The 132,020-nt window shown below is 55.3% G+C and overlaps 11 protein-coding genes across 26 annotated transcripts; 5 read left to right on the top strand and 6 right to left on the bottom strand.

Annotated features, from left to right (window-relative positions):
- The first annotated feature begins 1,098 nt into the window (after positions 1–1,098).
- On the top strand, positions 1,099–10,966 carry LOC111145585 (GRB10 interacting GYF protein 1). Of its 5 annotated transcripts, XM_022500554.1 has the most exons (28): positions 1,099–1,254; positions 2,377–2,595; positions 3,521–3,673; positions 3,760–3,818; positions 3,918–4,030; positions 4,125–4,254; positions 4,364–4,459; positions 4,607–4,718; positions 4,835–4,943; positions 5,303–5,343; positions 5,518–5,688; positions 5,907–6,160; positions 6,289–6,397; positions 6,859–6,996; positions 7,178–7,275; positions 7,487–7,658; positions 7,779–7,945; positions 8,074–8,174; positions 8,287–8,403; positions 8,489–8,589; positions 8,739–8,821; positions 8,934–9,077; positions 9,169–9,396; positions 9,651–9,838; positions 9,945–10,105; positions 10,195–10,358; positions 10,453–10,582; positions 10,677–10,966. In XM_022500554.1, the coding sequence occupies exons 5-28, from the start codon at positions 3,996–3,998 to the stop codon at positions 10,727–10,729; spliced, it is 3,102 nt and encodes a 1,033-aa protein (XP_022356262.1). In that variant the 5' UTR covers positions 1,099–1,254; positions 2,377–2,595; positions 3,521–3,673; positions 3,760–3,818; positions 3,918–3,995; the 3' UTR covers positions 10,730–10,966. The 5 variants fall into 5 exon arrangements, with proteins under 5 accessions (XP_022356262.1, XP_022356257.1, XP_022356259.1 ...); XM_022500549.1 differs by having other exon boundaries at positions 5,303–5,688; XM_022500551.1 differs by having other exon boundaries at positions 5,303–5,688; positions 10,483–10,582.
- A 2,448-nt stretch (positions 10,967–13,414) lies between these two features.
- LOC111145586 (G protein subunit beta 2) lies at positions 13,415–18,899 on the bottom strand. Of its 2 annotated transcripts, XM_022500555.1 has the most exons (10): positions 18,543–18,706; positions 16,093–16,238; positions 15,850–15,888; positions 15,626–15,732; positions 15,154–15,217; positions 14,908–15,070; positions 14,747–14,813; positions 14,285–14,486; positions 13,980–14,196; positions 13,415–13,904 (listed from the first exon to the last, which is right to left on the bottom strand). In XM_022500555.1, exons 2-10 carry the CDS (start codon positions 16,147–16,149, stop codon positions 13,798–13,800), a joined length of 1,023 nt encoding a protein of 340 aa, XP_022356263.1. In that variant the 5' UTR covers positions 16,150–16,238; positions 18,543–18,706; the 3' UTR covers positions 13,415–13,797. The 2 variants fall into 2 exon arrangements, with proteins under 2 accessions (XP_022356263.1, XP_022356264.1); XM_022500556.1 differs by lacking the exon at positions 16,093–16,238 and having other exon boundaries at positions 18,543–18,899.
- A 1,060-nt stretch (positions 18,900–19,959) lies between these two features.
- Positions 19,960–40,072, top strand: LOC111146141 (actin like 6B). Of its 6 annotated transcripts, none has more exons than XM_022501556.1 (14): positions 23,295–26,286; positions 27,082–27,158; positions 27,362–27,527; positions 27,807–27,907; positions 33,801–33,898; positions 34,579–34,673; positions 34,753–34,859; positions 35,542–35,631; positions 35,787–35,848; positions 35,961–36,075; positions 36,222–36,302; positions 36,399–36,494; positions 36,686–36,772; positions 39,773–40,072. In XM_022501556.1, exons 1-14 carry the CDS (start codon positions 26,112–26,114, stop codon positions 39,851–39,853), a joined length of 1,431 nt encoding a protein of 476 aa, XP_022357264.1. In that variant the 5' UTR covers positions 23,295–26,111; the 3' UTR covers positions 39,854–40,072. The 6 variants fall into 6 exon arrangements, with proteins under 6 accessions (XP_022357265.1, XP_022357264.1, XP_022357266.1 ...); XM_022501560.1 differs by having other exon boundaries at positions 26,227–26,597; XM_022501557.1 differs by lacking the exon at positions 39,773–40,072 and adding an exon at positions 19,960–20,958 and having other exon boundaries at positions 26,126–26,286; positions 36,399–36,764.
- A 62-nt stretch (positions 40,073–40,134) lies between these two features.
- Positions 40,135–57,087, top strand: LOC111146287 (transferrin receptor 2). Of its 2 annotated transcripts, XM_022501777.1 has the most exons (18): positions 40,135–41,669; positions 41,915–42,164; positions 42,266–42,452; positions 47,897–48,037; positions 48,130–48,241; positions 48,348–48,470; positions 48,765–48,881; positions 49,013–49,152; positions 49,432–49,595; positions 50,417–50,536; positions 50,970–51,052; positions 51,128–51,191; positions 51,288–51,355; positions 51,443–51,519; positions 51,599–51,683; positions 51,772–51,999; positions 52,287–52,427; positions 55,615–57,087. In XM_022501777.1, exons 1-18 carry the CDS (start codon positions 41,631–41,633, stop codon positions 55,897–55,899), a joined length of 2,424 nt encoding a protein of 807 aa, XP_022357485.1. In that variant the 5' UTR covers positions 40,135–41,630; the 3' UTR covers positions 55,900–57,087. The 2 variants fall into 2 exon arrangements, with proteins under 2 accessions (XP_022357485.1, XP_022357484.1); XM_022501776.1 differs by lacking the exon at positions 40,135–41,669 and having other exon boundaries at positions 41,703–42,164.
- A 1,364-nt stretch (positions 57,088–58,451) lies between these two features.
- On the bottom strand, positions 58,452–61,187 carry LOC111145568 (motile sperm domain containing 3). The gene is made up of 6 exons (XM_022500506.1): positions 61,030–61,187; positions 60,378–60,641; positions 60,077–60,152; positions 59,617–59,846; positions 58,661–58,825; positions 58,452–58,562 (listed from the first exon to the last, which is right to left on the bottom strand). Exons 2-6 carry the CDS (start codon positions 60,577–60,579, stop codon positions 58,531–58,533), a joined length of 705 nt encoding a protein of 234 aa, XP_022356214.1. The 5' UTR covers positions 60,580–60,641; positions 61,030–61,187; the 3' UTR covers positions 58,452–58,530.
- Positions 61,188–63,722: 2,535 nt separating this feature from the next.
- On the bottom strand, positions 63,723–68,912 carry LOC111145567 (procollagen C-endopeptidase enhancer). Its single transcript, XM_022500505.1, has 9 exons — positions 68,726–68,912; positions 67,746–67,854; positions 67,062–67,320; positions 66,053–66,177; positions 65,441–65,577; positions 64,909–65,138; positions 64,565–64,642; positions 64,274–64,444; positions 63,723–64,141 (listed from the first exon to the last, which is right to left on the bottom strand). Exons 1-9 carry the CDS (start codon positions 68,818–68,820, stop codon positions 63,975–63,977), a joined length of 1,371 nt encoding a protein of 456 aa, XP_022356213.1. The 5' UTR covers positions 68,821–68,912; the 3' UTR covers positions 63,723–63,974.
- A 942-nt stretch (positions 68,913–69,854) lies between these two features.
- LOC111145566 (F-box protein 24) lies at positions 69,855–79,269 on the bottom strand. 2 transcript variants are annotated; one of them, XM_022500504.1, is made up of 10 exons: positions 79,128–79,269; positions 76,856–76,954; positions 76,574–76,757; positions 75,384–75,622; positions 74,914–75,148; positions 74,206–74,364; positions 73,816–73,937; positions 73,417–73,548; positions 70,839–71,009; positions 69,855–70,523 (listed from the first exon to the last, which is right to left on the bottom strand). In XM_022500504.1, the coding sequence occupies exons 1-10, from the start codon at positions 79,164–79,166 to the stop codon at positions 70,161–70,163; spliced, it is 1,743 nt and encodes a 580-aa protein (XP_022356212.1). In that variant the 5' UTR covers positions 79,167–79,269; the 3' UTR covers positions 69,855–70,160. The 2 variants fall into 2 exon arrangements, with proteins under 2 accessions (XP_022356212.1, XP_022356211.1); XM_022500503.1 differs by lacking the exon at positions 79,128–79,269 and adding an exon at positions 77,228–78,363.
- Positions 79,270–79,563: 294 nt separating this feature from the next.
- On the top strand, positions 79,564–90,609 carry LOC111145706 (leucine rich repeats and calponin homology domain containing 4). Of its 3 annotated transcripts, none has more exons than XM_022500839.1 (18): positions 79,564–79,909; positions 83,644–83,788; positions 83,933–84,059; positions 84,216–84,321; positions 86,174–86,310; positions 86,452–86,567; positions 86,708–86,807; positions 87,029–87,119; positions 87,211–87,287; positions 87,408–87,469; positions 87,561–87,698; positions 87,834–87,902; positions 87,995–88,110; positions 88,242–88,325; positions 88,535–88,620; positions 88,795–88,932; positions 89,032–89,109; positions 90,435–90,609. In XM_022500839.1, exons 1-18 carry the CDS (start codon positions 79,690–79,692, stop codon positions 90,537–90,539), a joined length of 1,995 nt encoding a protein of 664 aa, XP_022356547.1. In that variant the 5' UTR covers positions 79,564–79,689; the 3' UTR covers positions 90,540–90,609. The 3 variants fall into 3 exon arrangements, with proteins under 3 accessions (XP_022356547.1, XP_022356546.1, XP_022356545.1); XM_022500838.1 differs by lacking the exon at positions 90,435–90,609 and adding an exon at positions 89,424–90,275; XM_022500837.1 differs by having other exon boundaries at positions 83,933–84,321.
- A 187-nt stretch (positions 90,610–90,796) lies between these two features.
- Positions 90,797–92,778, top strand: LOC111145708 (Sin3A associated protein 25). Its single transcript, XM_022500840.1, has 6 exons — positions 90,797–91,374; positions 91,551–91,651; positions 91,748–91,854; positions 91,956–92,109; positions 92,229–92,326; positions 92,411–92,778. Exons 1-6 carry the CDS (start codon positions 91,229–91,231, stop codon positions 92,696–92,698), a joined length of 894 nt encoding a protein of 297 aa, XP_022356548.1. The 5' UTR covers positions 90,797–91,228; the 3' UTR covers positions 92,699–92,778.
- An 835-nt stretch (positions 92,779–93,613) lies between these two features.
- Positions 93,614–95,660, bottom strand: LOC111146232 (insulin receptor substrate 2-like). The gene is made up of 2 exons (XM_022501691.1): positions 95,020–95,660; positions 93,614–94,827 (listed from the first exon to the last, which is right to left on the bottom strand). Exons 1-2 carry the CDS (start codon positions 95,429–95,431, stop codon positions 93,698–93,700), a joined length of 1,542 nt encoding a protein of 513 aa, XP_022357399.1. The 5' UTR covers positions 95,432–95,660; the 3' UTR covers positions 93,614–93,697.
- Positions 95,661–100,193: 4,533 nt separating this feature from the next.
- Positions 100,194–122,130, bottom strand: LOC111145941 (ArfGAP with FG repeats 2). Of its 2 annotated transcripts, XM_022501256.1 has the most exons (13): positions 121,821–122,130; positions 113,616–113,709; positions 112,424–112,539; positions 111,003–111,156; positions 110,219–110,384; positions 109,367–109,492; positions 108,625–108,657; positions 103,228–103,348; positions 102,992–103,074; positions 102,723–102,809; positions 101,614–101,742; positions 101,184–101,269; positions 100,194–100,893 (listed from the first exon to the last, which is right to left on the bottom strand). In XM_022501256.1, the coding sequence occupies exons 1-13, from the start codon at positions 122,039–122,041 to the stop codon at positions 100,834–100,836; spliced, it is 1,476 nt and encodes a 491-aa protein (XP_022356964.1). In that variant the 5' UTR covers positions 122,042–122,130; the 3' UTR covers positions 100,194–100,833. The 2 variants fall into 2 exon arrangements, with proteins under 2 accessions (XP_022356964.1, XP_022356965.1); XM_022501257.1 differs by lacking the exon at positions 108,625–108,657 and having other exon boundaries at positions 100,195–100,893.
- Positions 122,131–132,020: the final 9,890 nt, after the last annotated feature.

The raw sequence follows: 132,020 nt of genomic DNA on the forward strand, positions 1-132,020 counted from the left end.
TAGTGGTACCTCCTTGTGCCAAGGCACATTGCTCTGGAATGGGGCTAATTTTAGGGGTGATGGAATGAGGAAATAACGTTAACTGAACATGTCCTAGGGCTGCCTATTCTTTGCATCTTTTTCTTCTGAGAGTTCTGAACCCCAGAGAACAGGCTTCCCTCCCGTTCTGCCAGCCTGTTGTGAGCACCCTGGACCAGTATGTGTCCTCTCCTCTCAACTCCAGCAGGGGGCAGCCTTTTAATAGCGATCATTCCAATGCCAGGAGAGGCATACTGAGGCCTGAGAACGAAGACAGGACAGGCAGGGACAGAGGGAGCGCGAGTAGGGAGATGAGGCAGAGAGAAGGTAGGACCACGGGGTGGCAGGTAAGCTGGAAGGAGTCTGTGAGGAGATCCTTAGAACAGGAAGCCCGGAAAGGGTGCTGTGCCCAATGCTGTCTGCTCCCTGTCCCGGCTCTTTCTTCCCTGGGAAGGGACCCAAACAGTTGGCTTTGAGAGTTTGTGATAGAGAAACTTAGCAGAACGTTTTAAATCTGTTCTTGAGGATTTCCCTCCTGGCAGGATTTCAGATATCTCTCATGGGATAGCGTAATTAGGAAACGATTTCCTTGCTTGGTCTTCAGTGGGGAGACCGAACTCGAATCAGTTGCTCTCTCGTCTTCGTTCTTCCCAAACAGCAAATAGGCTTTACCTGCGCTGGTGATACGGAGGAAGGGCCCTCCACCTTGGCAGTGTTGCTGTGTTGGGCCAGCTGCCTCCCTGTGTGTTCTGGCCAGCGTAGCAGCATGCCCGCCCTTCGCCTGTTAGATGCCAGTAGCACCTTCCAGCCACGCCCACCAAAGCTACCTGCAGATACTGCCATGTGTCCTCTGGGGAGCACAGCCCCCCTCCCCCATTGAGAACCACTGGCTTGGAAGAAACCTGGAGAAGACTCCCTCGGGTCTGCAGGGCTGGGCACCATGGGGCGGCTCGGGAGCTGCTTGGCCACGCTTTCTGCGGTTTGGGGAGCAGCCAGCGGCCACCAGCTGCCGGGACTTGGTGGCTGGGCTTACCTGGAGACGTGACTTTTTTCTCCAGCTGCCCCTCTGCTTCCTCTGCCCTGACTGCCTTTTCCTTACTTCCACAGTTGCGCTGCTTCTCACACCGGGAGCCACTCCTCCTCGGTCTGCTCCTTAAAGCCGGGACAGAAAGGCGAAGGCCAGAAGCGGAAGCATCCGGGAGAGCCGCCTTTGCCACTCCCTGGAAGGGAGGGAGGGTGAGTTGTCCCCTGTCCCCGGAGCAGCCTTCCACACCCACAGGGCTCTTCTGTCCCCCATCTTCCCCTTGAAGAAGATGTGGCTCTTCTGGAATGAGCTGCAGGAAGCTCAGAACAGTCTTTCCTCAGGTTTGCTTGAAGGGATATGGGGTGTTTTCCTTCGGGTGAGGAAGACTTAGGTATGCAGTAGCTATTCCCAAATGTCTTTTTTTTTTTTCCTAAACCTTATTTATTTATTTATTTATTTTTAAAAAGATTTTATTTATTTATTTGACAGACAGAGATTACAAGTAGGCAGAGAGGCAGGCACAGAGAGAGAGGAGGAAGCAGGCTCCCTGCTAAGCAGAGAGCCCGATGTAGGGTTCAATCCCAGGACCCTGGGATCGCGACCTGAGCCAAAGGCAGAGGCTTTAACCCACTGAGCCACCCAGGCACCCCTCCTAAACCTTTTTTAAAATGGTGGTTAAATATACCATTTAATTGAGTTTTCAGCCTAGTTTTTGAGTGTCCGGTTCTGTGAGGTTAAGTATGTTCGCGTTTTGCAGCTGTCACCACGGTCCGGCTCTGGAGCGGCTTCATTTGCCCCCTTCAGGCCGAAACTCAGTACCCCTTTCACTGAAGAGCTCCCCGCTCTCCTCACCCCCCAGCCCTGACCTGGTCCTTCTCCTCTTCGTTTCTAAACTGGATTCTTCAGGATTCGCACATGAGAGGAATCCTGTGGTATTTTTCTTTTGTGACTGCGTGGTTTCCTGTGGCATAATGTCTTCAAGGTTGATTCATGGGTCAAATAAAGTAGGGGTGTTAGCATGGGAAGAACGAACCCCGCTCTGTCGTCCTGGGAGGCCTGCCTCAGTCCAGTGAAAGGGAGAGCTTTGGAACAGATGAGTTTCCTGACGGCCACGTGTGCCATGGGGTGCTCCGTCACCAGCAGTGGCCACTTGGGACTGCTTTGAAGTAAAGCCCGCACCGGGGGATGTCCCCCAGTTCCAGATGCTCTCCAGAGCCTCATTTCCTGCTGGGATTCTGCGACCGGGTCCTGCCTCTGTTAGGGCATTTTCCTTCATCTTCCCATGTGCAGCTGTAAGTGAGAGTGGTGAGAATCCGCTCCTCCTTTCTTGCCAGAGTTGTGTGGAGTCGTGGACTTGATGGAAACTGTGGAGGCCCTGGGGTGCAGCCTCCCCACCAGCCAGTGAGGGAAGCCCCCGTGCAGCTCCCTGAGACCTTGCCCACCTGTCCTCACTTGGAACCACCAGGGATGAGCCGCCTCCTGAGAGCCGTTCCTTAAGAGGGACAGGTCCCTGCCACTGCCACTGCTTCTGTCGACCTCATTTCTACTTTATGGTAAGGGGAGCTCCTTCCTAGTTTATAGCATAAGAATCTTCCCTTCTTGGGGGCGCCTGGGTGGCTCAGTGGGTTAAGCCTCTGCCTTCGGCCCAGGTCGTGATCTCAGGGTCCTGGGATTGAGCCCCGCATCCGGCTCTCTATTCAACGGGAAGCTTCCTCCTTCCTCTCTCTCTGTGCCTGTCTCTCTGGCTACTTATGATCTATCTCTCTCTGTCAAATAAATAAAATATTTAGAAAAAGAAAAAAAAAAGAACCTTCCTCTCTTGGTTCTTAGTAGTTATGATGGGCTCTTCCTGATCCATGGAAAGGGTCTGGGTGTTGATTCCTGTTGGGTAAACCAGCCCGAGGCGGTCACTGGCCAGACTTAGCTGCCCTCTGCCTTCCGTGTGCCCTGTCTTTGGCCTTGGAATAGGGCCTCCCCGCAATCACTCCCCTTCTTCTGGCTTTCCCCCCGACATTGAATCCCTGGATTCTAGCCACCAAACAAGCAGCCCTGAGTTCTTTCAGAAGGGAAATAGGTTTGCTCCCAGACTTGATTTGTAATTTTTTTTTCATAACTGATGTTTTTTGTCTTTCGACTATCTGGGCTCTGATGGGTTTTTGGTTTGCTGGCTTGTTTGTGTTTTGTTTTTGTGTTGAGCGTGCCCGCATGCCTCCGCCGGCCCTTTCCCGAATGCCATGCCGCGCTGGGAGGGTGCTGAGACCCGTGTCTCACTCAGCTCTGCTCAGGGAGTTGACCACTCTTGAGGCCTAATGTGGGGGACAGAGGAGGAGCTGGGGCTGTAGTCCTCTGCGCTGGATAGCTTGAAGCTTCCAGCATCTGTAGATCTCCCCATTAAGCAGGACGGAGGAGGGCCAGAAGTGGGGAGCCCATCTGGCCCATTGGTTTAACCCCAGCTCTGTTTCCTCACCTCTCGGTAAGGATCTTTCCCGGATGTGAAGCTCCCTCCTTGGGTGCCACTGCAGTCAGATCATCATCCTGTAGCTTGGGGACCTTGGTTCATTCCAGCATTGGCCCCTGCCTGAAGAGAGCCCAGTCCCGGCCCGACCTGCTTCCTGGGGGCAAGGCTGCCAAGTGAGTCTGGGGCGGAGGGAGGCAACCTCTGAAGGCTGCCGAAGCCGGAAGGGGCTCCTGCTGCCCTCGCCCCTCCTCTCTGCCAGGTCTTCCCTCCTCGTGACAGTTCGCTTAACTCATGGTGTGTGGCACGTGGCTGGCTTAGGTGAGTCCTTTCAGAGTCCGTGTGGGAGTCTATAGTGAGTTCTGTCGTGGTGCTCCGCTTGTGCGGTCTCTCAGGCCTAGCGTCCCTGCACCTCCGCAGGTGTTTGGAGAGTGAACGCGCCAGGTCCCCGCTCCTCCCTTCAGCCCCTCTGACCTCGAGGACACGCCCACCTCCATAATGGCAGCAGAGACCCTCAATTTTGGGCCTGAGTGGTGAGTTTGACACTCTCTGGGTGGCCTGGAGAAGCCAGAAAAAATAGGGTTCCTCAGACTCCTGTCTCTTTCCTTCCCTGTGTTCCTTTCCTAGGTTGAGAGCCCTTTCCAGTGGTGGCAGCGTGGCCTCCCCACCCCCCTCCCCCGCCATGCCCAAGTACAAGCTGGCTGACTACCGCTATGGGCGAGAGGAGATGCTGGCGCTCTACATCAAGGAGAACAAGGTGCGAGGAGACGTGTGTGGGGCGTGTGGCCCAGTTGCCTGTTTGGTCTGAGCCGGTGGAGAGGGCCTGGGAGCGGGTGGGATCCCAGCTCTCCTGCCCCGACTGACAGGTGCCCGATGAGCTGCAGGACAGGGAGTTTGCTGCGGTGCTACAGGAGGAACCGCTGCAGCCGCTGGCGCTGGAGCCGCTGACCGAGGAGGAGCAGGTGGGGCGGGACCGGGGCGGGGCAGGGCGCTGGGTCTGCCCCTGCAGAGGGGCCGAAGCTGGGGAGGTAGGTGGTGGGGCTTGTTCTGGGCAGGGATGAGGGGGGTGGGTGTCTGGTCCTCACTCCCATCCCTGGCTCCCTCCTCAGAGAAACTTCTCCCTGTCAGTGAACAGTGTGGCTGTGCTGAGGCTGATGGGGAAAGGGGCTGGCCCCCCCCTAGGTGGCACCTCCCGTGGCAGGGGCAGCACTCGGAGCCGAGGTAGAGGGGGTGACGGTGTGTTCTGGGGGTGGGCCGGGGGTGCTGCTGCCTGTGGTTGTGGGGGTGCAGAGAGGTAGTCTGGCAGGTTTCCCACGTGTATCTCGTCTTTTCTCCAGGCCGGGGCCGTGGTGACAGTTGCTTTTACCAAAGAAGCATTGAAGAAGGCGATGGAGCCTTTGGCCGAAACCCCCGGGAGATCCAGCGAAGCCAGAGTTGGGATGACAGGTGCCGGCGGCATAGTGGCAGAGCCGAGTGAAGCCCTGTGGCTTGGTTTTCTGTTGCTAGAGGGCAGCAGGAGACCCTCCGAATAAGCCCTGGTCACAGGGTTTCCTCTTTGCCTCGGACTGGCTCCCTGCGGCCCTTTCGTCTTACTTCTGATTCTCTTAGTACCTGTTTATTCTGTGACCTTTTCCTGCGTGCCCTCCTGCGCTCCCTGCCAAGCCTAACATTTCTCTAGGACCCCCCCGACGCCCTCCCTCTTCCCACCCCTCTCAGGGCAGAATGGACAGAGGGTTCAGAGGTGCCACTCATGGGAGGGCAGGGTGGAGTCTGTCCTCTCCTGACCAACACCTTTCCTTCTGCAGAGGGGAGAGAAGGTTTGAGAAGTCGGCCAGGAGGGATGGAGGTATGGAGAGTGGCGATGGCCTGGTCCTAAAGGTCATTGAGAGGTGGGGAGGGGGAGGACTTAAGTGGGGGGTGTTTTCCTGCGGGAGGTGGAGGGGACAGGAGGGCCTGGAGCGGGCCTCCTCCAGGGACCATGGCTGCCGCTCCACTGACTGTGTCTTCCCTCACCCCCAAGCACGATCCGGGTTTGAGGAGGGAGGGGCTGGCCCGAGGAAGGAACATGCCCGCTCGGATAGCGAGAACTGGCGTTCTCTTCGAGAGGAGCAAGAGGAAGAGGAGGAGGGCAGTTGGAGACTCGGGGCAGGACCCCGGCGAGATGGCGACCGCTGGCGCTCAGCCAGCCCCGGTGAGGTTGGGGCCAGATGTGTGTCGTGGGGTCAGAGGGTGATAGACTTCATGTGAGGGTGGGCTCCCGTGGCCGTGTGGAGGGGACAGAAAGCTTTCTGGAGTGGAGTGGGTGGGAGAGCAGGCCTGGAGATGCGCTTGTTCCCAGGGTGGAGGGGAGGTCCTGGTGGCCGGCTTGACCAGGATACTGACCTTCCTTCTCTATCTTTTCCTGCCCAGATGGTGGCCCCCGCTCTGCTGGCTGGCGGGAACACGGGGACCGGCGTCGCAAGTTTGAGTTTGATTTGCGAGGGGACCGAGGAGGGTGTGGTGAAGAGGAAGGGCGGGGTGGGGGAGGTAGCTCTCACCTGCGGAGGTGCCGAGGGCCTGACGGCTTCGAGGAAGACAAGGATGGGCTCCCGGAGTGGTGCCTGGATGACGAGGACGAAGAGATGGGCACCTTCGATGCCTCTGGGGCCTTCCTGCCTCTCAAGGTACTGGAGGAAATGCAGGGAAGGTCTCCACTGGAGGGTGGTGGGGCCTACCCCGGTGGGGGCCTCTCACTCCCACCCGTTCATCCTCTGCCTCTTGCTCCCCCACCGTGTCCCCTAACTTCGTGCAGAAGGGCCCTAAAGAGCCCATTCCTGAGGAGCAGGAGCTTGACTTCCAGGGCCTGGAGGAAGAGGAGGAAGAGCCTCCCGAAGGGCTAGACGAGGGCGGGCCTGAGGCAGGTGAGCCTGTGGGGTGGGGTGGGGAAAAGGGAGAGTGTCTTGAGCCAGGCCAGGTGGGCAGAGGGGCCCTCACCAAGCTCTGCCACCAAGGTGGCTTGGGCGGAGAGCAGGTGTCACCGGGTGGGGGAGGAATGGAGCAGGCCCGTGCCTGAAAAGCAGATAGGCAGTTCACAGTCAGGCGACATCAAGATGACCCGTGCAAATCCTTCAGAGAATCTGAAGAACACGGCTTTAGTAGGTCTGGGGCGGGGCGTGTACAGCCCTGGGCTGTGATGTGGACACGTGCACGGTGTGTGCGGTGTCACGAGGCAGAGTTTGTGGTGCTGATTTGCTGGGTGTTAGCGGAGTTGAGCAAAGTTAGGTGGGTGGATTCAAGGACCGGAGACCTAGGAATTTGTGTCAAGTCATTTTTAAGGCCTTCCGGCTCTTTGGTTTTGAATTCTGGTAATTACCTCTTTCAGGAGGGAAGGAGCTGACCCCACTACCTCCTCAGGAGGAGAAGTCCAGTTCCCCCTCCCCACTGCCCACCTTGGGCCCACTCTGGGGAGCTAATGGGGAAGGGGATGACGCCGCAGACAAGGACCTGCCAGCAGCTGAAGGTAGCGGAGGGGGGATGGGGGGGGACACTCCTCTTCCTTGTGGTAGGACGGAGGTACCTGAGGCATTTTGGGAGGAAGGGGTAGAACTGGAACTCCACTTTTTTGGAGTGAGGGTGTATAGGGAAGCCTCTCATTCTCTTCTCTGGACCCCACCCCCCCATTCCACTGTCTTCGCTTCTAGATGATGTGAGGGGACTGCCGCTGAGTCCTGGGGTAGGCTCACCGCCTGGCCCACCTGGAGATCTGGAGGATGATGAAGGCCTGAAACACCTGCAGCAGGTGGGGGGGACCTCAGAAGGCTCTGGGGATCCTGCCGCATGGGGGATGGAGAGCCATCGTTGCCTCTGTCCCTGCCCTGTCCCATGCTTTCCCCATCTGATCCTCCGAATTGTATCCTGATCTCCCGACCCCACGCGATGTTGGCTGCAGCCGCATCCTGATGCTGCCGCGATTGCGCCTTTGAGCCTTTCCTCTCTCCTCTGTCTCCCAGGAGGCGGAGAAGCTGGTGGCCTCCCTGCAGGACAGCTCCCTGGAGGAGGAGCAGTTCACGGCCGCCATGCAGGCCCAGGGCCTGCGCCACTCAGCAGCTGCCACTGCCCTCCCGCTCAGCCATGGCGCGGCCCGGAAGTGGTTCTACAAGGACCCCCAGGGGGAGATCCAAGGTGCCCGTGGGGAGTAGGAGCCGTGCAGGAGGGGCTGCTTGGGGCAGGGGACACTGACATTCTCTTTCAGGGCGTCTCTGGCACAGCTTTCTGACTGATGTCGTCCTTCCCTTGGTCCAGGCCCCTTCACGACACAGGAGATGGCAGAGTGGTTCCAGGCGGGCTATTTTTCCATGGCGCTGCTTGTGAAGCGGGGCTGCGATGAGGGCTTCCAGCCCTTGGGGGAGGTGATCAAGATGTGGGGTCGTGTGCCCTTTGCCCCAGGACCCTCGCCACCCCCACTGCTGGTAAGCACGGCCCCCTTGGCAAGGAGTGGGGAGGAGAAGCAGGAGCGGGGCTGGGGCCGGACAGATAGCAGCAGGGGTGCAGAGTGAGAGGAGGTCGGAGCCACAGGAGCGCTCTGGCCCTCACCCAGGGCAACATGGACCAGGAGCGGCTAAAGAAACAGCAGGAGATGGCCGCGGCGGCCTTGTACCAGCAGCTGCAGCACCAGCAGTTTCTGCAACTGGTCGGCAGGTACGGGGCACCCAGGAGGCCTTGGCGGCTGGGTCGGGCCGGACCAGGCCGGGTATGGGCCAGGAGCGGGCCGGGTGGCCTCCGCCCCTGACGCCCATCCCCGTGTTGGCAGCCGGCAGCTCCCGCAGTGCGCGCTCCGGGAGAAGGCGGCTCTGGGGGACCTGAGCCCACCGCAGCAGCAGCAGCTCGCGGCGTTCCTGCAGCAGCTCCAAGCTCTCAAACCGCCCAGGTTCGTGGGCCGGGGTCTTGTCGTGGGGAGCGGGGCAGCCCCAAGAGGAACTCGGAGTTCTGAGAATTGCGGCTTTTCTCCTCAGAGGCGGGGACCAGAACCTGCTCCCGACCATGAACCGGTCCCTGTCGGTGCCAGATTCGGGCCCCCTCTGGGACATACATACCTCAGCCTCATCACAGTCAGGTGTGTGGCCCTCTTGTTCCTGCCCCAAGTCCCTGGGTGAGCGGGGGCAGGGGGAGGAGGTGACAGACTTCATGTCTGCTCCCGCCCTCCGGCCACTCCAGCCCAGCCAAGCCTGAGCCGCCTCCCGCTGCTGCCCTTGCCTCCTGCAGGCGGTGAGGCCAGTCTTTGGGACATACCAATTAACTCTTCGACTCAGGGTCCAATTCTAGAACAACTCCAGCTGCAACACAAAGTGAGTGGGCTTCCTGGGGCTGCGGTCCTCAGGTGTCTGGGGTCAGGCTGAGGCAGGAACGGCCGGGGTGGGGGGCCCCGGGTCTGCCGTCTGAGCTCATTGGCTGTGCCAGTTCCAAGAGCGCAGAGAAGTGGAGCTCAGGGCGAAGCGGGAGGAGGAGGAGCGCAAGCGGCGGGAGGAGAAGCGGCGGCAGCAGCAGCAGCAGGAGGAGCAGAAGCGGCGGCAGGAGGAGGAGGAGCTGTTTCGCCGTAAGCAGGTGCGTGCCCGGCTGTGCCCGCCCGTGCCGGTCTTCGCCCACCTGGGCCTGGGGCCAGGCCGCCGGCCCTCACCATGCTGCTCTGGTCCAGGTGCGGCAGCAGGAGCTCCTGCTGAAGCTGCTCCAGCAGCAGCAGGCGGTGGCCGCTGTCCCTGTGCCGCCGGCGCCCAGCTCTCCGCCCCCGCTGTGGGCCGGTCTGGCCAAGCAGGGGCTGTCCATGAAGACGCTGCTCGAGCTGCAGTTGGAGGGCGAGCGGCAGCTGCACAAGCAGCCCGCGCCCCGGGAGCCATCGCGGGCCCAGGCCCCCAACCACCGCGTGGTGAGCAGGCCGGCCCTTCCCCCGCTGAGCAGCGGTTTGGGAGCCGTGGGGAACCCCTTGCAGTCCGCAGGGTGGGGGGAGTTGCTTAGCCCCGACTTTAGAACCTGAGCCCTGGTCCGTATCTGTCCGGAAGCGTTTGTCTTCGGGGCGGCCCTCCCCTCGCCCCACTGGGCCACCTTCGTGAGCCTCCCCGCTTAGTTGTTCTAGTGTGTGTGTGTCCTCATCGGGGCCGCTCTGATTCTTGCCATCTGTAGCAGCTTGGGGGCCTGGGCTCGGCCCCCCTGAACCAGTGGGTGTCTGAGGCCGGGCCACTGTGGGGCGGGCCCGACAAGAGTGGGGGCGGCAGCGGCAGCCCGGGGCTCTGGGAGGACACCCTCAAGAGTGGTGGGAGCCTGGCCCGCAGCCTGGGCCTGAAGAACAGCCGGAGCAGCCCCTCTCTCAGGTGGGTGCCGGGGCCTGCACGCCCTGTCCGGCCTCGGGCCGGGGTTGGAAGGACGGGGCAGGTGTCCGCTCATTTCCTGGTTCTCGTTCCTCCCTGGCCCACACAGTGACTCGTACAGCCACCTGTCGGGTCGGCCCGTGCGCAAAAAGACGGAGGAGGAAGAGAAGCTGCTGAAGCTGCTGCAGGGCATCCCCAGGCCCCAGGACGGCTTCACCCAGTGGTGCGAGCAGATGCTACACACGCTGAGCACCACAGGCAGCCTGGATGGTACAGGCCACAGCCCTGGGGGCCGGGCGGGGCCGGGGCTTCCGGGCCTTCGTCGGGTGGGCCCTGACAGCCCCCCTCCTGCTCCGCAGTGCCCATGGCTGTAGCGATCCTCAAGGAGGTGGAATCCCCCTACGACGTCCACGATTATATCCGTTCCTGCTTGGGGGACACGCTGGAAGCCAAAGAATTTGCCAAACAGTTCCTAGAGCGGAGGGCCAAGCAGAAAGCCGGCCAGCAGCGGCAGCGGCAGCAGGTGAGCCTCCGCCAGCCCCTGGCGGGTTGGGGGCGGGGTGGGGGGCTTCCCCTCCACTCCCTGCTGACCCAGCCTCCCTCTGGGAGCCTCACAGGAGGCGTGGCTGAGCAGTGGCTCCCTACAGACAGCCTTTCAGACCAACCACAGCACCAAACTCGGCCCTGGGGAGGGCAGCAAGGCCAAGAGGCGGGCGCTGATGCTGCACTCAGATCCTAGCATCTTGGGTGAGTTCGGGGGTGTGGCCACGAAGGAGGCTTCTTACTCCGCAGGGGCCACAAGCCTGGGGAGAGCTCAAACCCAGCTTCTCCCCGGCTTCAGGGTACTCCCTGCACGGACCTTCTGGTGAGATCGAGAGCGTGGATGACTACTGACCAGCCCGTCCCACCAGCCCCTGGGCTGTAGGCCGGGGGCGGCAGCAGCGGCTTGGACCCTTGGGTCCCCAGCCTGCAGGCTCCCCACAGGGAGCGTAGGAGGAAGCAGGGGCAGGGTCCCCAGCACTTGTTACAAACCACACGATGCACCTTAACTCACCCACCACGAGGCACTTTACAGAATGGGGGGGGGAAGGGTTTTTGTTTTTTGGTTTTTTGTTTTTTTTTTGTTTTGTTTTTGTTTTTGTTTTCTCTTGGGAAAAAAAAAACAAACATTTTAAACAACCCTGAAGAAAACGTTAGGAGAGACAAGAAAAAAGAAAATTGTTCAAAACCAGACTCTAAGCACCCCTTCCCCCTCTAGGGACAGTGAGGGTGACAATGGAAGGTCCACAGAGGTTTTTTGGGATTTTTTGTTCTTTGTTTTTTGTGTTTTTTTTTTTTTAAGAAAAAGAAAATGAAAAAAAAAAAAAGGTTAGGAGATTGAAAGAAAAAAACACACTGTTATTTTGGGGCAGTGGGGACATGGGCCCCACGGACCTGTCCTGCCTGGCCCCCAAGGCTGCACTTACCCTCCCTGCCCCGCACAGTGGGCCATTGGGGTAACTGGAAGCTGGGGTGCCAGCAGTTTGCACAGCGAGGCCCCCTCAGCCCCGCCAGCCGGACCCGCTGTGAACGGCTCCCTTTGTTGCTGTGACTGTGGCAGAGGTGTCCGGGGTCGGGGCCAAAGTAGCCCCTCGGCTTTGCTGCTTTGGGGGAAGAGTTGCACAAATGGGCCGGGCCGCCTCCGCTCTCCGGGCTGCCGTCCTGTGCTGGCTGATGAGGTAGAGGGGAAAGGGCCAGCCAGTGCCAACCTCATCTGGCTGTCGGGGTGGTGGAGGTTCCGCTCTGGCCCTGGTGAGGGGCTTCCCCCACTGCTGCCATTTTGTGGGGGGGGACGGCCTGGGCGTGAAGCTGAAAGCCTCAGCTCCCTGCCTCGCCACATGAATGTATTCTTCGGGCCACAAGCCCCCACTGCGCCTTCTGCCTCTACCCTGCGCGAGGTGGGAGTGGAGCAGTGCCTCCAGGAGCTGGAGAGGCACCACTTCGGGACTGTTTGCTCCTGCGAAAGGGGCCGGAGGAGGGCCTAGGAGGCCGAGGGAGTGGGCAGTGCGGGGCTCCAGGTTGCGGCGTGGGGGCTGTCGGAAGGGAGTTCCCTGCCTGCTGCCAGCTACGTGGGCTGCGGACCACCCAGCTCTGCTCTGACCCCTCCATTGACCAAATGGGAGAGGAGCACGCGGCCTCTCCCCTTCCCACTCCCCCGATGCATTTTTCATGTTGGGTAAGGTGCGGGGGTCCAGAATGGAAGCGTCGTCTCTCCTGGGTCAGGGGTAGGCTGCCCTTCTGTCGCTCACCAACTTTTATTCCCAGTCACCTACCTGGGTTTGTCTCCGTTTGTGGATTTTTTTTTCTTTTCTTTTCTTCTTTTTTTTTTTTAAAGTTTCTCTTTTGGGTTTTTCATTTAACTTCTCCCATCGACCTCATTGCTCAGAGTGCAGTATTAGGGCAGGAGTCTGCCACTGCCTCCCCTCCATGAATGTATTTATCCTTCCTGCCCTGGGGAGATGGGGAGTGGCCTGTTTTCTTTCCCCATCCATCCCCAGAGAGACCACATTTTTTTTTGTTTTGTTTTTGTTTTGTTTTGCACCAAAGTGGCAACTGGGTCAGTGTTGGGGGATAAAGCTGGCCTCGGGGGTGGAGGGGCACCCTCCGCCCGCTTCTCCCTGGTTTCAACAGTGTTAGCATCCGTGAAAAGACAATATTCTCTCTAAAGCAATAAGGGGGGGATGGGCCAGGGGGAAATGTCTTGCTGCTGCTGGCCCCCCGCTCCCCCCTTCCTCATGCCAGTATTTGGCGGCTAGAGGAGTCGGGGGGGTACTGTTGTGACTGAATGTAACCGCCCCCACCCCTGCCGCAGCCAATGCAGGGGAGGGGGGTGACACTCTTCCCTGTCTCTCCCTTCCCCTTCCCCCCAGCTAAAGAGACTTTGAACTTAGGGGGCCCTTGAGCCTGGAGAGGCCTTAACCCTGTGAGGAAGTGTAGAGGGAGCCCTCTCCCACCCCCATCCCCTTCTGAGAGTGGTCAATGTTTACAAGCCCCTGAGCCCCCCAGCCCAGGGGCTCCAACCCCATTGTTGTCCTTTCCCTCCCACCCGTCTCCCTGGGCCCCAGCTGCTCTCCCACCCTCCCTGGGTTGGGGTGGGTGCAGGGGCTGTTCTGTATCCCCTTGTCTGCCTTGGACCCAAAACCTCCCCTACCCCCACCCTGTGTGACTCCCCTCTCTTCTACCTGCCCCTGTAAATATTCCCCTTCCCCCAATAAAACTTGGTGTGTGTTCTCCCTTTCTGCCATGTGTCTTTTCTTGGGGAAAAGAGTCTTTGGGGAACGAGACAAGGCTAAGTGCTGGGAACTGAAAGAGCTGTGGCAGGGGACAACTGGTCAGCCAGCCGGACTCAGGGCTGTGTCTTTGGGAGCATGCATGGCCCTGTTGGGTAGAAGATCCTCCTGCCTGACTTTAGCGGAAACCTGTGGGAATTTCTCTCTGGTTCCAATTTATAAGGACCCGTATCCACCCCACCACCGCACCCGTGACACATACACTGGTCTGCTCTGGGAGCAGAGACCTGGAATGAGAAAGACACAAGGGTAGAGACCAGGTACAGAGTTGGAATTGGTTCCTTTATGGAAAAACTGAAAATATAATAAAAATTAAAATAAAACCAGTTTTAAAAAAGCCAGCCCCTGGAGTTTCTACCTCCTGCCTCTGGCCCTCCAGAGGGATGAGACCCCAACCCCAGGGCAGCAAAAGGATGAGGGCTTTCTGCCCCTCCTCTTCCCCCATTCTATCCCCATCTTTATCTCCACAGTGGGGGGCCCCGGGAGGAACCAAACCTGGGTAGGGGAGCAGGGACCCAAGGCCCCGTGGCCCGAGGAGGGAGGCTTGGTGTGTACCCAGCCCCAAAGCTCCCGGCCTGTAGTGTGGGCATGGGCAGGGCCCCTCTTGGCCTGGGCCCAGTGGGGCGGTAGCTGTTAGTTCCAGATCTTGAGGAAGGAGTCCCAGGAGCCTGTGGCCACAGCCATGCCATCATCAGTGACCCCGAGGCAGCTCACACGGTTGTCATGGCCGGCGAGGACACCTGTGAGGGAAGACCGTCAGAACCCAGGCTCCCTGGGCCCAACACCCACTCCACCCCCTGGCACCCAGCACGCACCTGCACGGTCGCCCTTCATGGCGTCCCAGATGTTGCAGTTGAAGTCGTCGTAGCCGGCGAGCAGCAGCCGGCCGCTGCGGGAGAAGGCAACAGAGGTAATGCCGCAGATGATGTTGTCGTGGGAGTACATGAGCAGCTCCTGGTCAGCCCGCAGGTCGAAGAGGCGGCAGGTGGCATCGTCGGAGCCGGTGGTGAAGGCGTAGCCGTTGGGGAAGAACTGCAGGGCAAGGGACCGGAGTGGGATAAGGGCACAGCAGAGCTGGGAGCCTGGCAGACGGGCCAGCCCGGCTCCACCAGGAACTTACCGCCACAGCATTGATGTCCGACTCGTGGCCGATGAAGGTCTGTCGGCACATGGAATCCCGCACATCCCACAGCTTGATAGAGGCGTCACAGGCACCAGACACAAAGGTGCGGCCATCGGGGGCCAGTGACAGGGACATCACATCTCCACTGTGCCCAGCAAAACCCACTGTCTGCTGGCCTGTCTCAATGTCCCACAGGGCACTGGAGACATGACAGAAGGAAGGGATCAGAGAGGGATACAGGGCAACCCCCCGCCACCCCAACCATGCGAGCCCAGCCCTGAGAGAACGTCCGAGCAGGGGGCACACGGAGCCACCAGGTCATAGGAAACGGAGGCCAAGTGTTCAGAAGACCCCCCTGCTCGCTCCGGGCACACACTACATACTAAACACCAAGGCAGGGGCACTCGGAGGCAGGAAGTATTGGAGAGTCCCGACTACCTAGCCCTGGCAGGGCCTCACCAGGTGGTGTCCCCGGAGCTGGTGATAATTTGGTTGTCATCCAGGAAGCGGCAGCACGACAGGTACCCTGGGGAAAGGGGCTGGTCAGCAGAGGCTCTCGGCCGGCAGCCCAGCCCCTCCCCCCGCAACAGCGCCCCCGAGCCCTGCCAGGTCCCTCTCACCGGTATGGCCAGGTAGCTCCCGGCTGACCCGGACATTGCCCTCGCGGGTCTTGAGGCTGTAGATGGAGCAGATGTTGTCTAGCCCTCCGCAGGCCACAAAGTTCCCTGAGGGCGCATAGGCACAGGTCATGACCCAGGAGGAGCGCAGAGGGATGGCATGGACCTGGAGAGAAGGGGCAGTGCCCAGGGTCGGAGCCAGCCAGGGCCTGCGGCCCCCCCACATCTGGCCTCAGGCCCCGCCTCTACCTTGTTGGTGGTATAGCTGTCCCAAATGATGAGCTTCCCGTCCTGGGAGGCGCTGACCAGCAGCCTATTGAAAAGTGGCAGGGGAGAGGCAGAGGGGTCAGGGTGGGAAGCTCCCTCTGGAGACGGGACACCGAGGCCCTCTGCAGCAGCAGACCTGCTGACCCCAGCAGCAGCCAGAAAGTTCCTGCCAGTGCGCTCCTGCTTCCCACCCCCTGGGGCTGTCTGGGAGTCACTGTCTTCCCAAACACGCTCAGCAACACACAGGCATCCGGGTCATCCCGCCAGATCCGCCAGGTTGCAAGCCCTGCCCCAGTCGGCCTGCTACAGACTCAGCCCAGGGCAAACACGCCCCTCAGCACACGGCCCCAACCACACACACACACACACACACACACCCCTCAGCACACGGCCCCAACCCCACACACACACGCCCCTCAGCACACGGCCCCAACCACCCCCCCCACACACACACCTTGAGTCTGTCCCCCAGTGCATGGCATAGATTTTTGCCAGGTGCCCACGGAGGGTCCTCCGTGTTCTCATCTGGATTCTTCCCACTGGGTCCAGCCCAGCTGTGATCTGGAGGTAGAGGCAGACGGTGCTCAGAGGGGTTCAGGCGGCATGGCCCACCAAGTAGTGCGACTCCGACCCTCGCTCTTTCCCTAAACCCCAGGTTCAGCCCTGGATTCATCTCACCTGGGTCAGTGTTGAATCCCCACATGCTTTTCGGGCATCCTATAAAAGAGATGGCAGAGCTCATCAGAGGCAGGAGAAGAGGGGGAGGAGGAGGCAGGGGAAGGGGTGACAGACGAGTGGAGAAGAGGAGACAGAGACTAGGGTAGCCGCACACACAAGAACCCCCCCCCCCACCACCCCAGTCCATTTAGGCCACCTGGCCCTGGCGGCTCAGCCTCCCCAGCCCCGCGGTCAGGCCCTCACCCGGATCTGGTTCCGGAGCTGCTCAGCCTCCTGTCTCAGTTGCTCCAGCTCACTCATGGCGCCGGGCCCGTGGGGCGGGGTTGGGGGCGGCTGGGGGCCGCGGGACGGGGGCTGGGGGAGACAGCTCCTCGCCGCTGGCCCGAGGCCTGGGGGATGCAGGGCTGACGTCAGGCCCAAGGCCGCCGGGGAAGGGGGAAAAGGCGGGGTTGAAGAGCGGCCCGGAAGGGGTAAGTGCCGGTGGGGCGGGGGGGAGGGGACAGCAGCGGCGGCCGCGGTTCGCGAGGCAGAATCTGGGTCTTTGGCACGGGAGAGATGTTGCCCAGGAAGAGGTGACTTCCCCAATCTTCCTCCCGCCCCCCGGAAACGGAGCGGGAAGTGCAAGAGGAAGCGCAGGGGAAACCCCTCCCTCGGACAGCAGCCCGGGCGGGACACCCGCGGCAGGAACTGAAGGGGGGACGAAGGGGGGGAGGGGAGGGGGCGGGGAGAGTCCCTTGGAAAACAGACCTGGAGTCCGCCCGGGCCCGCACAGGCACCGCCCTCCTAGCACCTAATTTTAAAAGGGGCGGTGCCTCTTTAAATTCACCCCCACACGCCGCACACCCTCCACACACACCCCCAGCTTCGACTGGGGTGGGGGAGAGACCAGAGGGGGAAGCTGGGCTGTTCGTGGGGTTGCCTAGGCAACCGTCACCCGGACTGAGAGCACCTCATTGGTGAAGTGCCCCCACCCTAGCCCTGTTGCCAAGGCAACCGCATCCACGGCAGAGACCTGTAGGGTGGGTGACCCCACCCCCGGCCCCATCGCCCCCGCCCGACCCAGCCTCCCACCCCAACCCAGAACCAGCCAGGGTGGCTGTTTACAGGATTTGGGAAAGCCGATTGGCACTAATAGGTTCGGGACGGCTCACCCCGGATAATCCCTGGGCCGGCTGCGCCCCATTAGCCGCCCCTGGCGGGCGGAGAGAAGGGTGGCGGGGAAGGCAGCCCCAAGCCGCTGCTCCCTCCAGCGCCGAGGCCGCCCATTCCAGCGCGCCCGCAGAAAGCCCGTGGGAGCCGCTCTCGAGTAATTAGTGCTCCGAGGAGAGGTCCCCAGCCCTGAGGCGCGGAGCTGCTCTCTCCCAGATGCGAGCCGGCGGGCGGGCTGGCGGCCCCAAGCGGCCCGGCCCTGCGCCCTCGGCACCCCAGGAGCCCAGCCTCCGGGCTCCGCGTCGGGGCCCCAGGGACCCGGCCGGCTCCGCTCCAGGGCCCGCAGTCCTGCCCCCTTCTCCGGACACCTGTGTGATCTGGCAGGGCGCGCGGCACTCTGTCGACCCAGACGTCCCCCACCCAGCTCCCACTTCCCCCAGGCCCTGGGCGTTCCTCTTCCCCACTGACATTTCCCCTCTGCCAGTTCAGCTTTCTACACTAGCGCCGGGGGATGCCCCTCCAAAAAAGCGGGGAGCCTGTTGCGGTGGGGGGCAAAGTCTCCCATTCCGCGTCCTCAGTTTCGGACAAAGCCCCTTCCTTCCAGCTGCTAGCAGCCCAGACCGAGCGGCAACGCCAGAGGCCAGGGGCAGAAGGAAACAGGCTGGGAGGAAGCCGCCGGGGGCGGGGGCGACGCTTCCAGCCCTCAGTCCCCATCACCCTCCAAGGCCCCCTCGGCGGCCCCCGGAATCTGGGCATACAGCAGCCGGGGCCCCAAGGAAAAATGGGGGTGCCACCGCCTCCGCAGGTCTAGCTGGGCGAAGGGGAGGGGACATGGGAGGGTCCCGGATCTGGCAGCTGGAAGGCGCGGGCCGGTGCCTAGCTGCGAAGCGCAGTGGGCCTGGCCCTCCGGCCCCCACGACCTCCATTTTGCCCAAAAGAAAGCTAGACGTGGGATAAGGGCGTCCGGGAGCTGGGTTTGGGGTTAGGGCTAGTACAGGGAACAGGGTGCCGAGGTCTCCGGTCTAGAGTAACGCGACCAGAAAACACGTACAGAACCCAGATCGAGGGGAGGGTGGAGGCTAAGGGAAGGGTGGCCTCGCGGCCTTGCCTGCCTCTCTGAGGATTCTGGAGTTTTGCAAGGCGAACGCCGGCATGGGTGAAAAATGGGAGGACACGAGGGGTGCTACCCAGGGGCAAACGGGAGGGTGGTGATGGGGGAGAAGGGGGCGGGACGGGGCCCAGAGGAAGCCCGGAATTCGGCCCCCCAACTTCCCAGGGAGCAAGAGGCAGGAGAGGCTGGGATGGGGTCTGGGGTGAGGCAAAATGCCCCTGACGGTGCGGGGAGCGCGCGCATTGTTGGGGATGAGGGTCCCCCCAGTTCCCCTTCCGGGTTTGGGAGCGACGGGGCCAGAGGAAGGGAGGGGAGGTCTGGGGTGCTACGTCCGCTCCCAAGAGGCTAGACCGGGGCGACAGAAGGAAGAGAGGTTCCCCCACGGGAATTTGGGGCTGGGGGAGACGAGGACTTCTTTTGTCAGCGGAAGTACCTGTGGCGGTGGGATTCTGCGAAGGGTCGCTCGAGGAGCGCGGGAGGTCCTGTCTTCCTCCGCGGCGGAGGCGGCAGCGGCGGCGACGCGGATGGATTTCCTCAGTCACCCCAACTCAACCGTCCAGCGCTGCTCTCCCCAGAGCGGAGGGATCCCGCCCGCCAGTGACGCGGCCGTCGCCGCCGCGCCCAGGGCCCGGCTGGGCGAGACCAACTCCTTAGTTGGGGGGAGGCCGGAAGGCAAAAGACCCCTTAAGGGGCAAGGATTGACTCCGTCACAACAAAGATACTACACCAAACTAGTTCGACGCAAAAAGGACCAAAACGAATGCTTTGCTTCCCGAAAAGGAGCAAGACACCCCCCCGGTACTGACGGAAGTGGTACTGACATGGGGGTGGGGAGGAAACCGCTCGCTGGTCACGTGACCCACCCTCCCGGACTGGGCGGCTCCACACTGGGCCGGGGAGCTTGACGCCCCAGTTCTTGGTTGCCACGCCCCTGCCCCGGTGAGACCACGCCCCTCTACGGGCTGGGACCGTGAGGGTGAGATCCCGAACCGCACCGCAGTGGGCCCGTGCCCCTGAGGCGGCAGAGGGAGAGAGCTGCTCTTCTGAAAGTCCCCGAGGAGTGGTGCGGTCCCCTGAACCTGGGAATGGTGAGAAGAGTCGTGCCCGGGAAGTCCCCCAGCGTGGGCTTTTGTAGAACTCTCCTGGAGCGCGTGACCCTGTAACAATACCTCATATTTACGGAGTTCCATATTTATTTAATCCTCACGACAGTGCTGTGAATTTCAGGACTAGCATTGTCCCCATTTTATAGTAGTGGAAGCAGGTTCCTAGGACTGCAGAGTTGAGATAGGAACCAAGGCAGCTTTAGCGACTTAATTGTGCAGTAATTATCAATCCTGGCCTCTTGAGGAATGTTCTCGTGGACCCTCCCTGTAAAGGACTGAGAATGTAAGCATAGAGGCCTTAGTTTCCACATCTGTAAAATGAGTGTCGACTGCTGCCTGCCCTGCGAGTCACGTTCGATTGTTAGGAGATTGTGACATTGTGAAAATGCTTTGGAAGGTTCAAGTCAAATGACCAGCCTTCACTGAGCCCTCATCCGATTTAAAAGTGAAAGTACCAAAGTAGACAACTTCTTGTAGTCTCAACTCAGGCATTACAAAAAGCTTTCAAAGCACAGTTTTTTCTTTTTTGTTTTTTGCTTTTAAAGAAAATAAGAGGGGCGCCTGGGTGGCTCAGTGGGTTAAGGCTCTGCCTTCAGCGCAGGTCATGATCTCAGGGTCCTGGGATGGAGCCCCGGATCGCCCTCTCTGCTCAGCGGGGAGCCTGCTTCCCATCCTCTCTCTTTGCCTGCCTCTCTGCCTACTTGTGATCTCTGTCCAAAAAAAAACAAAAAAAAAACAAAAAAAAAAAGAAACCAAAGTCACATTCTTCGTTATGCACAAATAGAAAATCCCTTTTATGTGCACGCACCAATTCAATGATATATTAGCAGTAGATGATAGATGTCAGTTAGGTATTAGAATTTGGAAGGGACCTTATAGATAATTCACTTCAATTTCCTGTCCATCTACAGATGGGCGAAGTGACTTTCCAAAAGTCACTTAGAAAACTGGCAGCCTAGGACCAGAACCCAATTTTATTAATCTCTGTAGTGCATCTGACATTGCTTCCTCTCACCTTTTGGCTTCACTTTTCCTCTCACTTTTGGCTAATATGCTTCTTTGTTTTAACGCACGCAGCAAACGTTCGTTCGCTTAGTCTCAGTGATGTACAAGGCACCGTCCTAGGCTTGGAGGATACAACCACGAGGTTACAGTCTACGGAGGAGACAGATGGTAGATGATCACTGAAATGACAATTAGCACTGCTGGCTTGGAAGTGCCATTTGCTAAGAGCAGAACATTTGAGAGGGGACACATTTGGGGAGGAAGATCAAAAGTTTTAAGTTGGGACATGTTAGGTTTGTAGTGCCTAGGAGAAGTGCAGAGAAGAATATTTGGTGGCTGTCTGTGCAGGTCTGGGGCTCAGCAGAATAATAGGAGTTGGAATCGAGCCTTGAGAATGAGTGGCGTTTTAGAGCAGATGAAGTCATAAAGAAGTTCAGGGAAAAGACAAGATGGCCTAAGACCAAGCCCTGAGGAACTCCAACATTAGAGGTCAGGCAGAGGAGAGCAGGCTGCCAAAGGAGAAGCCAGAGAGCTAACAGGAAAATCAGGAGAATGTGGAGTTCTGGAACCCTAAAGAAAAGAATGTTCCAAAAAGGGAATGGCAAACTCTGTTCAACGCCGTGGAGGGATGAAGCAAGACTGGACTGGGAAGTGTTTATGAGGTTAAGTAACATGGAGGCCATTGGTGACTTCGTCAAGAGTGCTTGCAGTGACTGCTTTGCTTGTAGTGGGCTGAGGGTAAGTAAAAAAGAAAAAAAAAGGAGGCAGTGGAGATAACCAAAGTGGCCAAAGCTCTGGGAATCTTGACTTGGAAGGGGTGGGGGTGGAAAGGTTGGGCTACATATGGTGAGAGGAGAATCCGAAGTCAAGGTATTTGCGTTGTGTTAGGAGCTACTGGAACTTCTGTAGATGATAATGGGAAGGATGGGGGCTGGGGGAGGTGAAGGATACAGAAGGGTTGGGGAATGGCCAATGGGTGACCAGTTTCTCTGAGAAAGCGGGAGCCCTGGAGCACATGTGGAGAACCTGGCTCTCACAGCATGGGCCAATTCCTCCTTCCTCTGACTCTCCTTTCTCAGGCTTCTCCTCGGTCCTCCCCTCCTCCTCCAGGCCTCCGTGAACATTGTTTCTCTCAGAATCCCAGCCTCAGCCTCCTTTTCTCACTGGTGCCTTCCTTCATTACTGTGACTGTCCTTGAATTGCTTATACCTCTCAAATCTCCATCTCAGGCCCAGAGTTCTTCCCCACCCTCCCCACCCCCGGTGTAGACTTGGTGTGTGTCTAACTGCAACCTGAGTATCTTCACGTGGTTGCTCACAGACAGTGGTGTGCTGGAGTCAGCTGTGTCTGTTCACACCGGCTCACAAGAGCCCAGTGTGCACCTCTCTTCCCAACTCCTTGTTCAGTGAAGTCATGTGGATAGAAATAACTTTTCATTGTCACGATGGGAGTATTTATTTACACCACGGAAATTGGCAAAGGCTTCAGCTCAGGGCTCCCCTTTCCGGAAGAGCTGATTTTTTTTTTTTTAAGATTTTATTTATTTATTTGACAGACAGAGATCACAAGTAGGCAGAGAGGCGGGCAGAGAGAGGGGGCAGGAAGCAGGCTCCTCGCTGAACAGAGAGCCCTATGCAGGCTCGATCCCAGGACCCTGAGATCATGACCTGAGCCGAAGGCAGAGGCTTTAATCCACTGAGCTACCCAGGTGCCCCCAGAAGAGCGGATTTTTAAACCATTTACTATACACCACTGGTCACAGACCTGTCGTCTTCAACACATTCAAAACTAAATTAATCCTCTTCTACCCCATCCCACCCCGCCCAACACTACTCTGTCTCTGAATCTCTTGGCCCAGTTAATGGCATCACCACCCACTCAGGAGCTTCTCACACCCTCATTCCCCATATCCAGAGATGATCAGCTAGTTAAGATCTAGGCCAAGCGGCACCTGGGTGGCTCAGTGGGTTAAGCCTCTGCCTTCGGCTCAGGTCATGGTCTTGGGTCCTGGGATCGAGCCCCACATTGGGCTCTCTGCTCAGCGGGGAGCCTGCTTCCCCCTCCCTCTCTGCCTGCCTCTCTGCCTACTTGTGATCTCTCTCTCTCTCTGTCAAATAAGTAATTAATATCTTAAAAAAAAAATCTAGGCCAAGCTGCTATAACAAAGAGTTCCCAAAATTCGACAGCTTAAGAGACAATTTTATTTATTTATTTATAGATTTTATTTATTTATTTGAGAGAGACCATAAGTGGTGGGAAGTGGCAGAGGGAGAAGCAGATTCCCTGCTGAGTAGGAAGCTGGACACAGGGCTGGATCCCAGGACCCTGGGATCATGACCTGAGCCAAAGGCATATGCTTAACTAACTGAGCCACCCAGGCACCCCAAGAGACAACTTTAAAATAGATCCTCCAGGACTGTGGGGGCATGTCTGCCATCCTCAGCACCTAGCTTCCACCTCTGTGTCTAGTATGGCCCAAGCAGCTTTCCACAATCATACCTGAATTTCACCCACTGGGAAGGGGGTGGGGTGGAAAGCATAAGTTCTTTCCTGTTTAAGGACAACCCTAACTTCTGCTCAGAGGTTGGCCAGTTGCAAGGAAGGCTGGGAAATGTAGTCTCTAGCCATATACCCACCTAAAACATTATTAATAAAGAAAGAAGGGAGGCGGCCATTGATGTAAGGCTAGCCATCTGTGTCACTGGTAGATACATCTTGTCCATGCTACCTCTTGTATATTGCTTAAATCCATCCCTTCTGCCATATGCCAAATACTATTACCCAGTCCTAGCCTATATCCTGGCCTCTAAGTTAGTTCCTCTCTATTCATCTGCCAAATAGCTACCGGACATACCTTTCTAAAATGCAAATTAAATCATATAATTTCATTGTTCAAAACTATGTAGTAGGGTGCCCGGATGGCTCAGTTAGTTAAGCAACTGCCTTCAGCTCAGGTCATGATCCCAGAGTCCCAGGATCGAGTCCCGCATCAGGCTCCCAGCTTCATGTGGAGTCTGCTTCTCCCTCTGACCTTCTCCCCTCTCATGCTCTCTCTCTCAGTCATTATAAATAAATAAAATCTTAAAAAAACAAAAACAAAAACTATGCAGTAGTTGCCCACTGATTCCATGAGAAGGGCCAAACTTCATGACACACAGCCTGGGTCTTGTCCCCTCGCAGAACGCCTTCTACCCCCAATCCAAGACGACTTCTTTGCCAGCTGGGAAAATTCAGTTCCATTTTCACAGGCTTAGTTTAAAATTTGCCTACCCGACCACACTGTTGTTTGTGCCCCACTGCAATGCTGGCTCCACTCCTATTGCGGCCTTTTCTGGGCACTCACCACTTTCACTAGGGAGGGGCTCCCTGTGAAGCCAAGACTCTTGATTTTTCTGGCAGAGGACTGGGGGAGAGCTCATCGAGCAAGGAATAGACCATCACAAGATGCCAAATCACTTCCAAGGTGTGGGGTCTGGGGGTGCGGGCCCCACCACCTTTCACCTCATTACCAGATGTCCATCTTTGGCCACCCTGAATGTGGGCTTGGAATGTGAGAACTTCCAGATGATTTTGTGGAATTAATTATTTAACCCTCCATCTTCCAGCATAAACATTAAACCCTAGGAGAGTCACATCAACTTATGTGAGCCATGTTATTCCTGGTGTCTATCAGGCCCCTAGAGAACATTTATGAAATGAATAGAAGCAAGGTAACATTTCCCCCAGGATCAATACTTTTCACACACCACAGTTCAAACCTCAGCTCTGTCATTTACTAGCTGAGTGACCTTGGGCCAGTCACTTGATCTCTCCATGCCTGTTTCCCATGCAAAGTGGGGATGATAGTCGGGTTATTACAAGAGCTAAATTACTTAACATTTGTAAAGCACTTATAATGCTTTACATCCAGGCACTGGATGTTATGTGTTTGCCAAATCAAAATAGAGTTTAAGTATGAACGAGTTGGTCTCTGTCCACTTTTCCAGTCTCATTTCTCCCTGACTCGGGTCTCTGCCACCAGCTCATCTGCAACCCTCCTTCAAGCCAGAGCTTCTGACGTCTCTAGAACTTTGCACATGCTATTCTCTGTGTGGAAGACCCACCTTGTTCACCAGTGAAACCCTATTCATCCTTCACAATTCAGCTCACACTTCACTTCTAGAAGCTTCCCTGGGCTCTCAGAGACAGGTAGCCCCTCCCTCCTCCAGGCCCTCACTTCCCCCAACTTTCGTGCATGTCTGAACTCCCCATTGCACCAAAACCCCTTGAGAGCGAGGATAGATCTTACGCATCTTGGTACTCCCGTGCCTTGCACAAAGATGTTTGCTGAATCGATGAGTGGATGGTGAAATGTATTAGTAATCTTTTACCTGAACTACATAAATAATGCAACGGAATCATAATACAACAGAATGACCCATGGAAATTGGCCACAGTTGACTGGAAGGCAAATCAAGTCCAGGGGTGTAATCAGCCAGCTGTAGTTTCTCCACCAACCATGAGAGGAAAATTCAGTTCTCATTACAACACTACCGATTTCTAACTTATGGATAATAGTAGTAAAGCCTCAAAAGCTCCCCGGGAACATTCTCAGGACCAGTGTTTACTGAACAGTCCTGCATGCCCAGCTCTTAGCCAGACACTTGATTCTGGCATCAGACTGTGTCCTCACTCCCAGCCATCCTTCAACTAGGGATGGAGAAGCTTGGACTGGGACACAGAAGTATTATGAAATAAGGTCATGTCTCAACTGGCTGATCAGAGCTGTGAGTTATAGCTCAGGCTCTGCCCCAGTTGGGTGTGTGACCCAAGACAGGGCTGGATCCATTATCAGTGAGGTTTCTCCTGACTTGGGGCAGTCTCTGAATCTGAGACCCGACTGGGTTAAGGGATGGGTGACAGAGAAGTGAAGCAATGTCATTAAATGTCAACAAAAGGAGAGGGGCAGGCCACGAATAGAATCACTTTCCACTGCAGTGTCCCCCTAAGCCTCACCTCAGCAATAATAATCATAATAATAATTGTGGACGATAAAGAAATGCAGGTGCCGAGAGGTCAAGGGGCTCATCCAGTCATCCAGGTCTCATTTATAGAGGCCAATAACTAAGTCTCTCAGGAATATTTCAGTTTCCCAATAGAGTCAGCTTTCTCCCCTACAGCTCACCTCTCCCACTTAAGCGCGGACACCTCCAGTCTGAGGTGCCAGGCCTGGACTCCCAGCCAGTTTTGGGCATGTGAAATGCCATTGTTGCCAATGGGTAATCAATGAGCCATCTTAAACCATCTGTCCTTTGTGGGGGAGGGGCTGGCGAAGCCTCTTCCAGAATGGGCATCTGGTGAGCAGAGAAACTGCTGGGGCATTGGCTGTCACAAGATACCCTCTTCCTGTGCCATCTATGGTCTTTTGGGAGGGGGTGCTGAAACCCACCATCCATGGTCTTAGTGCTCCCCCCACCCTCAGCAAGTAGGTGGTAGTGCCCTCAAAACAAACGTATTCATATGCATATACATACACGCACATACATGCGTATGCACACATACCCTGACACGCATAAACCCATACATTCAGGCACACATCTACACATGCTCACGTAAGAGTCTCTCAGCTAAGCCAGGCTGTTGGAGCTGCGCCTTCCCCTTTGCTATTAAAACTGCTGTGGAGGTGGTAGCAGGCCAGGAAAAGAGCTGGGGAGAAATAATGAGGGAAGGAAGCTAAAGATGGGTTAGCTGAGCACGGGTACACGTGTATGTATAGGGCCCACGCACCTGGGATGGGAGAGGAAAAGAGGGGCCATTAGAAAGACAAGGGTGGAAAGAAACTGGGAGAAGATGGAGACACACCCCCTCCTGTACCTCTCCTTCTTCCCTTCTTCCTTTCCTTCCTTTGCCCTATGATTTCATTCAGGCCTGAGAATGGCAGAACCTTGCTCAGGAGCCGGAGAATGGACAACTCTCCAGGACTATGGTGCCCTCTCCTCCACCCCATTTACAAAAGTAAGGGAGCAGGGCCCCCGTCAGTCATCCCGCGGCGTCCTGGTCCAGATGGACAAGGTTTCCATCTCTTTCGTACGTCTGCTCTCTACCTGGCTATCCCTTGGGGTCGGTCTCAAAGTCCTTGGCTATCTTCTCCCAAATCTTAAAGTTGAGGTGTCTGCCCCTTTAAAGCAGCAGCCCCCGGTCAGGTTATTGTCTAGCCTTGTAGCCAATCGGCGGCGCCTTTGGGGGCGGGGGATCCGGCCTCCTGATTGGCCATGTCGCGCCCCGCCCCGCCCGGGATCCCGGGAGCTGTCCGGCCGCCTCGGTGCTGATCCCGCCGCCGCCCACGGGCCGTGAGCAACGCTGAGCGGGCATTATGAGCGGGGGCGTCTACGGCGGAGGTGAGCTAGCCTCGGGCTTCAGGCTCCCCAGCCTGTCGCGGCCTCACCGGCAGCCCTGCACCCCGAACCCGCGCGACCTAAGCTCTGGGCACCCCAGGGCCTGTCACCCGGCGCTCGAACGGGTTTGGGTCCTGCGCCACTCCTACCTTGGTCCTCCCGGTTAGGTCGCTCGCGCGCACTGGGCTCACTCTCCACCATCCAACTCACCTCCTCCCGCACCCCTCCTCCTGCCCCTTCTTTCCCGGCAAAGAGAGTGGCCTGAATAAGGCCACCGGGCAAGAAGGGACTCTGTAGGCTTGAGCCCACTCCCAGGACCCCAGACTCCAGGCCGAGCTCCCACCTGCCCTGGCAAGCGTTGAAGGTGGCGAAACTGTGTCTCTGCCCTGACGTCCTCTCAGAGCTATCCAGGGCCGGGGCGGGGGGAGGGATAGATAGCGGGGAGAGTTTGGAATAAGTCCCCTCATACACCTGTCTCCCTGCACAGATGAGGTGGGGGCGCTGGTCTTTGACATTGGCTCCTTCTCAGTCCGCGCTGGGTACGCTGGAGAGGACTGCCCCAAGGTGAGCTTTTCAGCCCCATCCCCGAGTCCTAGGGGCTCCAGACTCCGCTCCATGCTTCCTAGTGACCCAGGGTTCTCACAACCCAGAGAGAAGCTCTGGAGAGCGGGAATGTGGGAATAAACCCATGGGCGGGCTGAGGACCTTGCCATGGGCCTGGACAGGGGCAGGAGGTTGATCCCTCTTCCTGCCCATGTTCCCTCCAGGCTGACTTCCCCACCACGGTGGGGCTGCTGGCCGCGGAGGAGGGGGGCGGGCTGGAGTTGGAGGGGGAGAAAGAGAAGAAAGGGAAGATCTTCCACATCGACACCAACGCCCTGCATGTGCCTCGGGATGGAGCGGAGGTCATGTCGCCCCTCAAGAATGGCATGAGTAAGGAGCCCCCACCCACCGTCTCCCGCCACAGACCCGGAGCCCACACACCACAACCCGGGACACATCACCCCACACCCATGGAGTCTACCTTGCAGCTGCCCACAGCTGCCTGGTTCCCAGCCCAGGGGCCCGACAGATACCTAGGAAGGGGGGATTTCTGCCGGAACTGATCTCACTTCCCCTCCCCTGGACTTGGCCTCCCTCCTTGCTTTGCTTCCTGTCCCTGGACCCCTGCTGGCCCACCCTCATCTCTCCATGCTGGTCTCCTGGCCCCAGTTGAGGACTGGGAATGCTTCCGTGCCATTCTGGATCATACCTACAGTAAACACGTCAAGTCTGAGCCCAACCTGCACCCAGTGCTCATGTCTGAGGCCCCGGTAAGTGCCTTACCCAAACCCCAGTCCTGCCCCAGGGGCTCCCTGCCTCCTTTCTGCCATTCACTTCTCTTCTCCGCCCTTAAAGCATCTGCCATCCATCATCACTCCACTTAACTTTTCAGACTTTTCTTCCAACTCCACCACCTTCAAGCACTTTTTTCCTTTCTGGTTTTAGTCTTTATCCCTCTCCCTCCTCCTGTTTTATCCATTCATATATTTTACGCATTCTGGCTTATTTTACTGCTGTTTCTCCCCTCCCCCCACCAAAGTCCTTTTTGGATCTTTTAACTTAAAAATTTTGCCAATGTTATATATGTACATAATCAGTTTGCTTTATAAACTATGTTAAGGAAAGAACTACCATTCATATCCCCTTCTTTACATTCCCCTTTTCCAGAGGCACCTGCTTTTCTTTTAGATAAGTTTTATCATGTACTCCATATCTCTAAATATCACACTTAAAATGCTGCTTATGGATTTTACAGTTTCAGGCATTGGTTTCCCACCATAGAAAATCGGTAGAATGTTGGGACTCTTGATTTTGGCTCAGGTCATGATCTCAGGGTCCTGAGATTGAGCCCCACCTGGGGCTTCATGCTGAGCTGGATCCTGCTTGGGATATTCATTCTCTCTCTCCATCTCTCTCTCTCTCTCTCTCTCTCTGCCTATGCCCCTCCCCTGCCTTGGGAATGTGCACACTCTTGAAGGAAGGAAGGAAGGAAGGAAGGAAGGAAACCTTGAGCTCTCTTTCTTCCTTCAGCTCACACCACACACTGCCCTCATCCCCACCTTTAAATATGGTTTTATTTTAAATTTTTTAAAAAATCATTTTCTGGGGCACCTGGGTAGCTCAGTTAGTTAAGTGTCTGCCTTCGGCTCAGGTCATGATTCCAGGGGCCTGGGATCAAGCCCCGCATCAGGCTCAGCTGCTTAGCAGAGAGCCTGCTTCTCTCTCTCCCTCTGCCTGCTGCTCTGTTTACTTGTGCTCTCTCTCTATCTCTCTGTCAAATAAATAAATAAAATCTTTTTAAAAAGTTATAAAAAATCATTTTCTGTATTTACACAGTTATGGTTATGTATGCTAATCAGGTCTGGGATGGGCAATAAACTACTGTCACTTCTCTTTCCTGCACAGCTGTTTTTCCTAGAACTGAATATTGTACTGGTTTTTATTTTGCTTAACTTTCTATTTATTTAATAATATGACCCTAAATTATATATCTGCTTATTACTTATCTGTTTATATTATCTATATCCTTTCTCAAAACATTAACTCCATTAGTTACTCTTTTTTTTTAAAGAATTTATTTATTTGGGGGATGCCTGGATGGCTCAGTTGGTTGGACGACTGCCTTCGGCTCAGGTCATGATCCTGGAGTCCCGGGATCGAGTCCCACATCGGGCTCCCAGCTCCACGGGGAGTCTGCTTCTCTCTCTGACCTTCTCCTCGCTCATGCTCTCTCTCACTGTCTCTCTCTCAAATAAATAAATAAAATCTTTAAAAAAAAAGAATTTATTTATTTGGGGCGCATGGGTGGCTCAGTGGGTTAAGCCTCTGCCTTCAGCACAGGTCATGGTCTCAGGGTCCTGGGATTGAGCCCCACATTGGGCTCTCTGCTCAGCGGGGAGCCTGCTTCCCCCTCTCTCTCTGCCTGCCTCTGCGCCTACTCGTGATCTCTCTCTGTCAAATATATAAATAAAATCTTAAAAAAAATAAGATTTAAAAAAAATGGAGGCACCCCTCCATTAGATATTCTATCAATTTCATCTTCTTGAAGGAATCTCTCCAAAGACCCACTGATTTGCTCCACCTTGGACTTGTTCCCTTCTACACAAAGGAGATAGCTCTCATCCTGACATCTCTCTTCACCTTCTTCTTAAAGCAACCCTTCACCTCTCTCCTATGCTAGAGGTCCTATTTCTTGTATCTCATTACTCCTTTTCTTGATGTACTCCCTTGTTTTCCTGGAGCACATCCTCTAGTAACTGCCTTAGAAAGGTCATGAGAAGTAAAATTTTTAAGACCTTGCATGTCTGACTGTGATTGATAGCTTAGCTAGGTATAACATTCCAGATTGGAAATAATTTTTCTTTAAAATCTTGAAGGTGCTTCTAGCACCTATTGTTGCCATCAAGAAGGCAGAGCCCTGGCGATTCACAGACCTGTACCCCTGGGGATAAAAATACATTATTTGTTAATATAATTTTTTTTTTTAAATTTACTAAACAAAACAAAACAAAACAAAAGCAAAAAAAAAAAAAAAAAAAAAAAGAGGGCAGAGCTATCTAATTCCTGATCTTTTGGTGTAATGTTTTTCTTTGTGAAAGTTTGTAGAATTTTCACTTTGTCTTCAGTGTTGTATAATTTCTCCATATTGTATTGTTTAATTTTCGTCCATTGCTCTAAAAACTCAATATGTCCCTTCAATCTGAAAACCTATGTCTTTCAATTCTGTGAAAAAGTAAGTCAGTAATTATTCAATTAAGTAGTTTTGATTATTTATTTGATGATATATTTCTTTTTAAAAATATTTTATTTATTTATTAGACAGAGAGAGACAGCGAGAGCATAAACAGAGCAGAAAAAGAAGAGGGAGAAGCAGACTTCCCGCTGAGCAGGGAGCCCAATGTGGGGCTTGATCCCAGGACCCTGGGATCATGACCCGAGCCAAAGGCAGACACTTAACAACTTAGCCACCCAGGCACCCCTTGGTGATATATTTCTCTCACTATTCTCTGTTCTGTCTTTTGGAAAATATCATTTGGATTTTGCGCCTCTTGAACTGGTCCTCTCATTTCCTTATCTTTTTTTCTTGTGTTTTCCTTCCTTTTCTCTTTTCCTCTAATTACCAAGATATTCCCTCAACTTTGTTTTCAGCCCTTCTATTGATTTTTTTTCATCTCTCCTCCTGTATTTTCAATTTCCAAGAGCTCTTTTTGTTCCACGAATATTACTTTTTAGGACTTCCAGTCCTTCCTTCATGGGTGCAGTATCATGTGTTTTCTCAGAATAATATTAGTTTTGTTTCTGTTTTGGTAAGTTTTCATTTCCCTGCATGATCTCTGTTCTTCCAAATTGCTTTTTCCCCCTGCCCTTTTTGGGAGGTCTCTATCTCATTTGTGAGACTTTTCTCAGATTTCTGAGAAATCCTTGGTTGTGTGCTTATGTTTGCAAGTGGTGGACTGAAACACTGGTTGGAGGCTCTGTGGGATGGGGCACTCGTTGACTGTCATGATAAAGGATGTTGCTACAGGATGACTTGCCTGGGATGATTGTTAGGAAGCCTCTGATAATTGGCGTCTTTAGATCTCTGATGTAACCCATGGGGAAGACTTGTACCCTACAGACAGGACTGGCCATCCCCTTTCTGGGAGCCAAGTGAGGGAATAGGGCTAAGGTTATCACCATTTAATATGCATGGAATCACTTACTTCTCCTCTTTTAAGTATAATGTCTTCACTCCTGACTGTGTCAAGTGTCTCACCAGGACAGAGACCCTCAGTTTTACTCTAGGGAATAAACTTCCAGTCTTCTGCAGAGTTTGGGGTGGGTACTATCCTAGTGACATGGAACTGGGGAGAGAGTTTTGGGAGCTGTCACTTGAATGGCTTTAAACAATCTTATTTTAGCTTACTCTTGACCTTAACTGCCACAAGTACTCAAAACTACCAATTCCTGAACCCTCTGAGGATTCTACAGTTTGACACAGGTTGTTCCTGGCTTTTTCCACTACCAGCTTAGGAATCCATGTTCTTGAATTTGTTGTCAGTTACCACTTAACTATCTGATTTCCAACCTTCAAAACTATGTTGCTGTTTTTTCCTTCCTTATTATTCCCAAACCTTGAGGGTGTCTCTCTATCTCTTCTTCTCTCTCTTTTTTGAGGTAAAATTCACACAACAGAAAATTAACTTTTTTAATGTTAACAATTCAGTGGCATGTAACACATTCACAATGTTGTGTAGCCATCATCTTTATCTAGTTCCCCAACATTTTCACCACCCCAAAAGAAGTACATTTTCTTTTTTTTAAAAAGATTTTATTTATTTATTTGAAAGAGAGAGAGATCACAAGTAGGCAGAGAGGCAGGCAGAGAGAGAAGGGGAAACAGGCTTCCAGCTGAGCAGAGAGCCTGATGCGGGGCTCGATCCCAGGATCCTGAGATCATGACCCGAGCCGAAGGCAGAGGCTTAACCCACTGAGCCACCCAGGTGCCCCAGAAAGTACATTTTCATTAACCAGTTTCTCTCTACTCTCCCTCCCCTTGGCAACCATCAGTCTGGTTTGTGTCTCAATGACTGTATCTATTCTGGATCTTTCTTATAAATGGAATCATACAATATGTGACTTCTCATGTCTGTATTCTGTCACTTAGCATAATATTTTCAAGGTTCATCCATGCTGTAGCATTTATTCAGCATTTTATTCTGTTTCATGGCTGAGTAGCATTGCATTGTATGGCTGTACCACAATTTGTTTTTCTAATTTATCCACTCATGGATTTTTGGGTTGTTTCCATCTGTGGCTATTGTGGATAGTGCTGTTTTGAATAGTTGTGTATGTGGATTTATTTCAGTACCTGTTTTCAGTTATTTTGGATATATAACTAGGAGTGGAATTGCTGGGTCATATGGTAATTCTGTGTTTAACTTTTTGAGAAACTGATTGTTTTCCATAGTGGCTGAAAAATTTCACCTTCCCACAGCAATGTACAAGGGTTTCAGTGTTTCTATGTCCTTCTTTTTTCCTTAATTATTATCAACACTGTAGTGGGTATGAAGTGGTATCTCATTGTGCTTTCAAATTTCATATCCCTAATGACTAACAATGTTGAGCATCTTCTCATGTGCTGGTTAGCTTTTGTGGCTTTGTGTCCTTTTTTTTTTTTTTTAAGATTTCCTAATTTATTTTAGAGAGAGAGAGAGCACAAGCAGGAAGGGCAGAGGGAGAGGGAGAGAGAATCTTGAGCAGACTCTGCGCTGAGTACACAGCCTGATGAGGGGCTTGATCTCACAACCATGAGATCATGACCTGAGACGAAACCAAGAGTCAGACACTTAACCAACTGCACAACCCTGGCACCCCGCCCCCCTGTTTTAAAAAGTAACCTCTATGCCCAAAGTAGGGCTTGAACTCATGACTCCAAGATCAAGAGTTGAGTACTCTACCAACTGAGCCAGCCAGGTGCCATGGGTTTATATCTTTTTAAATTGTGCCCCCTTTTTAAAATTTTATTTATTTATTTGAGAGAGAGACAGAGAGAGAGAAAGCATGAGCAGGGGGAAAGGCAGAGGGAGAGGCAGACTTCCCGCTGAGCAGGGAACCTGAAGCAGGGCTCGATCCCAGGACTCTGAGATCATGACCTGAGCTGAAGGCAAACGCTTTTAACTGAATGAGCCACGCAGGTGCCCCTAAATTACCCCTTTTGCTGGGATCTTGGAAGAGGATAACATTGGATGTTTTAATTCAACCCACAATTCCTACCAGAAATCCTCTTCTCCGCTTTCTTGCCTCTGAGATGCTGAAAGTGAGGAAAAGAGGGATAAACTGGAGGCTGAAAGGAGTCAAAGTATATATGGTACAATAATGAACGGTGGCCAGAAGTCAAGAGACTATGACTCTACCAAGCTCTATCAAGGGCTTTCTTTGTATGTGAACTTGGTCAAGTCACTCTCCCTGAGCTTTTATTTTTTCAGCTGGGTTTGGATTGTAACCTTTGAAATTCTTCATAGCTCTCACACTCTAAAGGTCTGTGCAGATCAAGAGACTTGATCTCTGTCCCCAGTCCAAGTTTGTGTGTGTGTGTGTGTGTGTGTGTGTGTGTGCGCGCGCGCGCGCGCGTTTCTGTGCCTCTCCCTTTTTGAAGCCTCCCTTCCTGCACTTTCTCCCCAGTGGAACACACGGGCCAAGCGGGAGAAGCTGACAGAGCTGATGTTCGAGCAGTACAACATTCCTGCCTTTTTCTTATGCAAGACGGCTGTGCTCACCGCGTATCCTCTGGCAGGAGCTGCTCTGGCTGGGTGGAGGGCCAGGGTGGGGATTGCGGTGTGTGGAGCAGGAGGCTGGACCTGATTCTGTGGAGATAGTGTCCTGGAGGGGAAGACACCCACCTTGTACCCCATTAGTGCAGAAGGACCCCTGTGGGCTAAGTGCCTTTGACCCTGGGGTGGCCAGACCAGCAGCTCTTTCCTATTCCTTGGATCAGGCTGAACTGGGGTGGGGAGTTGGGGTGGGAGAGAGTGGGACCACATTGACAGCAGGGGCTGGGACTGGAGAGAACAGGGAGAAATATCTAACATTGAGGAGTTTCCTCCACAAACAGCCAATCAGCATTCATTTTTTAAAGTCTCTGCCTTGCACTGGCCCCTGTGCTAGGTGCTGGGGCAATAGGGTCCCTCATCTCAAGGTGCCCACAGAGCACTGAACAAAGACTAAAGAGAAACTGGGAGGGCAGAAGGAAGGAGAAAGAGGAAGAAGTTGTGATTCAGACAGGGAAGAAGAGACCGGGGTCTCAGGAATCTTTCTCCAGTGATGGGTCATAAGCCAGAATGAGAGATTTGCAGACTGTGGATGGGCTGGACCAGGAAAGCAGAGAGTGACCAGGCCAGACCTGAGCTCCAGTCCCCTCACTTGCTGCTGCTATCTCTTTGACCTACCCATCCCACACCAGCTTTGCAAACGGACGTTCCACGGGCCTGGTGCTGGACAGTGGGGCCACCCACACCACAGCCATCCCAGTACATGATGGCTATGTCCTGCAACAAGGTGGGGGCCTCGACAGGGGTCGGGGATGCTTTGGTTGGCGGGGAGGGGATCCAACCCCTAACACCCCCTCCCTTTCCAGGCATCGTCAAGTCTCCCCTGGCAGGGGACTTCATCTCCATGCAGTGCCGGGAGCTCTTCCAGGAAATGGCCATCGATATCATCCCACCTTACATGATTGCAGCAAAGGTGGGGTCTCCGGGGAGTCTTGGGCACTCACCCTGTGACTGTTGACTCACTGACCCGCTAGATATCAGAGCAGGGAGCATCAGGGTCCCCAGAGGACCCTGGATCCAGTTCCTTAATTTATAACCGAGGCATTGGAGATCGGACCGGCTGAAGGATGTGGCCAAGGTCATACAGCCAGCTGGTAGCAGGATGTATGAGGGCAAGCGGGATAGACCCAGGTTCAAAGTCTGCCTTTGCCATGTGAGCACTGTGCCACCCCGAGCAGGAGATCAAAGCTCCCCATACCTTGGTTCTTCCCCTGCGAAGTGGCATTAACAGCATACAGGGCTGCTGGGAGTGCTGAGACACTGCCTACAGGGGTTCACCCTGGACCCCCACATGGAACATGGCTCAGGAAAAGGCTGCTTCTTTAAGGTTCTGGTCTCCCACTGTATTCCCCGCGCCCTCAGCTTTCTCTGGCTGGGGCCTTTCAGATCAGCTGTCCCTGCTGCATGAGTGGCGGACATGGGGACAGGCTCTCCCTGTTCTCTCTCCTTTGACAGGGAAGGAGGAGAGACCCCTTTTGTAGGCAACAGAGCAAAGAACCCAGTGCCTGTTAGTGGCAGCAGCACAGGTGTGGTCGGGGTGGGCTGGACAGGGGTGGAGTGGAGGAAGGGTGCTCAGAGGCTTTGTGCCCCCACAGGAACCCGTACGGGAGGGCGCCCCTCCGAACTGGAAGAAGAAGGAGAAGCTACCCCAGGTTTCCAAGTCCTGGCATAACTACATGTGCAACGTGAGGAGAGAGTCCCCCGAAACAGCCCCAGGCCCTCCCCAGCTCCTAGTCCCCTGCCATGAGTAGAGGGGAAGGGACAGGGAGGCCTGGCAGGTGGGCAGCTTGGGGATGCTGCGGAGAGAGCCCGGGCCCTGACCAGCTCCCTGGGTCCTCAGGAGGTGATTCAGGACTTCCAGGCCTCTGTGCTGCAGGTCTCAGACTCTCCCTATGATGAGCAGTAAGTGGCACCCCCGGCCCAGGGGTGGGCAAGAGGGCAGGTCTGGGACTCTGGGGGTGCCCCTGGTCCTCTGTGAGCACCCCCAGACAGAGTCTCTCTCTTTCCTGGTCAGGGTGGCTGCACAGATGCCCACAGTGCACTACGAGATGCCCAACGGCTACAACACAGACTACGGTGCGGAGCGGCTCCGCATTCCAGAGGGCCTGTTTGATCCCTCCAATGTCAAGGTTGGCCCCCAGGGGAGGTATTGGTTAGGGGCTGGTTGGATTCCCCAGAGGCCGGCGTGTTGTGGGGGGGGGGGTGCTGGGAAGGATCCCTGGGGTCTGGGGAGAGAGGGCAGAGGCCCCAAAGCCCAGGTCACCTTTCTTGGCAGGGCCTGTCGGGGAACACCATGCTGGGTGTGGGCCACGTGGTGACCACCAGCATCGGCATGTGTGACATCGACATCCGCCCGGTGAGGCCCGAGTCTGTGTCTGGGCAGAGGGGCCCGGGAGCCGCGGGGAGACTGGCAGGGGCTGGGCCCTGAGGGCGCGCTCCTCTCTGCCCCCAGGGCCTGTATGGAAGTGTGATCGTCACCGGTGGGAACACGCTGCTCCAGGGCTTCACGGACAGGCTCAATCGAGAACTTTCCCAGAAGACCCCGCCGGTAGGGGACCGCCCCGACCGGGGTCCTGGCTTAGCTCTTCAGGACCCCGTCCTTCCTCCTTCCCCAATAGCAAGGCTTCTGGCCACCAGAGCAGACCCCTCCCCCTGCGGCTTCCCAGACTTCCCCACTTCCAGCCCTGTCCCTTCCCGGAACCCAGGTGTCTGCTTCCCCCAGCCCCTCTTTCCCCCCAGAGCATGCGGCTGAAACTCATCGCCAGCAACAGCACCATGGAGCGCAAGTTCAGCCCCTGGATCGGGGGCTCCATTTTGGCCTCACTGGTGAGAGGGAAGGGGCCCTGGCTGTGGGAAAGGGGCAGACCCACACAGCCCCATCCCCTTGCTTCCTTATTCGCTCATTCAACAAATATTTATTTACTTAAAGATTTTGTTTATTTGACAGACAGAGATCACACGTAGGCAGAGAGGCAGGCAATGAGAGAGAGGGGGAAGCAGGCTCCCCGCTGAGCAGAGAGCCCCATGCGGGGCTCGATCCCAGGACTCTGGGATCAGGGCCTGAGCTGAAGGCAGAGGCTTTAACCCACTGAGCCACCCAGGCGCCCCAACAAATATTTATTTTTGAGAAAGAGTAGTTAGTGCTCCCAGAAGGGTGACTCTGCCATCAGGACAAATCAGGGAGGACAGGAAGCTGGAGAGACTGGTGGGGGTTGAGACTGTGGCTGAGGCTCCCACTGTACTAAGCAGAGGGGAGACACTGAAGGTTTGGGGAGAGGAAGAAGCGTGACAGTCCCAGTCATGTTTGGGAAGACTACGTCAGGCATGAGTCTCTGGAGATCAGGGTGTGAGCTGCACACGGGGGACCTTGAGAGGATGCTCCTTCCATTGTCCAGGAGTCACAGAGTGAGTAGCAGTGAGGGACGGGGGTGGTGGGTAAGAGGCAGATAGAGGGAGATAGGCAGGCTGGTTCTGGGGCAGTAGGCGGGGAGTTCTGTCTGGGCCTGCTGTTGGGCACAGGCAAGACACTGAGCGGGGAGCTGGAGGTGAAAACTTCAACTCACGGTGTCAGTCACACCGAGGAGACAGCGGGGCCGTGACAGAGCGGGAAGGACATCTCCTAGAGGGGCGGCCCCCAGGGAGACAGACAAAGGTCAGAAATACAGGAAGCCGGGGCGCCTGGGTGGCTCAGTGGGTTAAGCCTCTGCCTTCAGCTCAGGTCATGGTCTCAGGGTCCTGGGATCGAGCCCCACATTGGGATCTCTGCTCAGCAGAGATAATATATAAATAAATAATAAAATCTTTTAAAAAAAGAAAAAAAGAACGACAGGAAGCTGACAGTGCAAAGTCAGCTGGGGGCTGGGAACCTGTCAGCCATACAGTTCCAGCGGCCCCACCTACGTGCCCGACCTAGTCCCCGCTCCAGGGGCAGGCCATTAAACAAAGTGTGGGGTGTTCCTACAAGGGGGGACCTGATCTAGTTCAAGGGTCACGAAGGGCCTCCTAAGGAGCATTCAGGCTGAGATGGAAGACTAAGAACTCTCGAGGCAAAGAGGGAGAGACGGTGCCTGGGCTATGGAAAGAGGCAGGCAAGACCTAGGCGATGGGCAGACGCGGTCGGACTGGAGGGCAGGAAGCTCACCGGGGCAGCTGAGTGGAGAGCGGCTTGAAGAGGGCTGCTGTGGTCTCCACTGTGCCAGGGGCTTGACAGAGGAGTGCATGTCAGGCTGTGGAACCTGGAGCTCATCACAGGTCCAACGGACGGGATGCGGGCATCATTTGGATCAAGAAGATAGAGGGAAGGAGCCCAGAATGACACCCAGGGTGCTAGCTCCTGGCAGCTGTGTCCAACAGGAATGTAACGCAAGCCACACATCCAACTTCAAATTTTCTAGAAGCCGTATTTTAAAAGAGCCCCAAGAAGCAGGAGAAATTAAGTTTAGAGAATATACTTTGTTTGGGACGCCTGCCTGGCTCAATTGGTAGAAATGCGAATCTTCATCTAGGGATTGTGAGTTCGAGACCCATATTGGGTGTAGAGATTACTTAAAAACGGAGTCAGCCAGATGTCCCTCCTTTAAAAAAAAAAAAAAATCTTAAAAAAAATGCACCTTATTTATATCCAAAATGTTATCATTTCAATATGTGATCAATATAAAAATGAGATTTTAAAAAATATTTTATTTATTTATTTGACGGACAGAGATCACAAGTATGCAGAGAGGCAGGCAGAGAGAGAGAGGGGGAAGCAGGCTCCCCGCTGAGCAGAGAGCCCAATGCGGGGCTCGATCCCAGGACCCTGGGATCATGACCTGAGCGGAAGGCAGAGGCTTTAACCCACTGAGCCACCCAGGCGCCCCTAAAAATGAGATTTTTTACATTCTCTTTCCTGGACTTAGTCTTCAGTATCCGTAGTGTATTTTATAACTGTAGAGCACATCTCAATTCCGACTAGCCACCTTTCAGGTGCTCCATGACCACTGTATTGGCCAGCGCTAGTGTAGAAGGTGAGAGAGACCACCGGAGCAGGTCTGGGTCAGGCCTAGGGGAGCTCAGTGGTGCACATGCTGAGTTTGCAGTCCTGAGGGACTCAGAAGGAAGTGTCCAAAAGACAGCTGAGTATTTGGGTCTAGTATTCGGGTTCAGCAAAGGGAGGTTGAGGGAGGGGTGGAGTTTTAGTACCTGAGCAGAAGTCCTAGGAGTGGATGAGCTGGTTCAGGACGGCTTGGACTGTGAGCCCAGGAGAGAAAGAGGGACAGTACCAGGGACCCAGGCACCAGCTTTCAGGAAGAGATGAAGCAACCATCAAAGAAGGGACAGTCCGAGATGCCCAGCACAAGAGACCCTCAAGGGGCAAGATTCAATGTGGGGGTGGCGTGTAGAATAAAGACAACTCCAGTGAGGGCAGAGGAAAGATTCTTCTTGGGAATGTGGGAGACTGGACAAGTTTGTAAGGCTTGATGGAGTGACAGGTACAGGAGGAACTGGGGTGCGGGGAGGCTGGTTGGCCTGAGGCTGTAAGCTCCACTACCCAGCTCTAGCCCAGCGCAGGGCCCAGGGCAGACAGATGTGCAATAAATACTTGTTGAATGAATGAATGAACGTCATGACTGAACAACGTGAGCGGGGGTATTCACCCTCTGAATTTGAAGGAGGGCCGGGAGGCTTGGGGAGGTCCCTGCGGGTGGAAAGGCCGGGGTCCGGGGGCAGGAGAAGGGTTTCCAAGGGGCTGGGCCTGCACAGGTGGAAAGTGGGAGGGCGCGACCCCCCCTCTTCCTCCAGGGACGTCCTGATGGCCTCTGTCGTCTCCCCCTCTCCCCTTCCCAGGGCACTTTCCAGCAGATGTGGATCTCCAAGCAGGAATATGAGGAGGGAGGGAAGCAGTGCGTGGAGCGGAAGTGCCCCTGAGGGCGCCCCCTCAACACCCACACGTCCTCCTGCCGCGCGCCGTCCGCCGAGGTGGGGTAGGGGACGCCAAAGGCGGGGAGAGGGTTTCCCGGCTCGGCCTCCGCCGGCGCAGATCAAAACCCCCACCCTCCAAGCCCTCGTCTCTACCCCTCCCTTCTCGTCCGCTTAGATTGTGATGTTTCTGGGTTGAAAGGAGTAAAAATGTTTTAAGAAAACAAAGTTTGGCCTCCTTGGGCCGGGGTTGGGGTGGCGGGAGTGGGGACAGGAGGGCTGGGGGGAGGCGAGGAGAGGGCTACACCTACGTCCCTTGGTGATCCCGCGGTGGACGCCGGGGCAAAGTCTGCGGGCCGGGGCAGAGCCCCGGGAGCCACAGGAGCCTGGAAGCCTCAAGTTTCAAAGGGACCGCGACCCAGGGAGGATCACGCAGCGAGGATCCGGCAGAAGCCCGCGAGAATGGGCCCCCAGCTAGGAGCGGAGTTGGGGCGGCAACTGGTGCTGGAGCCCCGACCCTGAGGCAGGGGTGGGCGGAGCCGGGGGCCAGTCCCGGAGCTGGGCTTGGGCGGGGCCTGAGGCTGGGGCTGCGGTGGGCGGGGCCTCAGGTGGGAGGCGGTGCCTAAGCCTCAGCCGACCTGCGCTCAGGTGAGCCCGGCTGCGCTGCGTCTTCCTTCGGGTCTTGGTGGCAAGAATGGGGCGGGATCTGGGGCACTAGTGCGCCCCAGCAGCTCTGAGTTTCTCTCCCAATTTGTGTAGGAGCTGAGGTTTCCTAAGGGAGACCCTGACACGGGGCCCCTGAGCCCTTCTATTCCAGAGCACTTTTCTGGGGGTCCTCGCTAGGGCTTAGGGACGAGCACCCCTGTGTGAAATTCTGGGTAAAATTTAGAAGTTTGTGCCTGTGATGTGTTCCTGGGGTGCCCAGACCCAAAAGAGGTAGAAATCAAGTCCTCCTGTCACCATAGAGACATAGGTGCCCAGAGAAGGCCATGAGTTGTTGAAGGTCATCCAGCTGTGCTCAGGCCTTGACCAGGACTCTTTCCACCAATGCCTCGTGGACCTCGACCCGCAGATCCTGAAGAACCCCGAGCACTCACTGGTCCCTCTTGACCTTATGCTCCCACCCATGCCCCTCCCTGCCCAGAAGTTAATAGCTTGAGACACACTTCTCAGCCTGATTCCAATGAGACAGTCATCTGCAGAGCCAGACCAACCCCCAGGTCACACCATTGTGACAAATTCAGTTAAGGATTGCTTGGGGGCAGGTGTTGGAGCTGGGAACTAATGTGTTACAAGGCCCGGCTGTGCACTCTGTGCACTTGCTTTGTGGGCCTGCAAGCCGGATGACTTGAGGGGGAGCAAGGTTTTCATGGTGGGGAGCTTAGGAAGGGGTTCCCAAGGACAGTGGGAGGGGTGGAAGCAGGAGACAGCATCCTTATCTTTTTGCCCTCCCCAGCCATCAGTCCCCCTCCCCCACCCCTGACCGGAACTAGGAGGCCAAAGTCTGCCCCAAGGTCAAAAAAATTGATTGTTTTGCAGGGAAGGGGCAGGAGTGGGACTGTGGAGGGATTGGCAGGGGACGGCACAGCCCCTTGTCCTCTAGCCTGGGCTGGGGGTTCATATCTGGAAGGCTGGACTGAGGCCAGGACAGTGCCCCCACCCCTTCGGGGGGAGAAGAACGGCTTGGGCTCAGGCTGCCTGCCAGGGCTGATAAGGGGCCCTCTTGGGGCTCCCACAAACGGTTTATCACTGTGGGGGGAACGGCCCGCAGGGCTCAGGAGGGGGCATGAGCATGGAGCGACTTTGGGGTCTACTTCAGAGAACGGTAAGACCAAATGGGTTGGGGGACACTTTAGGCCTTCTCTCCAGGTCCTTCCACCCCCTCCCAAACCCCAAGGCTGGTCCCTCCCCTTCCCACCTCCATCTCTCCCCTCCAGCTTGCCTCTGGGGACCCTTTCCCCTGCCTTGTGCTCCTTTGGCACTCCAGAGTCACTGACTGTTATGGCCAGATCCTACCCCCCCGTGCCTCTTTCCCCAGTCTCATGCCCACCGTGCCCCCACCCCCTGCAGCAAAGGTTGTCCCCACGACCCTCTCAGACCATCTACAAGCGTGTGGAGGGCACCCAGCAGTGGCGCCTGGAGGAGGAAGAGGAAGACGGGGAGGAGGGGGCTGAGCCAGCAGCCCACTTCTGCCCCATGGAGCTGAGGGGCCCTGACCTGGGCTCTAGAGCAGGGAGGCAAAACCTTGGACTCTGGGCAGCAACAGGACGAAAGGCTGCCCCCTACCTGGTCCTGACAGCCCTACTGATCTTCACTGGGGGTGAGAATCTTCCCGCCCCCACCAGGGAAGGGCCTGGGTTGGGGGGATTTATGGAGTCCGGAGCGGGGCGCAAGGGGAGTCTCCATCTTGCCATCCCCCAGCTTTCCTTCTGGGCTACGTGGCCTTCCGCGGGTCCTGCCAGGCATGTGGGGATGACGTGTTGGTGGTCAGCGAGGACGTAAACTATGAGCCGGGCCCAGACTCCCACCAGGGCACATTGTACTGGAGCGACCTCCAGGCCATGTTCCTGCGGTTCCTGGGGGAGGGGCGCCTGGAGGACACCATCAGGTAGGGATCAGCCTGTCCCCTTCCCCTGGCCTTGAAAACCCTCATTCACTTGGTTGGACTCTGCTTCCTTTCCTCTCCTCCTAGGACCCTGATGTGGGGTCCCTTCTGAGTCCTTCCTCTCGCCTCCCTGCCTCCCTGTTCAGTGGTCCTGGGAAGGATGTATGTTTGGAGCCCAGGGGAGAGAGAGTGTTCTGGAGATAAGAGGGCAAAGGGCTCGGGGTCTGAACAGCACGCTTGGGAGATTCGGGAGTGAATGAGTGAGAACAGAGGGGGCCAGTATCCAGATAGGAGGCAAGACAGATCCAGAAAAGTCCTGAATGCCACATCACGGAACATGGATTTTGACTTGGGACTGTGGGGAGCTCTAGGGGCCGGGGGCAGAAGAAGGGGGCGGGGAGCTCTGAGGAGGGATATTTAAAGGAATCAGAAAAAAAAAAAACAAGAAACAAAAAAAATGAGAAAGCAAATGCATTCGAGAGCATAAACCATCCCCCTCCATCTACGTTACTGGGAGAGAGATGCCAGCCAGTTGCAGACCACACGGGGTTTCTCTTGTTTTGCTGAGGTCACTTTCCCCATTGGGAAGGAGCTGCCCAGCCAGGTCCAGAGAAGAGGTAGGGCCACCAGGAGCACTGTCTTGGGTCAGGAATAGTATTTCAGTGGATTCTCCTGGGGTTTCTAAGTAGAAGCTCACATAAGCTATAGACAGTGAGAGATACATAGTTTCTTTCTCAGTGGTTATGCCCTTTCTTTTTCATTGCTTTATCACATTAGAGAGGACATGAATTTAGGTAATGATGACAGGAGATAGGCCTGTCTTATGACTTGCATAGAAATTTTTTTTTAAATTTTTTTTAAAGATTTTATTTATTTATTTGACAGAGATCGAGGGAGAGAGAGCGAGCGAGCACAGGCAGACAGAGAGGCAGGCAGAGGCAGAGGGAGAAGCAGGCTCCCTGCCGAGCAAGGAGCCCGATGTAGGACTCGATCCCAGGACCCTGGGTTCATGACCTGAGCCGAAGGCAGCCGCTTAACCAACTGAGCCACCCAGGAGTCCCGGCTTTTTAAAAAAAACGAATCAAAGAAGTTTCCTTCTACTCCTAGCTTTCTTCTCCTTTATCTTCTTCCTCCTCTCCGTCCTCCTCCTCCTCTTTCTTCTTCATGATCAGGAAAGGAAGGACAGGTTCGGATTTTTTTTTTAAGATATTATTTATTTATTTGACAGACAGAGATCACAAGTAGGCAGAGAGGCAGGCAGAGAGAGAGGAAGGGAAGCAGGCTCCCTGCTGAGCTGAGAGCCCAACATGGGGCTCGATCCCAGGGTCCTGGGATCATGACCCAAGCCGAAGGCAGAGGCTTTAACCCACTGAGCTACCCAGGTGCCCCTGGATTTTTTTTTTCAAATATTTTCCCAGAATGTACTGAAACGATCATCTGATTTTTTTTGCTTCAATTTATGTCTGTATGTTTTTAGTGTATGTTTCTGTCGTAATTGGTATTGATAGATTTTTCTCGTCTTCATGGGATCAGTGTGAAACTTGATTGAGGTGTATTACTACTCTTTGGATACACTGAACCCACCTTGCTTAAAGACCTTGCGTCTGTGCCTTCAACAACATGCGGGGCCTCCTCATTTCTTGAGCAAGAGTCGGTCTTCTGGGTGCAGGCTGAGCAGGCGGATGGCTTGTCAGGTCCCACAGGCAGGTGTGGCACCGGGGATGCCATCAGAGGGCAGGGAGGCAAGAGGGGGATGGTGAGGGGGGCGAGCAGTGAAGTGATCCACCATTCCAGGGTGGATGGAGAAGGAAGGAACGGGATAGTCTGGAGCCCTCAGTGGGGCTGAAAAGCAGGCATAGCGGAGGGTCAAGATGCAAGCCGGAACCTGGAAAGATCTAGTCAGAGAGTGGGATATTGGAACTTTTAAGATTTATCGGATCTCCCGTGTTCTATTTATCTGCATGTGTCCAGCACCTAGCACAGGGCCTGGCATTTAAGTTGGTGCTCAGTAAATCCCCAGTGGGTAAAGATTCCGGAGGTGGAATTCTGAGTAACCACAAGCCCGATGGGGGTGTGTCAAGGGAAGTGAGCGGCTAGACTCAGTGACACTGATGAGGTCATTCATTCATTTATCCACCAAATGTCTTTGAGCCCGTACTATGTGGCAGGTGCTCGGCTAAGTAGGTGGGGTTAGTGGAGGAGAGAACAAAAGTCTGGGCCATGTCCTTATGAAGCTTACAGCCTGTGGGGGAGAATCAGTACTGAACAAATAATCACTTTCATGACAATGTATTTATTACCACGGTCACTGTTTTGAAGGAAAAGTAAAGGATGTGGGGAATGACTATAACCAGGGGGCCCCGGCTTAGATTGGGGGCCAGGGAAGGCTTTCTGGAGGAGGTGATGAGCTGAAGCCTGAGGGGTGAGTTGTTCATGGGCAAAGAGAAGGTAGAAAAGCATTTCAGGTCAGAGAAGAGTAGGTGCAAAGGGGCTGGGGTGGGAAATGGTGGCTTCTTGGAGGAAGTGAAGGAAGGTCCATGTGGTTGTCTGAAGGAGAGCAGAGGGGTCCAGTATCCAGACAAGTGGTGGGACAGACCCAGAAAAGTCTTGAAGGGCCCATCATGGACCTTGGATTTTTGACCTGTGGCCTCGGGAGCTGCGGTGTCAGGGTGGATATAGCTCAGGTCATAAAAAGCCTTAATGGCTACACAAACTGCTTTGGATTTTATTCTAAGAGAAAAGAGAGAAATGAAGACTTTTTTTTTTTTTTAAGATTTTATTTATCTGAGAGTGAGAGAACAAGAGAGAGAGAGAGCAGGAGCAGTGGGGAGGGGCAGAGGGAGAGGGAGAAGCAGGCTCCCCACTGAGCAGGGAGCCCAACCCTGGGCTTGATCCTAGGACCCTGGGATTATGACCCAAGCCGGAGGCAGACGCTTAACGGACTGAGCCACCCAGGTGCTCCAGAAATGAAGACTTTAAAACAATAGAATATCATGGTCAGATGGGAGGGGGAGGGTTTTTTTCTTTTTTTAAGGTGAGTTCCAAGAACAGTTTATGATACTCCTGACACGGTGGTTCAGTGTCTCTGTGAAGGACTTTTTTTTTTTGTTTGGTTTGGTTTTTTTAAAGATTTTATTTTATTATTTTTATTTTTATTATTTTTTTTAAAGATTTTATTTATTTATTTGACAGACAGAAATCACAAGTAGGCAGAGAGGCAGGCAGAGAGAGAGGAGGAAGCAGGCTTCCTGCTGAGCAGAGAGCCTGATGCAGGGCTCATCCCAGGACCCTGAGATCATGACCTGAGCCGAAGGCAGAGGCTTTAACCCACTGAGCCACCCAGGCGCCCCTATTATTATTTTTTAAAGATTTTATTTATTTATTTGACAGACAGAAATCACAAGTAGGCAGAGAGGCAGGCAGAGAGAGGAGGAAGCAGGTTCCCTGCTGAGCAGAGAGCCTGATGCGGGGCTCGATCCCAGGACCCTGAGATAATGACCTGAGCCAAAGGCAGAGGCTTAACCCACTAAGTCACCCAGGTTCCCCTAGAAGCACCTCATCTGATGTTTGCTGTGTGTCTTTAAATTCACACATGGCCTTGCCATACATGTAATGTTTTATAGGCATGTGTAGATTTTTTGAAACATAAATGTTTGCCTAAAATCCTGTATGTTCATTATTTTAAAAGTTAACCCATATGGAAAAATACAAAGAGGAAAGTTAAAAAAAAAATCAGGGGCGCCTGGGTGGCTCAGTGGGTTAAAGCCTCTGCCTTTGGCTCAGGTCATGATCTCAGGGTCCTGGGTTTGAGCCCATCGGGCTCTCTGCTCAGCGGGGAGCCTGCTTCCCCCTCTCTCTCTGCCTGCCTCTCTGTGTTCGCTATCTGTCAAATAAATAAATAAATAAAATCTTTTTAAAAAAAATCATTCCAAGAGACACTGCTTGGATGTAGCTATCTCTGGTGTGTGTTTTTAATTTTGATAAACTTTTTTTTTAACTTAACACAGTGTTTTCAAGGTCTATCCATATTGCAGTGTGCACATCAAATTTATTGTTAGGCACGGGAATCCACACTGTGCATCACGTATTTTACAAACACACTAACATATGCTAGCTCGCTCTTTCTTTCATTTTTAAGATTTTATTTATTTGAGAAAGAGAGAAGAGGGAGAGCATGAACAGAGGGAGGGGCAGAGGGAGAGGGAGAAGCAGACTTCCTACTGAGCAGGGAGCCTGAGGAGGGGCTCAATCCCAGAACCCCAGAACCCTGGGATCATGACGGGAGCCAAAGGCAGACACTTAACCGACTGAGCCACCCAGGCGCCCTTGACAGATGCAGTTTCAAACAAATGCTTGAGCTCCTGGATTGGGATGGGAGGAGGCAGCAGGAATGGTAGCGAGAAAGCCCCAGTGACCACAAGTCCTGGGGTGTAGGGGTCCTCTTGAGAGCTGAGGGCTGGAGGCTGGGACTAAGGCACATCCTGCACAGGGATTTCAAAGTGGCAACATGGAGTGAGGGGACCGTGTGTGGAGAAGAAAATGCTAAGCCAGATGCCAAGGTCCTTGATGAAAGCAGACAAGGGACGGATTGGCTGGAAGAAGGGCAGAAGAGGGGAGAGCTGGATGGCAAAGGCTTCAAAGGAGGTTTGCCGGAGGAGAAATGGTCGGAAATTCCAACAGTGGAGCGGGGAGCTTGCTTCTGCTCCAAGCCCGGGTCGTATAAGAACCTGAGTTCTCTCCTGAGGTCAAGAGCCCCATGGGAGACCTAGCCTCTCAAGGGACAGCTTGGGTTTCTGCCAAAGCAACAGGTAGAGGGGTATCCGATGAGGATGCTGAGGAGGGAGGAGTCTGCCTTGGAGCGGGCACAGGTCAACTCCCATGGCAGGGAGGCCATGGGGGGGCAGCCTGTGGCGGGAGTGAGATGGAAGAACAGGGGGACAACAGGCTCACTTAGGTGGTGACAATGGAAGAAGACAAGGGACCCGCTATCCTATCAGGAACCATAGTATCAGATGTCTCTGTTCGGTGCAGCTGGAGGATGGTGGGGGACAGAGGGCTGCCCCTTCCCACTTAGTCCTTTAGAAGAAAAGCGTTTTCATGGGTGGCCAGTGTGCATGTGTGTGTATGTGTGTGTGCACGTGTGTCGGGGGGCAGTAGATAGACTGGTGAGTTTGCCTGGGCAAGGAGAAACCTAAGGGATGGTGGGCAGGATAGTACGGTATCGGATGCTAAGGCTTTAAGCAGAAGGAGGTGACCTTAGAGATAGCCCAGCTGGTGACTAGATGGATGGTGATGGCCCGGGTCAGGGAGAGACTTAGGAGCCCCTCGCTTCCAGAGCCCAGGGCGACCCCACGTCTCTGGCATCATTCCCTCCTCCCGCCCTCTCCTCCAAGCGTCCAGAAGTCCCTCTCCCCTTCCGCGCCCCAATCCCACCTCTTCCCGCTCAGGCAAACCAGCCTTCGGAAAAGGATGGCTGGCTCGGCCGGGATGGCCGCTCTGGCTCAGGACATCCGGGGGGCGCTCTCGAGCCAAAAGCTGGACCACGTGTGGATGGACACGCACTACGTGGGGCTGCAGTTTCCCGACCCGTGAGTGCGCGGGGGGCGCGCGGGAGGCGCGCGGGGGGCTCGCGGGGGACGCGCGGGGGGCCACGGAGACGCTCACCACCTCTGCTCTTCAGTGCTCATCCCAATACCCTACACTGGGTCGATGCGGCTGACAAGCTCGGGGAGCCCCTGCCGCTGGAGGACCACGACGTCTACTGTCCCTACAGCGCCACGGGCAACGCCACGGTGAGCGCCCCCTGTCCCGCCCCCAAGTCGGGAACAGCGCGCGCCCTTTCTCCGGTGGCGGAGGAGGGACCGGGAGAGCACGCCTCACCGTCCTCCCCATCCCCAGGGAGAGCTGGTGTACGCCCACTACGGGCGGCCGGAGGACCTGCAGGACCTGCGGGCCCGGGGCGTGGAGACGGCGGGGCGCCTCCTGCTGGTGCGCTTGGGGGAGATCAGCTTCGCCCAGAAGGTGAGCGTCCCTGAATGGGGGAGTGGCGTGGAACCGGGAGGATGCGGGGCTGGGGAACAGGATAGCGGCGGATGGGAAGCGTCTAGGAGGCTGTCGGAGAGAGAAAAGGGAGAACCAAGTGGGTCGTAAGAAAATGTTGGCAGGAAATGTTGGGATGGGGAACAAACACAGGCTCTCTGTGGTCCCATGAGAGCGGAGCGGAGACCGTGCTACTGCCGTTTTCCTTGCTTCTTCTGCCCTTACAACTGGGTGCTCTCCGGGAGAAGGAGTCCGTTAGCCACTCCCCTTCCCCAGGTGGCCAGTGCCCAGGACTTTGGGGCCCGAGGAGTACTCATATACCCCGATCCAGCAGACTTCTCCCAGGACCCACACAAGCTCAGCCTGTCCAGCCACAGGGCTGTGTATGGACATGTGAGTCTGGGGCAGCCAGCAGTGGATTCTTGGGGTCCCCAGAACTGGACCTCCTTGTCTGGGATGAGGCTGGTAGGCTACCCCTGGGAGCCCAGCTCACAGCTTTGGTGTGGACACCCCTTTCCTCGCAGGTGCACCTGGGAACTGGGGACCCCTACACGCCTGGCTTCCCTTCCTTTAATCAAACGCAGTTCCCTCCAGTCCAGTCCTCCGGCCTCCCTAACATTCCCGCCCAGCCCATCAGTGCGGACATTGCGTCCCTCCTGCTGAGGTGAGGGGCCTGTGGGGGCCGGGAGGGGTGGAGGAAGGGAGACGTAGCTAGCCTGTAAAGTGCTTTTGGGTGAAGTAGGAAAAGGTCGATCTTCTGGGTGGGCCCAGCCTCAGTTTGAGCAGGACACAACCTGCACAACTGTGCACGGCAGCAGGCAGAATGCAGAAGTCGAGCTGGAGCCGGAAGGTGGGAGGGAAAGCGCAAAGAGGGAGCTCTGGGCTCTTCTACAGCCTGGGCTTCTGTGCCACTTCTGACCCTTTCTGTCCCACCTCTCTCCAGGAAGCTCCAAGGCCCTGTGGCCCCCCAGGAATGGCAGGGGCACCTCCCAGTCTCCCCTTATCGCCTGGGCCCTGGGCCAGGCTTGCATCTCGGGGTCAACAACCACAGGGTCTCTACCCCCATCAGCAACATCTTTGGCTGCATCGAGGGCCGCTCCGAGCCAGGTGTGCTAGCTTGCCCGGCATCACCCACAGCCAGCAGTTGGGGAGCTGCCACTCATGAACCCTGGCTAGAGATGGGGATGGGGCAGGTGGCCCCGGGGGCGTGGGCAAGAGTGGTGCTCAGTGGAGGGGGTGGCAGGGCTGAGCAGGGATGGAGGCTGGCGAGTTGAGGCTGATGTGGGACTGAGAGGGGTAGCAAAGAGTAGATCTCATGGTCAAATCTGTCCAGAAACAGGATGGGCAGCTTGGTACAGTAGTGAGTTCTCTAGCACGGGAGGGGAGCAAGCATGAGTTGGGTGATCTTACAGCATGAACGGGACTTCCTATGAGATAGATGAACCTTTCAAACCTAACTAGATGTGGAGAGCAATGGGCAATCAAAGTGGGTTTTTGAGCCAAAGAGGGTGGTACCTACAAGCACTGATAGAGAGACACAGGGTGGGGGGTGGGAGCGTTTGGTGGCTCAGAGGAGAATGCGGGAGCAGGGGCGGGGGTGGATTAGAGAGAGGCGTGAAGGAGGAAAACCTGTCAGGACTTGTGCACGACATGGCCGGCGAGGGAGGTGATGGGAGTCCAGCATGAGGCCAGGCACCTGCTGAGGGAGCAGGCCATCCGGGCAGGGCCGAGGGGAAGAGGGCCACTCTCCTTGGGGACAGCAGGGATCACAGGGCTGGGGCTGCAGAGATGTGAGGGGCTGGGAGGTGGAGAGTGGTGGGGGGTGGGGCTGAGAAATGGTGGGGAGGCACCATGAGCACACACCCTCCCAGGTAGTCTCTGGGTTCTCCCAGTGTAAGGACGTGGACCCCAAGTCTCCCCTCCTACAGATCACTATGTTGTCATCGGGGCGCAGAGGGATGCTTGGGGCCCAGGTGCGGCCAAGTCCGCTGTGGGGACGGCCATCCTGCTGGAGCTGGTTCGGACCTTTTCCTCCATGGTGAGCAATGGTAAGGTCAGGGCCTGGGCCGGGCAGCTGGGGCTGTGGCCCGAGCCAGCACAGGGCAGAGAGGCAGGCGGGCACAGGCTAGAGGGTGGCCAGGCAGACCTGGGCTCCAAACCTGGCTTCCTCACGTCCCAGCTGCACGGCCCTGGGCGAGTCGCTTCTCTCCTGTTTCCTCCTGCGAACAGGAGAATAGAGTTGGCCCTTGAGCAACACCAGGGTCAGGGGCGCTGACTCCGCTCAGCTGAAAATCTGCATGTAAGTGGACCCAAGTGGTTCAAAGCCACGTTCAAGGGGCAGCTGTAGTAATGGTCCTTGGTCTGAGTGAAGCATTAGGCAGAGACTCTGGAGGAAAGCTAGCTCCGTCCCTGTGCGGAAGGACAGAAGAAGACAAAAGTGGGTCTTTGCTGAGCCTTCAGCGTGACCCGCTCTGCTTCCAGGCTTCCAGCCCCGCAGGAGTCTGCTGTTCATCAGCTGGGACGGAGGGGACTTTGGGAGTGTGGGCTCCACGGAGTGGCTGGAGGTAATGTGGGGTCCAGGGCAGGGGGTCAGGCAGTGGGGAGGAGGGGGTGTTAAACTCCACGTCCCTCACCCACAGGGCTACCTCAGCGTGCTGCACCTCAAAGCCGTGGTCTACGTGAGCTTGGACAATGCAGTGCTGGGTGAGTGGGGACGGGGGGCAGCCGCTGGGCCCGCTCTGGTGCACGCTGGCCTCGGGGCCCAGCCTAGAGCCTGGCATCCCTTGTCCCTCTCCGCAGGCGATGACAAGTTCCATGCCAAGACCAGCCCCCTTCTGATCAGCCTCATAGAGAACATCCTGAAGCAGGCAAGAGCCTGGCCGGGAGCCGCGGACGAAGGGAAGCTGGTGGCAGCCAGCACCTGACCCGTCTGTGCCCTGTGTCCTGCTCCCCAGGTGGACTCCCCTAACCGTAGTGGGCAGACCCTCTTTGAGCAGGTGACCCTCAACAGTCACAGCTGGGACGCCGAAGTGTAAGTTGGGGCCAGGAGGGCGGGAGGATAGCTGTGGGGGGAGCCGAAGCCACAAGCCCTCCAACCTGCCCACTCCCAGGATCCGGCCGCTGCCCATGGACAGCAGTGCCTATTCCTTCACGGCCTTTGCGGGGGTCCCTGCCGTCGAGTTCTCCTTCATGGAGGTGAGACTTCCTGGCCCTGCCCCGGAGCAGCAGCCCCCCAGCCTCTGTGTCCCATGCCCCTGCGCCAGCCCGTGCCCTGTCCCGGCAGGATGGCCAGGCGTACCCGTTCCTGCACACGAAGGATGATACGTACGAGAACCTACACACGATGCTGAGAGGCCGCCTGCCCGCTGTGGCCCAGGCTGTGGCCCAGCTCGCGGGGCAGCTCCTCATCCGGCTCAGCCACGATCACCTGCTGCCTCTGGACTTCGGCCGCTACGGGGACGTGGTCCTCAGGCACATCAGCAGCCTCAACGAGTTCTCCGGGGACCTGAAGGTCCAAAATACCAACCCTGCTCCTGGCTTCTGGGGGTGGGGGGCGCTATATCCCCTTAAAGCGTTGCCCCGGCTCCTCACAGTCCTTAGGGTCTGGTCCCCTCTGGCAGCCCGGCCCCTTGACTCCTGCCCTAGGACCCAGCTGGTACCCTCCCAACCACCCAGGTCTTCTTCCCTCTCCCAGCATCCCGTTCCCCTACAGCCCCTCCTCCTGCCAGCCCTGGGGTCCCAACCTAGGCCGGGGTCCTGGCCCCCGCGTCTGGCCCCAGTCTGCATCTCCACCCTCAGGCCCGCGGGCTGACCCTCCAGTGGGTTTACTCAGCGCGGGGGGACTACATCCGCGCGGCAGAGAAGCTGCGAAAGGAGATCTACAGCTCGGAGGAGAGCGATGAGCGGCTGATGCGCATGTACAACGTGCGGATCATGCGGGTGAGGCCCCCCCCACCCCCCCCCCCCCCCCCCCCCTCACCCCCCCCCCCCCCCCCTCACACCCCCCCACCCCCGCCGCCGCCGCCGCTGCCATCGTGCCCCCTACCTCCCCTACCTCCCTTCCCTCCCCTCCCTCTCCTCCCCTCAGGGTCAGCCCAGCGCATTGTGCGCTCTGGTCAGCTGTCTCGGCTTTTACTCCGTCCCTATCCTCTGGCTCCCAGTCCTGGATTCCGCGCTCACAGACCAGCCAAAAAGTGATAAAACAGGGAGGACCGGCTGCCTGGCCAATGGTTGGCAGACCACGTGGCAGAACTGGCATACACCCCCATCATACACACACACACACACACACACACACACACACACACACGCGCACACACACACACACACACACACACACACACACGGCCCTCCACTGCCTCCTCACCCCTCTGGAGGGAAAAAGCATGTACACAATTGTCCACAGTACAAGAGGCACAAGCTTCTGGCCCAGGAGGGGCAAATGCTTACGAAATTCAGAGCAAGGAGAGCTCTCTTCCTTCTGGTAATAAGGTGGGTGAAACCCAGGGAAGCTACCTGGGGGAGGTGTCAGGTAAAGTTATACAAGACTTTAGTCCTTGGCCCATTCCTCCTGCTTAGTTTTGAATACTTTGCAACCCACACAACATCTCCTGTTCCATCCCCCCTGCTTCCTTCCATTTCTTTATCCCAAGAACTCAGTCTGGCCACCCACTGATTTTGGAAAATGGGATAAGTAGGGGCTGTGGGCATGGGGGAAAGTCTACAGGGCAAAATTAAAAACTGGAGCATCCTCTGTGAGTGTAGAGTAGACAGCGGACCCATAGTGTATGCCCGACAATGGTTTTGGAGCATGTCTGGCCCCCCCTTTTTTTTTTCCTCCTCGAGTCCTTGCCTGTTTTCCTTCGCATTACTCATTCCTTCTTTCTGTTTACAAACCCACCCCTCTTGCTATTTCGTCCTTGCTCCTTTCTCCTGACCCCCCTCATTCTCCTCTCTCTGCATTTTCCTCTTCCTCCCCACTTCCTGACCCCTCCACCTCTCCTCTCCTTTGTCCCCTCCACTAAGACACCAGTGATTCTGCAGGTGAGACAAGAGATTGGGCCTGGTTCATTCTCATTTGCAGATCTTGTTCTAGCCCCTGCTGTCCCAGACTCCAGGAACACAAAATGATCCTTCCCTCGCCCGACCCCCTAAGTAGCTACATGCCCTCCATCTGTGCGTAAGGGGCATGATTCAGACTCAGGGCTGGAGACTAAAAGAATCAGTACTTCAGAACCAGCAGCACAGAGCTGGGCCAGACCCAGGGAAGGTTGTGGCTCTAGACCAGGGGTTGGTAAATAATAGCCCGTGGGCCAAACTTGGCCTGGTGCCTGTTTCTGCAAGTAAAGTTTTATGGAAACACAGCCATGCTCATTGATTTTCATACTGTCTGTGGCTGCTTGTGTGCTGGCTGTGGTGGCCAAGTTTAGCATTTGCAGCAGAAACAACATGGTCTGCAAAACCAAAAATATTTACTATGTGCAGAAAAGGTTTGCCAAGCCCTGCTTTAGACTGTGACGTTGGCCTTGAAGAATGGACAGAACTTGGGTCAGTGCAAAGAATAGACATTTCGGAGTGGAGAGGCCCAGAGTAAGGGTGTGGTGGGGACATAGGCCTGGCTGTCCTTAGGAGCAGTGTGTGGGCCAGCAGAGCCAGAACAGAAGCCTGTGGAGAAGCAGGGGGCAGAGGTGCACCAAACAGTGGGATAGAGTTCACCTACGAGGAGCCTTGAATGCCAGGATGAGAAGTTTGGATTTTTAGGGTCCGGGCATCAAGCAAATTAGGAAGGTGTTTGAGCAGGGAGGTGATGTGAGCGGAGTGGACTTTTAGGAAGGATTTGGCCAGGGTGTAAATGGAGAAGAGGGAATGAAGTTAGCAAAGACCGAGGTCTGGATGAGAGTGGCAGGTGGCAGAAGATGCCGCCTGTGGGTGAGGGAACTGGAGTGATGTGAGACATGTGGAAGGAAACGGACAGACAGCGTGTTGAGGGAAGAGGAGGAAAACCATAGCAGAGCTGCCATTTACTGAGGGCTGTGTGTGAGGCTGTGTAAGGTGCCCCCTTACCCACTGGGGAGGTCCAGAAGGGTGGAGGGCAGGATTCCGGTGGATCATTTGTCAGGTAGGCTTGGCAGTTATCCCACGAGGTCCTGACTGCACAAGGGCATGGCTGAGCCCTTGGAGTGAAAGATGGAGGACTTCAAAAGATAGGCGCTAATGAGCTTGGAGATTACAATTTTCCTGGGGAGGCACCCACCCAATGGCTATTGAAAAGTTTCCCAAGTGATTCTTTTTTTTTTTTCTTTTTCAATGATTTGTTTTATTTATTTGAGAAGGAGAGAATGAGAGAGAGAGAGAGAGTGAGTGAGTATGGGGGGCCGGGGGGGGGCAGTCAGAGAGAGAAGCAGACTCTCCACTGAGCAGGGAGCCTGATGCAGGACTCCATCCTGGGACTCCATAATCATGACCTGGGCCCAAGGTGGTCGCTTAACCAACCGATCCCTCCAGGACTCTCCCCAAGTGATTCTGATATGCAGCCAGGGAGGAAAACTAATGGTGTGTAGGTAAGGAGAACAGAGGGTGTAGGTCGAACCTTGGGCTTGGCCATGGGTGGGAGCAGAAGGAACCAGAGAGGGTGGAAAGAAGGTGGGCAAATCGGGCTAGGAGAGAGGCCGTCTCTGGAAAGATGAACAGCATCTTGAGTTATGCAGGGAGGACAGACAGACAAGCACTTAATTAGGGCTGGCCAGTCGCTTTGAACTTTGACTCTGGGCTGTGGACGGACGTTCGTGGTGGTGAGGGGAATGTAGACCATAGACTTCTTTGAGGCTTCAGCCGGGTAAGTGAATGGGTGAAGAGGGAAGACTGGGGAGACTTGGACGCGGGCTTGGAGGCCCAAGGCTTAGAACGGGATAGAACCCAAAACACAGCCCGAGGACGCATCCTACCCAGCTGCTGGTGACGTCAAGGAATGGCCTCCCCCGATTGGGTAGCCACAGGGAGGTGGGACTTGAAGCAGCTGCAATGTTCGCCAGCCGCGTACTCGGTCCCAAGCTGGGTAGGGAGTTGATGTTCAGGCCCGCGCTGCCGGCGGAACCCCCACCCCGACCTGATCCCCTTCTTGGCGCAGGTGGAGTTCTACTTCCTGTCCCAGTACGTGTCGCCGGCCGACTCCCCGTTCCGCCACATTTTCCTGGGCCGCGGAGACCACACGCTGGGCGCGCTGCTCGAACACGTGCGGTTGTTGCGCTCGGGCGGCTCTGGAGACCCAGGGGCCGCCGCCTCCAGGATGGCTCCCGGCCTGGGCTTCCAGGAGAGCCGCTTCCGACGCCAGCTGGCCCTTCTCACCTGGACGCTGCAGGGAGCCGCCAACGCACTTAGCGGGGACGTCTGGAACATCGATAACAACTTCTGAGGTCCATAGTGGGAGGGTGCGGGGCGGGGGGCGAGAAGCTGGGGCATATGCCCGGAGCTCTTGCTCTCCCGTTAGAGTGATTTCTGGGTGATGGAGGTGCCTAGTACCAACTGTCGTTGCCAACCGATTTCTCATCAGCCCTTCCCGTCTCTGCAAGGGGCCCAGCCAAGATGCCAGCGCAGACACCCACCCCCAGGCCCTGCAGTGTAGGAGCAGGTGAGCTGTGCCTTCCACAATGGGCCGGCCATACTGTCAGCTAATCTGAGAGCATCCGCGTGCTCATCGCACAGCCCCTTCCCCTTCAGGAAAGGGGGTCCCCCACACCTAGCGACGCCTCTGGAAGGTTTCCTAGGCCCTGGGAGGGGGCCAGCCCTCTTGGTGGGAGAATGACTGGAACTGTAGCCTATAGCCCCAGCAGGTGGTCTGTGGCGGGAGGGGCTGGAGGGGCTGGAGTTTGGACCTGAATAAACTAGATGGTGGCATCTGTTCTTTATAAACACCTTTATGCTTCTTCCTTACTCTCACTCCACCCAGTCGTCCCTCACTTGAGACAGGGAAGGGTTAGGCAGAAGGGCCAGAGAAGGTAGAAGTAGGAATGCTCTCTCCACCTCTTGGGAGGCTGTAGGCTGGGCTCTCACGTCCAGGGCAGCTGCATAAATCCTGGGGCTGGTCTTTGGGCTACTCCGTCCTCTTTTGCTCCTAGTATGGCACGACGGGTCCTACCCTGGTTCCAGCCATGAGCCTCTGCCTTTCCCCCTGCCCACCTCCTTGAGCCCCTTGATCCAGACTGGGTTCTCGGGAGCCTGGAAGAGGGTCAGACCCTCCTCAGCTATTTCCTTCCCTGACATACTGTCCGGAACAAATTTCCCAAAGTGGTTTCTCGGCCCTTTACCTTGTCCATTTGCTTCTTGTAGCACACAGAATAGTGGTCTGGAAAAAGATGTTCACGTCGTAATCCCTGGAACCTGTGAGTGAATGTTACCTTCCACAACAAAAAGGACTTTTTGGATGTGATTAAATTGAGGATCTTGAGATGGGGAGTGTTTCGCGCTGAAATGTGTCCCCCTCACCAGAGTTGAAGCCTGACCCTTAGTACCTCAGAGTCTGTATTTGGAGACAGGGACTTAGGTTTGAATGAGGCCATTAGGGTGGGCCTAATCCAATCTAATCAGGGTCCTTATAAGAAAATTTGTCACAGGGGCGTCTGGGTGGCTTGGTCAGATGTCAGGCTCTTGACCTCAGCCCAGGTCTTGATCTCAGGGTCATGAGTTCAAGCCCTACAGTGCCTGGGTGGCTTAGTCGGTTAAGGGTCTCCCTTCAGCTCGGGCCATGATCTTGGAGTACTGGGTTCGAGCCCTACATCAGGTTCTCTGCTCAGCAGGGAGCCTGCTTCCTCCTCCCTCTCTCTGCCTGCCTCTCTGCCTACTTGTGATCTCTGTATGTCAAATAAATAAATAAAATCTTTAAAAAAAAAAAAAAGGATGCAAGAGGAGCAGAGGTGGATAAAGGAGACGTGGCAGCAGAAGCAGAGAACAGAATTGAGTCTGTCTTAACAACATAATCTTGCTGATTTTTGTCCCCAGTCAACAACCTGCCAGTGTCACCGGCTGCCCCCTTTCCTTCCTTCTCCCTTGCTCTGCATCTGAGGGCTGGACACATACCTTTTGAGGATCCTGTCCTTTTCCTGTGCCTTAGTTTTCTTGCCTGGTTAAGTTGAGGTAATGTCAGGCAATGCCATTGCCCCCAATCTTGGCAGGGACATTGGTGTTTCTGACCCACTGGAGCTTAAGTCTTAAAGGGAGAGACAAAATAAGGCACATAAAGGGTCAAAAAGCAGAAAAGGGGGGCGCCTGGGTGGCTCAGTGGGTTAAAGCCTCTGCCTTTGGCTCAAGTCATGATCCCAGTGTCCTGGGATGGAGCCCCGCATCGGGCTCTCTGCTCAGCAGGGAGCCTGCTTCCTCCTCTCTCTCTACCTGCCTCTCTCCTATTTGTGATCTCTGTCTGAAGTAAATAAATAAAATCTTAAAAAAAAAAAAAAAAGCAGAAAAGGATCCTGGGTATTAGAAGCATCTAGGCAGCCCTGGCAAGAGGCTCTGATGGCTCAAGACTATGAGATCCAGTGGGCGGGGTCAGGCAAGATTTGTTTCTTTGTAGTTTAAGTACATTAGTTTAGGGACGGGACCCTATTTGGGGGGCGAAAGAGGACCTTAAAAATCTGCTTGCCCAATTCCCTCATTTTAGAGGTAGAAAGAGAAGCTCAGAGAAGTTCAGTGACTTGCTCAAGGTCACACATTTTCCTGGTGTGACACTAGGACCAGAACTCAGGTCTTCTATATCCTCACTGGGCTCCTTGACTGTCCCTGCTTCCTGGGTTTCCTGTGGCCAGAAGGAGAAACTTCAGGAAAGAAGTGGGAAGGAAGGGGCTGCTCCCTCCGTTTCTCAGTTTGATTTTAAAAATTTATTTTATTCAATTTGGAAAATGAATACAAATCCCTGGGTGCTTGGGGGAGGGAGGATGGGCGGGAAGAAGAGGGAGTAGGAATTGAGGTGAGGCATGAGCATCACAGTGGCTGTCTCATGGGCACGTCCAAGTCCCTGCCCCAGGAGGTGGGGGGAGGGTGAGCAGGGAGCTCAGGTCCGGAGGAACACTGTGGTGAGGAGTCCTGGAGAGGAGAGAAAGAAGACCAAGGGGGTGAGCAGCCCTGGGGCCCTGCTAGCCTCCCTCCTAGGTCCCCACGCCCCCAGCCACTACTGTGCTCACCCAGGATGTAGGCTGCCACCAACTTCTGTCCCAGGGAGACGTGCAGGATTTGGGGCAGCTGGCTGCCAAGCTCGTCCTGGAGTGGGAGCAGCAGGAAGGCCACAGAGACTATGCCGGTCAGCAAGAAGAGGAGGAAGGAGCTGGTGGCCAGTTGTGGGGGGCGGTCTGGGAAACAAAGGTCATCAGAAGCTCCACCCCCCCCTCCTGCCCAGCCCAGCGCCCTCCAGGGAGGAAGCTAGAGATAGGAGGTGTATTTTTATGGGCCTCCAGGGGACATGTTGCAAGTGTCCCCTCCTCCCTGTAGCCTCTGTCCCCACAGACATGAGAGACCCTCTCCCCTCTGGGCCCTCAGCACTTTTTTCTCTTCACCCTGCCTTCATTATTGACTCCTGTGTACATGTCCCTCAGGCAAGGGACTCTCTCTCCCATGTGCTGCCCACAGTTTGGTTCGGTGTAGTTGCTCAGTATGGGTTTTCTATGGAACGGAGCGGAGAGGAAGCAAATGATAGGAAGGACTGAGGTTAGAGCTAAGGAAGAACTTTTTCCTCTAAGTAGAAGCCGGAAACCAGGGAAACTACGAAGCCTGCTTTTTGCCTAAACTGATATAAAATCCGACCGAACTCCTAGGAATGCTTCTACCAAGAAGCAAAACACGGAGCCAGAAGACCCCTTCAGCTCCAGCTGAGCCCATCTCTAGGGTAATGCTCAAGAACTCGGGGCGCCTGGGTGGCTCAGTGGGTTAAGCCTCTGTCTTTGGCTCAGGTCATGATCTCAGGGTCCTGGGATTGAATCCCGCATCGGGCTCTCTGCTTGTCAGGGAGCCTGCTTCCTCCACTCTCTCTCTCTCTGCCTGCCTCTCTGCCTACTTGTGATCGCTCTCTGTCAGATAAATAAATAAATTCTTTAATTAGAAAAAAAAAAAAAAAGAACTCGAGAATTCCCATCCCCCAACTCACTCTCTGGGAAGTGTCTGGCCTTGGGTGGTGCTGTCCAGGAAGGAGGCCCTGGGTGGGGTGTTGGGTCAGGCTGTCCCTGAAGCTCAAGGGGGTAGGCTGGGGCCCTCAGAACCGAAGTGATGTCCTTGCGCCCCACCACTCGACCCTCAGCTCCCTCCTCAGACAGCTCAATGCGGAAGCGGTCCTGGACATCATAGTGGCTGGGAATGGGGGCCACGTGGCGAATCACACTGGTCCCAAAATAGGAGAGAGACCCAGTGAGAGGAAGTGAGTAACAGGCAGTGATCCAAGTGGATCCAGGCCCCACCTCCCAGAAGCCTTTCCCTTAGGGACGCAGACAGAGGTGGGAAAAAAGGTTGCAGAGAACCAGGTCTGAGCTCTATGATACCAGCTCGGTAACTGAGACAAAGGAGGCACCGACCCCTGGCTTCCGTGAGTCCCCTCCACCCTCCTCACTCACATGTCAATGCAGGATTGAGGCTTCACATATCCTTCTGCGTCAAACACCGTGTATTTGGCCGGTGCTGTGCACAGGACTGAGGGGTAAAGGCACACAGAGACCGACTATTGCTTCAGAGACAAGCTTGCCCATGGAGGGACATTAGAGTCCCCCTTCCCTTCTAACCCAGGGCTGGACGTGACTCTTCCAGCCTGCCAAGCTTGGCTATCTGACCCCACTCGTCTCACTCCTCCAGCCCGCACATCCCCCAATATCCTGCCGCCAGACCCAGATCCCGGGCATGAGGCGCCCATCCCTTCACCTCGGAAGCGAAGCGCAGCTCCCGTGGGGTTATAGAGCGTCAGCAGCTGCCGGGGTCCGCTCCGCTGGTCCGCCCTGAATACTAAGTCCGGGGGAAAGACGAGGACAGGGACAAGTCCCGAGGGAGGAGGGGCGCCCCGGGACCCCCGCCCAGGAGCACCCGGGCCCACCAGCTCCTGGTCCTGGGGCGCCCCACGGCGCATGCAGGCTGTGGACGGTGGACATACGAGGGCAGAGCTCAGGGGACAGGGCCTGGAGTCTAGAGCTGGGGGACGAGAGGGGAGAAAGGGATTGGAATGAGATCGTGGGGGCAGGGCCTGGTCTGATGCTGCCGCCGCCGCGTCGGAACCCCGCTAGATGAGGTCCCGCAGACCAGGCCCAGGCCCCCCAAACCGTTCCCCTCTCCAGCTCTGTCCCGGGTCCCTTTAAGCCCCGCCCCAAGCCCCACCTCATGGTCACGCCCACCCCATAAACCCTGCCCCTAGCTGCTCCCAACCCGGGCCTTGTCTCCAGGCCCGGCTCCCGATCTCCAAAAGCCCCGCCCGCCCCGCCAGGGGCCCCGCCCCTTCCGGGCGTCCCAGCTCTGTGGCCAGACTCCGCCTGACGCAGCGCCCCCCTCCCGGAACCGCCCTTTCTCCAATCTCTCCAGAAACCTTTATTTGTGCCTCCGAATCCTCCCTGAGGTTGGCCCGCAGCGCCTTCGTGCTTCAGCCTCCGAACTGCCGCTCGTGCTGTGAGGCTTACCTTCTGGTCACTGAACCTGCCAATCAACTTTTGGCCGGACCGAGGCTGCCATCTTCCCGAGAGACCGGTTTCCGCACTTCCGCCGTACGGCCCCTGTCATTGGCTAGGGCGGGCCTCGTTTCCGCCGTCAGCATGCGCCGATTGGTGAGTCTAAAGACGTGACTGGCTTGATCCCAGTGACGTATAATTTTACCGGCGACTCGGGCCAAAGAGCTCTATCCGGAGTAAGTCAGGGGGCCCGGCGGAGGTTGGGAGTTGAGAACTGGGCTTTGTTCCTCCCCACTAAGACCTCCAAGTCACTAGAATCACATCCCATAGGGAAGCCCTCTTTCTCTATTTTAATCCCAGGCTCTCCTAGAAGCCTCTGCAGCCATCATAGCGGTTTTCCGTAGTCCTAGTTGGGAGGTTGCTTCCAGTTGGGCTAAGATTGAGACAGGGAAACTGCAGGGACCCCATTGTTTTGTTTTGTTTTTGTTTAAGATTTATTTGAGAGAGAGAGAGAGAGAGAGAGAGCACGAATGGGAGGGGCAGAGGGAGAGAGACTCCTGAAGCGGACTCCCCGCTGAGCGGGGAGCCTGTTGCCGGGTGAAGCGGGGGCTCCGTCCGAGGACCCTGAGATCATGATCTGAGCCAAAATCAAGAGTGGGCCGCTTAACTGACTGAGCTCAGGCGCCCCAAAAGCCGTTCCCCCCCACTTTGATTCTTTTCCAGCTTCTGTTCTTGCTCGGACCTGCACCCCCACCCCACTCTACGCATGCCTCCTGATGCAAAAAGCGTATGTCCTCCTTGTAAGGGACAAAGAGAGAATGATATCTTTGGAGGCTTCCAGTACAATAGGTGATACCTAGGGAATGATCTGACAGAGCTATCCTGTGCCTGTTCCAGGCCACTGCCACTAGGTATCTCCAGGCCAAGACCCCCTGGCTTCAGGGAATGAGCGACTTATGAAGGCACCCGGACCCCGTCCTTGTTCTGACCAGTTGCTGGATGCCTGAGGGAACAGGTGTACTGGACCTCAAGAAAAGACAAGACTCATGCTCTGTTCCTTTCCAAGTCTCCAGAATGCTCAGTCCATCTCTGTCTCTCTCTGTAGATATATATAGATATATATCTAATGGATCTCCACACCCAACCTTCCTGCATCAGGATGTCAGTCCATGGCTCCTCTCCTGAGTTTCCCTTTCCAGCGTGGGACTCAGAAATCAGTCACATTTGCATAAAGGAAGTAGGATTTACCAGCCCTGCCACTGGCATCATCCCAAGGTGAAGGATCTCACCCCAGGCCCCACGACTGGTTAGCAGTAGAGCAAAAACAAAGTTCATCTTATCCCAAAGCACCCCAACAAATGTAGAAATCCCTTTATCCTCTTAGGCTTTTGTTTTCTTGATAGCATAGCTTCACTTGATTATTTTATTATCTGCTTTTTATTTTATCTGCTCCAGTAGAATGTACTTTTCCTCCCTATAAGAGCAGAGATTTTGTTTTCTGGTTCATTCCAAAGTGCCCGCCATTTGAAATGAACAAAGGAGTGACTAGGAAGAAACTTTGAGCTGAGATCTGATGGAAGTTAGGAAGCGAGCCATGAGAAATCAGTGGAGAGTATTCTGGATAGAGGGGATAGCTAAGGCAAAGCCCCGAAGCGGAAAGGTACTGGAAATGGTCAAGGAGCCACTGAGACTAGAAGAGCGGTTGCCAGGGAGACAGCAGTGAGAGATGACATGAGGCGGGAGGGTTGGATGCAGATCACCTAGAGCCTCGGAGTCTGCAGTAGGACTTCAGATTTTATTCTGAGACTGATGGAAAACTATGGAAGAGGTTTTCCTCATTTCTTTTTCTTTTTTTTTTTTTTAAGATTTTATTTATTTATTTGACAGACAGAGATCACAAGTAGGCAGAGAGGCAGGCAGAGAGAGAGAGAGGAGGAAGCAGGCTCCCTGCAGAGCAGAGAGCCTGATGTGGGGCTCGATCCCAGGACACTGGGATCATGACCTGAGCCAAAGGCAGAGGCTTTAACCCACTGAGCCACCCAGGCACCCCCCTCATTTCTTTTTCTTAACAGCTTTATTGAGATATCTTAGACATAAAAAAATTGTTTAAGGTGTACAACTTGAGGGGCACCTGGATGGCTCAGTTGGTTAAGGGTTTGATTTCAGCTCAGGTCGTGATCTCAGGGTCCTGGGATCGAGCCCAGGATCAGGCTCCCCACTTGGGGGGCACGGTTTGCTTGTCCCTCTCTCTCTGCACCTCCCCATGCTTGTGTTCTCTTTCCCCAAAGAAAATCTTTAAAAAATATATATACATTGTGAAAAGATCACCACAATCAAGCTGATTAACATATCTGACACCTCTGTGGTGTGTGTGTGGGTGTGTGTGTGTGTTGAGAATAAGGGAGAGGGTTTATTTTTTAATTTTTACTTAAAAAATTTTTTTTAAGGTTTTATTTATTTATTTGACAGAGAGAGATCACAGGTAGGCAGAGATGCAGGCAGAGAGAGTGGAGGAAGCAGGCTCCCTGCTGAGCAGAGAGCCTGATGCAATGCGGGGCTCCATCGCAGGACCCTGGGATCATGACCTGACTCAAGCCGAAGGTAGAGGCTTTAACCCACTGAGCCACCCCCAGGCACCCCCTAGAATAAGGGAGAGTTTTGAGCAAAAAGTGACAAGGTCTTATGTTCTTAAAAGATTATTCAGGATAGTAAACAGTCTGTTGAGTCTGTTGAGTTTAACACATGAACGAAATCTCCTAGATGGGCCCCCAGACTACAGAAATGGAGATGTGACCCCTTCCTCCATCAAGAAACATTTATTTGGATAAGAAAGGAGTCTTTAGGGCTCCGGAAGGTAGCCTAGGTTTTAGGCCTGGGACCCAGCAGCCCGAACAGGCTGGGAGGGGCACTTCCTCTTGCTGAGGTTGGTGAGGATCTGGTCCTGGTTGGACCGGTAGAGAACCACGAAGCTGTCTGCAGGAAGGACAGGACCTCTGTTCTCGTCCACCTGGCCCATGATCAGATAACTGGCTCCTGGGGGAGGAGAGGGAGGGGTCGAGAGCGTGTTATTGAGACCTTGTAAGATGTACCTCCTTGTCAGACTCCTTCAGATTCTATCATTTTCATAAGGCTATGTCCTCTTCCCCATTTTGCCACATCCGTTACCTTTCTTCATGGGGGGGCACTGCTTGCAGGGCACATAAAACTTCAGGGGGGTGTCAGTGAGTGGAGAGGGCAAGTCCAGGCCTCCGGTTTTGTAAGCACCAATGAGACTGACGGTGACAGTGAGGCCCTCTCCTGGGCCCCGAACCATGGACTTCACTGTTGCGGTCACCACTGTGGGAGAGTGGGGGTGAGAGGTGAGGCGACAGGAGGCCAGCCCAGGGCTGGAGCCAGGAGGGGGTACTCTGAGGACAGGAGGGGAGGTTAGAGCTGCTGGCAGGTGGGGCTTCTTACCCAGGCTGCTGGAACAGAAGTTGCTCTGCAGGGTGCCTGTCCGGCGGCACTGCTTTGGGCAGGACACAGCAGGCACGTCTAGGAAGGAGAGGGGGTGCTGTTTGTGGTGGGGGACCCACCCAGCAGGTAGGAAGGGCCACTTCCCTCATAACGGCCTCATTGATTTGAATTCATTCAGAGTTCTGGGCTGCACTGGGGCCCAGCACCCAGTACCAGACATCAGTAAGGAGGAGGCACCAGTGAGTGATGTATGAATGAATGAATGAATGAATGAGTTTGGAAAGGAGGTCTTTGAAATGGCTCTCTTCAGTCTGCGTCCCCTTCCTCCCCCTTCCCAGACTTACCGGGGCCCCCCGGAGTTGCCTGGGCCTCAGATGAGGCCTTTGGTTTCTCTGCAGGTGGGGGTCTGGGCTTGGGGAGTGAGGTACCCGACCGGGCATCCTCCCCCGGGCTCCGGGACTGCCCTTCGGCACCTCGCGGCAGGGTCTTGTAGGAGGCCGAGAAACCATCCGCTGTGACACTGAGGTCAGAGACGAACTGGACAAGGAGCTCGTTCCCTTCAGAAGAGATGGTACTGCGGGTGGCAGGACACGGAGGAGGGGGCGTCAGGCGGGCCTTTGTTATCTCTGCCCTGGGTTGGCTGTACCAGCTTCCCTCCTTCGCAGGACCTACTCGCCTCTCTATTGATGGGTGGACCCGTCCTGGTGCCAAGCCGGGTCTCTTGCCTGGTCGCCTACTAGCTCCGCCCACCCGTTTGGGGCTCACGGGTTCAGATCCCACCTCTTCAGCTAAGCCTGGTCTCCCCCACCCCCCAGTCCCTTCCCTAGAAAGGTGGAGACGCTGGGACCCACCAGCCACCCGGGTCCATCCCCTCACCCCGGGGCCGTGTCGCCGCAGAACTTCCCCAGCCTCTTGGAGTCATCGCTCACTGCTCCGTTGAACACGCTGACCGAGTCATAGCGGCAGTAGGTGTCGGGCTCCAGGTCAAACTTCCCGAAGGTCAGCGAGATCACCTGTCCCCGGGGAGAGAGGAGGCTGCGCGGCTGGACCCCGGAAGCCCAGAAGCTTGCGGCACCTCCTCTCCCTCCTCCCAGGTCCCCCGGACCCCCCCCACCCCGTTATAGCATTCACACCGCCACTCGGAGGGTCACACGCCCAGGGGAACCCTTCGGCGGCGTCTTCCGTCTCGGGCACCGTCTAGTCCTGGCTCGCGCTCAGGGAACAGACCCAGCCTCCACCTCCAGCGCCACCACATACACACACAGCCCCGTTTATGGATCAGCATCCTGTACCTCGCTCTCGTAAGACTTGTCACAGGTGTGATTTTACACTTTTTGTTTGAGTGCAAGCAGTTCTGGGTCTGTTTTTCTCCCTACCAGCGCGAGCTCAGTGGTCGGGACCCAGCAGATGGTCAGTAAATCTTTGCTGGCTGCCGGCTGCAGAATGGCGCCTGGGTCCCCAAGGGCGGCCCGGGCAGGGGGTCGGTACCTGGTCCGGGGGCGCGATGATGTGCCAGGAACAGCTGATGCCCGGGGGGTAATCAGACTCGGGCCAGTTGGGCGTGGTCAGGGTTCCCTGGGCCTTCTCCAGCCGCCCCCCGCAAAATTGGTGCTCTGGGGAGGGGAGAAAGGATTGGGGGTGGGAGGCGGTGGAGACCCTCGGTCAGCTCGGGGAGAGCTCTAGGCTGGAAGACTGTGCTGGAAGCTCGGACGTCTGGGTCCCAGCATGAGGGGACGAGAAGAGGGGTAGGAAAGAGGGGCTTGGTTAGCAGAGAGGGGGCCTGGAAGAGAAGGGCTTGGGGGAGTCGGGCCCCCAGGCAGGCGGTGGAAGGGGGAGGAGGCATTGGCTGGACACGGTCCCTTCTCTCCCCTCCCCCTGCCCCGCGGCCACATCGTTCCTCTTCCCCTGGGAGATCCCATCTCCCCGGTCCTGTGGAAAAGTCCCCTTTGCAGGCTTGGGAGTCCTCACGTTGTGAGGGTGCCCTCAAATTGGGGCACAGCCCAGAAACCTCTTTAGGGAGGTCTCTGCCTTAAACATTTTAGGGGAGACTTATGCCGCCAGGAGGGGGTGATGGGACCGCAATCGGGAGCCCCGGGCTGGGTGTAGGGGGCTCCGGGTTGGGGGAACCTAGTTCCCCAGCCCGGGGGTGCCCCCTCACGCCCGTCTGAGGGAGCCCGATTGCGGACGGGGGCGGGCAGTTACTCACCGTCCCAGTAACCCCAGGCCGCCCATTCCACCCGCGGGTCGGTGACCCATTTCCGCCTCGCGCCTGGGGGGGGGCCCGGAAGAGGGGGGGGGGGGGGGGGGGAGGGGGGAGAGAAGACGGGGAGGAGGGACTGAAGGGGCAGTTAGTGAGGAAAAAGGGTAAGGGAGGTAATGGGTACCCTAGGCTCTCGGGCGCCGGGTTTGGCGCCGGGTGTAGGTTAAGGCTGGGGGCGGGGCCTGCGCCGGGGGCGGGGCCAGGAGAGGGGGAAGGCGGAGGTGAGGGAGGTCTCACCAGTGCCTGAGGTGGCCCTCCCGCTGTACCAGAGCAGGAAGCCTCGTCCTCCTGTGCCCTCGTCCGCCGTCATCCTCAGGGTCACCTGGTTGCCGGGGGCGACTAAGGGCGCAGGCCGGAAGGTCCCGCAGAAGCGTCCAAGCCGCTGGCCCGAGGTTCCAGACCCGGCAAAGACCTCCAGAGCGTCGTAACGGCAGGCCGAGTGCTGCTCCAAGTCGAAGACTCGGAAGGAAAGGGACACAGTCTGGCCCTCAGGGACCTGAAGGCAGGGACAGGGAAGGGGACCCGCAAAGTCAGGGCACACACAACCCAGGCGGAGGGTACCTGCATTTCATACAGAAACTGGGCCTGAGCAGGAAGGGACCCCATCAGGGTACAGAGCAGAGGGCCCTGGCTCTGCCCTAGTTTGTGGCTCAGGCAGGGACAAGAACTAAGGGCGTGGGGAGATTGGAGGGTCGAGAACGGAGTTGGGAGTTGGGGAACAGGCCCTGAGTTAAGGAAGGTGTGAGGACACTTTGCCACGTGTTACTGTGGGCACTGCTGCCCTCAGTGACCGGAGGGGACAGGGCTTGGACCTGGGAGAAGTGGTGGTTCAAGGACCGGAGGGGGCCGGCAGACTGGGGTTCCCTTAGCAGTCAGGCCTGCAAGACTTCAAGGGGGTAGTGATCAGAAGGACCTCCTCACCGTTATTGTCCAGATGCACTCCTTATTGGGGGGGTAGAGGTTGGGGAAACCCTCACTTGCCACGTAACCTGACTCCCCGGTCACATCCCCTCCACACAGGAACACGGGTCTGGAGAACAGAAGAGGGGTCAGCCATGAATGGAGGAGAGCTTGGGACGGATAGGGTAATGATGATGGGGCGGGGGGTGGTGGTGGTGCAGGGAGGGACGCCAGGAGGATGGAGGAGAATGGCCTAGGGGATCTGGGGCAGCCTCAGCCAGCCACCGGGATTGAGAGGATTAAGAACAAGTGGGGCCAGCAACTTTGCTGTCTTTCCAACACCCCCCAGTCCCCACCCCCACCCCAACAGGAATTCCCGGAATCCTCCCCAGGCTGTTCCTCACTCTCCCCCCCTCGCCCTGCCTGGCAGTCGGGGACAGGAGCCGCCTAACTACTTCCAGATGTGGACACAGCCACGAGGCCATGGGGGGGAGGGGGGGCGGAGAGATGAGGAGCCGCGGCTATGGCCCTCACGTTGAACCTGGAGACCAGATTTCCCCAGCTCCCAACCTTTGCCCTGCTCCTGTTCCTGCTAAGTACTTGAGTATCTGACTCCCAGGTCTCCCACTCGCTCTCCCCTCTCCCCCCACCACCTTTGATTCCCTCCTGGAATCCAGATGTCCAGCTACCAGGCAAGTTCAGAGTCTTGGCGCTCTCAGGTTCCACGGAAGGGGGCCAAGGGTCTGGGTGGGTGGGGAGACTTAGAGGACAGGGGGACAAAGGGTGGAGGAATGGGGTGGGGGGGGACAGTGGTGACCCACAGATGATCGTGGTCTTGCAGTAGGAAGAGAGAACTTGGGGGCTGGGGGGAGCTGGGGCTGTGGGAGATCTGGGGTGGGGTGGTGTGTGAGTAAAAGAATCCACAGGATCCACAGGCAAAACCCCCAGGAATCAGGGCTTTTGCAGCTCACTGAAGCTATCTGGAAGGTGCCGAGACCTACCTGGTATAGTTGGGGGTCTGGCCCTGGGCGAAAGGTAGCAGGGCCCAGGCAGTGAGGAGGGGCCCCAAGAGGGAGGCTGTGGCAGCAGGCAGCATGGCCAGGGGGAGAGGCGCTGGGGTCCTCGAGGCAGTGACGGCCGCTGAGTTGAACAGCGGCAGCGGCAGCGGCAGGATAATCAGGGCCAGATGAGGCAGCCTCGGGTGTGTGGGCGTGGGGACTGGCCAGCGGGGCGGGCGGTGGGGAAGGCGGGACAGGGAGAGTTTAGTCGGGACAGTGGTGAGTCCAGGGGCCTCTCTACATCCAGGACACATAAATATTGACCCAAGTGGGGGTCGAGCAGTGAAGGGCAGAAGAAGCATCAAGCCTCAGCCACAATGCAGGCATCGGGTCCCGTCCTCCGGAAGCCCACTCTGCCAGGTGCGCGAGCATCCTACGAACACAGCCTCTGGTCCCTCGTCATGATCCTCCCCATGCCCGCCTCCTCAGCACCCACAGGTCTTCCTTCCTTGACCGCCCCCCTGACATCCAGTCACTCACCCCCTTCCTGACCACCCCCTGGCTCCAGCTTATTTTCCACTTCAGAATTTCTACTGTCTTTTCCCCATCCCCGGGCCAGACTACTCGAAGGAGAAAATTCTGCTCACCTATTTTCTCTCCCCAGTATTCAGAGGTGGGGGAGTGGCTTAGGGAGGCATGGTATGCGGGCGGATGAAGGGAGCATCCTCCATCGGAGTAGAACATAAGGGACGGGGACAACGCATGAGACTGAACCCGGGAGGTAAATCAGGTAAATCGGAGGAGGGGAAGAGATGACTGACTTCCCGGGGACCAAGGGCAATGGGTAGGACACTCTGCGAGGTCAGAAGCAAGTGGCCTGCTCAGGATGGGAGCAAGTCTGAGGGACAGAGGATCCCACTAAGAGAACTGAGTAGCATATGTTGCCTGCATCGTTCCAGAAGGTGGGGGTTGGACTTCCAAGTCCAGAAGCCAGGGCGGGGGGGGGGGGGGGGGGGGGGGGGGTCTTGGGAGGGGGAGGGGAAAGCAAGCCAAGAGATATAGGTGGTCAGGTCTGCAGCACCTGAATGCCTGAGCCACTTCTGCTCTGCCCACCCCGGCCATGCTCCTGTCCTCTGTCACCCACCAAGCCAAGCATTGGGCCCCCATCCCCGGCCCCAGGGCTCCAAGCCGGGCCTCACTTCAGCCTTTTATTCTATTTGTCCATCAAATCTCTTGTCCATGATAGTCAGATTGGGGGCCCCTCCTGGGCAGCCCCCCAAACATTTTACAAAACAGCTTCCTGTCCACCCTGGCATGTCAAGCAATCCCCTCCCCCCCATGTGCACATACAGTGTTTACTGCTACCGCCCTGTGTCTTCTTAGCTCCTGGCCCAGGGCTGCACTCTCCCTCCTGGGGTGAGATTAGGAGGGGGAGGGGTCAGCTCTCAGGGTTTGGGGGACCTGGGCCGACCCCTGCAGCAGCCCTCTGCAGCATGTCCAAGGCCTCCCAAAAGAAATCCTTCTGTGCCGCCATCAAGGGCATCCAGCCCACGATCTCCTTCATTTTTTCCATGCGATCCTGCAACGTGGGGCAACTGTGGATCTGGCTGAGGTACTCCTCACAGGCCCGGGCTGTCCCCCCAGGGTCCTGGGATGCTCCCGGCCCCAGGCTGGGCTCGGGGGTCCCCACCACCCTGCTGGCTGGTAGGTCCCGGTAGGTGGGGTGGTGCTCGATGTCATGGCTGGACAGCATGTAGAGGCACTCTCTGGTAGAGCAGAGGGAACAGGCACACAAAGGAACCTTGGAGGAGAGAAGGGGCGTGGCTCAGTGGGGCCATTACTGAGGGGCTCCCCGGAAGTTCCAGCTGTTGTGTTCCTCCCTCTCCAGCCAGCCCTGAGCCAGCAAGTGAGCTAGGGCTGGCAGAGCCCCAAGGTTGTGTGAGGTCAGAGAGGGCCAGCAGGGTCTGCTGAGGGAGGGAGCCCGGGGCTGTGGTGTGTGGCCCGGAAGGGAGGCAGGTGGTGCTGGGGCGATGGGGCCCCCCGGGGTTCGTGTGTGTAGGCTAGCCCTATGGCTCCGGCCCTCCCTGGTTGCCTGCTGGTCTGACAATGCTCTGACCTTGACGTGGAGCTTCACGAAGGAGGCACTCCCCTTAGGCCAGCCAGGGAGGCGGCCTCCAGCGCCACAGCCGCAGCCCAGAAGCTCCTTGCTGAAGTCCGAGCCCTGGCTCAGCACCAGGGAGTGGTTGAGGCCACACCACAGGGCAATGGGGCGTTGCAGATAATGCACCTGAGGACACAGGGCCAGGATCCCTAAGGTGGGAACGCCAAGGATTTGGGGGCCCAGACAGGACAGGAAGGCTCAGGGAAGAATCTAGAGAAACTAGGAGGGGAAAGGGAAGGGACTCCGCGTCCCCCAGCTCCCACCACCCCACTCCCAGCCAGGAGGCAGACCAACAGCAATCTCTCCCTCCTTGGTTCTCCTGAAGCCCCAGTCGGACTGCATGGGGTCTAGCACTTTCGTCGGTTCCTCATCTTTGCTCCCCAGAAAACAGGCTACTTGCCTGAGCCCAGGGTCTGCTATCTGCTCCCTCACTGTCACCCCAGGCCTGTGCCAGCCCAGCCTTTCATCCTGCTTTCCAGCGCCAGGAGGAGAGCTATCCTTCCTCTTCCCAAAGTTGAAAGACTCCCTCCCTCCCTCCAGGCCAGCCCCCAGGAAGGACTTTCCTTCCACTTATTCCTCTCTCCTGTCTCCAGCAAGTTCAATTTGTCCTGTCCCTGTCTTTCAAATTGGCTACCCTATTTTGAAAAAACAACATGGCCACCGGATTCCTGCTGCTTCCAACCTGTCTTTTCAGGCAGCAGAACTGGTTACGTGACCAGTCTGAGGTCAGTCCCTTCCTGCTCTCATCATGGCCAGGCTTTCCTGCACCTTCTTGTGATCTGGCTTCTCTCCTTACTAAGCTACTGACGTGTTCTCTCCAAACGCACTTGACCTCCCAGCTGCCAAACCCCAGAGACCCTCGCACACTTTCTCCTGAGATTACGAGGGCTTTAATTTTGAAGACAGGCAAGTAATTTATGGTCATGATAGAAAAGTTACAAAATATTGGTGAGCAAAGAGTAAATTAAAAATCACTGGCCAGGGGCACCTGGGTGACTCAGTGGGTTAAGCCTCTGCCTTTGGCTCAGGTTGTGATCCTAGGGTCCTGGGATCGAGCCCCGCATCGGGCTCTCTGCTCAGTGGGGAGCCTGCTTTTCCCCTCTCTTTGCCTGCCTCTCTGCCTACTTGTGATTTCTCTCTGTCAAATAAATAAATAAAATTTAAAAATCTTTAAAAAAAAATCACTGGCCAGGGGTGCCTGGGTGGTTCAGTCTGTTAAGCGCCTGGCTCTTAATACGGGCTCAGGTCCTGATCTAAGGGTTGTGAGTCAGAGTACCTCATTGGGTTCCACGCTTGGTGTGGAGCCTACTAAAAAAAAAAAAAAAAAAGTCACTGGGAATCCTACCACCTACTACAAACATCTTGCTGGATATTCTTCTTCACCGCTGCGTGTGTATGTGTGTGTGTGTGTGTGTGTGTATGTGTGTGTGTGTGTGTGTGTACAAATTGTATGTTTTTTAAGCAAAAATGGCATTGTATTATGTAAAATAATTTTTTTTCGCTGAAAAATATGGCCTGACCATCTTTCCGTGTCAGGAGGTATTTTCCTGCATTATCTGTCAGCCTGAGTCACTCCCTCCTGTTTGAAACTCTCTGAGCCCACGGCTTCTGGGATTTGGCATCCGAGAATGTGCCCATCTGGCGTCAGAGACAGCCTTTTCATTCCCTCTGCCTAGGACATTGGCTCCTGCCCGGGATTTGCCCCTCTATCCCTACTCCTGTCCATGTCAGCCTTGTTTCAGTGTGGACCCTAATGCCAGAGAGACATTTCCATTTTAGAAAAAGTCCAAATTCACGCTGTTTCTCTTTCCTCAAGCCAGCATCCCTTCCCACGTTTGTAGGCATGCCGTCTTTCTTCAAGGGGTCTCACTCCAGAACCTCTTTTGTCCTCGGGGCCTTCTCACATCTCAGCAGTTTCTAGGGCCTGTTCATTTCCTTTCAAAAACATCTCCGGGATCCTTTCTTTTAGGTTCCCACTGCCCCAGGCTCTTCTTGTCTCAAGTGTCGCCCCAGTGGGCTTCTCATTCCGCGGCCTCCTGTTCTCAGTCATCGCGGGGTTACCTTCTGCTCCCGAACCTGCGGTGATTCCTTCCCAAATCTATACCTCTCTGGGCTCACCCCCACCTGCGCTGCCTCCTATCTACCGATGTCGGAAACACCCTGTCTGCTTTAAGTGTGTGCAAGCTGTGTTCTAGTCCCCATTATACAGTCCCCTGTGCCCACCCGAATCCGATCTGACCCATCAGGCCCTGACGACAGCTCACCTCTGCTGGTTAGACCAGCCCACCGCCCGGTCTCCCTGCTTCGCTAAATTGTTACTGCACTTAGAGCAAGCACCACACAGAACGGACCTCACAGTACCAACCCTGGGAAAGTCATGCAGCAGTAGTACCACAGGCATTACATACTGGGTGGCTTAACTTCCCCAGGGAGTAGGAGTGGATTCTAAAGACAGTGGAGAAGTGGAGAGATCCAGGGGTTAGGGAATTGGAGGAAGGGGGTCAGGATGACAGTAACGGAGAAACAGTCTCACCTGTGTGGGTTCCCCTCTGTCCATTTTGTCACCTGTCCCCAGCTGCCCGTATCTGTTATTTCCCTGCATGAAGATTCGGCCAAATTCATCCACCAGGCCAAGGTGATTGTAGCCAAGAGCACAAAATAGGATCTAGGAAGTAAAGCAGAAAGAGGAGGGGACTATTCAGTTCCCTCCAGGGGAACCCTGAGCTCTAGAATCTCCCAGCTGCTAACCTGCCAATTCTAGCTGCCTTCTTTTGGCCTTGCCCGCTGCCTCGCCCCTCTCTCTGGGTCCCCTGTCCCTCCCTGAGCAATCATTTGATCCCTGCTCACATTTCAGACCTCTGGCACTTTTCAAACCCTAATACAACCCCCCTCTGCCCGCCCCCTGGTCTGCCCCATCCCTCCAGGCTCCTACCTTGGCAGGCAGTGAGAGAGCAAGCGGCATCTGCTGGTCCAGGGGGTCAAAGGCTTGAAGGGTCCCAAAGAGATCACGATACACCCCTGGGGTATGCACCTCAAAATACACTCCTCCCTGGTCTGGGGGGTCAGGAGCCCTCAGCTTAGCAGCTTTGGGCACCTGTTTCCTAGAGATAAGGCCCTACCTGGGATAAAAGCTACAAGATCTGGGGTGTCTCACACCCACTGGCAATGTAGCAGTTACGATATCTGGGAACCTAAACTCATCTTTTCACTAGGATGCCCAAAAGGGTCCATCACAGAGCTGAGTAAGCATCAGGGGGAGCTGTTCGTATCTGGAAGGTCTGTTTAAGACCAGGGTCTGGAGAAGAAGGAAGGTGGTTCTTACCCGTGATGTAGAGAGTACTGCTCTGGTTGGAAGCCATGCAGGCCACACGAAGGTGAGGCAGGCAACGGGACACCTTCCTCAGGGCCAGCTGGACGGTGTAGGAGCGCGGCTGGTCCAGCTGGGTTTCGTTCACTACCAAAGAGTAGATCTTTCCTTCCTCTGGGAGATGGGGGAGAGGCAGACAATTATGGCGGGGGAGGGGACCCCCCAATATCCACATTAAGTTCCCAGGAGACTGTCTAAGGCATACGGATGAAACATTTACTGTCCTAGAATGGGGCTGGAAGAAAAAGGGTAGAAATGGAATAAGGGAAGAGTGACCCTGAGTTGTCCAGACTCTAGCCCTTTACCACCCAAAATAAATCAGGCAAGTCCTTGAGTGTAAAAGATGAGTGGAGAGAACACCTAGCAGTGAGAGTTGGCAGAATCCAACTGGAGTGTTAGGAAGAATGATGCTGGGAACTTGGGGCCCTGCTTGGCTAGAATAGTGGTTTCCAACCTTTTTTTTTTTTTCCCCCCACAGCACCCTTTATTCAAATGAAACACATAGCATCGTAGACTAGGAGGCAGACAAAAAGCAAAGCTCTTGGATTTGAGAGCAGGATGAGGTGGCTCACAGAAACCCATGTGAGAGGCCTCCTCTGCCCCTGCCTCAGGACCCGAAGAATCTGTAGAGAGCAGTTTGCAAACCACTGCTCTGGGCCACACCTGTGAGAAGCAGCAGAGCCCGCTGCGTCTCCTGACCGACTAGCACAATCTGTTTGAAGCTCATGGAGTGGTGGAAAGTCATCTTGAAGACACGCTGCCCACTGGACTGCAGATAGACCTCGACACAGTCACAGGCCCGGCTGCCCGTTGTGCCCACCATGCCTGGCTGCTCCCGAGTGGCCAATACATAGAGGTATTTACGGTAAACCGTGTCACATCTTGGGTCTGAGGCAAACTGTAGGAAGAGATGCAGGTGTCTGGGATCTAGGCCTTGGAATGGAATGAGGCTGGGCCAACGGGAGCCTCTCACCACCCAATGGGGTGAGAGATGAGGTACTTGGGGTTCAGGGCTGGGAAACAAGGGCTTGTTTCTCAGTTCCTGGGACAGGAGGGCGGCTGTCCCGAGGAGAAGACCTCAGGGCTGGTGTGGTCCCCGGGTCCCCTTGGGAGGGGTGGGCTCTGCTACTCACATCCTTGGCTCCGCGACACAACACAACATAGCGGCAGGCTCGCTTCCACTGGATCTGGCCAAGGGTAGAGGAGACCAGGGCATTTTTGAGGAAGAAGAGGGTCCCCGCGTAGTCAAGAATGAAGACGTGGTCCTTGGTGGGCAAGAAGCGGCGGTAGCCGTGGGCTAGCAGGGGGGCTACGCTCTTGCTGAGACAGCGGCGGCGGCCCCCGAATGCCTGGAAGTACAGGCCCTTTGTGTCTGGAGAAAGGAAGGAGATGGAAGGTTCAAGGGGTCAGAATGGCACAATGGAGAGGAATCAGAGCTAGAGCGGACTAGATTTCTCAGGCAGCGTGGTAGTTAGCAGCTCCCAGACCTAAGACTGGGGAACAGACCCCTTCCAAAGGACACTGGAAAGCTCAGAGCATATCTTTAATAATTCCCTATGCCTGAACTTGAGTTCTCTGCTCCCGTCAGCCCAGGGCACTACACATGCTTTGGAGCGCTTCTTCAGGCCAACAACCTTGCATCAGAGACATCGGAGGGGAAACAACACATAGAAAAGCAGCAGGAGGAGGAGTGAAAAAGAATGATCCAGAAAGGCCAGTAACCCCGCCCAGGCTCCGGATCTGCTATCTGGATCAGATCTGGATCTCCATCTCCAGTGTGTGAAATCAAGTACTTGGATAGCGGCTCCCTGGGAATGGTTTAGAGCATGTTTCTCAGCCTGGAGTGACTCTGTCCCTCAGGGAACACTGGTTGTCACTTCTAGGGGGAGGTTTGCTCCTGGCGTCTAGTGGGGGGAGGCTAGGGATACTGACGATCATGTGAAATGCACAGGACAGGCCCCCACTCCAAATAACTATTTGGCCTCCAAATGTCAACGGTGACAAGGCTGAGGAACTCTGGTTTAGAAGAGGGAAAACTGCAGGTTTGGGGAGTGGAGGTGGTGTCCAGGGTAAGATTTGGAAGAGAGTTTGACTATGGAGGGAGGTTTGTCAGGGATGCTAGTAATGCGGGTCCCTCAGAAGGTGGGGCTAGAAGCTTGTAGCACTGACAGCATATCATATGTTTGAATCTAATGGGTTCTTCCAGAGAAAGGGGCCCCGGAAGTTTGGGCAGGAATGCGGAGGGAACTCTGTGGAACAGGAGGGACCCCAGAATAAGGTAGGACAGAGGCAAAGACAATGGGGGTCTCTGGGGGAGGTGTACAGTTAAGAATGGCAGCTCTCTTCCAGGGCCGGACCCCAGAACCCTGCTCTCGTAGGCGAGGACTGAGCCTGCGACAGATGCGTCTCCACACGCCCTCGGCATCGCAAACTTCGTGGAAGTAGTGGCAGGTCTGGCCCAGAGCGACTACATCTCTGACTGGGAGGAATGAGATGATATGCTCCACCTGGGGGAGCAGGAGGGAGGAAGCAGGGATCAGTGGGGTCCCTCAGTGGTCTGGCCCCCTGCCCTTTATTCTTTAATCCCTCCCTATGGAGGACTCACCAGCTCTGGGGGTAACAGCTGAACAGAAATAGGGTTCCCTCTCCCCTTCTTCTCTTCACCCCCAGGCTCTGGGCCACATGAAGGGCAGCTCCGCTTCACCTACCCAAGGAGAATGGGGAGCACAGGGGTTCCATGAGAGTCAGGCCTCTTTTGCTGCCTTCTCTCAGCCTGTCTTTCATTAGCTACTTTCTTGGGGGCTCACAGCTCTGTCTTCCGGCTCTGTGTTCTCAAATCCTCCCATCTCTCTCTCTAGGTCTGTGGGTCACCCTTCCCTGTCTGCCGTGTTCCTTGGTCCACCGACTCCAAAGAACCCCTCCCCCGATCTCTGGCTGCCATCTTCTTGTCCTTCCCTTGGCTCGGTCCCCCCCTCACCCGGAGCCCCTCCTCCCGTCCGCACAGCCCGGTGACTTTTTGCAGCTTTCGCCTCCGGCTTCTCCTCACCATCCTGACTGCCCCCTCCCTGCTCTTGCCCTCATCTCTCCGTGCCCCTAGGCCCCCCGTAGTCAGCTCCCTGGCCCCCGTCCCTGCTGCCTTTCCCACACCATGTCCCCCGCCTGGGCTTGGGGGACCTCTGAGGCCCCTCTGCCTCCTAGACCCCTCCCCCATGGAGTCTGGGAAGACAAACCTCTCTGTGACCTCACTGCCCAGCCACTGTGACCTATTTTCCCCAACCTGGCCCGGGATTTTTCTCTTAGTCAGCTCCTGGGTTCTAGCTCAGTGTTAGCCCCCTCAGTGGCTCATGGGATATGCATTTTACAGGAGAGAGAAAGTGTGAACTACTGGTAGATGAGGCCTTTCCTTTTGGGGAGTAGTTCTGAGGTCCCTCCACTTGAGGCCCTTTTAGCATTAACTTGGCTCCGTAGGGAAACACTGGTGAGTTCTTCCTACCTCAGTAGGCCAGGGCCTCCAGGGATTTGTAGCCCAAGAGTATAAACTCAAAAAAAACAAAAACAAAAACAAAAAAGTATCAACTCAGTTTGACAGCTAAGGGGGAACGGTGACCCTGCTAGACTCTCTTAGAGTCTTAAGATCAAAGTGGGGATAATTCAGCACAAACTCTTTAGTCTTGTAAAAACACACTCAAAGCATGTCTCCTGGGACAGTAACATCAAGGCATGTGTGAAGGACAACCTATCAAGGTGGAAGAAAGGGCTAGAATTACTTTGAAACTTGGGGTATCTCCCACAGTCTAAGCTTTTAATGTAGTCTTACGGGGGAGGGGGTGCCATGTATGAGAAACAGCAGAAGTTGGGGGTGTGTCTGTCCAGGTAGGACCAAAGGATCCACACCAATAAATTCAAGGAGTAACCGGATCTTCCAGGAACTTGAAGCAATCCAGTCCTGGAAAACCAGCCCTCCGCTGCCTAGCATTACAGACTTTATTGCGCTAGCTAATTGTCAGCCACCCGAACTCCCTTATTCATGGGGACTAGTAAACAACTAGTTTTGAGACACCGGAGATGGAATTTTAATCATTCAATAAATGTTTAGGAATGTCAACATTTGAGATGTGATTTATAAGAAACTCTCAGTGGTTTGCGGTCAGGCAACTCTGACTGTATCCTAAGAGGATGCTAAGATCTCTCAGCAGACAGAAGAAGGATCGTCGGCTTCCTCCGGTGTCTGGGTCCCCTTTTATCTCTCCATTGCAGCTCAGGAGGCAAAGAGGAGGGTGCGGATAGAAAAAGCCCACCGAAGCAGCTGCTAGGAAAACGGTGGGAAATCGGGCTTCTAGAGCAAGCGGTAACTTGCGGTTTGCTCTCGCCAACCCATCGACCTCCCTCCGCCTCAGTTTCCTCATTTGTAAAACGGAGGGCTTCTTCTGGAGGTCACGGTCCCTTCTGGACCATGCTCCCCCCGTCCGCCTTGGGGTTGTCATCGCAATTCCCGCCCAGGCGCGCTCTTCGGGGTCGGGCGGCAGCTCTGGAGGCTCTCCGGTCTCCCGCAGCCCTTCCTCCAGGATTGAGCTGGGCATCTCCGGTCTCTGCTAAGCGCCCCCGTCCGCCGGGGCTGCGGACACCGCCGCAGGGCCTCAGCCTCCACGGCCAGAATGGTCTCCACGGTCCCTTCGGATGCAAAGGCCACCTGCGCACTGGCCTCAGGCATCGGCTGGCTCCAGCCCCCCGTCCCCGGGCCTCCCTCGCGCCCTCAAAGCGGACTCGCTCCCTAACAGTTCCCGCTCGCACGCGCCACTCCAGCCCCTGCACTGTTCCGAGCCGTGCCGGCGCGCAGAGCTCACGTTCTTTACCTCAGTCTCAAAGTTCTAGCTCACCCGCCTCCTCCTAGGCGAAGGGACCGCCTTCTCGCCCATACTATTGGTAGGTACAGCCGTCCCTCAGAGAAGAGGCCGGGCCAGGTTCCCTCCGGAGGATCTAACTGGCCTTTGTGACAGTCAGTCGCCTGTATCTGCCTTGTGATTGGTCTCCGTTGGAAGAAAACCTGGAGCCCCGGTTTGCGGTCGCTCGGCCTCTATCCCTTCTAGTAGAGCGCCGGCGTCCCAGTCTCCTGGTTAGACCTGATTGGCTCCATCTCCAGACCTCAGCATTGCGATTGGATGCGGCTGCGGGGGGCGGGCCGGCCTGGAGCGTCGGCCGTTGGCGAGCGCTCCATTCTAGCCCCCTCCCTTCTGTCGCCTCACTCCGGCGCAGGAGTCTCCACCCCCCCGGCGGGTTCTGATTAGCCACTTCCGACGCGTCTCGGGGCCGCTATTGGTTCGCCGGGTCCCTGAGCCCGTTTCCGCCCTCTTGAAGCGACTACGGCGGCTCCAAGGAGGGGGAGGGGTAAGGAGGGACGGCCGGTCCCGTCAGTCAGGCAGCGGGAGCCGCCGGGAGCGGATGGCGGCGGCGGTAGCGGTCTCACTCGCCGCCGGGGGTGAGGAGGCGGCAGCCACGACCTCCGTGCCAGGGTCTCCGGGTCTGCCCGGGAGCCGCAGTGCAGAGCGGGCCCTAGAGGAGGCCGTGGCCACCGGGACCCTGAACCTATCTAACCGGCGCTTGAAGCACTTCCCCCGGGGCGCGGCCCGCAGCTACGACCTGTCAGACATCACCCAGGCTGGTGAGTGCACCCGGCCCCCCGACCCAGCCGGGACCCTCATTTGCATAGCCCCGCCCCTGGCTTGTTTCTCACCGGGCTCCGGAGTCTGGCCCGCCCCTTCACCTGACCGTCGGGGTTCTCGACCCCGCCGATTTGCATAAGCCTGCTACCTCCCCCTCCCCACTTTGAGAACTACCAGACAATGAACGCGTTTCTCGTTTGCACGGAACGCCCAGCGCCCCGGCCGAGCGTTGTGAGAATTCCCCGTCTTCTGCTTCTCTTTATTTGCATAGCTGCGCACCTGTAGAACGGTCCCGCCCCTCACCTGGTTGACTCATTTGCATGATCTCCTCAACCTCAGTTCTGATCGTTCCTTAAAGCGGCCCCCACGAGCCCCTCTGAGGACTCCCTTATCTTCCTCCACTTCGTCTCCCAACTTCCCCCCTGTTCCACCGAGATGCGAGCAGCCTTAGGCCCCCCTCTTCCCTAGGATTTGCCCCTAACAACCTGGTGTTTCTGTTTACCGTGCCTGTTGTCCCGCCCCCTATGGTCGGAGGCCCTCTCGACTCCACCCAGCTAGCCTATGGGAAAGAAGCAAATACTCCGTGTCCCCTAACTCTTTTCTCCTCGAGCTCTTCCATCTATTATCCCTGACCCCCTTATCCGAGACTCCCCCTCCTTCTCGCGTGTGTGAGGTCAGTGTGGAGCCTGTGACCTCATAGGGACCTAGAATTCCCGTTTCGGCTTCTGCTTTCCCTAGAGGGAGGGACTTGAGGCAGTTGCTGAAAGGAAGGAAATCTTATCTCCTGGCTGGGAGTGCTGGGAGACTAGAAGACTGTCCCACTGTCCTTCTACTCCCCCACTCACAGATCCCTCTAATCGTGCTCCTTCCTTCCTGGTGTCTCTCTCTCTCTCTCTCTCTCTCTTTTTTTTTTTTTAGATTCTGTTTATTTATTTGATAGCATCCCAAGTAGGCAGAGAGGCAGACAGGGAGTGGGGGAAGCAGGCTCCCTGCTGAGCAGAGAGCCCGAGGCCGGGCTTGATCCTAGGACCCTGGGATCATGACCTGAGCTGAAGGCAGGGGCTTTAACCCACTGAGCCACCCAGCCACCCCTTCCTGGTGTCTCTTGAGGGTAGGGTGTGGGGGACTCTACCATGACAGGTGAGTCACGCGGCAGCTGCTCAGGAGGCAACAACCTATGACCTTGGGCTGGCAGCTGGGGGGTGGAGATTGGGAGTGGGGAGGAGGTCTGCATTCCCGAAGCCCCACCCCGGCCTAGCCCAGGGTGGGACTTGAGGCTGGGTGAGTGTCCTAGCTCCCGAGGACACTGCTCGGAGACTGCTTGCATTTCTTCTCCAGCAGGTGCCTTCTCACCTGCAAACATGCACGTGGGCACCGGCACTGTTTTCTCCACTGTTCTGGGGAGCACCGGTTTAAACCTCTCCACTTGGGTTGCTGGGTAAACTCCCTTCCCCGCCATGCAGTGAATGAGTTCAGGGACCGGGTGAGCCCCAGGAGCCATTCCTCTCCCTCTCAGTCTCCCCCAGCCGCCTAACCCCCAAGCTTCAGATTGACCTCAGCAGCTGTGTGACACTCGCCGTCTGTTCCCTTTCCCTCCCCCTTGCTTGTTTTTTGACAAAGACCAAATGTTATTCTTTACTTCCTTAGGGCTCTGCCTCTGTGAGTAGACTCCTGGGGAAAACTACCGAGAACTCCCTGGCCCCTCCCAGCTCCTGCCCCCTCCCACCCTCCTCCACCAGCATTCTGGCTGGGGATGCAGGCCCTTCTGAGTGAGCTTGTGTGTTGGAGCGGGAAAATCCCGGCTTTCTAAGGGCCTCTCCCGGCCCCGCTCTCCATGCAGAAATCCTGAGCCCTTTCTGGACCCAGGTTGTAGGCCAGGTGGACTCTGTCTCATCCAGAACGTTCTCCTCTGATCCCTCTCCCCAAGCAGATGGCTGATAGTTTGGGGTGGAAAAGGGAAGTGACAGTCAGGGTTGCCTGTACCCTGTCCTCTACACCTCCTTGCCCTACAGCCCAGACCAAACACTTCAACACTCCGCCAAATTATTTTGAGCCCACTCCTGCTTTCCCAGCTCTTTCTGAAGCATTGTTTTCCGTGCATATCTCCTATGGCACAGGTCTCTGATATCCTCTGGACTCTGTTCCTTGGGGCCCCCGAAAGTAGGATGAATCCTGAGATGGCGGGGAGGGGTGGCACTCACAAAGGAGAAGTGCAGCTCACTGTCTTATAGACCACATCCTGTGCCTCCTGTGCCCTGCCTCCTCCAGCCTGGGCTGCCTTCCGCTCCGAGCTTTTGCCCCACCACTGCTTAGCCCATCTTGTCCTCCCCCATCTTCATCCACAGCATGCACAAGTGCGCACGCACTCATGTGTAGATGCAGGGAGAGCAGGCAGGTGGAGGGCAAACATAGGAGGACTGCATCTGGCCACCTCCGCCTCGGGGTAACCTGCTCTTCTCCCTTGAAGGGTCTTTTCTCTCTGCACACCAGGGCTGTGAGCAGAGAGGGAGAAAAAAGGAGGCCTGGTGTCTCGGGCTGTCATCCGCCCTGGTAAACATAGGGCCCACCAGACACAGACCCAGAACCTGATAGATTGTTTCTACTCCATTTCCTGTCACAAGACTCATTTCCTTGGGGGATAGACCCCAGCTTCCCTCCCATCAGCTTTGGCTCACGCCTTCCTGGGGAGGGCTGCCTAAGAAGCTCACTGAACTTCTATCGCCAGGGACATCCCCCTGCAGGCCCTGGGCCCCTCCCTGTGCAGGGGAGGAGAGGAAACAGAAACCCAGGCTTGCAGAGCTCTGAGCGGTTAGTGTCCCCAGACTGGCAGAAACCCCCATGCCTGACTCCTTTCATTGGAGTAGCAAGCGACCCCTTGAAATAAGCCGTGGTCATAGGCTTTACCCTCCCTCCCTTCCTCCCCGCTCCTCTCCCACACCAGGACACAGGCAAAAGTGCTGAGCAGCTGAAGCCTGGGTCAGTAAGAGAGGAAGTAGAGGAGGGCCAGGGTGGGAAAGAGGCCGGTCCTGAAGAGGCTGGAGTGGGAGGGACCTGAGGACTCCAGCTTCCGCCCCCAGCCTGGTCGGCTCGCCTTCTCCTCCTGGCCCTTGGGTGTCTGTTTCTTTGCAAACCTTTGGAGCTGGCTTGCTGATGCGAGGGGCCAATGAACAGCCATTGTCCAGTGTGCCAGGAGCCTTACTTAATCTCTAGAGCCAGACTCTAATGACCCTTGGCTTCTCCCCTGTGTTGAAAAGAGGTTGAGGCTGGGGACAAGGCCCCCGTGGAGGGGCGAAGAGGGATTAGCTTTCTCAATGGTCTCCCCGGGGCAGCTTCCCATACTCATTGTGAGCCGCCCGCCCATTACCTTGCTGTTTTCTCTGGAGCACCAGCCTTCGCCATACAACAGCAGGAACCGCAAGAGTTCGAGAAGCCAGTCACCCTTTCCAGGATAGCCCTTCACTTGTGTATCTGAAGGTGGTGGTCATGGTTTGTCCTGAGTGTGGGCTTCTCCATCCCAGTGACCCTGTGGCCTTTGCTGTTCTGGTAATGCTCGGAATGTGCTCGGTTTTGCAGAAAGCTTTGTTCTCTCCAGGGAGCCCAGGTTTACAGGCCTGATTCTTTAGGTCCAACGGGGAGGCGGACTGCTGGGCAGCTGGCTCTGGGAAAGTTGAGGGCCCTTCTGTCCAGGGCTGGGCCTGTCCACAGCTCTCCCCTGATTCCTTGCTTCTCCTAGACCTGTCCCGGAACCGGTTCCCCGAGGTGCCGGAGGCAGCATGCCAGCTGGTGTCCCTGGAGGGCCTGAGCCTCTACCACAATTGCCTGAGATGCCTGAACCCAGCCTTGGGGAATCTCACAGCCCTTACCTACCTCAACCTCAGGTAGGGAGGCATGGCCAGCAGAGGGTGGGAGCCCCAAGTCCCAGCGCACCGTACCCTGAGTGCCCCTCCCAGTGCCCTGGAGAGAGGGCAGCACCGGGCTGCTGGGCCTGGGGAGTGAGCCCCATGCCTTTCTCCCTTCCACAGCCGAAACCAGCTGTCATCGCTGCCACCCTACATCTGCCAGCTGCCCCTGAGGGTGCTCATCATCAGCAACAACAAACTGGGAGCTCTGCCTCCCGACATCAGCGCCTTGGGAAGCCTGCGGCAGCTTGTGAGGGCAAAGCAAGAAGGGGGCCCGTCGAGCCAGGCACCAGGGGCCTTTGGAGAGTTTGGGGAGGGGGGCACTGAAGGAGGTGGCCAGGGGCCGGAGGCAGTTTCTGATGCCCCTGGTCTCGTGGCTCCTGGCCTACTTCTTTCCTCATTGCAGGATGTGAGTGGCAATGAGTTGCAGGCCCTCCCGGCAGAGCTGTGCAGTCTCCCTTCCCTGCGGGACCTCAGTGTGCGCAGGAACCAGCTCAGCGCCCTGCCCGATGGTGAGGAGAATAGAGATCTGGTGGGGGTGTGTGTGTGTGCGGAGACAGTGTGTATGTCTGCACCGGAGAAGTCCCAAAGACTCTTCACAGAACATCACTGTCCTAGGTGCCCAGGGTTTTGCAGTGTATAAGACAAACTAAATTATTTGCTCTTGACCGGCATCCCTCTGAGGCTGACAAGGCATGGGTTATTAACTTTATCTTCACAAATGAGGAACAAGGCACAGAAAGGAGAGTGGGTAAGTGGGTTGGCACCCTGCAGAATCCCAAGATTGGAAGGGGCCTTCAGGGCCACCCAGGGCCATCGCTCACCCAGTGCGAGCTCTCAGGCACCTGAGTCAGATGATGCCCTGTGCTTCCTCCCCAAAGATTCCGAGTCAGTGGAGCCATGAGCTGGAGCCCAGGCAGCCCCCAACCCCAGTTGAATGAGCTAATTGTGATCCACTCCAACATTTTATAGCCTCTGCTCTGAAGCAGGCGCCCCTTCCCTTATTCCTCCGGCACTGTTATGTGCATCCTGTGTTTTAGGTGGGCGTCAGGTAGACGGGGATGTCACTCACACCTGGGGCCAACCCTGAAAATGTCCGGGCTTCACGGGGAGAGACAAGTGGACGGATGTGCTAGAACAGGCCATGGAAAGAGCTGCGGGAGCTAGAGGGAGGCTTGTGGCCCTGCTCAGGGAGCTTGAGGAAGACTCCCCCCCCACCCCCGAGGCGTGGCAGGAGCTGATCTTCGAAGGAAAGTTCTCCTTCCTTCTGCATCCCGGGCGGAGGGAACCCATGTGCAAAGCGCGTGGGTGGGAGGGAGCACTGCCAGGCACGGATGTGGTGAGAGACGCAAGCCAGGGCCAGGTGGGAAGGACCGGAGCCGTGCATGTCTTGGTTTCAAAGAACAAGAGAGGCGGTCGGGTGGTCACCCATTTTCTCTGGGCTCCCCCTACTTCTGGCCCTCTTTCCTTCGAAGTTGGTAGCACTGTAAACAAGCACTTGATCAGGGTGCCCTGTGGGCCATAAGAGAGACCCAGGACAAATGCGCTGGAGACACAGAGGAAGGAGCAGTGAATTCTAACCTGAGTCTGGAGAGATTTCATGGAAGCTGCACTTTGAAAGATGGTCACAAAAATGCGTGTCCCAGCTTAGCAAACAGCACGTGGAAAGGCCCAGAAGACTTTCTGGCTTTATTTTCACAAATGAGGGGGTTCACAGGGCTGGAGGTTGTCTGATGTGGTGCGAGGGTGGGTCGTGAGATGGGAAATGTGGTCCGAGCCAGCTCACGAACACTCGGACCGTGCTGGGTCTGGGGGTGGTGAGTGCTCTTCTGTGTCTCTAGTCACCCCTCATCCGACTGTGCATGTTTGAGAAGTAGAAAAAGGGCACCCTTTCGTGTGGGTGGGCACAGCCTTGCCTGGTGGGACAAGGGCTTAGCTGGTAAAGTTCCCGTGGGATTGCAGGCCCCTCCTGCTTGGGTGCCTGTGTGCAGGTCATGGTCCGCTCACCCTCAGCAGCTTCGGCTGCGAGTCATGGTTTTTGAGCTGTGCGGTGTCGCAGTTTGGGTCTTGGGACGGTTAGTCAGGGATGAAGGAATGGCCGAGGTATGGAGTGGGTCGGGGGCAGAGGAGAGAGAAGCCCATGAGATGGGCAGGAGCTCAGGGAGGGGAGGCCTGGAGGTGGGCCCGATTCAAGCAGGAAGAGAAGCAGGGAGGTTGTTCCCGGGGCACGCCCTCAGCCGCCAGCCAGGCCAGAGGACGTGGTGGCCCCAAGGGTGGCGAGTGGGCCAGAGCAGAGGGCAGAGGAAGTGAGCACAAGGCCCCACCCTTGGGCAGGCTCCTGACTCTTCCCTCACCCACCCCCAGAGCTGGGGGATCTTCCTCTTGTCCGCCTGGATTTCTCCTGTAACCGTGTCTCCCGCATCCCGGTCTCCTTCTGCCGCCTCAGGCACCTGCAGGTCATTCTGCTGGACAGCAACCCCCTGCAGAGCCCTCCGGCTCAGGTGAGGGAGGCGGATTGCCCTAGACCATGGGGACAGGGCTGGGAATGGGTAGGAGTTGGGAGATGAGTCCCTTTAGCAGCCAGGCAGGATCTGGGGGAGCCCTTTTCCCTTAACCCCTACCATGTGCCTCCTTATACCTAGATCTGTCTGAAGGGGAAACTTCACATCTTCAAGTACTTGTCGACAGAAGCTGGGCGGCGTGGGGGGTCTGCGCTGGGGGACCTGGCCCCTTCCCGCCCCCCGAGTTTCAGTCCCTGGTAAGTCCCAAGTGGGAAGGAAGGAAGCGCCTGGCTACTTCTGCCCCTTCCTGGCGGCACGGACTCCTGGGTTTTGGTGGGAGGGTGAGAGGGCTTGTCGCCCGCTGCTGGACTGACTGGCTCTCCCTGGCGGCCGCTAGCCCTGCTGAGGACTTATTTCCTGGACGTCGGTACGATGGCGGGCTGGACTCAGGCTTCCACAGCGTTGACAGTGGCAGCAAGAGGTGGTCTGGAAATGAGGTAAGGGCCTCCCTTCCACGGGACATTGGGGCTCTTGGCTCTGGGTCAGGACCCTTTGCTTGGTGCTTGGGAATATCAGGGTGACTCTTAGCGTCTGGAGTGGTGTTTTTCCCTTGCCCAGGTATCTCGGGGAAGGGCTGGCTCAGCAGCAGACCCCAGGGGCATGAACCCCATGAACCCCCAGCACTACAGTGCAGCTCGCTTCCGTTTTGCATTTCTAGTCAACAGATGAATTTTCGGAGTTGTCCTTCCGGATCTCGGAGCTGGCCCGGGAGCCTCGGGGGCCCAGGGAGCGGAGAGAGGATGGCTCCGGTGAGTGGTGGGGTCAGGATATGGGGTGTGGGGTAAGGTGCGAGTGCCTGAAGGCCCCCAGATGCTTGCTGACATGCCCTGGCTCCTCCAGCTGACGGAGACCCTGAGCAGATTGACTTCATTGACAGCCATGTGCCCGGGGAGGACGAGGAGCGAGGCGCTGCTGAGGTGAGGGTCCCGTTCCTGGCCGCGTGCAGGTCCTGTGCAATGTGCAAGGGACCTGTGTGGGGGGTAGGGAGCGGGGCAGGCTTGGGGGCGCACTTCCATCTCCTGCTGCTCTTTCCTTAGGAGCGGCGGCCACCAGAATTAAGCCCTGTGGCAGGGGACACCGAGAAGGCGCCAAGCAGCAGGTACCCCAGAGCCACCTGATCCCGCACCTTTTCACCTCCCTCCTGTCCCCGGACCCAACTCTGCCTCACTGGTCCTGCCTCTGCCCCACAGGCGGGAGGAGCCGGCCGGGGAGGAGCGGCGGCGCCCCGACACCTTGCAGTTGTGGCAGGAGCGAGAGCGGCGGCAGCAGCAGCAGCAACAGCAGCAACAGCAGCACAGTGCGCTCTGGGGGGCCCCCAGGAAGGACAGGTGTGGGCAAAGGGGCAGGGTTGGGCGGGGGGGCCTGGAAATGAGGGGAAATGGGTCCTCAGAAGCTCCTCTGCCCGTCGGGGTTGGCGGGTCCCTTGCCTGCGCTGCTGACCCCACATGTCCTTCATTTTCCAGTTTTCTGAAGCTGGGGATCAGGGCTGCTGGCGGAGGGGCCGCTGCCTCGTCCACTCAGGCCTCCTATGAGTATGTGTCCTCCGAGATCCACCTCCCAGAGCTCTGTCCCTGCACGCCGTCCCCCTGCCATCCCCTCTAACTCACTTCCTGTCTGTCCTCAGTGGCACGCCGAAGTCCAGTGCCACCCAGCCGGGAGCTTCAGGAGGACAGGGAGCCCCTGCCCCCACCCCTGCCCCTGGCCCCACCTCCCAGGAGCCCCTTCCTGCGGCTGGACCAGGTGGGACAGGGACTGGGGGAAGAGGAGGCGGGACTCTGTAGGTGAGGGGGTGGCTGGGGCCTGGTGGCCTGAGGGAAGAGGGGGACTCTGAAGGGTGTCTTTTCTGACCTGTCTCTGGCTCTGACCCCCAGCAACAATGCCTGCTCCCCGGCCACTCGGCTCCATTCAGAGACCAAACAGCTTCCTCTTCCGTTCTTCCTCTCAGAGTGGCTCAGGTGGGTTTCCCCTGTCCCCAGTGCTAACCCAGCCCTCAGCCCTGGGCTGCGGACACCCCTTCTGGCCCGGGAGTTCCCTAGTCTATTGTCCTTTGTGTTGAAAATCCCACAAGCACAGAGGCAGGAGATGTGAGTGCCAGACACTGTGACCCAGCTAAGAAGTTGGCCGCGGGTGACAGAGACAGCCCACATTCCTCCCCTTTCTCCAGGCCCTTCCTCACCAGACTCTGTCTTGAGACCTCGGCGATCCCCCCAGCTTCTGGATGAAAAGGAGCTAATGGCACAGCTGCGCCAGGTAAGAGAGGTGGGATCTGCGGGGCCGGGCACGGTGGGGAGTTGAGGGGGGCACTCAACCTCCTCGAGTTTCCTGGCTTCCCACTGCACCCTGTGGGTGCTTCCACTGAGGACACAAGGGGCAGGCGGGAGTCCCCACTGAACCTGACCCCTCCCCAATCCTCCTGCCTCCCAGGTCCTTGAGTCAAGGCTGCAGCGGCCCCTGCCTGAGGACCTGGCAGAAGCTCTGGCCAATGGGGTCATCTTGTGTCAGCTGGCCAACCAGCTGCGGCCCCGCTCCGTGCCCTTCATCCACGTGCCCTCACCTGCTGTGGTCAGTTCTGTCCCCGGGCGGGAGGCAGGGGATGGGACAGAGGACGGCCAGGGCCTTTCCCTTACTCTCTTCTCCTTTTCCTTTCTCACTCTCCCCCAGCCAAAACTTAGTGCTCTCAAGTCTCGGAAAAACGTGGAGAGTTTCTTAGAAGCCTGTCGAAAAATGGGGGTGCCTGAGGTATGAGGGGTATATTCTGGGGAGCCCAGGGCAGGTCCCTACTATAGCGGGTGGCGACGTTCAGGGCTCAGCTGAGCACTCCGCATGGGTGGCGGGGTTCCATTCACAGTGGTGTCTGCTCCCCAGAAAGAAGCATGTCCGCAAGCCCCCGTCCTGCACGTGTCCCCGTCCTGCATGTGTCCCTGCCCTGCACTGCGCATGTGGGCGTGGCTCAGCCCCCGGCACGTGAGGGCAGGGGGTGGGAAGGATTGTCTTGTTGCTGCTGCTGACGTCTGCTCCTTGTCCTTGTCCGTCTGTCCCTACTCCCTTCCTAGGCCGACCTGTGCTCGCCCTCGGATCTCCTCCAGGGCACTGCCCAGGGGCTGTGGACCACCCTGGAGGCTGTGAAGCGGGTGGGGGGCAGGGCCCCCCCGCCCGCCTGGCCCCCTTCTGGTCTGGGCGGCTTCATCTTCTTCTACGTGGTCCTCATGCTGCTGCTCTTTGTCGTCTACACTCGGCTCCTGGGTTCCTAGGACCTGAAGTCACCCTTTCTCCCCGCCCCCATCACCCTATTTCTATTTATGACTCCTGTGCGACCCCGGTCCCTACCAGTGGTGCCTTCAGCCCCCACCAAAGACACTAGTGAGCCCCTTCCCCTCACAAACACTGACCTCAGAGGCCCCACTCTGGTGTACCCAGACCCTGGGCCCCCAGCCTCTGGCCACCCTCCTATAGCCCCTTCCCTTCCCTCACCTCTCAGTGCTGATGGTGCCTTCATCCCTCCAGACCCTGCCCTCTGCTCCCTCAGAGGGTCGATTTCAACCTTCCTCCTTTTGCCGTCCCTCTCCCACCCCCCCATTGTTCTGGGGAGCTAAATTATCTATATTTTGTAGAGAGAACTCTATATTTGTAGGGGATACAGGGGCCCAGGCTGGGTCCCTGTCTCTGTGTATAAATTGTACAGACCGTGGCCGCCTCTTGTGTGTGTGTGTGTTTGCGTCTGCTCCTGCTGTGGCCAGGCCTAGCCCTGGCCATGCCCCAGGGGCTCTGTTTGTCAGCCTACCTGTTCCAGCATTTCCCTCTGGAAATGACAGGTCTCTGCTCCCCTGAACTTGGCCTCCTGTGTCATCACCCTTCTGTCATCTGCTGGCAGCTTCCTCGTATCTCGTTTGTCCCCAAGCCATGTCCAGGGTGCCCCTGACCTTTGCCACCTCCACCTGGAAGGGCCATCCTGTCAGCCCTGTTTGCCCAGGCTTCTGTAGGGTTTCTCCTGCCCTGCCCTCTGAGAAGGCCAGGGAAGCCAGAGAACAAGGTGACGGGCACTTAACCCGGGCCCCTCCCCCCAGGAGTCCCTGTGCCAGCCCCACCACATCTTGGAAGAGGAGGGGGCCCCGGGAAGGGGCCTCCCCTACATCGCTGCTGTCATCCACGCACTGCTGGAACGGCCATAGGGGTCGAGGTCGGGGCACAAGGCTCCGATCCGGCCGGGAACCCAGGAACAGAGAAGACAGCCGCGCCCGGCTCTTTTCCCTAGCAAGGACTCTGGTGAGGGCGGCCTCGGGCTTGGCCCTGTTACTTGGGTGCCCCTCAGCCCGCCCGAGGGTTTGGAAGCCGGCCGGCCCAGCAAGGCCCAGCGAGGCCCCTGGCCGCCCCTGGGTGTGGCCGAGGGTCTGGGATAGAAGACGGTCCCGGATGTTGTGTCAAGTGCAATAAAGAAGAAGCCGGGCCCTCAAGGTTGCCCCTCGGGTGTGCGTGTGTGTGTCCGTCTGCGAATGAATGCGGTGCGTCGTGGGGAAGGAGGTGGCCCTGCCGTGCAGGGCGCTGCCGCTCTTCCGTGGCGGGCGGCGTGCGGACCCGACAGCCCCGCCGCCAGGGGGCGCCCGCGAGACCCCGGCGGGAGCGCGCGCCACGTGGCCCGGAAACGCGCTGGGCGCCGGCGTGGTCGCGAGGCCCCGCGAGGTGGGCCGGCGACGTGCGCTCGCGGGGCGGGAGGGCGGACCGCCGCGGGAGGAGGGAGCCTCGTGGGTCCCGGAGGAGCGAGGTGGGAGGCGCGGGCGGCGTGGGCGGCGTAGACCGTGTAGACGGTGCGGACGCGGGGCCCAGAGGTGCTGCCCGCGCTGCCCTCCCCGCCAGACGCGGCATGTTGCCCCGGCCGCCTCCGCTGTGGGACGCGGGCAAAGAGCAGGCGCCCGAGGAACAAGGCCCCTCGGCGGGCAGTGATCCCGGCGAGGCCTGGAGCTCTGGAGAGGAAGAACTGGGGGAGCCAGGAACCCCCCCACAGGACAGGTGAGGGGCTCCGCCGCAGGGAAGTCCGACAGGGGGCCCCACCGTGGGAGGAAACCTCCGACGCCTACACTGAGGGCCGGGTGTGCTCAGACTCCCCGCCCCAGACCCCCTGGGCCCTGCCTCCCGAGGTAAGGGGGAGGCTGTGACGGGTGCACCTCAGTACCTCCCCCTCCCAGCCCGCAGCCACGGTCCCGAAGGCCTTCCTGGACCCGGAGAGAGCAGGTGCTGCCCCGGGCCCCCCCAGGCCTGGCTGCCGAGCAGTCCCCAGGAACCCCAGGTAGGTACAGGCCTTGCAGTCTTTACCCCCCAGACACCTTTCCACGGACTCCTGAGCCTCTTTTAATCTCTTCAACTGCCCCCCCCACCCCCGCAGTTGCCCTTCCGCCCCAGATGGCCTGGGAGGTGGCCCCCTCAAGGATGACCGTCCTAGCACCGTGGGACCCCAGCTACAAGGCTAAAGCAGGACCTCGGCTGGTGTGGGTGAGTTGGGAGTATCTGTGGCCCAGGCCTTGGGAGGGGGCAGGGGTGCCCCGGGAGGGGGCCGAAGCTCCAAGGATCCATCTTTCCTGCCTCTGGCACAGGGGCCCAGCTGTGCGTCAGGCGCCTCCTTCTCAGGCCGGACTTTGTGTCATCCCTCATTCTGGCCACTGTATGAGGCAGCGTCAGGCCGGGACCTCAGGCCCCGGGCCCCAGCAACAGGGCATCAGAACGGAGAGCACGTGCCCAGGGACGCAGGTACTTTGCTTGGTCCCCCAGGCTCTGGAGGTTCCCTGCGTGAGCTCGTCTGGGAACCAGTGCGGCCCTCGCTGGGGTGGGAACCCCAGCCTGCTGCCCTACTGGCTTTTCCTCCCCAGGGCTCCCAGTGATGTGCCGAGAAGATGTCTTTCTGTCAGACCCGCTGCTGCCCTGTGGCCAGCGTGTCCCGCTGTACCTGTCGGAGGCCTCTCAGCAGGTGAGCGTAATTCCTGCCCTGGCCTCGGGCCAGTCTCCCCGCAGGGCTTGGGAGGAGGCCCTTCTCCATTCGTTCTCTCCTCAGGTCATGGGCTCTCTGAAGCTGCTGCTCCCACCTCCTGTCATGTCTCCCTGGGTCCTCCGCACCTCGTCCCCGGGCTGCTCCACCGCCTGGCTCAGTGGGCCTGAGCTGATCGCCCTCACTGGCCTCCTGCAGATGAGCCAGGGGGCTCCGAGACCTGCCTCCTCGGGGGCTCCCACGCCCCCTGCTGGCTCCCCAGACCCTGTATCTGACCACCCAGGCCCCACTGGCGGCCCCAGCTGTTCTCGCTGCACTGACCCGTCTGTCCCACGAACTCCAGAAGCCCACTGAATATAGCTCTTCTGTGGGCATTGTGGGTCCCCTCCCCCCCCCCCGCAGGTTCTGTTGACAATAAAACAGTGTTTTGGTTTGCAAACGAGCTTCTTGTAGCAAGTGAGTAGCCGAGTGGGGCTTGGAGACAGGGATGGGTTCTCTTCCTCTATGTGGCTTAGGCTGTCTTCCCCTCAAACTCTCATTACTCATCGGTCACCCCTGCAAGGGGGCAGGGGAATCCGTGGACCTAAGACCTTTCGAGGCTGACCAAGCAGGACCACTTTAATAGGGTATAGGGCATAGGGTGTGGGGGGTCCACAGTACAGTATACAGAAGACAAGGATATGGAAGCAAGAAGGCCCTCAGGACCACCGGGCTCCAGAGAAGGGAGGATTGTGCGAACACTTGTGTTGTATTGTGATTGTGTTGTCACTGGAAGAGGGAAATTAGGGAGGAAGGGAGCGGCACAGCGCTTTCAGGAAGTAGTAGAGATAAGATACCTGGTGCTTCAGCCCTCTTGCTCTGCGGCCCTGGGGCCGGGACTGGTTCTTTGGCTTCGAGGAGATACAAGGCAGGCCCTGCAGGTGCGGGGTGGGGAGGAGCAGGTCCTTGTGGGACCAGTCATGGGGGGCAGGGTTGGGGGCCAGGGCTGACCTGAAACTCTGGAGCGATGCTGCAGGAACTCTGCCAGGAAGGAAAGGATCAGGGCTTTGGGTGAGAAAGCCAGGAGTTCCTAGGGGGTTTGTGGGTGGGAAGCGGGGAGGGTGGTTCTAGAATTTTATCCCTTAAACGAATCCAGCTTCTTGGGGAGCCTTTCCTGAAGGTTTCCCAGGTACCACTGAGATGGATGGACAGCAGGACCTGAGGGACCGCTCAGAGCTTCTGCAAGTTGCAGGTCCTAGGGGACCTGAGAGCCCCTCTGTTTTGGGAACAGTTTGAGAGGGGTTGAGGGGAGCAGGCAGGAAGGCATTCATAACTTTGCCCTGTTCTCTCCCTTCCTCCCCATCCATCCCTCAGCTAGACAGGGCGGAGCTGCCCACATCTTACCAGAGCCTCCCTGAGGTTCTGGAACTCGATGCGGGCATAGCTGTGTTGCGGGTTCCTGCGGTCGCCTCGAGCCTCCAGTGAAGGGATCAGGCCCAGGTCAGCGTAGTTGAGGCGGCCGTTGGGGGGTTCTTGTGTGTAGTAGTCAGGGGCCACGTACTTGATGCACACGTACTCCCCTGCTAGCTCTGAGGGTGGCTGCAAGGAGGGGTGAGCCCCTGCTGGTCCCCAACATTCCGCCATGCTGCGACGGGGTCCTTGGAGGGAAGGTCCAGACTCCCCAGCCCCGAGCTCATAGGAACCGGGCAGGGAGCTGGAGAACAAGGACCGTGGCAGAAAGCGGCTCATGGGCACGTATTCGGTGCCTCCGCAAACTTGGAGCTGGTCGTGGGCGGTTGCGTGGGCAGAGGCCGCAAGGCCAGGGGGTGCCATCACCATGTAGCCACCCGCTTCGCCACCCCCCATGGGCTCATAGTCGCTCCCGGCTCCCATGGCTACGTAGCCCCCTCCCAGCTCCAAGTCCTTGGGGTTCGAGGCTGCCGTTGCCAGCGTCTGGAGGGTGGTTTTCCTGCTTCTCTCCCTGAGGCCCCCGCGAGGGCTCCCGCCGCTTGACTGGGCCGTCGAGGCCAGGGTCGGAGAAGACTGGGAGGCAGAGGGTCCGTAAGCGCCGGTCGGGGGATCCCTTGGCAGTGGCTCAGCCCTGCCAGTGGCACCGCCCTCCCCGAGTCGCTTCATGGCGGCCAGTACAGTCTCGTGAATGCTTTGGGCCACCAGGGCGTCGGGCGCCTGTAGCCACAGCTCCCCGGGACCCGTGGGCGCCGAGCGGCCGAGCTCCAGGAAGAAGGAGTCTGCGTGGCCGCAACGGCGCACACTGAGCAGGGACAGGCGCAGGGCGGGCGGCGGAGGCGAAGCCTGGGTGTCCCCAGAGCCTTTGCCCTTGGGCTTCCGCAGCAGGCTCAGCACCCCTGAACCCAGGCACAGGCGGTAGCGGCCGCTGCCCAGGCCTCGTGTTCGCCCCAGTCCCTTGGGCCGCAGGGTCGCGGGCCAGACGTCCTGAAATGCAGCGAGAATCCAGGCGCCCGGGTCCTCGTGGAGGCTGGGACCTGGAGAGACAGGGGGCCGGTCACAGGGGCTCTTGGGCCCGGGGGGTTGGAGTCACTGTGCCCCGAGAACTAAACACGTGTAAACGCTTCATGTTTGAACTTGATTTCGGAGACTTACAGGGAGGGACATCCCCGGATCAACTCAACTCGCGATCACCCAACACCGGGCCCCCCGCCCTCGGCTCCGCCCGCCCCAGGCTCGGGCCCCACCCGCGGCCGCGCACGCCTCCAGCGGGGCGCTGTACCACGCCTGCTGCTCCGCCTCGCAGGCCGCCGCCACGCCCAGGCTGCGGTCGCGCGTGTAGAGGACGATCAGGTGGCGCTGGCGCGCGTCCACGCGCTTGCTGATGGTGCACGCGCCCGCCCGGCTCACGCTGAGCTTGGGCGGCGCTCGGCCCGCGCGGAACTTCTCGCTCTCGTAGCACTCGAGGCGCGGCGGGTCGTCGCGGAGCACGAAGCAGCGGCGGCGCTGCGACCTCTGCTTCCGCAGGTGGCCGCAGAGCCGCACGTCGGCGGGACAGGCCCCGGGCCGCGGCAGAACTAGCGGCCTGTCCGCCGGCTCGGACTCCGGGGCCGCCGTGGGGCCACCGCCTCCGGGCTTCATCCCCGGCCAAAGGCAATCGGGGCTGAGACTCAGCAGAGGCGGGGTGGAGGTGGCGGTCTCCGGGGAGGGGGGCAGCGTCCTGACAGGCTGCCACCCGTCTTGATGCCCAGCGTCTCGCCCCTGCTCCGGACTTGGAAGTTTGGGGCAGGGGGTCTGCGGTGTCCCCTCGCTGCGCGCGGGGTATGCGGCACTGGCTGCCCGGAGGTTCCAGCGGCCTTCTCGCAGGCTCGACCCCGGCCGGCTCCCCACGCCTCCAAACGCCTCCTGCCCCCTCCCTCCCTCCCTCTGCAGACCGCTCCAGAGTCCCCACCCCCGCGGGGTTAACCCTCGCGCGCCCCCGGCGCTGGACGTCGGGCCGTGGGAGTGAAATCTGATTGGGAAGTCTGGGAGACCGGGCCTCCACCCCACCCCAAGCACCCTTGGGCTGGGATTGCGGAGGCGGGGAGTGCGTGGGCGTCTCCTCGGATCTGAGCGGACTGCTAAGGGAGCGGCCAAGTGAGGCCAGTGTGAGTGGAACTGCCTCGGGAAGCGATCCTGCTGGTAGGGGGGGTCCGCAGTCCTGCCGATTTGGGGACGGCCCTGACAGGCGCGCCACCTTCTGTTTCCGCCACTTCCCACTCCAGGCGTCCAGCACCTGTGTTCCCCCCTACAATGGTTCCCTACTTTTTCCCAAGCCAGCCTAGCTGTCAGGGCCACCAAGCACTGGGCTGTGCTGATTTCAGAAGAGCTGGAGTTTCAGGTTCTCTCCGCGTTTAGGGTGACAGGAGGGGTCTTCAGATAAGTGAGCTTTTGGATGGGTCCCTGTGCATAGACCACACCACCAGAGTTCCAGCCAAGGGGCCACCGAAGGAGAACCTGGGAAGAAACCTCTCACTACCCTCAGCCCCTTCTCAGCACCACTGTCCAAAAATGCCACCGTGCGCCAGCTGAAGGCTCTGACCAGAGGTGCAGACTCTGTGGTGGAGATAGCCTCTGCCTCTTCCGTCCTAAGATTTTGAGGTAGGTTTGGGATTCAGACATTTTACACCACCCCTCTTCTGATCCTTCCAAGGACCACAGCCTCCTACGGGGGGTGGCAGGTGATGGCTCTAGTCACTGCCCACTCTGCAAGACACCCCAGGAGCTGATGCTTGGGTGGGAGCCTTAGAGGACCTCCTGCTATATTGCTCTATGGCAAGTAAGAGCTAAAGCGGGGGCTGCGGGGAGGGTAGAGGAGAGGGAAGTGGGCAGCCGAGGCCCTGTTGAAGGCGGCATATGGGGAGGAGGGGATATAACAAGAATACCCTGGGGCGCCTGGGTGGCTCAGTGGGTTAAAGCCTCTGCCTTCGGCTCATGTCAGGATCCCGGAGTCCTGGGATCGAGCCCCGCATCGGGCTCTCTGCTCAGCGGGGAGCCTGCCTCTCTGCCTACTTGTGATCTCTGTCAAATAAATAAATAAAAATCTTAAAAAAAAAAAAAAAGAAGAATACCGAGGCAACGGAGGCCTGCTCTCTGTCTCAGACTAGTCCAGAGGCCATGACAGTCTGCACTGGGAGGGCAGGCCATCCCACTGCCGCTTCTCCATTTCCCAGGCCTGTGAGGAAGGGACTCTTCTGGAACACTGGGGACACCATGGTGCAGTGTGCTTGCAAGCTAGGATCCTTGACTATCTTTTCAAGGGTCACGTTGAGAGTGAGATGCATAGCACCAACCAGCATGTGAGGGTGCCCGGGGCCTCCACCAGGTGCATCCGGGTCAGCCATAGCTTCCCAAGGGGCAGGGGAGGTGCCGGCAGCCCATGCGTGCACTGGGGCCAGTGGTAGTCACCGCCTTTGGTGGGTATCAGGGAGAAGCAGGTATGCGGCAGACCTGTAAGTGGCCACCCAGACAGATGTTCAAGGCCACTGCCTCCAGTGTGGTCTTCACAGACTTACGGTGTGCAAAGCAGCAAGCAAAAGAGATCTGCAGGCCCCGCCCCTTCCGAGGCTTGGTGCTGCTTGGAGGAACAGGGCATCCACAGGGCATCCACAGGGCCTATGATGGGCTGTGCTTTGAAGTACCCACAGGAGGCCCTCTTCGTCCCTACTCCTTCCCGCTCCCCATCAGCTAGGCCACCATGCGGCACCCCAGTCCTTGTGCAATCATGGCTGCCTCAAAGACCAGCTCCAGGCTACCTTGTGTCACTGAACCCTGAAGTGCTGGGTACAGATGGAGTGGGAGGGAGCAGGGATCGGGGTACCTGGGTTCTGGGCAAGCAGTGCCAGGTGATTTAGCCATGCTGGGTACCAGGAAAAGCCTGGAGCCAAACAATTGGCCTAATCAGTTGCCCTAGCAACATTGCCCTTGGCCCTACCCAGACAAGATTTATTTTAGCCTGTTGACCTGGTAACGCCAGCTGCTCCCCAGGGACAGGAAATGGCAGAACCTCAGCTCTGCTGGGTGAGAACATCTCCTCCCAAGCCCAGGGGTCTCCCTCGGTCTCCCTCCGCAGGGTGCAGGGTAGCCACGGGATGGAATCGCCCCATTCCCCACCCCATTCTTAAATCCCTACGGAACAATCTCATTACCAGTGACAGGAACCTAGAGGGAGGAGACTGGGGAACTCAGGCTGGGATGTTCCCCTGAGCCCCTCCCTCCCCACTCTGGAGTTCTCCCCACTCTGTGTAGGGGGACGCAGGGAGAGCCCCCATCTCCTTCCTTCAGCCTTCCCCCATCATGGCTCCCAGGCCCCAATGTGGAGGGATTGGCGTGCTTCACAGTGGTCCTGGGGACGGTCTCCTCTGATCTCACCCACAGGGGCAGGTGACCTCCCGAAGGCTGGGGCCAAGCCACAGGACTCTGTCTGCAGAGCATGGCCACAGCATCGGCTGCCTGGTCAGAAGCCCAGGGGGAGCCTGGGCAAGCTCCACAGTGTGCCTGGGGCTCCTCGGTTTGCTGCAGTGGGGTTCGGACATGTGACCACAGACAGGGCCGTGCAAGGGCGGGCTGGGGGCGAGGTCAGAGGAACACAGCCCAGTCATTCAGACATCTTCTAGCAGGCCAGGGATTTTTCCATTCTTTGCTGCTCGCCTGGATACAGGAGGCCCCAGGGAGGCGGCACGGTGGCTACTCCATGCCAGGAGAGACAGCTGCGGTCCTCGTCTTGGCCTGTGCCCAGGGAACTCGGGTTTTCTGTCCTGGAGTTGGAGGCTGACCCAGTGTAACTTCTCTGATTGGTCATCCTGCCCTGGCCAGTGAGCTGGCGGGAGTCCATGTTGGACAGAGTGCCCTGGGGCGCACGGCGGGGGACCGCAGGGAGGTCCTGGGCCTGGGCACCGAGCAGTAAGGAGATCCTTGGGAAACAAACAGCAGGAGTGTGACTGAAGGGCCCTTTCCGTTTCACCTCCAAGCCTCAGTGCTCTTGGTTAGGAAAGGGAGTTGGGGTGGCCGGGGACAAGTAAGAAAAGGGTCCTCCTCCTCCTACACACCAGACCAGCTTCCTCCTCTAACTAGTTCTACAGAGAGAAAATGGGAAACAGGGACAAAGGACAGAGAAGTAATCAAGTAGGGACAGAACACGAAAGACCCAGGGATGGTGGTCTCTAGGAGATCCAGGTGAAAGGAGGAGGAAAGCGGCTGGGAGAATGGAAACACAGACCCAAGACAGGATGGATTCTGAGCCTTGCAAAGGTGGGGAAGCCACGCCTGGCTGGGCAAACAGCAGCAGCTAGAAATATTTCTAGAGAAGTCCTCAAAGTAAATAAACCGGTAACACAGTCCCCACTTCTCCTTGCTGTTCTGCTGTTAAAGGTCACTGGGTGGAAAGACCCAGAGAATCCCAAGAATGAACAGCAGAAGGGCCGAGACTCCCTGGGCAATGCGGAAAAGGGAGGAAGGTCTCTTGAGATCAAGGCTGAACGCTGGGCCTCTCCTCCGCCGTGAGGTGTTTAACCCACAATGGCTACCTTGTCCCCACACAAACAGCCTGGGCACTGTGACTGTTGACACAACACCCTTGGGTGAAACAGTCTGGGGAGGGGCCAAGGATGCACCGGCCCGGGCCTGGGGGCAGTCTACTCCTGCACTCAGGTCCCAGCATCTCCACCTTGGAGCTGGCACCCCTGGCGGAGTCACCCCCTCACCTAACACTGCTAACCCGGTCCGGCAAGAATTCCTGTCCTGGGCCCGCAGCACCACCAGCTTCTTCACGGACCCAGCAGTCGCACTGGGGCCCCTGGAACTAAGCCAAAGTGAGACCATGGGAGCCATTTCCTTTTTCTTTCAAACGCAGTTCTTTTCCAACATAGCCTGCCACAGCTTTGGCTCAGAGATTTGGGGGGTGGGGGAGGCACATGGGAAAAAGAAAGAAAAAAAAAAAAAAACCAGCCAATTGCACAAAGCCTTTCCCTGGAAAAGCCCAGGCTCTGGGGTGCTCAGGACTCGTGACTGCCCTCCCCACCACCCTCTGGAGCTCCGGCTTTGCTGGTCGAGGCACAGATGGGGGTCCGTTCCATTCCCCATGTGAGAGAGCTGTCTGGGAGCAGAATGGCGGCCTGTGTCTATATATCTCTATGTGTGCGTGCGCGCGTGTGTATATATAATAGACTATATTAGAAAATTCTCTATGTATAAATATAAAACACCGGTATCCAAACGTGACACCACAGCAAACTAAAGTGCTTGACAGGAGTTGGGCATGTCTAAGTAGTAGGTAAAACTATTATTCATCTCGAGTACCCAGGATGAGGGAGGTTGCCGGGGAAGCAAAACCATGGGGGGCCTCCTGGCCTGGTGGGGGTGGGGAGGAAAAGGGGGTGCTGGCACAAGCCAGGGCACCAAGGGTACCCTGCACCCCCCCACGGCCCCCCAGCCTTCTCAGCCTGTCTGATCACTGTCCAGGTCAACCCCACACCTCTTCTCAACCCCACACCTTGACCCAACTTTGCTCATTGTGCTTCTGTCCACAAGGAAACCAGCACTGGAAAGTCGGGAATGGGGGGGAGGCTTGCTCCCACAGGGGAATGCTGGTCCGTCTGTGCCCACAGCTTCCTCTGCCCACACGGCTGGGAGTGAAGGGACCACTACGTATGCTGAGGGCAGGAGGTGAGGATTACTGTCATCATGATTAGTAATTTGAGAAATCAAACGCCATCACTCCTCTAGGCCAGGCCCTGCCTTCTCTCCTCTTGGGCCTCCTGCCTGGGTGGGGGCTGGAGAGAGGAGGGGAGAAGCCTTGGGGGCAGCTGACCTGGGAAGCTGCCCTTTTATCTGCAAGCCCCAAGCGAAGCATGAGCACCTCCACCATCCCCAAGACCGCTTCCCTGGAAAACAAGGCCCATTCTGGTCTCAGACCCACAGAAATGCCACAGGCAAATGGTCACCAGAGCTCCTGGGAGTAGAGGGGCCCCAGAGGGCAGGGAAGAGGCCCCCCCCAGGCCACAGTGCTACAAGAATGGGTTGGTGGTTGGAGGTTTGGAGGCAAACGGGCTTGATGAGGATCCAGTCTGGAAAGAAACAACAACCACAAATTAGGGGATTAGGGGAGAAGAGCTGGAGGCCGGGGAAAAGATGTGGTCCAGCATTCCTTTCTCCCCCAGAATTACCGCGCTGGGGGTTGTGGGAAAGTCAGGGGCCTGAGGCGAGTGGGGGGCAGGGGAGTGTGGGAGACAACACCACCCACGGAATAACCCAGCACCCCCTGCGTTGTCAAGGCAGGGCTTCCAGCCCACACTGTCCTGTTCTCCTCAAAGGATTCTGTCCCGGACCCCCAGAGAGAGGCCACACCCGCACTCACCACGAAGGGGTTGGTGGAGGTCCCGGCTGGCTGGCTCAGTTGCCTCTGGCCCAGCTTGGCTGGTCCTAAGTCGCTGAAGGAAGAGCCTGGAAAGCAGGAGCAGAAACTCAGCTGACGCAGCCCGGCCCCTCATGTTGGGGCTGAGCACTCCACCGGGCAGGCCTGCAGGCTGGGGACCGCCCCCTCCCACCGTGGCAGCAAGAGCCTGGCCTTTCTGAAGTCTGCGAAGGAAGGTGTGCAGCAGAGTCAGAGGAGACCAGGCCGGTCTATGGCTTCTCTGGTCCCCCCTACTGGTCCAAAAGGGAACTAGCTCAGATGTCTGGCTCCCTGATAGTCCTAATAGTCAGGGCCTCCGGAGGGGCTGCAGCCCCTCAGCGGCTGGGGGTGGGGGCTGGGGGTAAGAAAGGAGGGTCTGGTCTGAATCCCTTACCATTCTGCTGCTGAGTCACCGAGGTCTGTGCAGGGAACAGGGGTGGTGGGAAGGTGCTGACGAAGGCCCTGGTGGGTGGCACTGTCTGGGGGAAGCCAGGCTCAGCGCTGCTCATCCCAAAGCTGGGCCCTGTGGAACGAGGACACGAAGTTCAGGTGAAGTTCTGGAACGCAGGCTGGAGAATGGTTCTTCCTGGATCTCTCCAAGACGGGGGACATGGGATAGCGTGTGTCCCTAACCAGAGGTACCCAGTAAAAGTACCCGGAGAGAGCCACGGAAGCTTTTGGCTTTCACACCACCTAGCAAACCAGGCCTCTTCCTGCCCACAGTGGCTTGTGGCATGGAGGGCACAGCAGTGCCGTGCAGGGGCGTGGCCCGGAACCGGGGTCAGCTGCCAGCTACTCATTAAACTGTGCCAACGAAAGCAAAGTATTAGCCCTCTATGGGCCTCAGTGGTCTCATCTCTAAAAGCAGGCTGGACCCCTTTCCTAGGGCTGCTGGGAAAAGCCAGTAAGGGGTGTAAAGCTGTGAGCAGTGGGGTTTGCCACGCCGACAGCGGCGCTGGCAGCCACCAGGCATTCTTCCTGACCTCAAGGTTTTTAACAACAACGACAACGACAACAACAACAAAGGCAGGGGAGGAACAGGGAGCCAGGATATCCCAACACTCCAGGCCGATGAGAGCAGCGACCGGTGCAAGGCTGCAGGTGGGACACAGAAGATGGGGGTGGGGGGGACACTGCTGAGGGGCGAGAAGGGAGAGTCTCTGCCACATCAGTCGCAGAACCAGCTCAGGAAGCAGCAGTCTGTTTGTCATGATTCTGAAATTCTCATTCTGGGACTTGGGTGGTCGTACTCTTTGCCCACTAGGCTGCCTGGAAATTCAGCCTGGTCTGGCCCGGTGAAGGGTGAGAAGGGGCTGATTTCAGGACCAAGACTGCCTGCCACTGCTCCGAACAGTGGTATATATATATATGTGTGTGTGTGTGTGTGTGTGTGTGTGTGTGTGTGTATGAGAGAGAGAGAGAGACAGACAGACAGAGAGAAGGGAAAGGGAGGGATGTGCGCCCTGGAGAGAGTCAGGGCCAGGGCAGAGTCCAGAGGCTTACCTGTGGCCAGGCCGTTGGGCTGGAATGGGTTGGTAGAAGGCAGCTGCGGGAGAGCAGCAGGTACCGTGAAAGGGTTGGTGAAAGTTCCTTAGGGTAAAACGGGGTAGAGGTGGGAGAGAGAGAGAATTAATCTTTTCTCATCTGGTTAATATTCAGGAGACAGCATTCCTCTCGACTTTCCTGTGTTTTCTCCCCTCCCCTCCCTGCAGAGTCCCCACTTTCCTCTTGGCCTTGGATCCCTTCCCAGGGTCTTCACAGCCAAGACTCACCTCCAAAGGCAAGCCCAGTGCTGCCACCTCCACCAGCTGGGGCCGACTGGAGCGTGGGGACCTGGCTGGCCACCCCGAAGATGCTGTGATGTGGGAAGATAAGTCAGCACACAGGGCCCCAGGCATCAAGGGGAGAAGCAGGGCAGACCCTGTCCCAGCCCATGGGAGGAGCTCAGCAGGCTGGGAAAAGCAAGGCTCTGCGGCCCCAAGGCAGAGTCCCCGACCTCTGAACCCACCTGCTAGGGATACCTCCAGCCGATGGTCCAGGCGCCAGGAAGCCACCCATATCTGCAAGGCTGCTGGGCTGACTGGCCGGTGCCAGCGGAGAGGCCGCAAACGGAGTCACCTGGCTGCTCCCTGGGCGATCACAGGAAACAGAACAGGTTGTGCTGGGGTGAGGCAGGAGGGAAGGGGCAGGAGGAGAGATGGAGGTGGGGGGAGCAGGGGAGACGCAGCAAAGTGATGGCATGAGTGCACCATTGATTGAGTCCCCTGGATTGTCTGGTTCAGAGGGCCTCGACTCCCGCCAAGAGTACTAGGTAACATGGCCCTCTGCCCTTGTCCATCTCCCTAGTGCTCAAACCGCCCTCAGGTCGGGTCCATGTCCCTCTGGCTGTAGGCGGATTTGCGGTTCCCTTTTTTCCCTCAAGACATGGAAATGTCTGTCCTTTCCTCAAATCAGCATTTATGGATAAATCCTAGGAAGGGGCAGGTAGAGGGGATGGGCGGGGAGGAGCTCTGAGGGGCAGAAAGCCCAGACGCTCAGGAGCCTCTCCTGGAAGGTGGGGCCCTGCGCAGGAGCCTGCACAGACAGCTCAGCTCCTGCTCCCACCGGAGCTGCCCCCTCTCGGGAGGCCACCCTAAGCCAGGAGCTTAGATCAGGGTTCCTCTGCCTTCTCTGGCCATCACATCGCAAAAGAGAAATCCCCAAGGGCGAGCCCACGTGGGAAGCTTCCAAAACAGCCTGAGGAGCGAGTCCAAGACATCCCTGTCCTTTGGAGAAAGCCTTTGTCTCATTTCTATGATGGGGTCCGGTCCACCACTCTGGGCTGTTGTGAGGGCAAAATGAAGCTACGGATGGATAAGGCTTGACTTTTATGAGCGCCGGAAGATTCGTACCGAAGGCAAACACGCTTCGCATGGTGTCTGCCACATGCCAGTAATCCGAAATTGTCTGCTGGATGACAGCGTGAGAGGGTGAGCGAGGAGACCTGGACTCCAGTCCGGGCCCTACTCTGGCTCCTGCTGCGACCTGAGCAAACCATCTTACTCTCCTGAGCCTGTTTTTGCTTGCCCTCTCCTCAGAGGCCTGGAAGACCACCCGCCCCCAGGTTAAGTATTTTCCGCAAGTATTTGGAAATCTGTAACGCATGCACAATGGGGAGGTATCATCCTAACTTTTGATACAATAAACTGTCTCCAGGGTCAGAGAAACTAGGCAAGGTCTCCAAGGAAACACGATGGCTGGCTCGAACACAAGCAAACCAGAGCCTCTCCTGGACCCCCAGCTCCAGGCTTTCCACGTGCTCTGTCTCCACCTTGAACAGGAGCCCCCCACCCCCCTCCGCCGCGGTCCTCCCCAGCCTTTGGGCTTTAACAGAACCGTGTCCTCAGGTGGGTCTCCTCTGACCTCAGTCTGAATGAGAGCCTGGTTTTCCTCTCCTGACACCTTGTTCTTTGCCCTTGTGGCCCTTGACATCTTTGTAGGGACGTGTTTTTGTTTCGGTATCAACTGTGTCCCCCTTTAGACCAACTCTCCCTTGCCAGGAGTTTTCTCACGGATGTAAGTTACAAATGTGCAAAACAGGACACATGTGGGGTAATTAACGGCAGCGCCGTCTGACAGCGAAAGACTTCTTCATTCGTTCTACGTATTCATCAACACGGGACGGATTAAATAAATTATAGTGTACACATAAGCAGGACTACTGTGCAGGCATAAAAGAACAATGAGGAAGCTTTTCATGTACTGATGAAAAAAGATCTAGCCGTACTGTTCAGTTAAAACATAAATCAAGGTACAGAACGGCATGTCTATTATGCCACGAAGCATGGGGGAAAAAAAAGAGAGAAAAAAAATAGGATAATAAGAAAGGTAAGTGAAGGCCACAGGCTCCTCTTCCCAGGGGCATGGCGGTGGAGAAGTGGGCTACAAAGGCTGCCTAAAGGAGGGTAACCCAAAGCCTATTTGTGGGGAAGGGGGAATGTGGTGGCAGAGGTGGAGAGAGTGGAGGGGAGACTCAGATGAGAAAACTGGCGGGGAAAACCCTGTAGAGAGTGGGAAGGATGAGCGGGCAACCGTCAAAGGGCAGATACTCCCCACCCCCTTAGAGGAGGGGGATAAGGGCAAGGAAAAGGGAAGACATAAAGCAAGGGAGGTGGCCAAGCCAGGCTGGTTCTCAAGTCTATGCTGCTCCCTGGCCCCCTCAAACTTTAGCCTGGCTTCCCCTAAGTTTGGGGGCTTTTCTGAAGACCCCAGAACTATCATTTGAAGCTCCATGCACTTCCTTCCCTAAAGGGCAAGGCCAAAGCCCTTTGGTTTAAGGGGATACTTAGGTACTAGGCATCTCCACTCAGACTTGGAGAAGCTGAGTCCAGCAGGGAAGGTAGGTGCCCAGGGCCGGCCTGCCTGCTCCGAGGTTCCAAGGTTGGGCTGCTTCCCGAGTGCCAGTGCTCACCTTGGCCACCCTCCTTCTCAGTCCCTGGGCTTTCGACGGGAACCAGTGCGAGGCTACCACGCCACTGAGCATTCTTGGTCTGCATCCTCCCCAGGCCCCAGGCGGTCAGAAAGACTGGAAACCAGCAGCCTGGTGTTGAATCTTCTGATTCTCGGGGGGCCCTGGCCTTTCCTGGGCTATGACTCGGGGTATGTGGAATTTCTGAGTGAACACAGCTTCCTGTCCTCACTTAGGTCAGACTCCCCAGCCCTGCTCTGGGCCTTTGGGTCAGGAGCTCCGAAAGCGGGGGAGGTGCCGTTGTGTTGTCCTGCCGCCGCCAGGCTGTGTGTCTCCCGGCGGACACTAGGGGGCAGAGCCGGCCCTCGCGACGGCCAGGTGGCTCCAGCACTTTCCGCTGGTTCTGGGGAACCTGGGAATGGAGTACCTGCGTTCGTTTGCTTCCTCTACACTTCCAGCGACCCATTCCCTGCGGCTGGATTGGTAAACATGCCTTCTAGCAGTTTCGGGGGAAACGGCAGTTTTAGAAACTTCCCCTCTCCAGACTCCCCCTCAGAAATATAAAAATACAACCAGGCTTGTCAAAAAAGACACCCACCTCTCACCCAAGTCTCCCTACTTCATCCCCAGTACTCCTTTATGGCACACTCAGAGAACCACCCTCGTGATCAAGGTGCAGTGGGAAGTGAATGGGAGCTGCCACTCATCCGCTATTCGGGTCTGCCCAGGTCACTGGCCACGTTGATCCAGTTTTGTCAACGGCAAAATGGAGATCTTTCCTTTCTCGTGGAGATAATATGGGGATGCTCCTCACAGTGGCTCACAAGGGCTGGCTGGCTCTGGTGGGCTGCAGACCGTCTCTTTTTGAGATGACCAGACACTGGACAAAAGCTCACCCCAGTATCAGCCAGAGAGGGCTCCTGACACCTTCCTTCTCTCCTTTAAAGGTTGGCCCTTTAGGCAACGGATTGGGACAGGCATGCATTTTTCTTTTCTTTTCTTTCTTTCTTTTTTTTTTTTTTTTAAGATTATTTATTGGGGCACCTGGGTGACTCAGTGGGTTTTAAAGCCTCTGCCTTTGGCTCAGGTCGTGATCCCAGGGTCCTGGGATGGGGCCCCGTATCGGGTTCTCTGCTCAGCGGGGAGCCTGCTTCCTCCTCTCTCTCTGCCTGCCTCTCTGCCTACTTGTGATCTCTGTCTGTCAAATAAATAATTAAATAAATAAATAAAATCTAAAAAAAATAGTAATTACTTGTTTACAGAGAGAGAGAGAGAGAGAGCGAGCGCATGAGCACAAGTAGGGGGAGGAGCAGAGGGAGAGGGAAAAGCAGGCTCCCCGATGAGAGGGAGCCCAACAGCCACCTAGGACTATAACTTGAGCCCAAGGCAGGTGCTTAACCCACTGAGCCACCCAGATGCTCCAACAGGCATGCATTTCTGGCCGGACCAATTTATAACCACCTTGTACAGGCTGCTTCCTTTCGAGCTCTCATTCCAAGAACACTTCCCTCTTGCTACACTGAATACTCCTGTGCCAACTTACTTTCTTACTGGTAACATGCAAAAGGGCCAATTACCCCACACAGTACCGGCCATGACTAGTCTTTAAAACTTCTGTGAATATAACGTGTGGAATTATCATCTGACCCTAATTTGTGTTTTTCCGTTGATTAGTCAGGTTGAAAACACTTTCATCTTTTTCTGGGTATTATTAGCTGCTTGTAGCTGTTCCGTGTTATCCTATTCTTTATTATTTACATGAGGTTTGTTTTTTAAGATTTTATTTATTTGACAGAGAGAGACACAGCAAGAGAGGGAACACAAGCAGGGGCAGAGGGAGAGGGGGAAGCAGGCTTCCCGATGAGCAGGGAGCCCGATGCGGGACTCAATCCCAAGACCCTGAGATCAGGACCCCAGGCGAAGGCAGATGCTTAACGACTGAGCCACCCAGGCCCCCCTATTTATAGGAGTTTTAAAAAAACACATGATGGTTATTAGCTTTTTATCTGTTTTCCATATTGTAATTATCTTTTCCCTGTTTCATGCCTTCAAGGACAATGAAACATTATTATGGAACAACTTTTAGGACACCTTTTATCATTTAGAATGTGACCTGAACAATTTCTACTTCTTTTTTTTTTTTTAAGATTTTATTTATTTATTTGACAGACAGAGATCACAAGCAGGCAGAGAGGCAGGCAGAGAGAGAGGAGGAAGCAGGCTCCCCGCTGAGCAGAGAGCCTGATGTGCGGCTGGATCCCAGGACCCTGGGATCATGACCTGAGAGGAAGGCAGAGGCTTTAACCCACTGAGCCATCCAGGACCCAACAATTTCTACTTCTTAGAAGTTTATGTGTTGTCTCTTGGTCTGTGGTCAGATTATAAAAGTGTTTCATGTTTGAAAATCCTGTCTTTTGATTACAAAGTTCTACTTCTACTTATTAGGTCAAACTTGTTCAAGTGTTAGTCAAATGGCCTACTTTCCTCCATATTTGTCTACGTACTTGATCTACTATTAATCTTGTGAGTCTGCCTTTCTGTTGCAGTGTTACATTTTCATTGTGTCTAACAGCTTCTGCTTTCTGAATTTCAAGGCTACCCTGTCAGGTACTTTAAGTTGGTTAACATGAGGACTTCTTTGTAAATTTTAACTGCATCAATATAAAATGTCCCTCCTTGCCCCATTCAAAAAACCGAAACTAGAATAAAAACAAAAGCACGCAGACAATTCGCGGTGCACAGTGGGAAGGTGGTGGGCAGAGCAAGAGAGTAGGGGAGTCTGGGCTCTGGGCCCAGCTCTGCCCCGCTATGGGCTGTATGACAGGGAACTGCCGAGCTGCTTCATGGGGAAGCTGGCCACCTTGGAAAGGTTCCTTCCAGACCTCAGAGCTCTCTGCTCAGAGCACCTGAGACAGGCTTCTACCTTGGGTGGGCTGTGGGGTGGGAAGAAAAACTCACCAAAGCTGTAACTTCCAGTTAGCATCCGACTGGCTGGCAGTGGCGGGGGGCGGGGGCGGATGGGGGGAAGGGGAGAAAGAGAGAGCGTTGTCACTGGCTTTCCCCAGACATCGGGTCTTTCCAGCACGCCGGCTGCGCTCTTGTGTGTCCAGCATGGGCAACCGCAGAGGGCCAGCCCCAAGGCTATGAAGACCTGATGTCTGGGGGCTCGGGGAGGAACCAGGTGCTTTACAGCAGCGGCCTTTAGGGTATTTTCTTTTGCGGGGGGGGTGTGTCTCTCAACTGCTGCACAACACGACACTGAGTTTACAGGCTTCTGCTCTAACGGGGGTGAGTGAGGACTTCTGGAGACTATCTTGGACTCTGAGCCAGCCCTCACCCTTTGCGCAGTGTCCAGCACGGACCATCAGAGCACTCTAGAGGAAAGCTCACGTCCACTCTTGGTTTTTCGAGGACTGGAGTCTCTCCAACTTGCCCGTCAGAGATCTCCTATGCACACCCCCACAATTCCTGCGGCAACTGGGCTGCTGTCTTTCCGGGACAAAATGGAGCGGGAGCCCCTTTTCCTGCCAAGAGTCTCCCTGCCCCCCTCTTGCTTTCCTGGGCCTACTTCTCTTCCTCCTCTGTCCCCTCTGCCCAGCTCTCTAGGTCGGTGCAGATGCAAATGAAGGGCAATACATGAATGCAGTTGGAAGCGAGGAGGGGAGCGGAAGGGAGGGGAAGAGAGCAGGGCAGAGTTTACCTGTGGGTGTCGGCTGGGCCTGGAATGGGCCCTGGCTGCCAGGAGGAATGCTTCCAAACGCGGACGGGCCGGCGCTACTGCCAAAGGCATCGAAGTTGGCAAAGCCTCCGTGGGAGGGTGTCTGGCCTACAGGTGGAGGGAACATAAAGGCCATATATATAAAATGGACATATAATCGATTAAATATGCACTAATTGGGAAGGCCAAAGGCCACTGATGAGACACTTGCCTTTCCACAGGGTCCTGCTCAGGGAGAGATGGCAGGGACCTGGGCAGAGGGCCAGAAGCCCGCTGGGGGAAAGGGGATGTCAGAGGCCTCCCAAGTTCACTCCCTACCATCTTCCTTCTTTATTCCATGAGGCATTCACATTTTTGTCAGGGGCTACTTTGGGCTAAATCACGTGGGGGAAAAAATAGTTGGTTTTGGCGGGGGAAGGGGCTTGAAAGGCAAAAAGGAAACTAGATGCCATTTTATTCAACCCTCTGTTGGCTGTTGCTGATCTCTGGGAAGAGAGCAGGGGAAATGGAACACAGGATAAGCCCCGCCCCCATTTTAACGGAAAAAGACAGTAATAAAGAGGCGATCCAGTGTTCTCAGAGGAGGCGCTAGAGTCCCCGACTGTCATGTTTTCTGGTCAAACTCGCAGATATAATCCCGGCCACTCTATCTGACCCCGGCCCTTCCAACCCTGATGCTTCGTAACTGTCGGCACACTCATTTGTGGGATGGGAGCTAAGAGCCAGCGGGGGGCAGGGGGTTGTGGGGGGGAAACTGGGTCACCCTAAGGGCGTGAATGCCTTGTGTCAGGGGTAATACACTGTAGGAATGTTCTCTTCCCAGCTCCCACTTACCCCCGAAGGCCGGGAATGCAGCGAAAGCTGGTGCCACAGGGGGAGCAGCAAAGGGATCTCCTCCTATGTCGGCCAGCAGGTCAGTACTGGCTTTCTTGACGGAGGAGTGGGGAGGTGGCTGAGAGCTCCGGGGCTGGGACGTCCGAGGCTGAGACTGACTGACAGACTTGAGAGGAGAAGGCATGACATAGAGCACCTGGGAGTCCCAGACATGACCCGGCCCCTGCATGGCTCTCTAGGCTGCCCCCAGATAGGCACGTGGAGAGAGAAGAGAGGGAGAAACTGCCCTCAACTGAGAGACTTCCTGGGCACAACTGCCTGAGCCCCTCACGTACCTAACTTCTCTGTCTTCCTAGCGTACCAGCTCCCAGAAGCAGACATTTCAGAGCCCTTCAGGGACAGTAACACTGAGCTACACAGGGATGTTGCCAAGAGTACCCCCTCCCCCCCCAGGTCCCCAGCCCCGGAGCTGGGACTTTCTCCTCTTTCCCAGGGGCTTGAGGCATTGTCCCGGCCCCTCTGCATTTCCTTGGAGCAATGGTCAAGTTTGAGGTTGATACTCTGACTTCCCTAGATAGCACTTCCTGTCGGGTTCTTTCTTCCAAAAGACAGGCGGCCAAGGTGAGTCCGAGAGACATAGGTAACCGCAGGGCGGAGAATTAACTCACATCTCCTCTACTTCGTCTGCTAAGTCCGGAGCTGGGGCTGGATTTAGGAAACAGACGTCCCTGTCTGCCGAATCCCTAGCTAGTGTTGGAGGGCGGAGGGCGGGTGTGAGAGTTACCTGGCTAGAGGTGGAGGCTGTGGCTGAGAGAGATGGCGCAGGCTCCCCCAGGAGAGTCCGCAGGGGCTTTCCTTCCCGGACGGAGCCCTGGATGGGGGTGGAGGCACTGCCTTTGGTATAAGCGGGCCCCTTGACTTGGTCTGGGGGGACATACCTTTGAGAAAGAATAGTCAGGCTGAGAGGAGGGGGTAACACCACAGGCCATGCTCAAGTGTAGGCATCTGGGAAGCACAGGTGACAGCAGTCGAGTCCCCTGGCCTTTGCCCACGGATTTTCTTTTTCAAACTAAAGGGACTTTCGTAACTCAGCCAAGTTCTGCCCATCCTGAGGGTCCCCCTTTACTGTCAGATGCTCCTTCTTTTCTGCAGGAATGTTCACTTTGCTCTGACTTGGGCCGGGTTTTCTCTCCCCTCTCCATTCTCTTTCTGACATCAAACCCCCATGGGTTTCAAGTAACAAACTGCCAGCAATGCTGCTGGACAGGTGATGCTATTTTCCAACTCCTTTCCATTCCCACAGAAAGTTTCTGCCCCCTCCTATTCTAAGTGCTCACGATCTATCCTGCCAGCTTCTGCTACGTCTGATAAAATCCCCTCCACTCCAGTGTATGTACGTTCTACCCTGGAGGTATCTTCTTTGTCTGGAGGACACCCCCAGCAGGGTCTCCAAAATGCTGTTTTGTCCACAATGATTTCCTTGCTGTCTGCATTCTCTTCTCTGCCCTAGAGTTATCCCCCCAACATGCACACACCCCTGAGATTAAGCCACGGAAAGTGCCACCTGGGGAGAGAAAAGGCAGGGCAGAGCAGAGATGCTGTTCTCGTCACCAGGAAAACAGAACACACATAAAATGCGGATAAAACGCTGGGTTAATGGGGCACCTGGGTGGCTCAGTGGGTTAAGCCTCTGCCTTCAGCTCAGGTCATGATCCCAGGGTCCTGGGATAGAGCCCCGCATCGAGCTCTCTGTTCAGCAGGAAGCCTGCTTCCCTTCCTTTCTCTCTGCCTTCCTCTCTCTCTGCCTGCCTCTCGGCCTACTTGTGATCTCTCTCTGTCAAATAAATAAATAAAATTTTAAAAACAAAAACAAAAACAAAAACCAAACAAATAAAAAAAAAAACCACGCTGGGTTAAAAGCACAGGCTCCAGGACATGTGCTCCCAGCTGCCTCTCTGCATATATGGGCCCAGCTGGGCTTTAACCTGCCCCATACTCCCTCAGGCCCACCCCTTCTCCAAGCAGTCTAAGGTCTCTCCAAAAGAGAGGCATCGAATCTGCGAGGTTAGTGACTGGGAACAAGTTGTCCTTTAGGTAGCTTTATAATTTTGAAGTCTGGCCTTTGAGAAAAGCCCCAACTGGACCGTCCGACGAAGAATGTCGTGGGACGTGGGTGTGCACAGCAATCTCTTTCCTCCTCCTTACCATCTCTTTTTCTCGTATTTTTCCTGGAGAAACTCCTTCACCTTCTGAGGGTCCCTGGAATCTGGTATTAAAGATGTCCGAGCATCAAAAAGGCCCAGCCAAATCTTCCTGCAAACCTACAGGCATGGAATCAGGTGAGAGAGGAGTTCGGGCAGAAAGCATGGGATGGGGAAGAGAGCACCCCCACTTTATTCATCAATACGTATTTACTGAGCACAGACACAGCTGAAAGTCTGGGTGTATCTACAAAGCAGACACCATCCCTGTCTTCACAGAGTTGACCATCTAATGGGGAAGGTCATGCCTTAGGTAAGTAAAAAAAAAGATTTATAATTACATGTTATGACACAACTTAGAAAAGAGAGGGCCATAAGAATTATGGGGAACCTGGGGCGCCTGGGTGGCTCAGTGGGTTAAGCCTCTGCCTTCGGCTCAGGTCATGATCCCAGGGTCCTGGGATCGAGCCCCACATCAGGCTTCTGCTCAGCAGGGAGCCTGCTTCCCTCTCTCTCTCTGTGCCTGCCTCTCTGCCTACTTGTGATCTCTGTCTGTCAAATAAATAAATAAAAATCTTTAAAAAAAAAAAAAAAAAGAATTATGGGGAACTAAATCTGGATGGGGGTGGGGTCAGGGACAAGCTGTGGCTTCTAGAACACCCCTCCAGAGCCTTCCCTGGTTGGCACCCTCCAAGTAAGCCAATCACCTTCAAGCTAGGAGGACTGCTAACACCAAGGATGGTGTCTTCCCACCGCCAGCAGATTTAGCTGCGGAAGGGGTCTAACCCACATTCGAGGACACATGTGGGCTTAATCCCACGGTGCTGAGGGTTGGGTCCGTAGAGCTGGATCCAGGAGATCTTACTCCAGGGGGCCCGCCCCGTCTATTCTGAATGTTCAGGAATGTGGAGCTCTAACTGTCCAGGGGACGTCTTCCCTGTGAGTGCCCAGGAGTCACCCCCTACAGAGATTTTGCTCCTTTCCCCCCCGATTCCTCTAACAAGGGCCTAGACAAAGCACAATTTGTATAACCAAGATTCCACGGATATACAAATATACATAGACAGGATATACTATACACTCACTAAAAAATAAAAGAAACTCGACCAAAAAAGAAAGCTACAGTCTTGAGGCAAAGCGTCCCCTGGCCAGAAGGGCAACAACAGCCAGCAGCCATTCCATCGGTGGTGGCTCACCTCGTTTCCGCGGGATTGCAGGAATACAACTTCAGGCTCAGTGAAAGTTGTCATGGAGATGGACTTGACTCGATGAGGGGGGTTCAGGCCTCTCCTGTGCGAGAGAGACAGGAAGAGAGGCACAATGCAGTTAGCACTGCAGGTCTGTTTATGGGAGGAGAGGTGGGCAGAAAGGATTAAACAACACATGAATTAAGCTCAGAGAGATCCCTAATTCAAGGAAAGAAGGGAAGCGAGAATGTTTTGGAGGCTTTTAATGACAGTCAAGAATGTGTCATGTTCCCTGTCGCTCTGGAGAGGAAGGCAGAGCCCGCCCACCCAGAAGCCTTCTCTTCTTTGCCTCAGTTCAGCCTGCAGGCTGGGGGGTAATTCCGGGAACTCAGAGATGGGCCCACTTCCCATTTCCTGTTTTACCACTGTTTTACACCTGCCTGCCCCTCCTCTTTGTCTCAACAGAAAGTGTGGTGGTAGGGGTGGAGAGGGCCCCTCTCTTTCAGGAAAAATCTCTGGGAAAAGAGATAATCCAGGTTTTCTCAGCTCTCGATCTTTCGATGAAGCAGGAGGAAGTCAGCTTCAACCATGAATATGAGATTGGCATGAGTCAGGAACATGCATCCCGTAGCGATGCTTTTGTGCCAGCTCTGTTGTGTTCTGTTAACTCTCTAGGAGTCTAGTTGTGCCCACAGAAGCCCTGTGGAGATTACAGTAGACAAGAAGGCTTCCTTGCCCCGACTCAACTGCCCTCTGGAGTGTTCTCACAAGGGAAACTTGGCGCTAAGCCAGGTTCCCCTTTCCTTTTCCCTTAAGTTTTACTCTGGTCTAGACCACCAGCACTTATTGGATGAAAACAGAGCTGGCCAAACCACAGTGAGTAAACCAGCCCCTGGGAACGGCACGTGAATGAGCACAGGCACCGGCAGGAAAGACAGTTTCAGCTCATGTGGCTTTTCAGACTTAAATTCCCCTGAGGGGCGGTGGGGGGGGGCAGAATGAAAGGGCAAACCACGATATGAAAATAAAAGGAACTCGGGAAGAGGGTCCTGGTTGGTGCCATCAGGAAAGCAAAGAGGAAGGCAGAGACCACACAGTTTACCAAATGGAAACCGTAGAAAAAATTCAGGCTTACAGGTGCATGCACAAAATGAAGGTGTCCCTGCGAGCCTAGAAGAATGGCAGTGTTGTGTAAGCCTACACCGAGGCAGTGGGGGGGTAAGGGGGGACAGGTGACACAGTCCAGGGCGAACAGTGAAGAGCGGTAGCCCCTTTGAATGATAAATTACTGACTGCAGGATTCTAACAAAGGACGGGACACCGAAGGCTGTAATTGAAGGCATTTTCAGCAATTCTGCTGCTAGATTTTTAAGTAAAGGGTCTCAAAATACTCCTTTAAAAGACAGTATCAAAGAGGTCTGATGCCCCAAGGAAAGATTAGAGCAGCAAAATCCAAAAGCAAGGCTTTGTAACTACGTGTCAAACAATAGCTCTTAAATCTGATCGGCCCTGAAAATTCTAAGCACATTCAGAGATACTCCACAGTTTTCTCTCCTAAAGTCTGTCTTACTCATGGCCTAGTTTTGTCTTGAAGTCCAGACAGCCTTTTATATTCTTTTCCTAGCTCTTGGTCACCTTAATCCCTAAGCCCTTCCCTCTCTCGAAGGCCAAATGGTCAGAGTTTAGCCAGAGCAGACCTCTCCCGTCCCTGCGATCCCAGGGATCCCAGCCCTTCCCCTCCCACTTAAAAACTACATCCTTTGCCAAAATACAAGGTATTGTGGTAGGCACTTGGAGGAATATAACAGTTATCACTCTGTATCATACAGATCACTTATCATGTAGGACCTAGTCCTTGATCACTGGGCGCTCGCTTACAGTGACCCTAGACACCTGGGCAAAGATACTTCTTGACACAGTTGGGTGCCATTTAGGCATACACAGAGCCGGATCAGAGAGAATGTGGCACCAGGATGCCAGAGTCGGGGAAGGAAGAGAAATGGCCCTGGGAAAAGTAAAATGTATTAGGCTAACACTAGAAAAACAGATTCAAAGTCTATCACAAAAAGGTCATTGACATTTCCTGAAAGGACAACCAGGAACTGTTAGCAAAGTGTAAACAGGGAGGTGTGTTTCCTAATGGGGGAGGGGGAAGGACTTGACCCATTCATCAGTCTGGAGGGGATGATTAGAACAGAACTTCCTATGGCTGAGCTTAGACTGGAGGGGCTTTTTTTTTGGTGGGGGGCGGGGGGAGATAGGATGAAGGGAAAGCAGAGAAAATAAGTGACTTAGGTGCTTTGGGCCAAATGAATCCGAGGGAACAGGATGTTTCCGTTGCACAGCACAAAAAGCAGTGCTCTGACCTTGATGTCTGTAGACTGGATTATGTATAACTAGAGCCACAGTTTGGGGGCAGGGAGAATTCTCTACAAGGCAACATTCTGCAGCCCAGGAAGAGGACCTAGTTACATGGCCTATGAGTCAGAGCTTTTTGTTTCTGAATCAGAGAGAGGCCACCGCTGGCTGACAGGAACAAGTTAGACACAAGAGCCCCTCTCCTCCCAGAAGCTGAAATCGAATGGTTGAGGGGCTCGCTGGGGACATAGCAGGGTCATGCGAGGGGCCAGAGCTGAGTCACTGGCCTGGAATCAAACAGAACCAATCTCCAAGCTGCCCCCAGTCTCCCCGACATGACTCACAGCTTTCCCCCCCAAAGAAGTGAGAGCTAGAAGGAGACACTGCCCTTCGGGTATCACAGCAAATCCATTCTGTTATTCCTGACCAGGTGGTGCTGGGGAAACACAGAGATAAATTTATTTGCCCAGAATAGGGCAAGTGTTTCCAACGGAAAGCAAGTACGTTACTAGGACTCGAGCCTTGGTCCATTCGGGAGGCCTTCCACTTCGGTTTTGCAGGGCACCTGACTGGCATTCCCTCTTTGAAGTGCCCTGAATTATTACTGGCAGCCAAAGGACCTGCAGGGACCCTAAAGCCCGCCCAGGGCTCTCTCCTTGCCTCTCTACCCCTTCCCTTTGATGCTACCAAGCGTAGGACTATTCCTACAAATACCACACCTTTTGTTTTTCTGTGGTCGTCACCCTTACCACGGCCCATATTTCGCTTCTGTCTTGCTTGGTGAAAGTCTCAGACCTGCTCAGCAGCTCAGATAAGAAGTTTCTGTCAGGTCAAACAATGGAAAAAAACAGTTCTACCCGGCACCCAAGTTCTTTCCTTTGTGCCAAACTTGGACCTGGGAATTCCTGACTTCTGAGTATTTCATGTTTAGGTTCATTCCCCCACCACGGGGGGTTTCTTGGCTCCTGGGATTCCAGTCCTCTGTCTCTGTGCAGGATTCTTATCTTGGATCCAAACATCACCAAAGAGAGTCCCTATTAGAGACTCTTACTAGTCCCTAATAGGAGAGCTCCCCCCTTACCCTGCTGTAGACTCAATTTCACTACTTTTAGGGAACTTCTTCCTAATCAAAAATCCCAGCTTCAACTCATTTCCTGTAGTTCTTCCTTAGTGAAAGTGATTAACCGTTGTCCTCTGCCCTCCTCTTCAAGCTCATTCTTGGTTTCTTTGACATTCTTCCCTCTTCTTTTCATCTCTTTGGATGAAAGGTGAGGTGGGAGGCGATGGAGGGAGGGGACTCACACAGGGGCCAGGGACACGTCTGCCTCTCTCACCCAGATGGATGGAAAAGTACTGAATTATTGAGCAACACACTATGCCTTTTCCTCCATGGAGTAAAAGAGCTTCAACGAGGAACCACTACCAGCAAAGCCAGATGGGGAAACTAAGGCACCTGGAGGTTAGGGACTTGTCACAAAGAAAGAGCTGTCAAGCACCTCTCCTAGGCACGCAGCCCAGAGCTCTGTCCACCCAAATCCTGACTTTATCCTACTACTGGAATAAAGTTGTGCAGAAGTAGAGAAGACCAGTATCTATTACTGAGTCCTGAAGGACTATGGATTAAAGATGGACCTACGGGGTGCCTGGGTGGCTCAGTGGGTTGAGCCTCTGCCTTCGGCTCAGGTCATGGTCTCGGGGTCCTGGGATGGAGCCCAGTGTCAGGCTCTCTGCTCGGTGGGGAGCCTGCTTCCCCGCCCCGCCCCCCCACCCCCCCACCTGCCTCTCTGTCTACTTGTGATCTCTCTGTCAAATAAATAAATAAAAACCTTAAAAAAAAAAAAAAAAAAAAGATGGACCCAAACAGCCAGGTTAGGGAAGCATGCCACAGACTTTGCTGAAAAAAACTGGGTGTCAAAGACAGTGCCCATTCCTGATGTCAATGACATTTTAGGCCCTAAGAGCTATTTTTTTTTACCAAAGAAACGTGGTCTATCCATTGAGGAAGGTGGGCAAACCAGAACAAGGAAAAAAAAAAAAAAAACCACTGAAGGCACTGTTTTGGAAAAAGTACTTTTTAGCAGCAATCTTTACCCTGTCCTAGCTGTGCTCTCTAAGAGAAGAGTCAGACACAACAAAACACATAGGCAGATGTATATGTTGGGGAAATGAAAAGGACCTATATCCAGGTTAAGGAAACTAGGTATTGGACAAAAACCAAATGAATAAAACTAGGTCAAATTTGGGACCTACAATTGTGGCAGCATGAATATAAATTTAGAAACAGCCCAAACTAGCAGCTTCTCTCTCAATCCCTCACACCAACGCTGTGGTTTTCTGCTAGAGCTGAGAAAACATTTCTCATGAAAAAAGAAAATGAGAATGAGCTCTCACATATAGTGATGAAGCCACAGTCATACCCACCCACCAGTATTAGAATCGAAAATTTTCTGCAGACCTTGGAAAATTCAACTTGGGCTGCACAACTTTGTCACATCAGTCCGTGCAGCCAGCTGGGAGCTCTGGTAATTGTGCTCACTGCTCCCAGAACACTCCACTCCCCCAAGAGGCGGACATATTTGCAACATCTTCAGCAGAAAGCCAGCTTTCAAAATAAGGCCAGTCTCCTCGTCTTCTTTCTCTGGCTATGGTGCTAAATGTTGTACTTGAATGCTTGCCCCCCTCAATACCCTTGTCCTTTTTTTTTTTTTTTTTTAAGGTTTTATTTATTTGAGAGAGAAGGAAGAGTGCACAAGCAGGGGGAGTGGCAGAGGGAGAGGGAGGAAGCAGGCTCCCCGCTGAGTAGGGAGCCCAACTCGGGGCTTGATCCCAGCACCCTGGGATCATGACCTGAGCCAAAGGCAGATGCTTAACCGACTGAGCCACCCAGGTGCCCCAAAACCCTCGTCCTTTAAACAAAGAATATTTCTTCTCTTTCCGTCATCATACCTCAACGTGAGCTCCCATCACTCTCTAGCCCATGCTGAGCTTTACCTCACAGCACTTATTACCACTTATTACCAAATAATTATATATTTAATGATTGACTTAAAGCCCATGGCTTCCACTACGGTGTAAGCTACACGAAGATGGGTACAGTTCTGTGCACTGCCGTATCTCCGGTGCCTAAGACCGTATCTGGAGCTTGATAGACTCGGACACTCGATAAATGTATGTTGACAGATTGACTGAATCAATGAGCAGCCTCTTGGGGCCTACCATGATATTCACTTCCCAGCACCACGAAATCCTCATCTGTGGGCAATCAACCATGTGGGTTTAAGATGTTAATTGGGTCTATGTGTCCCCCTGGAGCCAGGCCCCTCCACGGCCTGCTAGACAGTGCCTGCTTCCTCTTGACTCCACGCCCAGTGATAAGCACTTCCACCTTCTGTTCACAGCCCACCCACCAGCTCCCAGCCTTGCCCAAGGTGCATCAGAGGGCACAGGCAGTACTTTGTGAAGACCCTTTTATAAGGTTCCTTTGCCTTGCCCTACTTAGCTCATGCTAATTAGAACTTCAATTAGTACAGGAGAAGTACCATCAAGAACTTAGGCACAGCCAGGAAAACTACAGCTGGCTTCTAGAATTTCCTCTTTCTCTCCTTATGATGTCAACATGCCCTTTAGTTCAGCTTCATTTATTGGCCCGGCCTTTTGATCTTTCACTAAAGACCAAAAATAATGAACACAGGGGAAAGGTGGTCACGTTCTGCAAAGTGTGCCCTGATATTTAAGGAGTTAACTGTTCTAGCAAAAGAAATCAGGTTTTTAATGTGTGCCAGATCCCCTGACCCTCCTTCTGTCCTGATTGAGGGATATTCATTATAGAAAGGAAATGTTATCTATGGGATACTTTAAACCAAGATCTATAATATATATATATGTATGTATGTATTTTTTTAAAGATTTTATTTATTTATTTGACAGACAGAGATCACAAGTAGGCAGAGAGGCAGGCTGAGAGAGAGGAGGAAGCAGGCTCCCCGCAGAGCAGAGAGCCCGATGCGGGGCTCGATCCCAGGACCCTGAGATCATGACCTGAGCTGAAGGCAGAGACTTAACCCACTGAGCTACCCAGGCGCCCAAGATCTATAAAATATTGAAAATAGTGTCAGCCCTCCCATTTAGTCGGTGCTTTATCTTCTGTGCCATGCAGCAAACCATGGGGATGGATTAATACTGTTTCCAAACATTTCCTTCCTAGGACTCAGACTCTGATATGCCATCAGTTTTATCCCCCTGCTCCCAGACTCTATAATCAGATTTTCCTCTTCATAACAGGATCTTCGGGAATCTGTTCTTTCTCTTCCTGCTATAAATAGTCCTAAACTTCGCTCCTTCTCTCCTCAGAGTACTTGTCCCAGCCTCAGTTCTATCCTTTTGGCTTCATTTAAGTCTCTACCTTTTGACACCTTCCTGTTTGGGTTCTAATCATTGTCCCAAGAGCCCTACTACTAGCGTTTACTTAGACCCAAGTCGTAACACACAAGTGAGGTTGCTCAGAACACAGAAGTTTGGCAAAGGAGGTAAAAACCCCAGAGAGAGAGAGAGAGAGAATCCTACACGGTATCTGAGACCTGGATCTTCATTTCTGATCTGCCGTGATCAGAACTAATATCCAATAACCAATGCTGAAAACAGCAACCCCCATAAGGCACTGGATAAATCAGTAAACCTCTCTTTGCTTCTGTTCTCCCATCTGTCATGTAAGAACAATACTGCTCCCTCCTTGGCTCCTAAAGGTGTAAGAAGAAACAAGGAAAGCCCCCCCTTGTTAAACACAAAACTGACAAACCAATATATTAAAGCAATACTAAACAAGTCAGAACGAATCTCTTGATGGACTTAGATAGAATTGAGATACAGGGTTGGTATGAAATGGTAATCACCATCTAACTAAATAATTCCCTATGGCCGGGGTGGGGGGTGGGGATGGGGGGGCGGGAAGAACCTTACTCTGTAACCAGAAATCTGGCCTGGAACTGTGTGGCTCTAAATTAGCTCGGGCATGACCAAATACAGTGCCGGTGCCAAGTGTAGCATTGCAGATTATACAACAAAACTCCCCCAAATCTGGAAAGAGCTGCCAGATGCTACTACCAGGATCAAGCCATGGCAACAAGAAGCTTAAAGGTGTAAACTGTTACACTTAAGGATGGCTCATCCAGATCCCCAAACCTTTGGAAAAGTTAAGCTCTCTAACAGGGTAAACGCATCCGCTCTCTTCGCTTAAGACCTGCACTCCAGAGCCCTGCACCATTAGGATCCGCCCCTGAACGCCGGAACGGGGCTCCTTACCTGTCACTATCTCTAGGCTGTCAGCCCGGGTTAACTTACCTATTTTAAAGGGGTTTCTCCATCTCACACTCCAGGATGGGCACAAGCCGGAAGGAAGAAAAGTACGCCTCCCTCGAGAGCCCAGCTTACTGTCCCCCTTTCCTATTTGCCCCTCACCTACAGAGAGTTCCCTTTCAAGGTGTGTGTCATTCTCTGGCCCTTTAAATCTCTAACCACCCCCCACCCCCGCGCCTGTTCCTTTCAACTCTCCTCCACTTTCGGTTCGGTTCGCCGACCCCTCCGCCCCCCTCCTTCGGGAGTTTCTCCCTTCTTGTCCGGTGCCCTTCCTTTCCCCTGCAGCGCGACTCCAATCGTGTTTTGTCTCCCCTGCCTATTTCCCTTCCCCATGACACCTCTCTGCAGCAGACGACCCTCTCAGCGCATCAGGAGCGTGCCCAGGCCTCCCCGCCGCCCCGACCTCGGCTCTGTCCCTTCGCCCCGGATCCATGCTGTCCCCAACGCCGACACTCCGCAGCCCCTTCCCCCCACCCCCCGCCTACCCGGCGCCAGTCCACTCACAGGAGGCCAGAGCAGGTGGTGCAGACGAAGCTGCCCACGGTGATATCCACGTAGGTGACGCCGCGCTGGGCGCACTCGAAGCAGTGGCGGTTCCCCGCCTGGCTGCAGCCGCCCAGCTCCCGCACCCGGCGACACCACACCTCCGAGGCCGCCTCCGCCTCCGCCTTTCCCCCGCTGACCCCGCCACCCGGGCCTGGACCCTTCTTCGCCGCCATCACCATGGTTGCCCGCTCCCTCGGACCTCCTGCACGCAAGTCCGGAATCGTCCCTTCAACCACAGCCGTCTTCCCGCCTCCTCTGCCTCCTCCGCACAACCGGCTACCCTGACAGAAGCTAGGGAGCCAGAGACGTCCGCGAGAGACTCCTCAACCCTTTGCCTTGCCTATTCTGCACGCTGATTGGTTAGTCTCCTCCCACCTCCTCACTCTGATTGGCTCGACATTGGACGGCCTTGGGTTGCCGAAGCCCCCAACGCCACGCCCCACCGCCTTCACCATCAGGCCTCTCTGGTTGGCCCGCAGAGACCCTGCCGCGAGAGCCGTGCGTGCCTTCTCCCTGTCCCCGCCCCCTCTCGCCACTGCCTCCACGGCGGCCCGCCTCCCAGATTCGATTGGTGAGTCCTCGGAACACGGGCTCCGACGCTAACTCTGATTGGCTGGCGAGGCTGCAAAGTTAGCGCGCGAGAAAGAGTAGGTGTCTCGCGCGTGCGCAGCCCTGGTCCTTCTGAATGGTGGCGCTGATTCCCGCCAAATTTCAAAGGCCCAGTCACCACTAGACGGTGCAGAGAGGTACGAAAAGCAGAAAAGTGGTCATGGAAGGGACCGAAGGGAGGAGGAAAAGAAGGGAGCCCTCAGAGGAAGGGAGAGAGGGGAGGGAGTGCTTTAAAACGCTCTTTCATTTTACTGCTACGCTATGCCACGGGAAATCTCATTTTACGGAGAGTTTGGGTTATACGACTCGAGTTAGGTCACATGACCCGAGTTAGGTCACATGACCGGTATGTGGCCCGGCCATGATGCTGATGTGGGTCCTCGTCTGACGTTAGAAACCCTGCTTTTAACCACCACGCCATCCGTGGAACGGTGTTTGACAAACACGTATGGGTTTCAGGTGCTGTTCTAGAGAGTGGAAGTCCAGCAGTAAACCAATCAAAATTCCTGTCCTCATGGAGCTTACCGGCTAGGAGAGGGAGGCAGACCATAATGATAAGTCCTACGCAGAGAATTAAAATAAGGTATTGGGTTTTTTTTTTAAAGATTTTATTTATTTATTTGACAGACAGAGATCACAACTAGGCAGAGAGAGAGGAAGGGAAGCAAGCTCCCCGCTGAGCAGGGAGCCCGACTGGGGGCTCTATCCCAGGACCCTGGGATCATGACCCGAGCTGAAGGCAGAGGCTTTAACCCACTGAGCCACCCAGGCGCCCCTAAAATAAGGTTTTGTAAAGGAGGGTGCCTTGTTGGGTATTTTAGATTGGTCGGTGTAACCATCTCTATTGATGTCGCTCAGTGATATTTAAGTTGAGACCTGAGCAACTAAGAGGAATCATCCATGAGAAGATTCGAGGGGGAGCAATCCAAACGGAGGGAAAAGCAACTACAAAGTCCCTAGAGCATGAAGAAACTGGGTGTTTTGAAGCTGCAGAAAAGAAAGCCAGCGTGACTGGGGCATGGTGAGTGAGGGGAGAATGGAGGGGATTGTACTGGAATGGGAACCGGTTGTGTAGAACCTTCCAGGCTTTCGTAAGGAGTTTGGGTTTTCTTCTAAGTGTGTTGGGAAGCTGTATCAGTTAGAATTACGTCCTCCTATGACAGAAAACTTCCAATAACTAGGGCTTAAACAAAATGAAGCTTATTTCTCTCTCGTGTAAAAATCTCAGTAGGCGTTTCAGGGCTGGTGCATTTCTCCACTACAGCAGGGGCCCAGGCTCCTTCTATCTTGTTGCTCATAGGGCATTACCTTTGCTCACAAGTTCACCTTGTGATCTATTCCAGCTTCAACCATCATGCCTGTTACAGCAGCAGGAGGAGCCTGCTCTTTTTTTTTTTTTTTTTTTAAGATTTTATTTATTTATTTGACAAAGAGAGAGACCACAAGTAGGCAGAGGTAGGCAGAGAGAGAAGGGGAAGCAGGCTCCTGGCTTAGCAGAGAGCCCGATGCAGGGCTTGATCCCAGGACCCTGAGATCATGACCTGAGCCGAAGGCAGAGGCTCAACCCACTGAGCCACCCAGGCGCCCAAGCCTGCTCTTTTTAAAGACATGCCAGGAGACTGCACACAACCTCCTTGGCTCTCTCTGGTTAGAACTCGGTCACATGACCACACCTACGAGCAAGGAGGGACTCTGAAAAATGTGTTCTTTATTTTGGGCTTCCGTATGCTCACCTGAACTTAAGAGGTTCTGTCACTGAGGCAGAAGGAAAGAAAGGGCATAAGGGTAAAACTACAGTGTCTGCCACAGCAGTCATGGAAGAATTGTAGCAAGGGCGAGGCATGATCCGATTTTCAGTTCTAAAATCATGCTCACTGGAGGGGAAATGGTTATAGGTGGCGAAGATTGGAACTAGGGCAACCAAGAAGTGAGTTCCGCAGTCCAGGTGGAAGGTGATGGCGGCATAGACCAGGGTGTTAGGAGTGGGTTGGAGAGAGATGGATTGATTCAGGGAATGTTTTAGAGGTAAAATGCACGGGATTTGTTAATGGATTACATGAGGTGATGAGGAAAAGACAAGTCACTGGCAGCCTTGCTAGAGAAGATTGTCCAGCAGAACTCTCCGTGACCGTGGACATGCTCTGTCGCTGACTGTCCAATATGGTAGCTCTCAAGCCCTTGAAATGTGGCTAGTAAAACTGCAAACCTGGGATGTTAATTTAAATTAAATTAAATCTTAATTAATTTAAATTTAAATAGCCACATGCGGTTGAGGACTAGCATAGTGGACAAGAGCAGCTCTGGATTTTTGTTTTGGTGGCTTATAGGGCCATTTCTTGAAGAAAGGGAGACTGTAGCAGGAGCAGCTAAGTGGATGCTGAGAGCTAGAAATCAGTAGTTTTGCCTTGGGCATGTTGATTTGAGATCCTTATGAGGCCTCCACGGGGCTGATCAAGGAGCCAGGTGGATGTATAATCTGGATTTGCAGGCGAGGCTAGAGCTGGACATGTTGATTTAGGACTCATCAATAGCTAGGAGTTATTTAAAGCTATGGGACAGGATGAGCTTGCTTAGGTACAGCACATAGACAGAAGAGGGCCCAGAACTAAGCCCTGGGAACCCACACCTGTACTTTGTTCCGCCTCTCCAGCCACAGAGTGTTCCTAAAAGGAGACAACATCAAGTCACATCCAGATAAGACAGATGTGACATCTCAGGCCACTTTAAACATTCTTTCTAAGTTTCAGAGTTCACTGCTTCAACGTGCTGCCCATTCTTCCTATATTCTCTGTAGCCAAGTGTTGGCTCTTACTATTCTTTTTTTTTCTAAAGATTTTATTTATTTATTCAACAGAGAGAGAGAGAGAGAGATCACAAGTAGGCAGAGAGGCAGGCAGAGACAGAGGGGAAGCAGGCTCCCCGCTGTGCAGAGAGCAGGATGAGGGGCTCCATCCCAGGACCTTGAGATCATGACCTGAGCGGAAGGCAGAGGCTTAACCCACTAAGCCACCCAGGCACCTGGTTCTTACTATTCTGAAACTTCGAACAAACTGGTAGACTTAGCTCCCTCCAAACACTGATGTATACAATAGTGGGGGAGGAAAATTAGTATATTTATATGGATTGTGATGGTTTTCTGTTAATTTGTGCCACTGGGTGTGGTGGTGCAAGGAGGCAACCACCACCCTCCCAGGCTCTATCAGGGAGTAACAACCCTACTTCCCCTTCATAATCAGGGTAGCAGGCTAGCACAGGAACACCCTTTCCTGCCATTGCCCTAGTGGGAGGAGGAGCCCCAAATGACCAGGGAACCCTAATTGGGTTCCTCAATGACAACACCTCACCCTAGACCATTATGTCTACAGAGCATGAGTGACTTGGGGGATGGGAAGCAAATATTTTTAGAGAGAAAAGTAATAGAGCGGTCACCCTGCACCCCCCACCCCTCCACTGCAGCCCTAGGCTTCTGGACCTCTGTATTGGCCGAGAGAGAACTGACACTGCATTTTGGTGAGGGTTTGAGATCACATATCACTTTCTACAAGAAAGCGTCCCAGCCTTACAGGTGCGGTCTCTTGGATATTGCTAGATCCGTTTTCAGAACACCATTTCATTGTTCTAGAAGGCCAGCTGCTTCTGGTGGATGGGAAATACGATAATGGCCCATGGCTTGCCAACTGTCTCATTTCTCTCCCTGGGAAGTGAATTTCTTGGTTGCAGACAATTTTATCCAGACACCCTGTTGTTACGCAAAGTCAGTAGTTCCAAGAATGGTAAAGTAGAGACAAAACCAGCGGGGAAAGCAAACCCAAAGACAGAATAAGTGTTTCTTCCAGAGTGCATAATTCACCACACCCTCTGTGACACAAGGGACCTGACAGAGTTGACCTGCCACAGGATTCCTGACAGGTTTCCAAGAAGCCTGTTGCTCTGTTAGGACTTTACGACTGTATCCAGCTCCCTCCTGAATTCAGTTACTGTTTACAATACTTTATTTTTTCAGTTCATTTTCTTTGTTTTTCTAAGGAGAGATCACATTGTCTTCAAATAGTGATAGTGTTAACTTCTTTTTTTAAAAAATATTTTACTTATTTATTTGACAGAGAGAGAGATAGCGAGAGAGGGAACACAACCAAGGGGAGTGTGAGAGGGAGAAGCAGGCTTCCCGCCGAGCAGGGAGCCTGATGTGGGGCTCGATCCCAGGATCCCGAGATCATGACCCGAGCCGAAGGCAGACAGACGCCCAACGGCTGAGCCACCCAGGTGCCCCAGTGTTAACTTCTCTCTCTCTCTCTCTTTAAATAAGGATTTATTTATTTATTTATTTATTTGACAGACAGAAATCACAAGTAGGCAAAGAGGCAGGCAGAGAGAGAGAGAGGGAAGCAGGCTCCCTACTGAGCAGTGAGCCCGATGTGGGGCTCGATCCCAGGACCCTGGGATCATGACCGGAGCTGAAGGCAGAGGCTTTAACCCACTGAGCCACCCAGGCGCCCTTGGTGTTAACTTCTCTTGATGATTTTTGTCCCCAGTTACTTTCTTCTGTCTAATCAAGTTGTTTGAACATCTAAAACTAGTTAGATAATAGTGGGTATCTTTCTCCTCCTCTAAGGAGAGAAATATCAGGAGAAACTCTATAAGAAAGCTGTAGGGCTCGTTTCTGTCCCTCTGCTTACTCAGTTCCTCCATCCCAGCCATCCGAGACTCATTCTGAAGGGGCTTTTGTGCCCCACGGTTGCCCCTTCACCGTTGGAGAAATGTACTGCTGGCTCTTTTTGAGGTAGGCAATGGCAGTGACTTATCCCCTTTCCTTCCACATGCTCCTCTGCTAGAATTCCAGTACTTTTGGCAGTGTTTCCATCTGAATCGTGGATTGAGGTTTTAGCTAGTTCAGTGTTTTGCTGAAATTTGTATCTCTGTTTCTTTCTTTCTTTTTTCTTTTTTAAGATTTATTTATTTATTTATTTATTTGACAGACAGAGATTACAAGTAGGCAGAGAGTCAGGCAGAGAGAGAGGGGGAAGCAGGTCCCTGCCGAGCAGAGAGCCTGATGCGGGGCTCAATCCCAGGACCCTGGGATCATGACCTGAGCCGAAGGCAGAGGCTTTAACCCACTGAGCCACCCAGGCACCCCTGTATTTCTGTTTCTTATTCTCCACATTGCTCTTGGATTGTTGCAAGAAGATAAACAGGGAAATGCTGCCTTTATGCTGCCATCTTCCCAGTGGGACTGTCCATGGGCTGTAGCATAATAAAGCTTGAGGCAGTCCCCTTCTGGGTGGTACCAGCATACCACGTAGAACCATCTGTAAATTGGCCAGCACCAATTTCCCTTGCTTAATTAATCATAGAGGGGCTCCCTCCCACGGGCTGATTTTGAAGGTGAGGAACAATGGGGCAAGTGAAAGCTGACTTGACAGGCGAGGGAGAAAGGATATAAAGACATAAACAACATGCTCAAGTAACTTACTTAGGCCTTCAGGATCTGGAGTTGATGTGATATAGGAGAGGCCACTTCCAAGTTGCCCAATTTTGAGGCGAGATGGGGTTCAGGTCTCATGGTAACTTTACATTTACACCAGATATTTACACCAGACTTCAGAAGCAGCAAGCTAGGGGATGCTTCCTGAAGTTATATGCTGAAATGCAGTCTTGCTTCAGAGCCCCGGAGGCCCCCACTGTGACTTTCTGTTTGGCATGCTAATGGTTTGGTCAAGATCTCCAGCACCACTGGGTTAGCAAGTCCCCAAGGGCATCTTGCTCTGCAGCCTGGGCTAATTTCAAAACTTCCTTTTTCTTCTTCTCCTCATCAAATGGATGTATTTTCAGGGCAACCAGTCAACGAGTCAACCAGTCAACGAGTCAAAGAAGGTCTCCTCAGTAGGGTTATTCTATGCAAGTTGGCCATGGACCCTCCCATGCCCACAGATTTTTCCAAGGAAATCAACCCATCGTCCCATAGCCCACACTGAGTGGGCAGCCCACTGTAGCAGTAGAATGATCCCTGGTCACAACTGACCGGAGGGTAGGAAGACGCATGATCCCAAGATGGGCAAATCATACCATGGCCTGGGGCCTTTAAAGTTGTCTGATGTGAAGAGACAAGCAAGGAGACTTCAGCTTCTGCCCATGATGGAATAACAGGGACTTCATTCACCCTCCGATGTTAAACGATCTAAAAAGGGACAAAATATGGGGGACCTGGCTGGCTCAGTCAGTAGAGCACATGACTCTTGATCTTGGAGTTGTGAGTTCGAGCCCCATGTTGGGTGTAGAGATTACTCAAAAATAAAATCTTAAAAAAAATTAAAAATGGACAAAATATGCAAAACACTGGGCAATAGGCAGGCACGGGACAGTAATCCCTGAGGAAGGGGAGGAGAATGAGGTCAGTCCTACCATTACCCCAGCTTGCTGCCTGGAGAGAAGTCCCAGTCTGTAGTAAAAAGAGGGGAACCCATACAGAGCCCACCTGGAACTGAAAAGACAGAGTTGAGGCCAAGAAAGCTTGAGTTTACGGGATAAAATACTGGAGAGAGAGGTGCAGAGAGATAGGAAGAGTTTCCCATCAGAAAGGAACAAGTGAAATGACTTCTGGAGATCACACAGGTCTGGGACTAGTTCACATTCCTAACAGCCAGAATGGAGAAATCTTATAATACACAAAACATTCTGAGTACTCCGAAGGATACTGCCTTGGTAGGAGAGCTAAAGTAGCCCTAGACTAAATGCTGCCTTGGTCTCACTAACGAAATTTAAAAGAAAGACTTGAAAAAAAGTCACAGGGGTGCCTGGGTGGCTCAGTCCCATTAAGCTTCTGCCTTCAGCTCCTGTCATGATCTCCACGTCCTGGGATTGAGCCCCGTGTCAGGCTCCCTGCTCAGAGGCGAGTCTGCTTCTCCCTACCCCTGCTCATGCTCGCTCTCTCTCTCTATCCCCTCCTCAAATAAATAAATAAGATCTTAAAAAAAGAAAAACAAAGTCACACACTTATTTCCAAATAGCTTGGCTGCCTCCCAAAAGACAGGTCAAAAATATTTAAAGGAAAACAAAGAAATCCAGCACCCAAATGTAAAAACTCACAGTGTCTGGCATCCAAAAAAAAAAAAAAAAAATCAGAGACGTAAAGAAGCAGGAAAATATGAATCATGGTGTGGCGAGAAGATCTTGGAAATTAAAATATGAAAACCTCAGAAGAGTGGTTAAGAGATAAAGTTAAGGAAATCTCCCCAAAAGTAGTTCAAAATGAGATAGAAAGAAATTATGAGGTACTTAAAGGAACAGCCCAAGAAATCCAATATATGAATAGAAGTTATAGAAATAAGAGAAAAAAAATGGAGGGAAAATATCATTGAAAAATTTTAAGAAAATTTCCCAGAATGGAAGGGCATGGGTTTCTAGGTATAAAGGACTTGGGGCACCTGGGTGGATCAGTTCATTAAAAGTCTGATTCTTGGGGCGCCTGGGTGGCTCAGTGGGTTAAGCCGCTGCCTTCGGCTCAGGTCATGATCCCAGGTCCTGGGTTCAAGCCCCACATCGGGCTTTCTGCTCAGCAGGGAGCCTGCTTCCTCCTCTCTCTCTGCCTGCCTCTCTGCCTACTTGTGATTTCTCTCTGTCAAATAAATAAATAAAAATCTTAAAAAAAAAAAAAAAAGTCTGATTCTTGATTTCAGCTCAGATCATGATTTCAGGGTGGTGAGATCTGGTCCCCTGATGGCTCTGTGTTGGGTGTGGATCCTCCTTAAGACCCTCTCTCTCTCCCTCTCCCCCCCACTCCCACCTTTGTGCACGCATGCAAGAGTGCACACACGTGCTCTCTCTCTCTCTCTTTAAAAAAAGAAAAAAAAGGACCTATCAAGAGTCCTGATGCAATTGAGGAAAAAACTAAGAACCTCACCAAGGCGCAGCCTTGTGAACTTTAGAATAGAGGAGTTAAAAAAAAGAACTATGTAAGTTTCTGAAGGTACAAATGATCCAAATTAGAATTTATAATAGTAACTCTGGAAGCTAGGAGGGAAAGGAGGAATGCATTAAAATTCTGTAGGAAAATGACTTCCAACCTGCAATTTCAAACACAGCCAACCTACAATTATGATTACTCTAGAATAAAGATAGTTTCATTAAGGCAGTTTTAGAGTCAAGTGACAAAAAAACCTAAACAATAGTTACAATTTTTTTTCCCCGTTTCACATAGAAATCCAGGTCACTAGAGTGGCTTTGTTCCATGCAACCTAGTTCATTCCAGTCCCCACTTGGCCATGCCCGGGGTGTGGCTCTCAGCCTTGTGGTCCAGGATAGGACGGTAGCATCCTCCACATGGAGGAAGGGATGATAAAGAAGGAACCAGGGGCATTTTTTCCAGCTATTTCTTTAAGAAGTTTCTCAGAAGCTGCTGAATGACACTTCTGCTTACATGCCATTGGTCAGAATCTGGCCACATGGCGACCTAGCTGTGAGGGAAGCTAGAGAATGTAGAAAGACAGACTTTATTTTGGATGGTCTTGTGCCCAGCCAAAACCTCTATTATTCTAGGGGTGCCTGGGTGGCTCAGTGGGTTAAAGCCTCTGCCTTCGGCTTGGGTCATGATCTCGAGGTCCTGGGATCGAGCCCCGCATCGGGCTCTCTGCTCAGCAGGGATCCTGCTTCCTCCTCTCTCTCTATCTGCCTGCCTCTGTGCCTACTTGTGATCTCTCTCTCCATCAAATAAATAAATAAAACCTAAAAAAATTAATAAAACTTCTATTATTCTAGAAAAACAGAAGACACACATAGGTAGAATAAGTAGCAATTTCTGCTACACGGTCTTGAACATTTTCTGAGCACTCTTTCTCAGAAGCTACTGGGAGTGTATACTACCAAAGTGGAGGGATTAAACAAGAAGGAGGAAGACTTAGGATCCATGAATGAAGGTATCCAACACCAGAAAGATGGCACTGGTGAAAGGAGATTCCAAGACCGCAGCTGAGTGAAAGCCTAGATAGCAGCCTGTTTGGAGTGGAAGTCAGAAGGTTCTAGGAGGGATTTCTTTAAGAAGATGAAACTGATAGATGACCTAATAATTTCCCTTCACCTGGCAAGCACAGCAACATACGTTTACTTCTGGGACAGTCTACTCCATATGTTTGAAAATAATGAGAAGACATTTATATGTCATTGTTTCATCTAGGAATAAATAACCTAGAAAACTATGCAAACAAAAAGACAAGGCCATTATTAACACCAAGGAAAACACATGGGAAAACAATAACATTATAACCTGGGGCTCTGTTGTGAATGGCATTTATATAGTTATAAAAATATAACTCTTAATATCTTTCTAACTACATAACAAACTTATATTTGGAGGATGGTGGCATGTGTGTATGACTAGGAAGTGAAAGAGAGCTAGATCTCATTGTGGACAGTACTAAGTCAACAGATGAAGGCTAAACCTGAAAGATATCAGTAATTCAAAATATAATCTATTTTTTAAAAATTATTGATTTATTTATTTGACAGAGAGAGAGAGAGAGAGAGAGAGCGAGCACAAGTAGGCATAGAGGCAGGCAG

The sequence above is a fragment of the Enhydra lutris genome, unplaced genomic scaffold (assembly GCF_002288905.1).
Source record: "Enhydra lutris kenyoni isolate GAN:26980312 unplaced genomic scaffold, ASM228890v2 scaffoldscaffold13, whole genome shotgun sequence".
NCBI classification, from domain to species: Eukaryota; Metazoa; Chordata; class Mammalia; order Carnivora; family Mustelidae; genus Enhydra; species Enhydra lutris.

Bases quoted from the DNA above. Each gene is read 5' to 3' on its own strand.
- LOC111145706 (XM_022500837.1), top strand. From the start codon at position 79,690: ATGGCGGCGGCGGTAGCGGTCTCACTCGCCGCCGGGGGTGAGGAGGCG. The intron at 84,322-86,173 runs GTGAGGAGAATA...ACCCACCCCCAG, and splicing joins GCTCAGCGCCCTGCCCGATG to AGCTGGGGGATCTTCCTCTT. The intron at 87,288-87,407 runs GTGAGGGTCCCG...CTCTTTCCTTAG, and splicing joins AGGAGCGAGGCGCTGCTGAG to GAGCGGCGGCCACCAGAATT.
- LOC111145586 (XM_022500555.1), bottom strand. From the start codon at position 16,149: ATGAGTGAGCTGGAGCAACTGAGACAGGAGGCTGAGCAGCTCCGGAAC. The intron at 15,889-16,092 runs GTGAGGGCCTGA...TCTCTTTTATAG, and splicing joins AGCTCCGGAACCAGATCCGG to GATGCCCGAAAAGCATGTGG. The intron at 14,487-14,746 runs GTGAGGCCCTGC...TCATGTCTCCAG, and splicing joins AGCTCCGGGGACACCACCTG to TGCCCTGTGGGACATTGAGA.
- LOC111146287 (XM_022501776.1), top strand. From the start codon at position 41,846: ATGGCCAGATCCTACCCCCCCGTGCCTCTTTCCCCAGTCTCATGCCCA. The intron at 48,882-49,012 runs GTGAGTCTGGGG...CTTTCCTCGCAG, and splicing joins ACAGGGCTGTGTATGGACAT to GTGCACCTGGGAACTGGGGA. The intron at 50,537-50,969 runs GTAAGGTCAGGG...CTCTGCTTCCAG, and splicing joins TTCCTCCATGGTGAGCAATG to GCTTCCAGCCCCGCAGGAGT.
- LOC111146141 (XM_022501555.1), top strand. From the start codon at position 26,112: ATGATTTCATTCAGGCCTGAGAATGGCAGAACCTTGCTCAGGAGCCGG. The intron at 36,076-36,221 runs GTTGGCCCCCAG...CTTTCTTGGCAG, and splicing joins TTGATCCCTCCAATGTCAAG to GGCCTGTCGGGGAACACCAT. The intron at 36,303-36,398 runs GTGAGGCCCGAG...CTCTGCCCCCAG, and splicing joins GTGACATCGACATCCGCCCG to GGCCTGTATGGAAGTGTGAT.
- LOC111145941 (XM_022501256.1), bottom strand. From the start codon at position 122,041: ATGGTGATGGCGGCGAAGAAGGGTCCAGGCCCGGGTGGCGGGGTCAGC. The intron at 101,743-102,722 runs GTAAGCCTCTGG...CTCGTTCCACAG, and splicing joins GCCCAACGGCCTGGCCACAG to GGCCCAGCTTTGGGATGAGC. The intron at 101,270-101,613 runs GTAAGGGATTCA...CCTGCTTTCCAG, and splicing joins GGTGACTCAGCAGCAGAATG to GCTCTTCCTTCAGCGACTTA.
- LOC111146232 (XM_022501691.1), bottom strand. From the start codon at position 95,431: ATGAAGCCCGGAGGCGGTGGCCCCACGGCGGCCCCGGAGTCCGAGCCG. The intron at 94,828-95,019 runs GCGGGCGGAGCC...CTGTCTCTCCAG, and splicing joins GGGTGGGGCCCGAGCCTGGG to GTCCCAGCCTCCACGAGGAC.
- LOC111145568 (XM_022500506.1), bottom strand. From the start codon at position 60,579: ATGCGCCGTGGGGCGCCCCAGGACCAGGAGCTGGTGGGCCCGGGTGCT. The intron at 60,153-60,377 runs GTGAAGGGATGG...TTTACCCCTCAG, and splicing joins AGCTGCGCTTCGCTTCCGAG to TCCTGTGCACAGCACCGGCC. The intron at 58,826-59,616 runs GTGAGTTGGGGG...TTTGTTTCCCAG, and splicing joins GGCCAGACACTTCCCAGAGA to ACCGCCCCCCACAACTGGCC.
- LOC111145567 (XM_022500505.1), bottom strand. From the start codon at position 68,820: ATGCTGCCTGCTGCCACAGCCTCCCTCTTGGGGCCCCTCCTCACTGCC. The intron at 65,578-66,052 runs GTACCGACCCCC...CCCCGGGGACAG, and splicing joins TCATCGCGCCCCCGGACCAG to GTGATCTCGCTGACCTTCGG. The intron at 64,445-64,564 runs GTAAGAAGCCCC...ACTCTCCCACAG, and splicing joins CTTCTGTTCCAGCAGCCTGG to TGGTGACCGCAACAGTGAAG.
- LOC111145708 (XM_022500840.1), top strand. From the start codon at position 91,229: ATGTTGCCCCGGCCGCCTCCGCTGTGGGACGCGGGCAAAGAGCAGGCG. The intron at 91,855-91,955 runs GTGAGTTGGGAG...CCTCTGGCACAG, and splicing joins CAGGACCTCGGCTGGTGTGG to GGGCCCAGCTGTGCGTCAGG. The intron at 92,327-92,410 runs GTGAGCGTAATT...TTCTCTCCTCAG, and splicing joins TGTCGGAGGCCTCTCAGCAG to GTCATGGGCTCTCTGAAGCT.
- LOC111145585 (XM_022500550.1), top strand. From the start codon at position 3,996: ATGGCAGCAGAGACCCTCAATTTTGGGCCTGAGTG. The intron at 4,944-5,302 runs GTGCCGGCGGCA...TTCCTTCTGCAG, and splicing joins AGCCAGAGTTGGGATGACAG to AGGGGAGAGAAGGTTTGAGA. The intron at 6,997-7,177 runs GTAGCGGAGGGG...CTTCGCTTCTAG, and splicing joins GGACCTGCCAGCAGCTGAAG to ATGATGTGAGGGGACTGCCG.
- LOC111145566 (XM_022500503.1), bottom strand. From the start codon at position 77,461: ATGGGGGAGGGGTCTAGGAGGCAGAGGGGCCTCAGAGGTCCCCCAAGC. The intron at 76,758-76,855 runs GTGAGTCCTCCA...CTGCTCCCCCAG, and splicing joins AGCTGTTACCCCCAGAGCTG to GTGGAGCATATCATCTCATT. The intron at 74,365-74,913 runs GTGTGGCCCAGA...CCCATCTCCCAG, and splicing joins GGCTCTGCTGCTTCTCACAG to AGGAAGGAAAGATCTACTCT.